The sequence below is a fragment of the Amborella trichopoda genome, chromosome 9 (genome assembly GCF_054954075.1).
Source record: "Amborella trichopoda isolate Santa Cruz 75 chromosome 9, AtrichopodaSantaCruz75HAP2 v2.0, whole genome shotgun sequence".
Lineage (NCBI taxonomy): Eukaryota > Viridiplantae > Streptophyta > Magnoliopsida > Amborellales > Amborellaceae > Amborella > Amborella trichopoda.
The window spans coordinates 57,530,190-57,674,368 of NC_142344.1; the positions used below are offsets into that span (position 1 = coordinate 57,530,190).

At 38.7% G+C, this 144,179-nt stretch overlaps 7 protein-coding genes across 72 annotated transcripts in view; 5 read left to right on the forward strand and 2 right to left on the reverse strand.

Moving 5' to 3' along the window:
- Positions 1-11,149, forward strand: part of LOC18447665 (alpha/beta-Hydrolases superfamily protein) — a 13,556-nt gene extending 2,407 nt beyond the window's left edge. For 3 of the 11 annotated variants that reach the window (XM_020675772.2, XM_020675771.2, XM_011630030.3), the window contains 6 exons: positions 2,939-3,037; positions 4,788-4,930; positions 7,495-7,603; positions 7,883-7,990; positions 9,929-10,069; positions 10,555-11,149. In XM_020675772.2, the coding sequence (XP_020531431.1) occupies positions 2,939-3,037; positions 4,788-4,930; positions 7,495-7,603; positions 7,883-7,990; positions 9,929-10,069; positions 10,555-11,004 (1,050 nt within the window). In that variant the 3' untranslated portion in view covers positions 11,005-11,149. Of the gene's footprint in view, positions 1-2,938; positions 3,038-4,765; positions 4,931-7,494; positions 7,604-7,882; positions 7,991-9,842; positions 10,070-10,448 lie in introns of all 11 variants that reach the window. The other 8 variants (XR_016040251.1, XR_016040253.1, XR_016040250.1 and 5 more) reach the window with 4 other exon arrangements.
- Positions 11,150-19,547: 8,398 nt separating this feature from the next.
- On the forward strand, positions 19,548-26,443 carry LOC18447664 (small ribosomal subunit protein uS15). The gene is made up of 5 exons (XM_006857761.3): positions 19,548-19,688; positions 19,825-19,897; positions 24,178-24,316; positions 24,435-24,621; positions 26,102-26,443. Exons 1-5 carry the CDS (start codon positions 19,666-19,668, stop codon positions 26,133-26,135), a joined length of 456 nt encoding a protein of 151 aa, XP_006857823.2. The 5' UTR covers positions 19,548-19,665; the 3' UTR covers positions 26,136-26,443.
- A 2,542-nt stretch (positions 26,444-28,985) lies between these two features.
- LOC18447673 (RNA 3'-terminal phosphate cyclase/enolpyruvate transferase, alpha/beta) lies at positions 28,986-37,640 on the forward strand. Its single transcript, XM_006857760.4, has 8 exons — positions 28,986-29,647; positions 30,553-30,797; positions 30,895-31,048; positions 36,062-36,276; positions 36,478-36,595; positions 36,739-36,949; positions 37,045-37,106; positions 37,213-37,640. The coding sequence occupies exons 1-8, from the start codon at positions 29,315-29,317 to the stop codon at positions 37,429-37,431; spliced, it is 1,557 nt and encodes a 518-aa protein (XP_006857822.1). The 5' UTR covers positions 28,986-29,314; the 3' UTR covers positions 37,432-37,640.
- Positions 37,641-45,087: 7,447 nt separating this feature from the next.
- On the reverse strand, positions 45,088-46,550 carry EXL3 (EXORDIUM like 3). The gene has a single exon (XM_006857759.4). The coding sequence runs from the start codon at positions 46,356-46,358 to the stop codon at positions 45,273-45,275; it is 1,086 nt and encodes a 361-aa protein (XP_006857821.2). The 5' UTR covers positions 46,359-46,550; the 3' UTR covers positions 45,088-45,272.
- A 10,487-nt stretch (positions 46,551-57,037) lies between these two features.
- On the forward strand, positions 57,038-83,649 carry RAD51C (RAS associated with diabetes protein 51C). Of its 7 annotated transcripts, none has more exons than XM_006857757.4 (9): positions 57,038-57,260; positions 59,410-59,499; positions 59,779-59,901; positions 60,180-60,213; positions 60,305-60,375; positions 60,667-60,890; positions 62,486-62,617; positions 81,965-82,031; positions 82,746-83,649. In XM_006857757.4, exons 1-9 carry the CDS (start codon positions 57,149-57,151, stop codon positions 82,919-82,921), a joined length of 1,029 nt encoding a protein of 342 aa, XP_006857819.1. In that variant the 5' UTR covers positions 57,038-57,148; the 3' UTR covers positions 82,922-83,649. The 7 variants fall into 7 exon arrangements, with proteins under 7 accessions (XP_006857819.1, XP_011628330.1, XP_011628331.1 ...); XM_011630028.3 differs by having other exon boundaries at positions 60,673-60,890; XM_020675655.2 differs by lacking the exon at positions 57,038-57,260 and adding an exon at positions 57,349-57,438.
- Positions 83,650-83,883: 234 nt separating this feature from the next.
- On the reverse strand, positions 83,884-116,863 carry GCP1 (glycoprotease 1). Of its 50 annotated transcripts, none has more exons than XR_016040268.1 (14): positions 116,485-116,863; positions 116,343-116,387; positions 108,592-108,666; positions 108,369-108,465; positions 107,810-107,900; positions 106,627-106,676; positions 89,892-90,092; positions 89,566-89,756; positions 89,281-89,366; positions 86,685-86,763; positions 86,486-86,569; positions 86,261-86,375; positions 85,050-85,138; positions 83,884-84,213 (listed from the first exon to the last, which is right to left on the reverse strand). XR_016040268.1 is itself a non-coding variant. In XM_088846089.1 (14 exons), exons 4-14 carry the CDS (start codon positions 108,625-108,627, stop codon positions 84,079-84,081), a joined length of 1,053 nt encoding a protein of 350 aa, XP_088702215.1. In that variant the 5' UTR covers positions 108,628-108,662; positions 111,208-111,303; positions 116,343-116,387; positions 116,485-116,863; the 3' UTR covers positions 83,884-84,078. The 50 variants fall into 50 exon arrangements, 30 of the variants coding, with proteins under 30 accessions (XP_088702215.1, XP_088702210.1, XP_088702211.1 ...); XR_016040270.1 differs by having other exon boundaries at positions 89,281-89,444; XR_016040269.1 differs by having other exon boundaries at positions 89,281-89,460.
- An 8,770-nt stretch (positions 116,864-125,633) lies between these two features.
- On the forward strand, positions 125,634-128,514 carry LOC18447660 (amine oxidase [copper-containing] gamma 1). Its single transcript, XM_006857754.4, has 5 exons — positions 125,634-126,998; positions 127,157-127,270; positions 127,427-127,888; positions 127,978-128,075; positions 128,153-128,514. Exons 1-5 carry the CDS (start codon positions 125,655-125,657, stop codon positions 128,373-128,375), a joined length of 2,241 nt encoding a protein of 746 aa, XP_006857816.2. The 5' UTR covers positions 125,634-125,654; the 3' UTR covers positions 128,376-128,514.
- Positions 128,515-144,179: the final 15,665 nt, after the last annotated feature.

A 144,179-nucleotide genomic window follows, 5' to 3' on the forward strand; every position in this document is an offset into this window, starting at 1 on the left:
ATCCACTCTGATCAGACATGCCTTGATTGGCTCACAAAGGGTCATGTTGCTTGCTTCTGTATGAATTTCCAGGGACTTTATCATTTTGATACCCACCTATCGCTAATCTCAACTATTTTAAATCCCTGGCAATGGCGAAGCACACAAACTACTAGATAGCCGATCCAACCATCAAGTCATGTTGAGGATCCCCCCTTCATTGATCAAAGACATCTCAAAATGGGAAGATTTGTATTTTTATGGATTTTCTAGTGTTTCAAATGCTGAAATCCTCATTGTCGTTATGTACCAATAGAGGATATCACTGATTGCCTCTTTGAAAGCGCCCTTGAAATTTCCAAGGCCTTACGTGGTCCTTTAGTTGGGTTTTGGGGCTTGGGATGACCAGAAGATGCTCCTTTCAAAACCCAGTTCAGGAGAGAATACATGACGTTACTTTGTCCTCCTTAATTATATTATATTAATCTTCATTGCGTTTCATTGTCCTCTTCACACTGTTTTCTTCTCAATTATTTGGGAGTCTAATGAGCTCGTAGACTCCCTAACATGGGAAGGAAACTCCCAAACATCTTTAATAATAACCATTTTTGAGGCCTAAGGTTCTTAGAAACTGGCTAAGTCTTACATATAGATTTGGTTTTGTACAGGAGAAATATACATGCACACATTTTTTAATCAATGAATACTGTTAACAGTAAAAAAAATGGAAAGAAAATCATCCACAAGGAAGTTTTACTTTCATTCACTTTACAAACAACATTTCGAACATATTGTTGTCTCATTTGATTATAAAAACTGAACGATGAAGATCTTGTTAATCTAGAAATCAATGAAATAGAGCGAGAACTGTTCCTTATTTGTCGAACCTATCATAACCTGCAAATCAATGAACTATAAAAACAAGTGCTCCTCATGTATTAAACCTGTGTTCCCCTTGTCTAAAGACAGTGAATCATAAGCCACACCTGGATGGAGCAACATCTTACATGCAAACGGATGGTTGAGAGGAAGCCCCCGTTACTGTAGAGGAGTGGATGTTTCCTTGTAATTTGCTTAAAGGGAATGACATGAATTTGACTCAATAAAAATCCTATCCTCAAGGTACCAAGTGACAATGATATCACAACCAATATTAAAAATTGTGGTCCTAAATTCACCTCAAACAAAGTCATGTAACTCATTTGCCACACATGATGAAATGACGAGAATATGAACTTGAGTTTGCATCTCTAAAAATGTTGTATATGCCTAATTGTGTAATTTTAGCTTGTTGCTGCTAGATGTACATAAGGTTTCCATAGAATGTCTTGGATATGTTGTTCATATCATGTACGAAGATTTTGAAGAAACAGTGAATATAAACAATTGTACAGTATTGACCATGTTAATGCAGCAATATCCTTTAAAGAGAAGTACAAGAATCGTTGTAGCTGCAGAGGCTAGTTGTGCATTACTAGACCGATAACTTCTTGTGGAAAGCATGTTATGTCTAACAACTGCTTTGATATTAAAAACCTGATATAGGAAAATTTGAGGGAACAGTTAAATCAACAAGAAGCAAAGCTAAACACAAGCATAATTCAAAGAAACATAGGGTTTTTTCTCCATACCCTAAGCTGGGGTTCTAAAAGCTTACGCTTTTTCTCTTTCAATTCCCAAAAATCATGTGGAATTGACCCCCTCAAGGCCCCACACACCTCTTATATATTATAATTTAGTGTTTCAAGTGCAAAAACTGTCCAAACAAATAACACATTGACCCATATATCCCAACTTAACTTAAAATTTGTAATGACAGTTTTACCCCTGTGAAGAATACATAAGAACAGTATTCGTGAATAGTATTTATGAAGTAAAAAAAAAACACTCCTAGAATCCCTAAAAAACTAAAAAAACCCTAGAAATAAGCTCTAAAACTAAAACTATAATATACATCCTTTAAAGTTGAATAAAAATAAAAAATAAGAATAATTTTGCCCTCCATAAAAAACACAGACACATTTGCTGTGAAAATTTCATTTCAGGACCAATATATGGGGCAGAGATTGATCATTGACTGAAACTACAGATTAAAAGATAGTTGTTATCAGTGTTCAAAGTTCAAACTTGGTGGCTGGCTTGGTCATGGGCAAAAATAGGTTAAGTCACTGAGTTGTAGAGTTAACTAGGAAAAACTCCACAAGTTTTGCAAATTTCATATGGGGAGTTCTATAAAGAATGGGTCTATAATGGGAATCAAACTTAGTTCGTCAAATGAAGGATACTACAGCGCTACCTCATTGGCAACACCATGAATCTGTTCATAGTAACATCAATAATTATGAATAACCTAGTAATACTCGTATACATCCAGGGTGTTATATTTATAAAACTTGCTACCTTGTCAGGTCGAGTGGACTTGAGCAAGTTTTTACAACTCAAAATGATTTTTTATTCATTGGTTGTTATAAATGCCCCTGATATCAATTTTTAGCATTTCCTGTTTCTTATCCCTGCTTTAGGGTGAGGATAGCTGGATTCATACATTGATGTTTTTATTCTTTTGGCTTGATGTACGAGTATAAGAAGAATTGAGGTAATGCTTGTATTTATGCGGTGGCATACAAGTCAAATTCCAAAAATATCCAAGAGCATTTTGCGAAAGCAGGCTTGTATTTATTGAGAATATATTTTTATGTTTTTATCATTCTTCTATCTCATTTTTGGGACAGACCCGACTTTCTCTTCTTGAGAACTATTTGATTGCGAGTTTATCACTTCTTATGCATATAGTGCTTATGATATTTAGAAGACCTTATAAAATAAGATACGAGGATATCAAACTGCATAGATCAATTGCCCTCAGCATATTTTTGTAATTTCATGATGTTGATTTTCTTTAGTTTTTTGGAATATAAGGTGTTTTATATTGTAACTAATTTTGCATATCTTTTATCAGGGTTATCGTGTAATTTCTGTGGATATACCTCGTGTATGGAATTACCAAGAATGGGTTCATTCATTTGAGAAGTTTCTGGATGCAATTGATATTCACCATGTAAGTAATTATTGGCTACCTTAACATCTTCTTTAATTGGGCTTCTTCTTCTTCTTCTTTACTTTTCCTTTTTTTGCAGATTTGAATGGTAGCTACTTTTTAACAGCAACATATTATAAATTTTATAATTATAACTAATTACTTATTCAGACAAGAATCGGGCAGTCAGCTATTTTGTGGATGGGCTTGCATAAGAATCTTGTCTTACATAGCTAGCCAGAGTTATTCTTCATTACATAAGCCATTGGAAGCCTTCTAGAACAATCTGACCCAAGAAAATCAAACTAATCCAAGAAAACCCCTGTCATTCAAATTCTTAACTCATCTTCCTACCCTCCCCAAGTGAATGACTGATGGGTTATATGATCATGTATTCTGAGGCTAATAATAGAGACTCATAAGATGGGGGTTGTTGAAATTTTACCGCCCAGTGTTTGATAGACTCAATTCCTTTGTTCTCCTTCCCATTCATTCCAATTGAAATATCATTCAGCCTATTTAACGGGGATCCGCACATCTCATCCTCAGTTCTTGGCCCATGTCGGCAAGCCAAGGGCACAACATGTGTGTCAGACACATTTAAACTTGGACATTTCTTCTTACTCTTTTTCCTTTGATGTCACTAAGATGGGTAGTTAACATCACTTAAATCACCCCCACCCCTCGCTTCCTAAATGAGATATAGATACGAGTGATTGAAAGGCCAGTATTGGGGTTGGCATTTTAGACACATGCATATGTTTCAGATGCTGTCAGATATCTATCTTCATAACTTTGACTTCATAAGCACAACATAACATATGTCTTTCTGGTTGTAGTTTCTTAATGCCTAAAAAACTGTGAGTTCTTAAAGTTGTATTCCCAGTATATATTTTAGGTGCTAACTTCTTTTCATACCGTAGTTTCAATAAATTGTGCATTCTACCTGTTTTTTTACAATGAATGTATATGAAAAACTCTTCCTTGGTCGACCCGTTGCCGATCATGCTAGTCTCAAGCCCGGGTAATGGAGGAGGGTTGTATTAGGTGGGCAGCTAACGTGAAACTTTCCTACAACTTTCCATGAATCTTGAATAGAATAGGGTTCATGTAACCAACTCCAAATAGTTAGGATAAGGCTCCAATAATGATGATTGTAGAATCGATCCTGAAAATGGATATTTGATGGGGTCGTACTATTATATGGTAATCATTCTAATTTTTAAGAAATGTGTTTGTTTGCATGACTGTTTATATCGGCAAGAACTTATATGCATGTGATGTTTGTTGGTTTTTTTTATTGAATTTATTTTTGGTTTAAGCGATTTTGTGCAAAGGGAGGAGTGCTCATTTCTCATAAATTAGGCCTCTTCTTTGGATATATAGATGTAAGGGGAAGAAGGGGATGTAAAGAATGTAAGGAGATGTCACATTATCATTCAATGAGGCTGTAAGGCTTGGGATTATGATGCAATGAGCTTTGTTGATATTTAGAGTTCTTGATGCAATTAGTCAATGGGCATTGGAGTTTTCACTCAGGCCTTGTCATTTAGATGCTCGCAAACTGATACAGACATGATATATATGCCATGTTGTTGTACATAGACAGATATACCAGGTGCACCATAATAAAAAATTGGTCTGTTTGAGATGAAGTTTGTTGAATTCAATAATAATAATTGTTAATGTTATGATTCAGTTCACACTGCCATGAACTCTCGTGATTCACACTAACAGAAATATGAGTAGGTTAATTGAACATTATCAACAGGTTCATCTCTATGGCACATCACTTGGAGGGTTCCTGGCACAACTCTTTGCTCAACATCGTCCTAGACGTGTTCGATCATTGGTGCTTTCAAACTCATTTCTAGAAACTCACCGTTTTGCAGCTGCTATGCCATGGTCATCCATGTAAGTTTTGATTAAAATGATTTTGTCTTTCTTCCTTTCAAAAATGTTTTGTTGCATATTATTAGTTATTAAATTTTTCTTTTCCTAGCAAATGTCTGGTGTTAATGATATGCAGCGGCAATGTTAAAACAAATCAAGTTCTTAAATTACTTGTTTGTAATCATTTATTTGTAGATTCCTTATCCGATATGTTTGTAATCTAGAAAGGGACCTATGAAATTTCTCCTTTTGTCATTTTTCTTAATGTCCTCTTTGTTGGGATTTGTGGTCTTTAAAGGCCTTGAGAGCATGCAAAACTAAAATCAAAGTGAATATGTACTCTAGTGGGAGTGTGGACTTTATGGGACCAATATGGCATTTTATGATTTGTTGGTTGACTCACCTGGGTTGAGCAGTCTAGACGTGGGATTGAGTCCCAAACCCTTATCCTTGGGCATATGCACAACCATTGAGGGCTAGATGGTATGGTCATCCCTCAATAACCATTTCATGGCATGCATACATTATAGTTGTATTATAGGTTGCAACCCAGGATTGCTTGTGTATTTGTGTTGCAGAGAGAGGCACTTGCACTATTGTGATACGTGCACTCATCCTTATAGATATTACTTGCTCTTCAGAGGAACCTATATAACCTACACACTAAATTCATGATCCTGCTATTTATTTGCTAGCTTTGATAGGCCAATCATGAACCCTTGCAATTGAATATCGCTCATGGGTCCTGTTGGGTTGGTTTGAGAAGATAGTCTGTAGGTCTCATATTTTTTAGCATAGGTGGAGTGCCTTGGAAGTCGCATTTTCATGACCACTAGTACCAATTCTCTTATAGAATTATTTATTTGTGATTTGGGAACTTATGATATACTAAGAAGATTTTTTCTTAATTTTATTTATGCCTTTTGGAATTTTTAATTCAATTAAAATTATTATAAGCAATTAAAAATTCATTTTATTTTATAAACATTGATTTGGGATATTGATGGAATTTATAAAATATTTTAGGGCATGTGGAATTAGTGGGACCCAAGTGGAGTGGCCTAAGGCTACGACCGCCACTTATGGACACCCGGTGTGACAGCCCACATGGGACCTAAGTCCCACACGGCTAGGCTCTCATTCTCTCTCCTAGTGTGTTAAGGAGTTGGTTGTGGGAGAGAGATTTGGAGAGATGGATTAGATTTTGTTAAAGATACCTTTATAACAATACAAAGATAAGGATTCATGAAGAATATAGACTTGTAACGAATAATTGTTTCTAGAAGATCTAGAGTCCTAATTCTACAGGAACTTGGATTTTATGGATAAAGACTAATCCTAATAGAGCTAGAAGAGAATATGGGTCAAGTATGTAAGGGATAATGGTTCTTGGATTCCTCCCTTCATCATGATGGCTAATCTAGGAATTGGATGGCACAGATTTAAACACTCTTCACCTCACAGATTACCTTGGACTCCTTGGTTAAAGCTGCATCCTTGGACTCCTTGGTTAAAGCTGCATCCTAGTTGAAGATGGCAACCTCGGACCCAAGGTGGCCGTATAGACACACACCCCCCCCCCCCCTCCCCGCCCCGCGGTCCATTTCCAGCACCTTTTTTTTTCTAGAACTCTCTCTCTCTTTCTCCACACGCCTACCTCTCTCTCAGTGTTTTATATCAGATAGATTTCCGAGTATTCCGCTCTCTCTCTCTTCCATTTCGGTTGGCATGCACCACCTAAGGCAGTCTAGAGAGGCAAGCACAACTCACTATTGTGAGGTGTGGTGCCACAATGTGGTGTACCCCAAGTTTAAAGGGTTGAAAAGAAGCCTTAATGTTTTCGGAGGGTTGAAAATAAACTCTGGATCTCATGTATATGCTCTCAGCCCGAGTTTGAGTTAGAGTTTGCCATGGCAGCTTCCCATCTTGTGAGAGGATTCAACAAGACCATCGGATCACTGTGCCAACGGTTAGATAATTGGGAGTGGGGTATACTAAGTTCTATAGAGGTAATCCTGTGTGCAGTTTGTAAGTTGCTTCCTAGTTCTTCATTCTTATTTTCTTGTTCATTGATTCATAAAGATATTGTAATATCATTCTTTGAATGAAGTTTATATTTTAAGGCAGTAAAATTGTGATCCTTGTTTAAAGTAGGGATTTATTTTCTGTTTTTGCATGGTAATTGGCACCTATAAGTGGAATTTGCCTATAAGTGGAATTTGCCTGTCTTAATAAAAGAAAAAGAAATTTTTTGAATTTATACACTGGGCAGTTCTACATAGCCAACGTTTCACTTTTGCTTGTTCACGTAGTTTGTAGCAGTAACATTCTCTTCAGTGACAAGTGTTCCTTGTGCATCACTTTCTTGTGGTATGGATTCTTATGATGCATGAGTGACTTTTGAGCCTGAATCCACACATTGTTGTTGGCAATCTTCTTTATCATGAAGTTGAATTAGTGAATAATACATGTTCACTGGTTCAGTTGTTCTTTGTCAGTTTGGATACTTAATTTTATTTTCCTTGTTCTATTGCCAATCTTGCTAAAGATATGCTAATCATTGTACTTTTTAACTTCTGTTGCAGTGTTAGTTGGACACCATCATTTTTGTTGAAGCGGTACATTTTAACAGGGATTCGTGATGGACCACATGAACCATTTATTGCGGATTCTGTAGATTTTGTAGTATGCCAGGTAATGTCATACTCTAACTCTAATATTTAACTGCCCTAGTTTCCACCTAAGGAAGCCATCATCGTCATCGTCAAAGCCTTTTTCCAACTAATTGGGGTGGTTGTAGTATAGTGATAAGTATTCCCGCCTATCACCTAGAGAAGTAAGATGTTATTTTATTTTGTCAAAGAATGCCTGCTTCTAATTATTTTACCACTTAGCGAGAACACTACCTTCTTTCTGTTTTTCGGAGAAGCTAGTTTAATCTCTATATTACTGATCATATTTAATTTAACACAGCTTGAGACACTGTCAAGAGAGGACCTGGCCTCAAGGTTGACTCTAAACTCTGGAGCGGCTTCAGTTGGGCGCCTGACTCTGTCAGATTCATTCATCACTATAATGGATGTATGTAACTGCAATCCGTTGCATTTTGTGATGGCTGTATGTACAATATACATATGTTTGTCTCCTCTTTCATGATCCATTGATTGTGTGGATAAAAAAATGATCTAGTAAATCATATCATCACCATCTTCTTATAATGTTGTCACATTCCCTTTTGTATTATTAGTTTCTAAACTCAAGAGGTGCGATGCTTGTGTTGCATATTTAGGATTCCGACTTTCCTTTAATTGCCGAAGGGAAGAGCCATATACAAAATAAACTATATGTATATATTAAATTATCTTAATTAAACTGCAAGGAACACATTATTTGAAATACTTCTGCAATGATATTTACCTTTTATGTTTATATGCTCCTGTCAGCGAGTTATGTTATTTGCAAAATTTTATATTGTGTAAATATGAAAAAAGATAACATAGATTCAGGATTCATAGAAAGTTTTGGAATAGTTTTACATTGGCTGCCTACCTAACATGACCCACACCGCCTTTACCTATGCTAGGGACAGGTTAAGGGGAAGTTTAAGGTCCTCACCCTTCTTAGCACAATGAAAAAATATAATGTTGTATTTTTTTTTTCTATAATAGACATGGATTAGTTTTAATGTTTTTTCTTGCCATTCTCTTCATTATTGTGTTGTGAGGCGTGCCGTTTATTTTTCCCCTCAATTGAAATCTGCATAAATTCACTGAGAAACGTGTATAAACTAGTCATCCTCCACTTTAAAGATTTTACACAGTATTAATGATTTTGGGTTAAAGATTTATGTAGTATTAGTGATTCTGGGTGTGGCACAGGGTGCCTGAGGTTTTGAAAATCCTAAAACCATTTCTTGTTGTATAGACTGATATTTGAAAGTCTTTTCTTCCGCGTTTCTTCTACTGTTCCTCAATCAACTATTGACCAAGAGAAAAAAAAATGTGAAAGGTGGGACTGGTCTCCTGATGTTGCAGCATGTATGGCTCATATGTGTGGGGCATTTTCCGTGCTGAAATCCTCTCCATCCCTTCAAAGATTATTTGGTTGCCTTTCAAACGTTGTCTTCTCCATATGCACACAATCTATTAGGTTTTAGTCAGATCCCACACCCTCAATTGCATAGTCCTGTTTCCTATGTTAGATTTTCAAGTTATATGGCCCAGTGAGTTGAGACTTGAGACTCATTCTCAGGTCGGGAATTGCAAGCATGTTGAGTCTATGAAAGAAACAAAGTAGGGTCCCTGACCTGGTGAGACTCGGATTAGTCTCAGGGTTTAGGAACCGGGCACCCTGCCTGAGAGACTCGGGTGAGTCTGAGCCACTCGGGTGAGTCTGAGCCTAACCATTGAGTATTTTAATCACTAGTATGGCCTATAAGAAAGGAATCTGAAACTCTACAATAAAATACGTAAAAAGTTGTGTAGGATGTTCCTTTTAGGTGGTTTTTGGGATACAGTCCTGATTAAGAAGGTCCTTGTCTTTTTAGTGCTGTTTAAACTGTCATCTATTGGATTGGGTTCTGATATGAAAATAATGGCACTCTCTACCAGTTTAACTTTCCTTGTTGTAACCAGATGTCCGACATGCTTTGATCCCATTGCAAAAGCCTGAAACATTTAGTTGGTAATGAGTTTGGCTTGTGAAAAAGCATAAAAAATTTCAACCGGTTATTGCTTTCTCTATTTGCCCTCTTTTATCCTGGTTATCAGTGCTCACACAGTTGCTAGTGCCATAGTTTCTCTTATACATGGACACCTCTTACTGTGTAGTATCTAAATTGGTTGCCTTCCATGAATCTGTTGTATATAACTTGAAATATTGAAAGAATTTGTGTTCCTTTCTCTCTAAAGATAGCCTTTTAATGTGGGTTCAGGTGATTGGGCGATGTGTTAAAAATAGGCTCAGTCAATATATTGTCTCCACTGATTTGCGTTTTAAGGCAGCAGCATTTACTTGCAGACAAATGATTACTGTGCTATTCCTCAAGAACTGAAGGATCAGGTGGGAGAACGGTATCCAGGTGCAAGGCGTGCAATCCTGAAGACAGGAGGCGATTTTCCATTTCTTTCACGCCCGGATGAGGTCAACCTACACCTTCAGGTATGTTAAAATAAGGGATTGTATACAATGAGACCATTTACCTTTGATACAACGTGGTCACAATTACTTACTATCATCCGATGTGAAATTTGATAGATTGGATGTGTCAGTTTGAAAAATTTTCTTTTGAAGTTTGAGCTTGGTTAATGGAACAATTGCAGCCACCCAATTTCACATCCACTGGTTAAGATTAATGTGACCACTTTGTACCAAAGATAAATGATCTCATTCTATACTTTCTCTTAAAACAATTGTAATAAATTTGACATTTCTCTATAAGCTTCAGTCTTTGTAAAACACGATAACACAAACCAATTTGTGTAACTAGTGCCGAAGGGTCATTTGAATGCATTGTTTAATCATCACTTCCAATTTTTAGGAAATTGTGTTAGAATAGTCTTGGACAGAGAAACAATTTGGATGACAATCTATGACAAGGTTTAGGAGAATTATTGTTGAAGTGGCTGACGAGTGGGAATGAACAGCTGCATATGAGACGGGTTGGAGTGGAAGGACAGCCTGACTTGGTTAAAGGCATGTCATCGGGTAGTTCCGGAAGTGCGCCACCCAAAGAGGATGACAACAACATGGGCGACAAAAAGAAAGATGATGATGTCAATGACCCTTCTGCAGGAAGTGGAGGCGGCTCTCAAAGTAGCGATGCTCCAAATCCTCCTCTTAGCCCTCCCGATTCGGACCCTGAAACTCATGACTTGGACGTACAACATGCCTCACCTGGTACCTGTAGCAGTACAACAGCATGCACTCCTTCCATCATGGCACAAGTAGCCGTCCCCGCTTGGCTGCTTCAAGTACATGTTGTGGGGGAGGAAAAGCAATTCATTATGGTTCACATTGCGGCAGTGCCTCTAGTCTCTTTCATCATCAATTTATATGTGAGGCTGCAGTTATACTTTACTTTGAGCCTTTGTTGACAGTGTAGAAATTGGATAGTTAAACGGTCTTGTAAAGTGAAATCCTTGGTTATCTTTTCTCCACCACCTCAACTCATAGCTTGGAATAGTTCTTTGATCTAAATGTTGATATATGTGCCGAGATTTCTTTCGTGGCTTGCATTAATTTTGAGTGGTAATTTTGTCTCTCTCTCTCTCTCTCGTTTTTTCTCTCTCTCTCGCTCTCTCTCTCTCTCTCTCTCTCTATATATATATATATATATATATATATATATATATATATATATATATATATATATATATATATATATATAGCATCTAAACAACGCCTATAGGCGAAATGCTAGAGTGATTTTGCCCATAGGCTAATTGCCATCCAAAAAAATCGGACAGCGTTTGTTTTTTTATCATCACGGACCTATTATGTCTATGACGGCACTTGTAGCGGTCAAACAATTCATGCAGAATCGCAAGGGACGGCGCTGTCCATGCAGGCTCCTTTCAATAAACTGTCACGGACATAACAAGTCCGTGACGAAGGCAAAACAGTATAGCAATTCGCCTATAGACGTTTTTTAGGTTTTTTCATATATATATATATATATATATATATATATATGAAAGATACTACAAAGGGCCTATAGGCAAAAATGAACAGTGATTTCGACTATCTTTATCACCATCCAAAATTCATCGTACAGTCATAGTTGTCCGCTAGCATTTCAATTTTTACTTTTTTTTACTAATCGGAGTGAGCTAAAATTTAGAATGTGTGTACATCTTTGTGAGACGCACTTAATAAAAATATAAAAAATCTAATTCGTAAAAAAATAAATTGACCAAAATACCTTTATAAATTTTTACGGGTATTTTGATCAATTTATATTTTACAAATTATTTTTTTCATATTTTTATTAGGTGCGTCTCTCTAAGATGTACACACGCTCCAATTTCAAGTAATTTAGATTTGCAGAAAAAAAAATGAAAAATGAAACACTACCGGACAACTGTGACCCTGCAATGAAGTTTGAATGGTGATGAGGGTAGAGGAAATCACTGTTCTCTCTCTCTCTATCTCTCTTTCTCTCTCTCTCTCTCTCTCTATATATATATATATATATATATATATATATATATATATATATAGCATCTAAACAACGCCTATAGGCGAAATGCTAGAGTGATTTTGCCCATAGGCTAATTGCCATCCAAAAAAATCGGACAGCGTTTGTTTTTTTATCATCACGGACCTATTATGTCTATGACGGCACTTGTAGCGGTCAAACAATTCATGCAGAATCGCAAGGGACGGCGCTGTCCATGCAGGCTCCTTTCAATAAACTGTTACGGACATAACAAGTCCGTGACGAAGGCAAAACAGTATAGCAATTCGCCTATAGACGTTTTTTAGGTTTTTTCATATATATATATATATATGAAAGATACTACAAAAGGCCTATAGGCAAAAATGAACAGTGATTTCGACTATCTTCATCACCATCCAAAATTCATCGCACAGTCATAGTTGTCCGATAGCATTTCAATTTTCATTTTTTTTCACTAATCGGAGTGAGCTAAAATTTAGAATGTGTGTACATCTTTGTGAAACGCACTTAATAAAAATATAAAAAATCTAATTCGTAAAAAAATAAATTGACCAAAATACCTTTATAAATTTTTACGAGTATTTTGATCAATTTATATTTTACAAATTATTTTTTTCATATTTTTATTAGGTGTGTCTCACTAAGATGTACACACGCTCCAATTTTCAAGTAATTTAAATTTGCAGAAAAAAAAATAAAAATTGAAACACTACCGGACAACTGTGACCCTGCAATGAAGTTTGAATGGTGATGAGGGTAGAGGAAATCACTGTTCATTTTTGCCTATAGACGTTGGGAAGAGTTATATATATATATATATATATATATATATATATATATATATATATGAGGTCAACCCACCACTAACTAAATGCTCAATGGATAATATTGAATCTAAGCTAATTCAATGGTCACAATTGCATTTTTTTTATTTATTTACATATTTAAATCACTTGAAATTTAAAGCTTTTACTCTTGAAAAATAAAATTAAAAATATAACAAAAATAATAATTCACAAAAATTTGGACCTGTCTTCTATGGCAAGGGCATCACCCATTCTCCCTTATCATTTGTTAGATCGGTTGAGGAAGTGGTCCCCTACTCATAGTGGACTGAAATATAAGAGGTCATGCCGTGACACCTATCACCTAATAGAGAAGTGTTTGAAAGCATTATAGCGAAAAAAAAAAAGAGAAAAAAGTAAAAACTTATCAGAAGAATCAAAGGCACTTGACAAGTTTACCTGCTTTAAATTTAAACTCAATGTTAGTAGGATTGTTATTTGCATTACATTTTAGGGAAAATATCTCCTTACTTTTTATTTTTTACTTTTATTTTTCATCAAACTCAAGATTTGAAAATGTTACTTGTAGCATAAAATCTTCATTTTTTCTATCTTGCAACCCCTTTACTCCTTTTATCATTAATTTTTGACCCACACAAATACTAAAATGACACCTATCTCTCAAGGCACTCTCTCTTAACACCTCATTTATCTCTTTTTAGTGTTTAAAGTTAACCATCTCTACATCTTCACTGTCTCCTCTCTCTCTTTAAAAATAAAATCACATACTCTAAAAAAAAATCCAAAACACCTCTCTCTCTAGAATCATTCTCTCTCTCTCTCTCAAACTTCCATTTCTCTCTTTGATACCCAAAGTGCAGGGACACTCTACATTGTATCTTTTTCATCTCTCTTAATAATAGATATAATCTGATTAGAGGCCATTTTGCTAAACAAGATTTAAATAAAAACTGTGCAAATGACCTACATCGTTGGAACAAACTATCGGCGGTACAATTTCTACCGTTGTATCATCTTTTTCTCTCAACTCTCCCTCTCTCTCTCTCTCTCTAGACATTTCTAAAGGAAAAATAATGTGATGTTTCTGAATGGTGCAATAAATTGCAAAGGCCTAGTGAAGGGTAATTGGGTTTCTGAATTTTATGTTTTCTCTCAAGTTCTCTTTGTTATTTCTAGAGAGAGAAAAAAGTTGGTGTAGAGCTGTTTTAGAGAGATTAAGGGAGAGGTTTTAGAGAAAAGGGTAAATGGTTGTTTGAATTTCTTGTTTTTTCAAGTTTCATGTGTTACTTTTTGAGGAACGAGAGAGGAGAGAGAATAGTTTTTGTTTAGTTGTTGCATTTTTTGTAATTGGATATGGTTTTACAGCATGCAAAAATGGCATCCGCTTCAATCCCCATCAACAACTCTGACAAAACCATCCATCCCAAAGAGAAGAAGAAGGTTCTCTCTTTCTCTCTCTATATCTCTCCTACCATAATCTTCTCTCCATCTTCAAACTTGGGCTATCTCTATCTCTTTTCACAAATCTTTGATGCATGGCGAAATCATTTTGGCGTCTCTTTGTTGTTTTGCACAGGTTCATCGGTCAGCAAAACTAAAGTAGTGCAAGCTCGATGTTTGTCGTGAACAATGGCTAACCCAAGGTTCACAATCTGTTCCAATTCTTTCACGAAATTAGGGATTTTCTCTCCCTATAAATTTTGTAACACGCATTTAAGAGATTCCCCAAATTCATGTTTCTTTTAAAAAAATTCATGAAATGCATGAATTCATGTTTCTTTTAAAATAATTCCATTGCTGCTTTGCAAAACATGACACTTTGTTATTTTTTTGTTTTTACAAGGAAGAACAATGTTTTTATGTTTTTACATGGAAGAACAATGTTCCCAATGAGAACATGGCACTTTATTTGACTGTCTTTCGTTTTTACAAGGAAGAACCATGTTCCCAATGGTAGTGGTAATGGACATTCATGTTCTAATGCCTAAGAGAAGATAAAGATTTGAATGAATTACCAGAGAGAGAAGAGAAAGTAAACAGAAAGAGGATTGGAAGACGGATAAAATTGAAGAACTTTAAAAAAAAATTAGCAGTTTTTGAATAAGGGGCACAAGCAAGAACCTAGGTTAGAGAAAAAGAGCACCGATTGATTCATGGAAGACCTGAATAGTAGAGGTTGCACATAGATCAAAACCTTACTAAGCTGCACAGAGTTTAGACAGAAAAACCCTAAAACTAGGATGGAATACAGATAGAGAGAACTTGAGGTTTGAGAGAGAATGGTAGAGGTTGCACATAGATCAAAACCTTATCAAGCTGCACAGATTTTAGACAAAAAAAAACCTAAAACTAGGATGGATTACAGAAAGAGAGAAATGGAGGTTTGAGAGAGATAGATGGTGATTATAGAGAGAGATGTACTTTGGGTTTTTTAGAGAGTGTGGTTTTATTTTCAGAGAGAGAGGAGACAGAGACGATATAGAGAGAGTTAACTTTGAGAACTAAAAAAAGAAATAGTGTAGACACACTAAACCATACTCAACCCCAAACTATAGTCCAGCCCTAAATATTTTGAGAATATACCTAAGATCCTATTTTAGAAAGCTAAACATCAAAGCTAAACATCCTTAGAAAGCTAAACATCCTTAGAAATCCTTAGAAAGCTAAACATCCTTATAAATCCCAAATCCTTATCTTAAGAAACTGAGACATCCATAATAGGTAGGTTCCTAGGACTATTTTTCAAACGGATTGTTTTACATCAAAATTGGCAAAAAAAAAAGAAGAGAGAGATCTCATATCCGAGAAAAATCTCTGTAAGGTGGTATGGGTGTCAAGGTTCCTTCTTTTTTCTTCTTCTTCTTTTTTATTTTTTATTTATTACTTCTTAATTTTATCATCATTTAGTTTTATTGTTTTGGTGGTTATTTTATTCTTGTTTTCTTTTATTTTAATTTCTCTTGGATTTCACACTTTGTAAGCCAACTCGATCGACTGCAAAGAATATGTTTTTAATGTTGATTTATTTATAGATATGAATTCGACGGAACCCACCTATCTTAACTCTTTAAATATTAGTTTTAGACACGATAAACGGATCGGACTTTGATTAGTCTTTCCAATTTCAAATTTGCATGTAAATACACATCTATATTAAACTTTGTGCAGTCTGCAACAAATATTATATAACAAAATTAAAGATTTATAGTTTTTAAACTTTTGCATTATATTACATCATGGGTCTTAATGGGTTCCCTTAAGATCAAACTGTATACTTGATCCATAAAAATAAATAAATAAGTAAATAACTATTTAGCAGTATATGACATATTTAGAATTTAAGCTCTACTTTTCAATGAGCAATTTAAAAGGAAAGAAATTGAAATTTAGGATTTTATTAGGATATTGTGGTGGGGGATCATATATCCAAGGGAACGTACTATCAATTTGCATAGTTTCTTAAATTATATCATTTCCTCGTAAAGTAGGCTGATTTTCTTTCTCTTTATTTTTACTTTAGCAGCTTTTTCTTGGACTTTTTATTTATTTATGTTTCAATTCATCCACCTCTTAAATATTATTTATTATATAATATACAAAGCGATCTCCATAATTTTTGTGTTAATCCCCTCGTTATTGCAATTAATAAAGCCAAAAGATTTCCTCCTGTGGGAGGATACTATCAATTTCCTCTCTCGAGGCGAAATATAGTGGATATTTTTTTTTCCAAATAAACTCTTTATATATTAGAAAAACTTATACCTCATTGACTAAATTTCATTTTTTTTAGAGACCGTGTAATTTTTGACAGACTAGCTCTAATGGGCCCTTTGGTACCTGGAAATATATTACCAATTAAATATATTACTGTTGTAATACATTACTAGCGTAATACATTTTCTGAAAATGAATTATTGTTATTTGGGTAGTATATGGGTACAACTTGAGAAATATATTGTTATTGTTTGGTTACTTTCAGAAGAAATATGGGAAATGAATTACAGTCATTTTGGCTTGAAGATATTGCATGAATTTTACCTATAGTAATGTGCTTTTTTGTATGGTTTTAATATTTTCCTTTTCAAGATAAAATATCAATTAAAATTAAAACTACCGAACACATCCTCAATTTATATCATGATATCAATAGTTACATTGAAAAAAATCTACCAAGACTGAGACATTTATTCATGTTATATGGCAAAACTAATCCACACAAATTTGATGTGGATATGACCTAAACTTTGTGAAGGGAAAAAATGAATGGCAACACCATCTTCCAAATCTCACGCCGAGGCCTGATAGGCACAAACACTAGATCATTCAAATCAAATAAATGCACTTGCCTATAAACTATCACTACATATGGCATAACTAGAATGTCAACCACAGTCAAAAGAAGTGAAGTTTTGAGCAATAGAAAGAAGAGGGTGTTATATTAATAATATTTTTATAACTTTTATTCATTTCTAATTATAAAAACAAAGCTATAAATTAATATTAATATTATTTTTAACTAAAAATTTAAAATAAAAATATTGTTCAATTGTGAAATGCTATTTTTATTATATGATTTTAAGAAATTGATCATAATACACATTATTTTTTAACTACTTAATATTTTGCCCTCTTTCTAATATGTTAATTCAAAATTATGTATTTCACGAGCATATTTTTATATTAAATTAAAGTACATTACTTAAAGGGCTGTATTGGCTTCATTTTATGACACATGTATGAGGTTTTGATTACAAGTGAAGCTAGAGACTAAAAAGTGATAAATATATATTAGCTATATATATTATATATGTATAAACTATAGAGAGAAAGGGGGGAAGAGTTTCATTTTGGAACACCTGTTCAAAGTTTTGTTTGGATGTGAAGAGATGAGGAAAAATATTTATATTATATGTATACATAAAGTGAGAGATAGGAAGCAATATCTATATTATATGTATACATAAAGTGAGAGATGGGAAGAAAGAAAGAGCTACACTTTCAGGAGAGAACAATAAAGAGGTTTGGGTGTCGGACATCAAAAACACTATTATGGAGCAAATGAATACTCTCTTGGGGCGTAGCCGGTAATACATTCCTTACCCTTTTGAGTGGAAAATATATATTTTTCTTTTGGCATAATAATAGGTAATATGTATCTTTTTCCCATTTCTTCGTTAATTACCTAAACGCTTGAAATGGAGGATTTTTCGAAAATCCATTTCCCCGTAATGGATTTTCAAGTACCTAAAAGTCCATAAGGAAATGTTGTTTTAATGTTGAAAAAACCTCTAATCGATCATCTCGACATCGAGATGTATGAATACGAAAAAAAAAAAAAAGATTTTGAGTCCCAAAAACAGTGCATCTTGCGATACATTATCTAAACCGTCAATTTTCAAGATTTTCATATGTTTATAGATCTACTTGATTTTAACCATTTTTGGGGTTTAAATTTTATAATTAGATATGAAAATAGATTTTGAGATAGTCCTAAGAATTTGTTTCACAAAATTACATGTTTTGATGAAATTTGGAAGTGCACCTTAATTGGATTGTTTAAGGTTGCAACCTTATAGAAACTATACCCAACACATTATAAAAATATTAAAAAATATTTCTCATGATAAAATATTACCAAAATACCACCAAAATTTTCAGGGCCATTTTGGTCATTTATTTTTACATAAAATATTTTTTTTTTATTTTTTCCAAGTTCGCCCTATGTTTTTATGGGACGTCCAAAATTTCATAAAATAATGTCGAGTAGAAAAAAATAAAAAATAAAAAGGTACGGTTTGTATGGAGCGTAGGCTCTAAACAATCAAATTAGAGCATACCTTCAAATAGTATCGAGAAATGTGGTTTCAATATTGAAAATATTTTTGATAACCTTAAAATATATTTTTCAGTTTTATTTATAAAGTTTAAAGCTTCAAAAACAGTGTAGATCGAGAGATCTATGAAAACTTGACAATATTTAAAATTGACTGTCCATAATGCATTACAAAATACACTATTTCTTAAACTTGAAATCCATTTTTTTCTCATGTTCATGTATCTTGATATCGAGATGAACAAATTGATGATATTTGGGCATCAAAATAACCTCTTCTAGTGAAATTTTTGATGTACGCTCTAATTTGATTTTTTAAAGTTTCGGCTCTATATAAAGTTTTTCTAAAATAAAACAGTAAGGTGACATTATGATATGAACAATCGTAGCCATTTGATTAAGATCAAACGGCTAAAAAGTAGGGTCGCATTAAACTCATATCTTGTTTGGATCCCATAAAAACATTTCCCTATCGGAGAAGCCCTGTATATTAAAAATACTTATACCTCAATGTTAAATATATACCATCTAATTTTTAAAGGACTAGATCTAAGTGTCCTATGACTTATAGATCTAAGTGTCATATGACTTACAGATTAATTTTTTTTTTATAAAAATAACTATCTAGTAACTATTTTGTGTTTTCCAAAATTTTATACTGAAAAAATTATCTTTAGTAGGTGGTTTGAGCGTGGGAGAAAATGAATAAAATGCTCGCGCATGAGCATAGTATATGCGCCAGTTAGTAAAAACAATTTTTATATCCGAACCTCTCGAACGTACTGGTCTAGCCCGAGCCTAACTCCAGGTTTATATATGGCAAATAAGCCGCAGCCGAGCGCAGCTGAGAGCGAGAGAGAGGGAGAGTAGATTTAGGGTTTATTTGGGTGAGCGTCCTGTGCTCTGAGACTAAGGTAGGGAAGATACTAGATTCATCATGGGGCGCATGCACAGCAGAGGGTATCTATTAACCTCTCTCTCCTCCCTCTCCATTTCTCTTTTATTTTTCCTTCTCTTAGCACTGTAAATGTTTCTGTTTGGCCTAATTTCATTCCCTTCTCTCCTAAAGAATCGTTTGAATTATTTGGTGAGACAGTAAGGGTATTTCTTCATCGGCGCTGCCGTACAAGAGGACCCCTCCCAGTTGGCTCAAGATCTCTTCTCCAGAGGTAAGCAGTCAGTCCATCTCTATCCTCCGCTACTCACTTCGTTGATTTTTTGGTGAATCGGTTCTCAGATTTCATCACTGACATATGCATCATTCTTTGCTGAAATATTATATTGTAGATGCTTCTCATATTTACTGATTTTGTGCTCTTACTAGTGCTTGTTTCACAACTATAGCCCACTCCATTGCATCCCTGTAAAACTCAGTGTTCTTCAATGAATATGTAGTTTACTATCGATTGTTATTAGGTCCATTGCTTTCCCAGTATTCATTTTATGTCATATCGTTGTTATCATGATTTTGTTATAAATTGTAACCCTAACTCGTGCAACAATTATATGATGGTCTTCTAGAAGGGGTCGTTTTCTTACTATGCATATAAAAAACTAAGGCCTTAAAGCTATGTTCCTTACAATGAGGGCCCTTTTGTGGGTAACAAATGGACTCGTGGATAGATGAAATCTTACGCATTTGATTGTAAGTGTTGATTTAGTGACTTCTTCTTCAGTGGTCTTAAGTTGATCTGGGCTATTGTTACGGATAAACTAATACTCCCTCTCAATTGTGCCCCCTCCAACGTGATTGTAGTTGTGTATTGTCTTTCTTAAGTACCCATTATCCTATCAGAGGCACAGCATGACCATCAATTCTCCTTCCATATCCTGTGCCATTTTCACTATGCTCTACTTCTCTACCTCGTGTTACCTTAGTTTCATGGGATTGGCTGATGTGGTTACTGTGTACTCTGGATACAGAGATGCAGAATTGTAGCAATGCTTGACGAGGTCTACACTAGTAACTTGAGTTTGGAGCTTGTTTGTATGTGTCCTGCTTAGGTTGCTTCTTATTTAGTAACTGTGTTATAGGATTAATATGAGTGTCTAAGAAATGGAGGTTGAGTTAAATGCCATGTTTCTACCTGCCGTTGTATCACGTTAATTAAATTATTAGATTAAAGAGCGATTGAGTACTCCTGTTTTTGATATGGAGAGACTGAGAGTTGAGAGTTCTTCTGGTTTGGATCTGGAAGAGTGTTTCCTGTTCTCATGTATGGAATCATGTTGGTTAAGAATTTGGAGACATGCTTTATATGAGGAGAAATGTTTCTTCTCTTCATTTTCTCTTGGATGGCATTCCCTATGTAATTGCCTCTGTAAGCTGCTTCAAAGATGGCACCTTTATGAACTTTTAGATCCTGCCGCTTCCCATTTTTTAGCAATTTTTATCCCTTTTGTGTGTCTAAACTTTCATAGTAAGAAGTATTTATTTATTTTGTTTGAGTGATTAAGGAATGAGAATATTCTTACCCAAAATGCCCCTACATGATGAATTGTTCATCTGATATAATGCCCATTAAATCTACGGATTACATATCAAGTTAATTCAGGCATGATGAGTTCCGGAACTTCATGGGGGGTTTTAGAGGACGCTCGAGTGGTTTCTAAGGGCATTCTTTATGCAAAGAATTAAATAAAGTTCACAAGAATTGATCAATTCTTATTATTTAATTTTATTTAAAAGCAAATGGGATTGGAGCACTCGGCTTGTTATTTTCCCAAAAGAATTTCTGTCTTTCTTGGGACTTTTTAACTGGATTTACTTTTTTACTTCACTAGATAAAGCAGTTGAAACTGAATAATTGGTAAATCTAGAAGAGATGTCACTCTGTAGAATCTGTTCTTCATGCCTCTGACGACTTGTGCACAAAATTGTCTGTGCACAAAGGACCAGTTGATTTGATATAAAAAAACACTGACTTACCTGTTTGTGAAGTATCACATGTCCTTTTCTATGAGGAAGTGGATTTTTTTTAATTAACATTGTTAATAGAGTACGCCTCCAAGGCGGCCCAGGGTCCTCACTGCTTTTTTTTTTTCTTTAACTTTTAATTTTTTATTTCCTTTCTTTGGGGTGGGGTGGGGTGGGGTGGGTGGGGGGGGGGGGGGGGGGAGGAGTTTTGTTAGGGCCTCAAGGTTGTGTTTTTCGTTGGGGGTTGGGTTGGATACCAAGCTTCCCAATTTAAACTTAATTATTTATACATAAATCCCAATTTTAGCGTGTTTTGTGTTCATTGTTTTGTTGTGCATGCATACATGGGTTTTGAACTTGAATTATTAGAACTTTAAAATATTGTAAAAGCCCAAATTTGAAAGTTGAACATTTGAACTTGAAAATACAATAACAATCATTCTGTCATACAACATTGTATGGATTTGACAGTTACATTGCCATTAATCTGTCACTTTATCTTGTAGCCAGTCCAACTCCATCGACATCATTACTACCACAACGTCACAAAAGTCAATAGACTTAAAAACAAGACAAGAAAACCAATCTTAATACCTCAAACTTCAAACAGAGTTTCATTGTCATCATCATCATCACCACCATAAGGTCCACCACCATCCCCATCATCGCTTGTAGTTGCATATGAATCTGATGATGCCAACCTATCATCATCAGTCTTCCCCCTCCTTGACATATCGCTCTTCTTCCTCTGTCTCCTTTGAGTTGGCCTCCTTGTCATTGTCCTCCTATTTAGAATCTTGATCACGAGTTGTTTGGGTTCCAAATTCCACAACATCAAATCCCAAGGTTCATAGGTGCACCAATCCATGATTCGATCAACATGGGATTAGCGTTTTTGATAATATGGAATCAAGATCGAATGCAAATGTTGAGAGTTTTAGATGTGTTACGCTGAAGGTTATATAGAATGATACAAAAAAGAAAACTATTTTATGATTTTACATAAGTTCATATTGCAATGGTTATAGCATGATTGCAATAATATTATACAATGCTTTATTTTTAATTTTATTTGAAACATTATATTCTTTATAATCTATTAATAATTAAAATAAAAACTGTACTTCTTTTATTCAATGAAGAAGGATGGGTGTCTAGTAAGTCAACTTCAATCCAGAATTCCCCTTTTTTAATGGAATATTTGACTCAAAATTCCTATTAATAGGGGAACCCAAAATGAATGTCTGATTTTTAAAGTTAGCCTCGTCTATTTGGGCTGACATACTCAGGGAGGACCTTGTTTCTAATACTAGGGGCCACTGGGGAACCTTGATTAAGGGCACTCAATACATTGATTCCAATATTAGGGGAAACCCTTGTTTAGGACAGTTGAGAGCCTTGAATACTAGGGGAATGTTGCGTCCTTGGCTAAGGGTGTTCAATACGTGAATTCCAATACTAAGGGATTCTTGTTCAAGGATGCTCTAGTTAGAACTGTGAGTCTTTTGCCATATTGAATCCGTTCCTTAATAATTTCTTACCTCGTCACAAATGGTTTGGAGTGCGATTCTCAACAGGTTGGAATTTTGATCCCCCAACAATTGGCGATCCCTTAGATATGCATTGTATGGAAGGTGCCTCCTATCATAGGTTTCTTCTAGCCTATCTCATTCCCTGATTTCGATTACCAAATTGCTCATACACATACTCCCACTTCCAACAGCGTGCCCTTGGTCTGCTTAAGGTGCTGTCTTTGTGCTGAGGCATATAACATTGATGGTACAATCAGTGACGCAAGGCTACCTCTGTGGCTAAATTGTTTTTTCTTGGCACTGAAATATTAGAGAAAAAGAATTTCACCACTTCTTGCCTGAGATTTGGAGCACTTCAGAGTTGTGTTTAGGGTATGAGGCTCCCTGAACTGGCCTTTATGACAATCTGACAAACAACCAAAGATGTATCATGTATCCAAGCAGTACTTGTTACTTTTAAGTTTGAATTGGAGATGGAGGGCTTCGTTTATCATTATTCTATGGTAAAGCAATGGTTTAAATGACAATGTTTCTTGTGACCATTGGAGAGCTTTTCAGAGTATATGTAGGTCTTGATGCCTGGTCTTTGGATATCCAAGACCATTTCAACAGAATGATGTTGGCACAATGACAAATTGTCGTGGTTATTGGCTTAGTTTTCATATCTCGATCTTTTTATATTGCCTGTGCACCAATAACTTTAATTGCTGGTTTCTGTCCCCAATTTGTGTTGTTACCACTTGCCTTAGTTGTATGTGCGATTTGTCTCCTGGTTTTCAACCATTCCTCAATTATGACATTCAACTATCTGTAGCAGATATTCTTAAAAAAAAAAAAAAAGGAGAAAATTTTGCTTTGGCTCTCAGAAATGAAAGTTGTGTAATCTTATATGTAATTTCCTCGCATTGTGTATGCTAGGAGTTTTGGTCGTTTACTATACTGGTTTCGTTAAGAAAAACTGGATACACTGCACAATTCCTAATAATAAATTTTTTGGCAGGTAGAAGAAAATATTTGCAAGTTTGCAAAGAAGGGTTTAACGCCTTCTCAAATAGGCGTTATTCTTCGTGATTCCCATGGAATTGCACAGGTTAAAAGTGTTACTGGAAATAAGATCTTACGGATTCTGAAGGCTCATGGTACGGGCTTTGCATGTTGCCCTCTGTATCATTTTACTTGGGTTATGGAATTACACTGTCCTTCGTATTTTTTATAAAGATTTTCCCGCGAAAATCTCAATCAGAATATGTTTATCAGGTCTTGCTCCGGAGATCCCAGAGGATTTGTACCATCTCATCAAGAAAGCGGTGGCCATCAGGAAACACCTTGAGAGAAACCGAAAAGATAAGGACTCCAAATTCAGGTTAATTTTGGTTGAGAGCAGGATTCATCGCTTGGCTCGATACTACAAGAGGACTAAGAAACTTCCACCTGTGTGGAAATAGTGAGTCATTTATATTATTTGTGTGGTCTTTCTGATTGAAGCATTTGCCTCCTGTTTTAGTATTTTCTTATGCAATTGCCTCTTGTTTTATTTTCTCTATGAATCATCTTTTCATGATATTCAAGAATTAGATTCACCACGTGATAGTTACAGTTACTTGTGGTATACTTTAAGCAACAGCACAAGTATGAACAGAAAGCAAATATATTTCCACAAACCCAAGAGGGACGATGGTGTACTTGTGGAATCTATTTTTGGATACTTGTGTCATCTGGGCTCTACCCTTTAATGGTGGAGTAGGAGCTTAGCAGCATGAGTGTGCATGAGCACTGCCTCTCCTTCATCACTTAGTTTTTGTTGGGTAGATAACATCCCTTAGTTGTATTAAGCATATAAACAGTGTTGCATTGACAGCAATACAATGTCGTATCTAGTATGTGTCTAAAGTATTTAGTACTTCGATGTAAAAAGCTGATACAACAAGAGATGTCCACATAACTATTTTGAATATGGATATGGTTTCTATGAGTCCCCAGACTCATATGTAGAAATGTTGCCCTCCTTAATAATCCATTTTTTAAATAAATTTTGACCGTAAGGAACATACAATCCTAACTTGGAGTGATGTTTTGAGTCTTTTAGGGTGTGTTTGATTTGTTGAGAGTGGAAATCCCAAATTCCACGAAATCAAGCTTCCATGTTTGTGAGGGGCCTTCACAAAAAGGCCCCACTTGTCGAAGACACGACATCCTGCGTCTTCCACTTTTTGTGGAAGAGGGTGCTGTAGCAGCCCCGTCTTCCTTTTTTTAAGCACGTTCTTAGAAACCTGTTTGCAGGTGTGCATGAAATGCTTGATACTAATCCATACCATATATATGTCAACCATGCCATGCCATGCCATGTTTTATATGTAAAAAAGGAGACATGCCATACGATTGTTGTCCTGAAGGTTTAACCTAAACCTTTTCCAACATGCCAATGCCTGTCCATTGGTATTGCTGGCAACTATTTTCCCAATCCCATTCCTATTTGGAAAACGAATTACATGAAATTCACAAAGCTTGTAGAGATGGACAGATTCTACATGGTAATTTAATTGAGAATAAGAACTGCCATGCTTGCACATGTTTTGTCTTACTGATCTGTTGAGTATGAGACCTTGATGTTGTATAACGTTGGATTAAGATCTTGTGGTGTATATATATCTTCTTTTTTTTTTGTATATAATGCTGGAGATATATGTCTTTGCAAGTTTGTCTGCTATTCTGCATGTACTTGCTGAGTTTCTCATGTATCTGTGTACATCATTTCTGTGGACCAAGTGGTGACCACTTGATCCATTTAAGGTTTTTCCATGACATAGTAGCTTTAAGAACTTGTTGATTCAGGAAGAGGAGCACTCTGCAATTATGTGATGCACCCTTAGTATTTCATACTTACTGTGATTATCAATTATAACACGTGTTCTACTGGTTTGCAGTGAATCAACGACTGCCAGCACCCTCGTGGCTTAGAGCAGTTTTGCTTGGAGTCATATAATTTTGGGAATCTTGGGTTTGCTGAGGTCTTGTGGGTATTACGCTTATGCAATCTTTGGAAAAAATCAGCTTGGTTACAGTGCAGTCCAATTTTAGTGTATTGGTTTAATACTTGTGTCCAGAGGATTCTTTGGATGATGTTCGGATCCTAAACTATGGGTTATTTAGGCCTTTTTTGAACTTAGCTGATCCTTGTTTGAGTGTTGAATCTAGAATGTACTGCTTTTATTGGTGGATTTAAATTTCACCCAAAGATTTTCCTTATCTAGATATAATTGCCTGCCTCTGCATCTTTTCTATGTGTTTTTATGAGTTCAAGGCATCAACAAAAAAAAAAAAAAGAGGAGAAAAACCTAAGCTCAAGCTTAGGAAACTGATTGATTCTCTGTTTTCGTTTTATTTAAGCAACTGTTTTGTATGAAATTTATATGCATATTGTAAGAAAATGTTTAATAATAGGAAGCCGTGGCTTCTAGTTACTGTATCACTTCTTGTGTTGTTTAAGTGGAAGTGCTATGCTATTTTAGAAGCTATGGTTTTCCATGGCGTCCAAAACAGTGTTGATCAGGAAGCTTATACTTCCATACTACCCAATGGAAGCTATAGCTTCTTAAGCGAGTAGAAGATCGAACAAGCCCACCAATCAACGCCCAGTAGTGATGGTTGTTTGGTCAACCCATTAAGGTGGCTGAGTGAATCCTTTCCGTCTCCTGATAATTCTCTCTAGTTTGCCTTTGTATTTTTACATCAAACTGTTGTGGATATTATTTACAGGTCATGGAACGCTACAATAAACGGTCCTGTGACGCATCTCTTTGGAGCATTTTTCCCTTTGTACTCATCTTGCTATAAGCACCCCTGGTTTTCTTAGATTTAATCACAACCATGAACATTTTCCTTACTTCATACCCTGGGGAGTTTTATTGGGTTTGTATTTTGGTTTTTAGGGGCCCAAATGGGGAATGTATACTATGTACAAGGTGGTCAAAATTAATCTTGACCATGTGAAATTAATCTTGACATTGACCAACCTCAAAGTTGAAAATAAATTTTTTTGGTTGCATTTATTTCAGAAAAGTAAGCACCCTGCCAATGGTTATGGTTGGGACGTTTTTTATCTAAATAAGATGCTCATCTGAATTTTGGAGTTTTGGAGTGTAGTTGTATATTTATAAATATAATTAAAGAAAAATAATTTAAAAATATTTTACATATGAAATTAGAAAATAATATGACAATTTGATTGGTTAAATCTGCTCATCGCATTTGCTGGAATATGAATTCCTTAGTGTAGGTTGAGACTCGAAATCCAAGAGTAGGCAGGCGTTTAAGGTTGGTTGACATGATCATTGAAATTCCAGACACCATTTCAGTGTTCGGTAAGAATTCGTCTCTTCATTTTGTTCATGATATGTTACCTTAATTTTAACAAGGAGAATAAAAGGGAGGAGAAAATAATGCATATATATGTTATTTTTAACATTAGTATAGAAATACCGTGAAGTTTCCATTACATGCATATCTATTTTTTTCCCTTCATAATAATTTTTTTGAAATGACAGAACTGCCTTTTTTGGTTTTCAAGTACCAAAATGTTCAATGTTTTCGGTTATTAAACTACTAAAAATCTAATTAATTCAGTTTTTCAAAATCCAATAATTTGAACTATTTGGTTATTGAAAAATCGAAGAGGGTAGATCCATCAATTTTTTTTAAAAATATTACATAGGAGAAATAATGGGTATACATGTAATGACATAAACTTCTCTGCATTTCTGTAATAATGTCAAAATGAACCGATATGTACGTTAGTTTTTTGAAAAAAAAAAAAAGAAAGCTTCGATTTAAGCATAAGTACAGCATGAGTGACATGTGGAGTTATGAGTTTTGTTCCTCTCCCTCCTAATAACGAAAAATTGTACGAGTTTGTTTTATGCTGATGATGGACCAAGAAGTGCGATACCATATCCCCGATGGACCAAGAAGTGCGATACCATATCCCCAACAAACGTTCGCCAGGTGATATTTATGAGACTTGCGAATTCAATTCAGACCTCCTCAGCAACTCCTGATTCTTCTTTATCTCTTATCCTCAAATTAAGTATAAAGTTTCCGGAAGGAAAAATGAGTAGTAGTTGGGGAGAGGCTTGCATGAACATAGGGTTGTTGATGTAGCTGAAAATTTACCCCCAACCGACAACCGGTTGCGTTCTTGATATAAACAAAACTGAGAAAAAAACCGTAAAAGAGTATAAATGTGGGGATTTGAGCGCTCTGCCATGCACCACAAGCATAAGAAAGAGAGGAAAGAAAGCTAGAAACGCTTTTTCTTTTTAATGCTTAAACTTCAATTTTTTTTATTCAACCAAAAAAATCACCCAACAACCGTACATCCCCTTTTTATTTCCTTACACCTTGAAGTTGTCTACAGAGAGAAAATATTGAAAAAATAAAAAATAAAAAAAAAAAATTTTGATGTAGAGATGAATTTTTTTTGTCTGTTTTTTATTCTTGTGGGGTAAGGCCGCGGACATTTTCATTTCTCTGTCTCAAACGCAGCTACATATCATTGAAAAGAAGGGATGGTGGGGCCATTTCAATGTCTTTCAAGGCAATTTTGAGGTCAAATGAGAAATAAGAAAAGGTTCTTACCAAGAACGAAGCCGCCATCCACCTAACTCTCACCCAGCGCATAGGGTTAGCCCTCGAGATGCATTTGGCCAGATGCAACGTAGCGCCAACTGACCCTGCCATAACCCTCAACAAATACAACCTAACTACCGCACGCACGCACGCACGCTCGCTTGCCACCAAACTCATGGAAAGGAAGTGCGCAGGGCAGGGGCGGGTGGGTAGGTATGGCGGGTCCCACACACAGTGAGGAAGGGAGGGGCGGGCGGCGCTCCAATTCTGACTCACACGCCCGCGCCCGCGCCCGCGCCCGCGCCCACGCCTACCTCAATCACTACTCTACTCTACTCTTTTTCTTCCATTATCGTTATGAAATAAGGAAGCAGTAGTAGTAAATTAGCTATAAATGATCAAAAGAGGAGTTGGTATCCCTGATCTCTCTCTCTCTTCTGCAATTTTAATTCCTCTCTCTCTCTCTCTCTCTCTCTCTCTCTCTCTCTCTCTCGCATCGCCCGCCTGGTAAGATGGCGGCTACATGTTTCCAGGCCACCGTTGCCAAGCCTTCTATTCTCTCCCACATTCAAAACAACAACAACAATGAATTTGTGGTCGTAGACCTTGCAGCAGCTCCCACCAGGAGGAAGATAACCTCATTGAGACTCAGTTCCCCATCATCTCCCTTAGGCGGCCTTAGTCGGAGGCAGGGGATTATTAGGGTTAGGGCTTCTGCTCTGGCATCTCCATCAAAGGAGGAAGAGTTGGTGTTGGAACCCATTAAGGAGATCAGCGGAACTGTCAACCTTCCTGGCTCCAAATCCCTCTCCAACCGTGTCCTCCTCCTCGCCGCTCTCTCCCAGGTATTATTTCCCCCTTTCTTCCTCCTCTTCATTTGTCATCACTCGAAACTCGAAACTAATCTAATCGCTTATGTTTCGTGCCCTTTCCTCCATTTCTCCCTCTTGAGATTGTGTTAACAGCTTAGAGAGAAAAATAAATAAAAGAAAAAAAAGAGTCAATCTTAGAGGACCTAATTTAAAGGAAACCACACACTGAAGAGATGCTTGGACCGACTCAATTTACCATATGCAACAAACCCTAAGCCAATCGCCAAATTCAACACTCATATGCTGCTGGATTCCCTTGAATTTAGATGGTTGTGTCACTAGGCCCTCTTACATCACTTTTATGACAGCAATCCAAATATAATATATCAGCTAAATACTCTGTGAAAGGATATTAAGTTTTCTTTCGCCATTATCACCGAATGGCCCTTTCCAATTTTCATATTTTCTCTATTGAACCTTTGCAGGAGCTTTCGCACAGTTGTTTTCTGCTCGTGACTCTCTGTTTTTTAGTATATGCTGTCCAAACTAGAACCTAATGTCTCTTAATGGCATTTTATCAGATTAGACTCCCTTGTATTCTTGTCTTTTACTATTAAACAGCTCATTCCATTTGCCTGTTCTACCCATCTTTGATGAGGCGTTCAGGTCATTATCTGCCGATTCATGCGAATTATTAAGTTGTAAGGGTCTCCATCCCATGCTTGATCATCTAATGGAGATTCACATTGTGATGACTGGATCGAGACTTCTTTCTTATCCCTTAACAAACCATGAGAGGCAATTGATAAGTTGTCTTTTCCTAATCCTGGATGCCCAAGTTTCATTTGTGAGCATACCACTTTCGTGTCCAACAAAGTTGTTATTTAGATGATACATCCTTCTTTGTTAAGATATTTCTCTCTATTATTTTCTTTCAGGGAACTACTGTAGTTGAGAACTTATTAAACAGCGAAGATGTCCATTACATGCTTGGAGCACTGCGCACCCTTGGTCTGAATGTGGAAGCGGACGCTGTGAATAAAAGAGCAATTGTTGAAGGCAGTGGGGGCCACTTTCCAGTTGGGAAGGATTCAACTGAGGAGGTCCAACTCTTCCTGGGAAATGCAGGAACAGCAATGCGTCCATTGACAGCTGCAGTCGTTGCTGCTGGAGGAAATGCGAGGTCCCTTCTATGCTCACATTTGTTGATAAAATTGTAGAAGTTACTGTCATATAAGAACATGATTTGAAACACTATTTTTTTTACTTATCTCCTTCAGATATGTGCTTGATGGAGTTCCAAGAATGAGAGAGAGACCTATTGGTGACTTAGTCAGTGGTTTGAAGCAGCTGGGTGCGGATATTGGTTGTGTGTTTAACACCGATTGTCCTCCTGTCTATGTTAATGGAAAGGGAGGTCTTCCTGGGGGAAAGGTGAGCTATTTTCATAGTTTCTCACTGTATAGTATGTTTAGAATATATATTAATTGGAAATTTCCAACCTTTTCTGCAAATAGCTAAGACTAGTAAGAAAGTTATATATATATAGGGAAATGCTGGCGTAGGCCTTCTAGTCTACAACTACATATAGGCCTAACGGCCCAGATTCAATCCGGGCCAATGTGACGGATACGACCTCATTTCGTATTTTAATTTTTTTTTCTGCAAATCCAAATCATGTGAAATCTTAGGTATATATATATATATATATATATATATATAGGGTAGTGATCTAATACAATGGTTGTATCATAGTATAATGCAACCACACTTCTAGAAAACCATGTTTGTGGTATTTGTATGATACAAAATTTTGCACACACACTCTCTTCATCTCAATATTCAGTCCCAAAAAAAAAAAAATCGATTTGAATCCTAGATATGGTCAAAATGAGTCCCCTCCAACAATGAATCTAGATCATTCATTTTGTGAATTTCAAGATCTTAGCCTTTACAAGCTCAAAATCATTTTTTTCGTTTTTTACATTGTTCATCTAATGATAATAAAATCAGCTAAAAAAATTGGACAAGAAAAAATCCTCCTAAGTCCTAGATCGAAGCTTCTTATCAAAATGGACGGTCTATGTTAATTGGGCTAAAAAAATACTTTTGAGGTTGTGTTTTCAATTTTTTTTTTTTTTGTTATTGTTCATTAGAATGAAAAGACTGTATATTCTAAAATTTGGATCACATAAATGACCCTAACATGGTTTTTGAAGATTGTTGCATTATATTACAATACAACTGGAATGATTTCATGCAACAGTTGTATAGTAATATAATGCAACCATACTTCTAGAAAACCATATTTAGTACATTTGTATGACCTCAAATTTTTCACACACACTCCGTTCATCCCAATAATCAATACCAAAAAAATAAAATTCAATTTGCACCTTAGATATAGTCAAAATGAGCGCCCTCCAACAATGAATTTCAACCATCTATTTGGTGAATTTCAACATATAGACCTTTACAAATTCAGAATCAATTTTTCACTTTTAGCATTGTTAATCTAATGGTACTAAAGCAATCTAAAAATTTTGGAAAGAAAAAAATCCTTCTGAGGCCTTGATCTAAGCATCTCATTAAAATGGACGGCTTATATTAGTTGCACTCAAAAAACATATTTTGCAATGTATTTTCAAATTTTTCTTTTTTGTGATTGTTCATTAGATTGAAAACAACGTATATTTAAAAATTGGGGTTAAACAAATAAGTTTAACATGACTTTTGAAGGTTATTGAATTATATTACTATACAACCGTTCCATGAAATCACTCCCTCTATATATATATATATATATATATATATATATATATGGAAAATGTTGAGATTAGCCCACTAGCTCATACAAACATATATGTTCATATCATCCCACTAGCTCATATGAACATATGTGTTCATATGAGCCCAACGGCTCATATTGAATTTGGACCGATCTGAAGGTCATGACCTCATTTCGTATATCATTTTAATTTTTTTTCTACGAATTGAAATAATTTAAAATCTTAGGCGTGTATTCTTCAAAAATAAGAGAATGTAATAAAAATATCAAAAAAAATAATTTGCAAAAAATAAAGTGACCAAAATACCCTTGAAACGTTTCGGAGGTATTTTGGTCAATTTATTTTTTTGCGAATTATTTTTAAAATATGTTTATTCGGCGCACCTTGATAAGAAAAATGGATGCCTAAAATTTCAAATTATTTGGATTGGTAGAAAAAAAATTAAAATTCAAACACGAAATGAGGTCGTGACTGTCAGATCGGCCCGGTTTCAATCTGGGCCGTTGCGTTCATATGTTCATATGAGCTAGTGGCCTAATCTCAGCATTTTTCTATATATATATATATATATATATATATATATATATATATATATGTGGGTGAAGGTTGGGGGTAAAGCTTGGCATGTGAAAACCTTTTCTGAATCATTTGAAGCGAAAATGTGAATAAGTAGTTCGTTGATTCTCTTAAAAAGTCAAAAGTAAGTTTGATTAAGTAAACCGCCATGCTGTAAAAGCTTGGTTATATTGGAATTATTATTGGTGCCCTGCTTCCTTAGCTCTTTGTTGGCCAAAGTTTCCATCATGATTTGATTGTAGTGGGGTTGTATTTTGGGTTTATGCATCATCTTTTTGGGAAGTTTCTAGAAATCTCCATTTCTGTGAATCTTTTCTTTGTTGGGTCACTAAATGTGAGGGCTTATTTCAGGAAGATCACTATATGTGAAGGATTATTTCAATTTATGTATATTGTGCAACAGGCAGGAGATTTTTTACCCTCAATTCATAACGATGAAACCAAGGTCAAGACCTAAAACAGATAATAAAAAATATTTGTTATTATCCTTCAAAGAAAATTGTTATGGTGACTTAAACAGATCGTCACTTCAAAAAAAACTTTTATTTGTTATGCGGGTGAGTGACTGCAATAGACTAAATTTAAAGGACCTCTCTTCATTTCAACCATTGTATAACATGTTTCCTCTTTTAGAGATGATGATGTTAAGAAAATCTCAAGGCTGTTTTTGTATCAGTGTCATTTCAGGGTACCTTAGGGCTATTTGTCCTCGTGTTCTAGACTGTCCTAGATTTGTTGGATCCTTGCTTTCTAATCACAGAGAAGTTATCAACTTGGTTCTATATGTGATGCTGTTGTTGAATTGCTTTTCCCTACAATAACAAAGCTACTCTGGTTTGTTTAACATTGTGGCGGACATTGCTCCCATTGGCACAACATTAGCAACCTATTAATGATCATAGATACAACATAAATTTTTTTGATAATGTTAACATTGTATTAATGGTAAAGAGAGTACAAAGAAACAAAAGCCCCAAGCGGGTACAAAAGTCACCGAGAAGGGTGGCACAACCGAAAAGAAAAGCCCAAACCGAAAGAAACGAAGAGAAGAGAAAAAAACCAAGCAAAAGAACTGAGAAGGGAACCCAAAAAATCGCAACAAACGGCACCCTCCCAAAGACATTGTTACTCCATCGTAGCTCCAAACCTAGCGAGTTTGTCAGTTGTGTGGTTGGCCTCCCTCCAAATATGTGTCCAAGAGATCTGTGTACGCCTGCAAAGAGTGTAAATTTGGTAAAAAATGTGCCACAGTCTCTGAGGTGGGTGGGCTAAGTTGGAAGCCCAAGACGGAAAAGGGACAAAAAGAGCGAGGCTAAAGTGGAATTTCCCACCCACAAGTCTGACCAGAAATGCACTCTGGATCCAATCCTAGGGTGAAATCTAATAAAAGATTTGGAAATAGGGAGAGAATGAAGTATAGAGCGCATGAAGCCAGAGACAGCCTGAGGTGTCCTATCCAAAATACACCACAGAGAGGAAGAGAGGCGGTATTTTGAGCAAAGGATTAGGTACCAGAGGCACCCTGGTTGGGTGGCAAGTCCCCACCACCATTTGCAAAGAAGGGCCAGATTTTGAAACGTAAGGCTGCAAATTCCCAGCCCACCTGCATATTTGGGGGAGCAGACGAATTGCGAGGAAAGGAGGTGGAATTTCTTTGAGGAACGGTCGCCCAACCATAGAAAGTTCTGCATAAGCTGCTCCAGACGAGTGCGCATCGAGGCAAGCAGGTGGAACAGAGACATTTGGAAAATGGGAACCCACGCGAGGACGGATTTGATATGGGTGAGTCTCCCTGCAGGGGAGAGAGACCTCCCTTTCCAAGATGCCAACTTCTTTTCGACCTTGTCAACAACATGGCTCCATTGAGATTTCTTAGGTTTGCCATAACAAAGATGTAGGTCGAGATAGTTCGCAGGTAAGGAGTCGATGCCACAACCCCAGCTATCAGCGACGGTTTGCAGAGCTGGAACCAAAATGCCTATCATTTTGGATTTCTCGAGGTTTACCTTGAACCCTGTGGCATAGTGAAAGCATTGGAAGAAGAGAAGGCGCATATCGACTTGGGATGGACTAGCCTTGCATAAAAGGAGGGTGTCATCGGCTTATTGTAGGTGTGTGATGGCTGGGCCCTGGGAACTGATGCGGAAGCCCGTAGCTAATCCAGCGTGGTAGAATCTGTCCGTAGCTTTGCTAAAGACATCAGCTACGATTGCAAAGAGGAAAGGGGACAGGGGGTCCCCTTGTTTGAGTCCTCTATGGGATTTGAAGAAGCCCTGGGGAGATCCATTAATGATGATAGAGAAGAAGGGGCTACAGATGCATCCCCGATACCATTTCCACCATCCTCTGTTGAAGCCCATCTTTCTTTTGGTTTCTTCTAATAGTGCCCAGTCAACGTGGTCGTAGGCATTTTTCTAGTCTAGTTTGATAATTAGGCCTGGAGATTTGGCAGCCATCTTGGAGTGTATGCATTCGTGTGCAACCAGAGCACCATCCAGGATCTGACGATCTTGGACAAAGGCGCTTTGATTGGGGGAGATGACTGAGCTGAGCACTGCTTTAAGTTAGATACAACATAACTTTAAAAGTTTAAAAAGGCTCATCTGCTGTTTGATAGATTTAACCATCTCCATAAGTAGTGCATTTGCTGGAATTTGCATTTTACTTGTATGAGACACACCTTACATGATGACCTTAAATTTGTTCTTAATGTGACATATGATAATGGTACTTAGAGAGGTGGTCTCACCCCATGGTTGTACCACCACATATGGGTATACAAGCTTATACAACATGTATTGCGTAGTAACAATACAAGCAAGTACAGACATAGGGATAGATGTCCTGCTTTGAGTTTGTTTTTCTTCATCAGTTTCAGCTTTAGAGACTTTGTCAGACTACTAACTCTCACGGGTAGTTCATTGAGGTTATGGCTAGAGTTGGACATGCTGTCAGATTGTTCTATTTGAGATGTGTGGATCCTTCAAATTGTTTTTGTTTATAAATAAGCTCCTTTTTGAAGTAACTATCCTCTTAAGCAGTGGTAGTATTACTCACTCATCACTATGTACCGTAATTGCAGGTGACACTCTCGGGATCTGTGAGTAGTCAGTACCTGACTGCTCTTCTCATGGCAGCTCCTTTGGCTCTTGGAGATGTGGAAATTGTGATGGCTGATAAACTCGTATCAGTCCCATATGTTGACATGACATTGAAATTGATGGAACGATTTGGAGTGACAGTGGAGCACAGTGGTAGCTGGGACCGCTTTTTAATCAGAGGCGGGCAATTGTACAAGTATGATATTATTATTATTATTGCTGTTGTTAATCTTTTTAACACATTTGAGCCAATGGTCATGGTACAATTCCAGCATTTCTTTCAAGCAAAAAAAACAAAAAACAAAAATTGGATAGCAACCTAGAAGTTTAGACTCGCTGAAACTGTTTGAGTGATTTCCGAACTTAATCACACTTATGGCATCAAATAATGGTCCAGGTCCCCAGGAAATGCTTATGTTGAAGGGGATGCCTCAAGTGCTAGCTATTTTCTAGCAGGTGCAGCAGTCACTGGTGGCACTGTCACTGTGGAAGGCTGTGGTACAAGCAGTTTACAGGTAGAGAGGGAATTTATACGAGTCCTTTTTAAGGTTATCAAATGTCTTTTATAGCCATGGAAATTCACTGTGGTTCTCTGAACTTTAATCTGGTTCGTGGGCATAATCATGTTTCCTTGTCTTTTTCCTTTCTTGTAATGCAGGGAGATGTGAGATTTGCAGAGGTTCTTGAGAAAATGGGGGCCAAGGTTAGCTGGACAGAAAATACAGTCACTGTCACAGGTCCACCAATGGATCCTTCCAAGAAGAAAAGATTGCGTGGGATTGATGTGAACATGAACAAGATGCCTGATGTTGCCATGACTCTGGCTGTTGTTGCTCTTTATGCTGATGGCCCAACTGCAATAAGAGATGGTAAGTTTTGGGGCTTTCATGTAAGATTGTTAAAGTTCAAAAATGGTCGTATCTAGAATTCAATCTGATGAGAATCTGCCGCTGCATTGTTGTAGTTGGAACGTGGAGAGTGAAGGAGACAGAGCGAATGATTGCCATTTGCACTGAACTGAGGAAGGTTCGGATTCTTGTTTTCTTTCATGTTATGGTGTGGACATGCCTCTTAATCCTTTGCAAAAAATGAATCTGAGTTATGGTTGGGATTTCTTTCCTCTTTGTTTCAGTTGGGAGCAACAGTAGAGGAAGGTTCAGATTACTGCATAATCACTCCCCCGGAGAGGCTGAACGTGACTGCGATAGACACATACGATGATCATAGGATGGCAATGGCATTTTCTCTGGCTGCCTGCGCAGATGTACCCGTAACCATTAGGGATCCTGGTTGCACTCGCAAAACCTTTCCTGATTACTTTGAAGTTTTGCAGAGGTTTGTAAAGCGTTAAATTTTTAACTGGGTGGATTTAATGGATCAAGCAGTTCATGTTGAGGTGGTGGTCTGTGTTAGGCTGATTCGCCCATATATTTTCTTTCCTATTTAATGTGTAAGACAACTCAATACCTCCTTGTGGAGAAGATATTCTGCATATACGGCCAGAATGGCTTGTTAGTGGATAAGTTTGGAATGGAGAAGTAATTAGTTTTCATTTCCTAATGGGAAAATTTCACAGTGAATCTGAGTGCACCATGACCTGTATCTCTTCTTACTAGGTGACTGTTTTCTCCTCCAACATATGTTAGCAAGTGAAACTTCTTACATATGCGGCTTGCAGGGTTAGCAGCTCATTTCTTAACGACTGAGACACCTGACTTGATCCGCCACTATCTACTTCACTTTGTCCGTACATGACTGGCTTTTAATAGATTCGCATTAGTTCACCACTTAGGCATGGTAGAATGGAAGGTGTTTGATTCCCAATGTCATTGGAATAACCAAATCCAATGGGTTTCATGGATTATTAGGTAATTTATTTGTCAAGCTATTCTAGTTTTTGTTTGGAAGGCCGATAGAAAAGTAGAGATAAAGGGTACCGCTGCATACAAGAAGTGTTGAAAGTACCGTTCTAATGGCCGAAGCGGAAGCAAAAATTAAAAATCCAAAAATCAAGTATCATACATTAGTGCGTATTGTCAAGTTTTAGTAAATGAATTTGGAAAGGAAGGATCAACTCGTGTAGGCAATTTTGATAACTATTAGAATTGCCGAAGTCGGTTCCACGTTGCAAATCCCAAGCGAGATAGACGCTCGCGAATACTCTCATAAATGTGATACAAGGAGCAAATCGAGTTGAACTTTCTTGCGCACAACTCTTTATAGGACCGAGTCTTTTTTCGGAACTCATCAATTGGGATAGTGCTTGTTCTCTCTCTCTCTCAAGAGGAGCTCTCGCATCCCTCGATGTGTATGTAGAAGCCTCCACCCCTCCATTTATAGTGAGAGAAATGCTCTCTTCATTCATGTGGGAGTAAACTCCCCATGAATGGGTACCATTAGAATTCATGGTGCATGCTATTCATGGATGTGTAACCCTCTCATAAAAAAGTGCAACCACTCCCCCATCTCCCTCTCATAAAGTAACATAAGTCGTGAAGTGAATGTGGTCCACATGGTATACCCTTCTACTAGGGACACGCCCACATGTCTACAATAAGGTTTAGGTTTTAGGTGCATCCAGTCCAACCCCGGAAACATGTTGGAGATGGATTTGGGATCCGAAATTTTGCTATAAGCATAAAATAAAAAGCATTAAGGAAGGTGTGTTTTGTACTTCTTTTATCGCTATTTTAGTTATTTGAAGATTTCCAAATTCATGGATATGAGGCAATAGTGGTTTACAATGATTTGGTGTATGTTTCTAGACATAAATCCTTTGAAAAGCTGGGGTGAGTCATGAGTGGGCCGACCCCTCAAATATTTATCCATACAAGTACTGGCGATTGTGTTGGGTTCGATGAAGTGTTATCGACATGGTTGTTTTGTTTCATCCACTTATATTTGAAAGTGATAACTTTTGGGTGTGTCATTAAAGGCTCTATGACTGGTTGTAAATGAGTTATATAGTAGAACATGAATTCAGTGGTATTAAACAAAAGATGTTTGTTGATACTGGATTGTGTTTAGCATGCTAGGTCAATCTGGTTGGAGAAAATCCATGTTACCTGGGCATAGAGAAATAAACCGATAAAGGTTATATAGGTCATATCTTGATGAGATGAGTATGCCCGAAAGAGTGAGTTGAGGGAGTGTGTGGTGGAGGCCTTTAGAGACAAGGCCTAAAGCCTCATCATTTGTATCATCACACGGCAAGCACATCGATAGCCGTTTTCAGGAAAGTGAAACACCTTTCATGGTGAAGCGTGTGCATGTGCGAGAGATACCCATATGCACCATCGAGCAATGGATTGCATCAGGTCAGGATGACCTTGATTTCGTCTCCAAGGAGAACCTAAAATCCATAGACTGCGACTACAACCCCTTGCCCATTGGCTAGACTTTAATGACCCAGTAATGAGCCCCTGCATGGATTGTGAGTCGTGGGCAAGGCTGGATCGGTGTGAGAAAGCATGTATGGTCCATAATCTGCAGTTGGAGGTGGAGTGCCCTAGTGCATATTTATTCTTAGATCATATGGATCATTTTCCGATCAAAGTATTTAATTTTATTTATTTTAATAATATATGATTTTTAAAAACGTTATTTAAAATTTTCTACATCTCTGAATATTCTATTTATCAATTTTGGATTTATAAAAATAGAGATATTGATTTAAATATTCAAATATGGTTTTATGAATTTTTAAAATAAAATATTATTTAAAAAATACATTGGAGGCCCAATAGGATTTGTGGATCCATTATTGCAAATTAGGTGGGGCCCATTATATGTAACAATGGGTGGCACGCCCCACCTAAGATACTTTCTATTTTACGTGATCAAGCCCTAAGGCTTGAGGAATAAGAAAGTGTTGTTTTAGGAAGGGTTCAATCCTTGACGAAATTTTGAATGAAATTTTGGAATATATGAAAAGCCTTATGCATAAAAAATTTAAAAAAATATTGTTATATATTAATTTTTTATTTAAATTAATTGATGGGAAAATAGCTTAGGAAGTGAGGGATAATGGTTCTAGCACCTGTCATAGAATGTTGATGACCCATCTAGATAATGGACAGCTCACATCTCTCACCCTTCAAGGCACGCAAGATCAACTGTGCATATTCAATCTCACATGAGTGACAAGCCAAAAAAACCCGAAAATTTGTTCAAGCGCTATAAAAAGGGATTGCACCCTACCCAAATCTATACACATTAACTTTCTATCTCTCTCTCTCTTGTCCAACTAGTGGGGCACGCCCCACTCAAGGCATTCTCTCATATTTTGGAAACCTCCTCTCTCTCGTGAATGCTCAAGGGAGAGACGCAACTCTCATAACCTCTTGACTTTTCTCTCCCATCTCTCAACTTTGGATTTATGGCTAAAGGTTTTAGGGTGTAGAAAAAGAGAAATCATCTATTTCAAACTAGGTTATCAAAGGGGTTCACCTAGGGTTTGAGTTTTGTGATCAAAGAGGTTCATGTTCCATTGGTGTGGCTTGTCCAAAACTTAGATTGAAGGTTGACTATTAAATCTTGTGCTATCGGAAGGTGGTAACTTGGTGTGAGGTGTAAGAAGTCCGGTTGAGATAATCTCCGGCACTTTCTTTTGTTTATTGTTTATTTATTTATTGTTTTCTTTATTCCCAAGCATAGGTTGTGTTTTTTTTGTTATTAAAATAAAATTTTTGATGGCTTAAAGTTCTTGAGATCCTAGATATGTTATTTTCTTTATTTTTGTTTGAAGTTATTTTATTGTAAAATGATCAATAGTAAGTGATATAAGCCATGAAGAAAAGAAAAAATAAATAGAAAATATATATATATATATATATATATATATATATATATATATATATATATATATATATATATATATATATATACACACTTCGGCTAGATTGCACGATTTCTTCTTTTCAATAATGGTCCCAACTCAATCTCCCATGCTTTGTTACAAATAAGACCATGAACCCCACAAAGTGCAGGTAAGTGTCAAGATATTCAAAGATTCTCCTACAGAAGAAAAAAATAAAAGAAAAAGAAAATGGTTCGCTAAGGTTGCAGCCCTATCAAAAGAAGTAAGGTCTCAACTCATAATACATCAAATATTACAATTCAAGCTATGGAAAATATTTTTATTGATCATCTCGGCTTGAACATATTAGTGGTGAAAAAAATTAGGATTTTAAGCTCTAAAATTGTGTTTATCATAACACTTATCTAGACAGAACATTCCACCGTAAAAACAAGTGTTCATATATTCACAAAATTTATATTATTTTTTTAGCTTCAAATTTTATTGTCAGCATTGGAAATTGATTTAGATCAAGAGATTTCCATTGCGGAAAATGCTTTCTAGATAAAGATTTGAGGTGAGGCTTTTTTTTGTTGTCATAAGCCTGGGCCTTATAGAAACTTCATCCAAAAAAAAAAAACAACATACATACACGGAGTGTTAATACCAAATAATACAATAGGCACATGTTTAGGTGAGAAGGTTATAGGTGCAGGTACGTGCCTACTATTTGCGATGGAATTTCTTGCGCCTAGATTCCATGGTTTTGGAAAATGAGTATTTGTTACCTCACATCATGACATGAATTTTCACGGGTAAGAAAAGACAACAGTGATACATCCTTTTCGCAAAAGTAAAAGCATGTTTCAAGCAGCATAAAGGAGAGATTGAAAGCTAGAGCCTTAGAAACACACACATTATAGAGCATGATGTTTGAGGAAAATCACTTATGATAAGTTCAAGAGGAAGCACCGCACAGTTTGGATTGAAGAGGCATATTCTAGCGGTCATCAGGATTGGGCCTGGGCCCATCCTGAAAGTACCTTGGTATTTGGTGAATTTGCCTCCATAGAATAGAATATATAGGAGTCAATAGTTTAATCCGTGAAGAGACTGTAGGTAATTGGCAGGCCCAACTAGCCCGGCTGATCTAGCAGAGCCAAATGAGACCCAAATAATTGTCTTACTATGTAAAGCCTGCTCCAGTACAAACTCCGGCCCTTTGCTAGCCTTATTCGACCTCCGAGTATGTTAAAATGGGGCCACACACACATTAATAAAAGGAAAATTGTTCCATGAGTCAGCGGGTGCAAGAGCCCAAGGACTCTTCATCAATGTCCATCTTTAAGATGGATGTTGTGTAAAACGCACAGGTCAAATCAAGTACGGATGGTGCCAAAAATATCTCTAAAAAAAATACCTTTTTTTCCATATTTATGATCAGCTTGGCTTAGATGATGAATTCTTAAAATTTTGGATAAAAAAACCCATCTTTAAGGTGAATTTTAGAGGGGGCCGCAGATGTACAGAGGAGTCGGCTGACTCATAGAAACCCATCCATAATAAAAAACTGGGGCCCGAGTGCAAGGTGATAAAAAATGCAAACCAAAATATGATGGTGGTGGGGCATCCTCACAAATCTCCTTTTTCGAATTCCAATGTTTTCTAGCCACACCTAAATGCTCCAAACTTTAAAGTGGCAAACTTGAGGTTTTGAACCCTTCACCTCAATCATGCAGTCTGGACCATTGGACTCCAAACACATGACTGTAAAACTCAAAATAGATATTTTTCATATATTTTCAAATGGCTGAGTAGAGGTTTGTAAGGGATCCTCCTCAAGTCTTCACCTCAAAAGGCCAACACAAAAAGGAAGAAAATTGAATGAGAATAATATACAAAAATCTTTTTTTTTTTTTTTTTGGCCTTTTTTGTTTTTCACCGATTACTTTTTGGTTGAAGGTGAATGGCAAGAATGTAAGACCGGGAGATGCCACTGCAAAGAAAGAGGAGGACCACCAAATCAAAATTGGATGGTTTGAGTGAAAGATGAAAAGATGGGAAGCATTATGTCTCTCCTCAACCATACAAGAAGTGCATCGGTCACATGGTACCAACTCTCAAGTCCAATTAATTGATTTTGGTGAGAATTCGCTGACTCACATCCCCCCTCATTTTTGGATCGAAGCTAATCTAGACCATGAGGATTGTGTAAAAGGAACAAAATAAATTACACCATCGATTTTGAATTTTGACCATGAGGATTGTGAAAAAGGGACAAAATAAATTACACCACCAACTAAGGTTTAGGTTTCCATTCTCACATAAGACATTAAAAAACCACTAATGATTTGAAAAACAGGTAAGAGCTCATCATCCCTATTGAACTACCCAAGAAAAAAAAAATTGGCTTACCAAACTTCTTCCTCGTAAGAATGCTAGGTTTTTGAGAAATTCTCACTCTTGGGGTACTCAAATAAATATTCGAAAAAATTTAACCAATAAAATGCAAGTCAAACTTTGAAGAAAAATGGGCTTTATTATTTTTGTGAATTTATAAATGTTATTTGACATGGGTGAAGTTTTTACACGCCATCAACCTAAAATAATCAAAGTACGCCGCATGTCAAAACTATGCCCAAAAATGCAGTTTTGGTGCCAAAAAGCCTTACGATGGCATGAAAATCTATTGTTGGTGCTAATTATGAAATTTAAAATTCAAAAAATAGGTTAAATCAATCATATCTATAAACAATTAAAAATTTAAAGAAATGGATGGTCCAAAAAATGTGTTATAAGATGCACTACTTTCAAAAATGTGTTATAAGATGCACTACTTTCATGACTTGAAACTTTTTTTTTCTCTTCATATCCAAACATCTAGATGTTGAGATGATCGTTTTGAGGTAGCATCATAATAACCTTTTCCAATGAGTTTTTGAGGTGCGCTTTATTTCAATAGTATAGAAACTTAAGGGGATATTTTCTCCTCAATAGTACAGAAACCTTTCGGATATTTTCTCAAAAATAGCATTCACAATTAAGGGGATGATTTTCAGTTCAATGAATGGGTTGTATACTATAAGACCATCTACTTTTGTTATGAGTAGGTCATAATTATTTTTAGCTATTGAATTTTAAATTTAATAAATTGAAGCATGTCACAATATTTGAAAAATTTTATTTTGGATTTTGTGTTCAACTAATAATATTTTTCCAACCACCAGATCTCATGTCCAACTGGTAAATAATAGTTATGACTTTCTTATATCAAAATAAAAAAAAATTGTTTCATGCAGGTTGGACAGCATTTCTACTAGATGTAGTCCAAGGTATAAAGCATCCATCTCATAGAGGGATGCAAATAATTAGTCCATCCAAAAACAATTGAAACTATAGGTATAGGTTCAAATGTTCTTTTCATAAAATCATTATTTTTATTCCTTAAAATTTATTTATTTTTTTATATTCATGATCCTCATGTTAAGGAATGCATGTCCCTATAAATTTGGTCGGAAAATCCATCTCAAAAATAGATTTTTAAAGGATGGACAGGACTCATTTCTACATGTATTCATACATAGAAACCGTGTCCTTAAGCATATAGCGATGTCATTTCTCAGAAAAAAGGCCATATTTTTGGGGATTGGTGTAGAGGACAAGAGCTTCAAATAATAATAATAACGAATACGATTACGGCTCGCATCGATGTTGAAAAACGAAAAAGAACGTAATTGATGAGTTGGCAAATGAATTGAAGCGCTCCAAAAAATTCAAACTTTGATTTCACATTTACAGTATGGTACGCTTCAGTTTATGTTACCGCTCCTGCTCCAAAGCTGACACGCTCACTGTCTCTATGAGAACAAATATCAAGAGCGACCGTATACTATACTTTTTGACATCATCAATTACCAGTTCACAGATACATGTCCTCTTTTTTTTTTCATGGATCATTTCAAACGTCTCAGCCCAAAAAATGGAGCTCTCAGTGGCTTCTTTTACATGGGATGGGTTAGAACTTAGAACTCTAAAAACAAAGCTCTTTTACTGCATGCAAACGAAGAAATATTGGAAGCAAAAAGAACATAAAAATTAAACAAGGAGATAGTGAGAGGTATGCATACGAAAAGCCCCTAAAAGATTATGGGGTGGAATGCTGTCGTATTTTAAGAGAGAGAGCAATAAATCCAGGGAACACGGAGCTTCTTTTTTTTTTTGTAATGTATATATTTTTTATTAATAAGACTGTGAAACCATCTGATCTTTACACTGCAAAAATCATCTCATATAATCAAAGGGAGGATCAAACAGAAGCGAGAGAGAGTTTTGGGATGAAGAAAGGAAGAAAAGGAAAACCAAGCAGTGAAGAGAGAGAGAAGTAATTAAGAAGACTATTTGTCAAGAGCGTTGGGGCCAAAACAGTAGTTGAGGACGGGGTTCCACACCCACTGCACAAGGAACCTCCTCCTCTCTCCGTTGAGGTTGTAGGTGGCTCCAGTCCGGTGGTCCAGCGAGAGCTGGCCCGTGTAGGAGCCACCTCCGCCGGTGCCGTAGATGCCCTCGCAGAGGTCGGCAATCTCGGTGGGGAAGCATGGGTCCTGCCCGGCGTACCACGCATTCACGAGGGGATTGGTGGAGAGCTCGGCCATCTCGTGGGCGATCACACTGATCATTCCATCGACGCCCACGTTCCCATTGGGAGGGACGAGGGGTTTGAGCCCGGGCATGTACACTGGCACCGCAAAGGGGTAGGCGCACACTCCTGGACACTGCTTCGCCGAGTTCCCGATCCAGGCGTAAGGGAGAGTGTAGCCGACCACCGAAGGGAAGGTGAAGTAGTGGAAGCCACACACCTGGCCACAAAAGTCCTGCATCCGGACATGTGGGGCGGTGAGTACAAGGTAGAGGCCATCGCGGGGCTCAATGGGGAGGGGCTTGGTCGAGGCAGTGATGGCGCCTTTAATGATGGACTGGACAGAGAGGCGGGTGAGGGAGGTGCCGCGGGAGCACCGCCTGTCGTTCTTCTCGTGACCGAGGACCACGGCCCGGCTGATGTTCGCCCCCGTCTGGTCCGTGTAGAGCCGCACCGTGCTCCACCACTCGGCCAAGGAGGGGGAGGGGACGTTAGAGGAGGAGAGGGAGCGGATAAATCCCCTGATGATCCTCTTCTCCGGCGCCTCCCACCGGCCATACCAGATGATGTGCACGGTGATGTTGGAGGTCATCACAGGACCCATGTGGTACCTCAGCTCCACCAAATCCGAAGACCCCTCATACTTTTTGGATCCCCCGAACTCTAAATCACCACCACCACCACCACCACCACCACCCTCACCCTTACCCTTACCCTTGCTGCTGCTGTTGTTGTGGAGTTGGGACGGCCATGGCCTCCAGGCGTCGACGACACCGCTACACACAAAAAATGAGAGGGAGAGCAGGAGGACCGCCACCGGACCACCTCCCAACAAGGAACCCATTTTCCGGCTTGTTTGTTGCGTAGAAGAAGGGGGAGGAGGAATTGGGTGTATTTGTAATGGTGGGAAAAGTTATTTTGCGAGAGAATAAAAAAAAAAGCGCCGCTACGCCGGGATGCGGAGCGGAGAGAGTGAGTGTGGTGTATTTTGATGATGAGGGAGCGGCATTGCCACTGCCATTGCCATTTGCCATTTGCCATTTGCCATTGCAATTGCCATTTATGAATTATTTCGAGTTAGGAAAAAGGTTGGGTATTGGAAGACAGATAGATTCTTAAAGTCTAGCTGTCAAACAGGGCCCAGGAGCAGGCGCCTCCATCATTATCCCCCCATGGTCCGGTCCCACTAACTCCACGTCAAAACCCTGCCCTGCTCTGCTCCCTACAAACACAGCCCACTAATGAAAAATGTGTTTGCTTTGCTCCCCGTGTGTGTTATGCACCAACCCCACCCAAAGGAGCAACTTAATTACACCTCTACGATGTTAAGTTTTTAACCGGTGTTTGAAAAATCAAACCGGTCTCCGAAACGAGCCAACGCCATGTATCGAGTACCGGCCTAAAATCCCCGTAAGTTTAAGTAAATAAAAAATACAAAAATAGTTAAAGCCCAATGAAGTTTAAAATTAGTGAAACATATTGATTTTAAAAAATCAATTTCTACCCACTGGTATTTTTAAACTTTTTAAAAAAGATAAAAAAAATGTAATAAAAGTATTAATGTCCGAAACAATTTTAAGTCTTTGTCAAAACGATGAAAACCATTCAAATATGCACTACAAACAAATCTTTTTTTTTTTTGAGATTTTATATAATTTTTTTTAAAAAATTTAAAATATCCAAAAATAATTTAAAATATTCAACCAGATCATTAAATCCAACAAAAATCAGAACCGCCCTGTTGGGTTTGATGATAGCTAAATCACCGTACCCATATTTCCATCTAAATATTATGGTATTATAAAAAATATAAAATTAACTTTCTTGGGAAGCAAGAGAGCAATATCTTTATAAGATAGCGAATAATGACATAATACCCATCATTTGAATGTCACCCTTTTGAGGATTATGGAAATAGAACACCAATATGGAGATGGTCTCCAAGTGAGAGACACATAGCCTCCGAGAGAGATGGACGGTATTCCTATAAGTTTAGGGTTGGTTAACTTTTACTTTTAGAGAGATAAAAATATTTATGTTTCTCTCGAGATTATCTTTTCGATAGCGGTATTGCAGTAGAAAATAGGATGTTGATCAACGATGCTGCTTGGTCGAGAGAGCAGGTTTAGAAAGAAAGATCGGTGATGGTCTTTTATCGATGTTAGGAGATAAATATTTTCTTGTAATCCAAAACTGTACTATTTATTGTGATAGTGAATTTCTAGTTACCGAAGCCGTGGATGTAGCCCTACAGGGTGAACGACATAACTCATGTGTTGTTGTGGTGTGCTTTATTTATCGCACTTGATTTATAGTTGTATTCATCTACTTCGCATTTAATCAATTGAGTACACGATATTGGGCGTGATCCCGATGGTTGGGATTATCGATTCCGCAAGCTAAGGGGTTATCAATACCCTTGCAATTGGTATCAGAGCACAAGTTGTGTACGGGGCTAAGGTTTATATTAAGAAAAAGATGAATGCAAAAGTTTTATGGATACATGGTTTTAGGTGGATAAATATGAAGGTAAAGTGTTTGTGAAAATTCAACAATGGCGGCAAGCGTGAATAAATCAATAAATATCCATAGATTGAGGTGGAAAAATATGAAAGCAAAATGTTTGTGAAAATTTCACAATGGTGGCAAGTATGAAGAAATCAATAAATCTATTCAATGAAGGTAGTCAAAGCAATTATGGTGATTTTGCTACCAAACGTGGAAATTGCTGGGTTTGGTGATAGCTAAATCACCATACCCATATTTTCTTTTAGTAGTATAGGAAATAGAAAATTGACTTTATTGGAAAACAATAATGTGATATCTTTATAAGAGAATGAAGAATGACATAATACACATCCTTTGATGATCACCCATTTGCAGGTTATGGGAATGGATTACCAATATGGAGATGGGTCCCCAAGAGAGAGACATGACCTCTGAGAGAGGGGTGGTATTCCTATGAGTTTTAGGTTTGTTAACTTTCACTTCTAAATAGAAAAAATCTCTATGTTTCTCAAGAGGTTATCCTTTCGATAGCAGTATTGAGGTGGGAAAAATGATGTTGATCGGTGGTGTATGGCCAATAACTAATCCCGCTCTAACCAATTCCAATTTGAACTGCCCAATTTTGCAAACACTAATTTCAACAACCTAATTGCGGGGGTGCGGATCAGCTTAAGATGGACGGTTATCACAAAGGTTCGAGCTCTTTGGATTGGTCCCACGCATAGACTAAGTAGTGTGTTAACTCTTAAAAGTTACAATAGGGCTCCAACTCCGTTTAAGGGTCCTATGTTAACTTGAGGACCCAAATCCATCTCTAACATGAATTTTGAAAGATACACATGTCAAATTTAGGTCAATAGTGAGCTCAAACTCTATCCAAAATTAAATATGTCGAAACAAGTGAACTCAAACTTTTAAATTTACTTTTCTAAAAAATTTGAAAATATTGAAAATAGTCCAAATAATATATTATAAATAGTACTATTTTTAGAATTTGAAGTAGTTTTTTTTTGTCTCATATCTACCTCTAGAGGTCAAGATGATCAATGTTTTTCATACAACTTTTTCCGGTGAACTTTTTACGCACATCTTACTACTATGTGAAGTGATCTTCTATCACCATGTCATTATAATACAATGCAAACACATATCTAGAAAGCTATATTTGTATGACTTTAAATTTTACATAAGTACTCTCTTCATCCCAACAATCAATTTCAATAAAAAAAATCAATTTGCACCCTAAAGACTATCAAAATGAGCCCCCTCTAGCCATGAATTTTGACCATTGATCTGATCTAATCTAAGCCATTATGAACTCAAAATCATTTTTTCCTTTTTATCATTATTCATCTAATAATAACAAAGTCATCTACAAAAATGAAAAAAACCTTCTAAGGCCTAGATCTAAGCATCTCAATAAACATATTACTTATAGGAAAAAGTTTATATAGAGTTGAAGGTGTAAATAATCAAATTAGAGCTCACCTAAAAAATTTCACTAGAAGAGGTTGTTTTGATTCTCAAATATCATCATATTGATCATCTCAACATCAAGATGCATGGACATGAGAAAAAAATGGATTTCAAGTTTTGGAAATAGTGCATCTTGCAACACATTTTTAGACTGTCAATTTTCAAGTTTTCATAGATCTGTTCAATCTACATTTTTTTTTAAGCTTTAATTGTTACAATTAACGATGAAAATTTATTTTAAGACCGTCACAAAGATTTGTAGCGGTGAAAATACATTTCTCGACACTATTTGAAGGTGCGATTGACTTTGATTATTTAGAGCCTCGGCTCTATACAAACTGCACCTATACTTATATTAAGTGGGTTAAAAAATATATTTTTCAATACAATTTTCGAATTTTGTTTTTGTTTTTGTTTTTTTGTTTTTATGATTGTTCGTGAAAATGAAAATAATGTAGCTTAAAAATTCAAGTAGCATAAATTTTTAATATTGTTTTATTATATTTACTATAAAACCCTTGCATGAAATCATTCCCCAACTTTCATACAGTATAAAGTAATGCTTATATATAAAATCTCTCTTTGGAAATATTAAATAATTTCGAAAAAAAAAAACCTAAAATGCATGAGATGCAAACAATTGCCATTTATCTTTTAGGCAAGCAAGACAGAGACAAGACTCGGCTCCACCCACTCCACTCCGCTCCTCTTCAAAGTCCACCTATTCCCGCCGCCCAATATATATGGATCATACATGCAAACAATAACAATTAATGATGAGGAGGCCCGCTCTAAGAGCCGTGAATGGTGGAGAGGTTGAAAGAGAGAGCTCCCAATCGGGTGTAAATGGGTCGGGTCTACGTTCCACATGACTCGAACCTTATTTGGATAAGTCTCAACCCCACAAGTAAAGAACCGAGCCTAGTTTGAAATCATCATTGTGGAAAAATATACAGTGAGAGTATTTATCTATGGTATAAGGTGATCACAACTAATCTTGACACCATTGGATATTTACATTTATTCCATTGAATAAGTTTAAAGTTTAAAAAAAAATAATTATCGAATTTCGTGACATACTTAAGTTATTAGACTTCATGTCGGATGTTTATAAGTAATTGTGACTTCTTTGTATCAAAGATAAATGGTCTCATTATATACAATCCCGTTTTGTTTTTTTTATGAAAGTTAAAATACAATCCCCTTTGTTATATATGGGATGTAACATACATAGGAAAAGTATATAACAAAAATATTTACTTTTGGTATAAAGTTGTCACAGTTAATTTGGACTATTAGATATGAAATTGGGTGGCTGCATTAATTATAGTGACCAAGTTCAAAGTTCAAATTTTGGTTTTTTTTCAAAGTCTCACATCAAAAAGTCATAAATAATAATAGCTTGAGCTGTATACGAGCTCTGATAAGGTTTAGGACAGGTGAAGCATAACACAACTTGACCCGCGCCTTGGCATGTGACTAATGGGGTTATGATCTAATCCTATTATCCTAGTGCTGAGGGAGAGAGAGAGGGGTGATGTGGTGCATCTCATTGCTATGCGTTGTCCCTCTGTTTGAACCCCGCGTCTTGCGCATATTGCGCCTCGGTCGGTGGCCCACGGTCGTCCTTTGCTTTAATTTATCGTTCGCACTTTGCACCGGAAAATCATGAGATTCAATGACCCCACCCACCCTTTCTTTCTCATTTGCAAATAAATCTCATCAAATCAAAGTCCTTATTGCTTGGTCGTCACTCCCAAATCCCAATAAGTCACGTCTGGTCTACTGAGATGTGATTACATATTTTATCTGCTTTAACACTTGCATCTCCTATATTTCCACTTTTCAACTTAAATACTCGTGTTATTATAACTCACTGGAGTTATCCTCGCTGTATTCCCCCTCCAATATTTTTATTTTTCCACATTTTCAGTTTTCCAAGAGGCTTTTTTTTAGATGGTCTCTTGGTCTTTTTTTTTTTTTTTTTTTTAAAAAAAAAAAAAACTCAATTCCAGTTGTAGACACCGAGTCTATAATCTATAATTTTCTGAATTTATAAATCTTAAGGCATAGATACGACCCGGAAGTTCATAAAATAAGCCTTACAATAGCCATCTAAACTCCCTATGGACTGTACTAGCCTAGTGTACTCAGTCCATAGCAAACCATAGTCATGCCTAGTTCATAATCCAGCCCAGAATAATTAAAAATGATCCCAAATCCCATAGGAAACCCAATCCCCAACTAATGAGAATTTTAGAGAATCAATTTTCTGAGCAATTTTAATCAAAAATAATAAGAAAATATCACCGTAATCAAAATCCCGAAAAATTCTACATCAATTAGAGTTGATTAGCAGACTGCATCGGAACTTGCGGTGCAATTCCTGAAATGTGCACCGCATACAACTATGAATCTCTTATTGGTCATAAACCATTTCCTTCTAATTTGTCATGTATATTTGCCTATATAAGGTCGGCTCTCTTAGGAAACCTTAGAACTATGAACTGACCTAAGCCCTAACTCAAATTCTTTAAGAACCCTACTTTAGCTCATCCATAGGAGCCATAAACCCTAGCTTTCCATGATATGTCTGCCCAATCTTTTAAAGAAGATCATTATTTAACTAAATCTATAATTCCTTGAACCCTAGATTTGTAGGAGCCTCTTCGTCCTAATTCATTAAAAACAAAGATAAATCGAGCATTTCTAGCATAATATAGGATTCAATCATTCAATAAAACTCTAATTAAGGCTCCTATTCCGGGTGCCGGCTGGGAGGCTGCAGCAGTTTGCAAGTCATTTATATTTGTATTTATTTCTAGTCTTATCACATTTTCATTAGGTTTCATTATTTTATTGCTTCTTATGTTTTATTTAGTTTTTTTTTTTGACTCTTTCGTATTTACAGCTGCCAATGCCGACAATTCAAAGATGATTTGTTCTCTTTAAGTAAGATCTTATCACTTTTGGGTTGGAATTTGACTTTGCCTCACTCAATTTTAATAACCAAGTATGTAGTGAGTGAGGTAAAGAGCGTTAGCGCTTGATGATTTGCAATGCTACGTCCTAAGATCAATTCCTACCAAAGCCTACTGCGACAAAGTGTGCGCAAATGCACTTGCCTTATTGCAAAACATTCTCAAGCTCAATTCCTACCAAGGCCCACCGCGACAAAGTGTGCCCAAATGCACTTGCCTTATAGCAACACATTCTCAAGCACTCAACCGCTATCTAGTATTTCATCAAGCAAAAGAGAGAACCGGAAAAGGACATAAGACCTCATTTCACTGACAATAATGCTTTCAGGAGCAATTGTGCTGGATAACTTCATGGTAAAAAAAAATATTTACTTTCAATATTATCAGAACTGAAAAAACAAACACTCAGAAATATAAATTGCAAGTGACTGGTAAAGCTGTGAGTTCAACTCAAGTTTGACTGTCTTAGAAATCATTCATGTTTTTCTATTTCTCATAGCTACTTGGAGGAGGCAACTTTTCGAAATGCATCAAAAGTGAAGCCTTACATGCGGTAGTCATATAATGGCTGTGATAAAATTCAACATTGAGGATATTTGGCAACACTGAACACTTTTGATATGAAGGGCTGCTGCATATATTGAGGAGCCACCGTATGGCCAGTATTCTAAGATTTCTTGAACCATGCTAAAACCAGTGGTCTAAAATTTGGGATCATACGTCTGTTTACCTGATCCAAGACGAGTGATTATCGATCCACGGATACTAAATAAATAAAAATAACAAAATGTTGAACAGCGAAATGGGCAATTCATGGACTCCTCAGAACCAGATTACCCCCTCATCAGTTATTGTTCGAGCTGGGCTATACTGATTTAGGTTCAAGCCAGACGATTTTTTAAACATTGGCCAAAACTGTTACCGTATGAAGCAATTGGTTCAATCACTTTGAGCCATCAAAGCCAAACACTTAGAAGTAAGGGTGACAATCGGAAGGGACGTTGGGCCCTGCCTGGCCCTAAAAAATTAGGGCTTGGGCAACAAAATGTGGCATGGCTGGGCCACCATGGCTAATGCCCATGTGGGGCCTCGACCAGGGTTGTTGCAAGGACGACCCTGTTTGGCCTCGCCCGGCCTTCCTTTTTCTTCAAGTTTTTCTTTTAGGGCATATTTGGTTCACTTGAAATTGTTTTTTAGAAAACATTTTCATATGAAAAAATTATCTCATGTGGTTAAGTTTAGGAATATTTTCACATCAATTAGTTGCCAATTGGTGTAAAAAGATGCTCTAAGACCAATTGGTATGAAAATATTCTCACATTTAATCACATGATAATTTTTTGCTAGAAAACAATTTCATAGGAACCAAACGAGCCATTAAATTTATCCAACCCAGCCAAGAGAGGGCAGAGACGGGCTCAGCCAGGGCATCCAAGGCCAACCCTATGGCAAATTGGGTCAGGCCCGACCCATTGCCTGCCTTAGTTAGAAACCAATTTGGATTGACCACTTATAGTACTGTTTTTTTGCACTTCACTTTTGTTTTTGGGTAATTCAATGGGGAAGACAGACCGTTACCCATTTTTTCAAGTACATTAGGAGTTAGTTTTTAGAAGGTGTTAGTGGAGTGGTGTTAGTATTGGGAATGGAAACCACAACGTGACTAGGATGTGGGGTGCTACCACCACAACCCCTTTCATTTAGGAGCTGTTTGGGAACCTGTAAATCTATTACATGAAAATAGATTACATGGAAATATGACATTTCCATTGTTTGGGTACACTTTATGGCAACGAAATGAGAAAAAAATGAAAAAAGATTATCCGAGATTTCCCAAAAAATCAAGAAATCTATTATGCCCCGATGAAAGGTGCAAAACCTATTAAGCATTTGACAAGTAATGGGGGGAAATCTATTACACAATGTTTTGGATCAAACACTACTTCAAAGTTTTGGGTTTTTTTATTGCAGTCCTATAGTGAGGGCCTTCCCTCCCTCCCCCCTACTAATAGTATTATCATATCTTGGGTTACCATTCTTGTTATTTGCTAATGTAGTTTTTATATTTATATTTATCCGTGAAAATTCTATCGGAGGAAATGTGAACTTCACTTTGTTTTTTGGGTGCAACCCAGTCAATAAGTGGGTAGAGGATAAGAGGTCATGTCGAATAGTAATTCGGGCGAGGGCCCGACCATCAAACCGCTCTCGTATAGATTACCGTTAGCACTGGCTTTGAGGGGAGAGGAAACCAAGAATCCGCTATAAGATTTAGAAAAGAGTTTTCCAATAAAAGAGGGATAGATTTAAAAAAGTGTTTGGAAATAGACAAAAATAAAATGCGAATAAGTAAATAAAGGTAACCTCAAGCCGGGCCCCTAGGCTTAGGACCTTGTTTAGAATCGTGCTTGGTACTTTGACTTTTTCGATCCTTTAGAGTCCGCCGGCTAGGAGTAATCGATACAGGGGGGTTAGGGCACGTTGATATAAATATTAGGATTGAAGGAAGTCAATATTAGGGCTCAGCCTTAGATTTTTTAGGATCCAAGAGCAAATTTCGAGTTCGGTTGAGTTTCAGTTAGGGTTCGAAGTCTCTGACAAGGTTTTCAAAGTCTCTTAAGAGCATCAAAATTGAAGTCTAGGGCTCCTATCTATAGACAAAAGACCCTTCAATGGTGTCACAAAGTTTCGATTCAATATGCGCCGTCGATTTGCAGCACCACTAGTGGCAACATCAAAGTTGGCGTTAGCAACGGCACGACTTTAGTGCCATCAATCATTTCGAAAGTCACACCAACAGTACTAACACTGTCGGTGAATCATTACGGCATGCATAACACGCTTCCTCTCATCAATGCAAATACTGTTCCACTGGACAACTTACGATTGGGCTCATTGATTGGCAACATCACCACCACTGAATGGCATTGCTGCCACCGACCCCACACTCATGTTCTTTAACGGGCATTGCTGCTAGCAACCCCACACTTCTGTTCTTTGACAGGGCTTGCTATTGCAGAGGCGGGTGTGGGCACTTCCAATGCAAGCCTTAAGTATTCCATTTCCAATAATGGTCTTTCCTATTAAATGGAAATACTCTTTCGCATGTGTAGGGAGCCGACTTTTGCTGGCACTGCTACCCATGACTCAGGCATTGACACCACCAATGCTAGGCCTATTCATTCATTTTCAATTATTTCTATTGCCTTATTTATTGGGGTGGGCACCGACGCCGGCGTAAGAGCCACTGATGCTACATTCACGTGAGGCTTTGACCCTTATTTTTTAGTGGCTCTTCAGGTGAGTGGTTCAGGTCAATAATTTCGATACACTATTGCCACCCTTTACACAGGCGTTAGCACCTCCAACACCAATGCAATTATGATGTTCCCTGCTGGATTTCAGGCCTTTCTTTCTGGTCAATGATTTGTTTATATTGTGAATGACGGTAGGCCTATGGCGTTGCTGATCCAAATGTGGGCGTTGGGGGTTCTAACGCTAAGGGGTAGCCCTTTTGTTGCAGCGTTGCTGATGTTGGCGGTTCTGATTCTGGGATCTTGGGCTTCATTGGCCCTAACGTGGGTGTTGGTGTATCTAACGCTTGAGCTCGTGCGGTGATTGTAGTTCGGACTCCATCGTTAGTGGTCTTGACACAAGGGACTAAAATATCATTTTTGCAAACAAATTTCCTTGGGCCATAACTTCCAAGCTGTGTATTGTTTCGAGCGATTCATGAGTTGCTGGAAAGTTTGTGACATATACTTCAATTTAAAATCATCTTTGGCCCCAAAAAACTAATTTATGTACAGCCTATGAGCCTTGGGCTTCAGGGTGTCAATTTTCAGGGTTTTGGGTGCCAGAATTGTGTACGAGTCAATTTTAGAGGTATTTGGTGATTCTAAGGCCTATGGTTATGGTATGGCTTCATGGTTCTTGTGGTTCATAGGTCTTCGACTTCCTGGAATTTCTTCAGTCAGAGATGGGTTGTCTACAATTTAGTATTGTTGTTATTGTTTCATAGAATACTACCAATAAATCCACCATATATTTTAAGAGATTGTCTACAAAGAGGTTATTTATCTTTTGTACAAGGAGGTCACAACTATTTCCACTCATTAGATGTCAAATTGGATGGTTTGGGGTGCGTTACGAAGTTGAAGATTTTTTTTTTAGAATTTTACGTCTAATAAATGACTATCTTACAATCACTTATTTTGAAATCTAGTAGACAAGAATGATTGTGATTTCTTTATACTAAACATAAATGGTATTTTTGTTGACAATCCCATAGTTTAATGTCGCGATAATATGAGATGCAATGTTGTTGTACTTTATAAACTTGGATAAAAACTTGTAAGTATTGCTGTAATGTTTCTAGGTTACGACATAAAATTATTGTTGAATGACTTTATTGTTTTTCACTGTCTCTAATGGTTTACGATATTTTATGACTCTACATTCCCCGACTTGCTAACAATTGTCATTAGTACAAAAGCATCCTAAGTAACCAAGTGGGCCTCAAGTCCTAGAAATTCCCACAAGAACGAGTTTGAAATTTGAATACGTAGGGATTGATTTGCCGCCGCCATTTGTTCACCCCAAACCCTAAAAAGCAAAATGACACGAAACGGAATGGTCTCTGACTTTGAGATGGAGCCATGAAAATAGAATGGAGATCTGGAGTCTTCCCTTTTCCCCCTCTCAGAGGGCCAAGCTCCTTTCAGCTGGCTACACTTATCTCCACTCTTTCTCTCATCTCTCCCCTTCCGCTCTCGCCGCAGGTAACTTACTGCTTTTCATCACTTCTCTCTCTCTCACTCTCTCTCTAGGGTTTATACTAAGAGCTTCATTTTCTACTCTTGAATACAGGAGAGAGTCATCGGGAAAAGCCTTCATAACTTTCTCTCCATTTTTACTCGGGTCTCCATATTTTTTTAGTGACTAAATCTCTCTCTCTCTGTATGTATATAAATATATTTGGATTCTTGAGACTAGCTATTATTTATCAATTCTTCAGCTTGATGTTTAGATTGAGGTGCCCTACCTTGAGTGAGATGACAACTTTAAAGATGTCGTATGTGTGGTGGATATATTTTGAGAATACTTTGCAGTGAAAAATACGCCATTATATATCACTTTTTGATTGTTGTCCCACTCTGTATCAAGTTCACTCAGTTTTGTACCTCTGGATTCTTGGATCTCCTTAGAAAAATTATGTTAATCTCATCCTTATTATGTCGAGGGTGCCTTATCACAATTTCTCTTTATAGAAGCATCTCAGGTTTGCTCCATAACCAATAAAATCTGATCAATTCATTGTGAGGTGCTTAATTTGAATTACATGTTAGTGTATTTGGCGATAAGGTTGGTCATACACGGCTTTTGTTCTTTGTGAGATGCTTGTTTGTATGAGGGAGAGCCTTGGTTTAGTGTTTAGAAACTCAGCCAAGGGACCTGGCTTTTGGCCAAGCGCAATGGACTAAGTGAACTCGACCTAATCCTGTACAACCCCAAAAAAAAGGCAAAAAAGTAAGTAAAAAAAAAAAAAGAAACGGTGAAAAATAAGAAAAACATGAAGAAGTAGTAGAAATCATAAGAAGTCCAGAAAGATGAAAAAACTGTATAAAAGATGGATTATTGAAGACTTTGATTTAGATATTGAATATTTATGTTTTTTTTAAAAAGGTAAAAAATATGACAATGCCCAAATCACCTTAAAAACTATCAAAATCATCCAAAAAACTATTTATAAGTAATATGGTGGTGTTTTCCAATTTGCTTTTTACTTTTTTCAATTTTTTTATATTTTTTCTTCCTTAATAAGGGTCGGGCAAGTTCCACAGCCTTGCCCATAGGCGAGTCCGAGTCGACTCAGGCAAGTCATAAAATGCTGGTTTAAACTGGTGGCCTTCTCCATGAAAGCTGGATGTGGTCAATTAGACTAAAGACGAAGATTTGGTGTAGGAACTATTTAGTGGTGAAATTCGTTGTAATCAAGCTTAATATGAATCTTTATATCCTTCAAATTCTTATCCCAAATGGATCATTGAAAAGATATTGATGGCGATATTTTGAAAGATTGTCCTGGTCTAGATTTTGGCATCCCTAATATTTCAAATTGTAAGCTTACTCTTGAGACCAATCTTGTAACGTCAAAGATGTTTTTAGTTAAACCTAAGGTTGAAAAAATCGGCCGCTGGCTGCCGCCTGTGCATAGCCTAGGCCGATGGGTCTAGGCAGGCATGTCCAAGGCGCCTTGCCCAGGCCCCCGCCTAGGTGGGCGCCTGCAGGTCTGGGCACCCGCTGTTTGCCAACCCCTTAAAAAAAAAAAAAATGAAAGCCATGTTAAAGAGAAAAGAAAAGGTAAGGCCTATATCTCTCTCTATGTCTATCTCTATATCTCTCTTTTTCTTTCATGGATCCATGTGCTCTCTCTACATATAAGAAGAAGAAGATGGCCTCCAAAAGTTAGATGCAAGGTCTCTCTCTCTATCTTTCACATACACACATACCTACACAAAGACAAATGGACTCATATGCGAGGTCCCTCTACAGAATCTCTCTCTCTCGACACATTGGAAGAATAAAAAAGAAGAACATACTCCAAGTGTTCAAGGCCTCTTACAAACACGGATCCATATGCTCTCTTTTACTCTAGATATAAGAAAAAGGAAGATGGTCCTTAAGTATTTCATGTGAGGCCTCACGCTCACACACACGTGCACTGACACATACACACACACACACTCTATATATGTACAGTGACACACGTGCACACACACACTATATTTACACACTGACACAAAACATATGCCGCCCCACTTCCCCCCTCTCCCACTCCCTACGGCTGCCCAGCTGCATAGGTGGTCAGGGCCCTGGCTGCCTCCGCCTTTTTGAACATTGGTTAAACCTTTCAATTTTGCTTGTCAGATTTAGATGTTTCTCCACAAGAGGCATCGGATGTTTTAAGGGTTGTAACACAGGCAGGAATGATGCGCAAGCCCGATTCTATTGTTGCTGGTGGGAAGTCTTTTTTTTTCTCCCTTCATTTTCATATATCCAGTATGACAACTTATTTTTGGATTTATCATAACTTTAGATACTGCAGAGCTGTAGCTTTATCATAGTTGATTTTTTACCTTATGGCATTTGGAAGTGTCCGAGATGCATCATCGATACTTTGGGATAACTATTTCCGATTTTCAAAGGAAATATCATGAATATAATTATTGAATATTTTGGTATTGGATGAGACCCTGATTTCCAACTACTTATCTCATTGATTTTCATCTTTCGCAGGTGCACAGACAGCATGGGACATTCTTTGCGAGGATCGGACAATGAATCATATTACAACATCTTGTGAAGATCTAGACGGCATCTTAGGTGGAGGCATTAGTTGCAAGGAGATCACTGAAGTCGGTTAGTGAAGCTACTCTTTGCAAGTTGTCTAAGACAACTTGACTCGTCGTGACAAACTAATTTTTCAGTATTTAGATTCAATATTTGTGGTGGCATACACTTTCCTGTTTTAACATGTTGTCTAGATCAAATCTTGTGACTGGCATGAAGAAACTTCTTCTATATTTAAAAGCTCGGACGAGATTCTGACCAAGGTCTAGTTTGAGTTTCTAAGTGCTGGTGAGAAAGTGAAGTATGTTTGTTGTCTAATGTGGTTTTGACTTAACTTATTTTTTCAGGTGGCGTCCCTGGCATTGGTAAAACACAACTAGGGTATGAAATTTACGTTGCTTAGTCAACATCAATCTTTTCTTAAATACAAGTCAGGTCTTGTGTTTGCTTCCATCTCATAAAATCTCTTCAGTATTCAATTGGCAGTCAATGTGCAAATCCCAGTTGAGTACGGTGGTCTTGGGGGAAAAGCAATTTATGTAGGTATGACCCTCTAAGAATGTAGTTTTTGCGACACTTTAGTCTTCATTTGCCAATGGCGTTAATCTTCCCCGCTTACTCTATTGGTGGGGACCTTTTCTTTTCTTTGGTAAAAAGTCAGTTGGGAGCAGCATTGTCAATACTTGCTCAGTTGTAAAATCCACTGGCAAACATAATGACATCACATTTTAAAGTATATTGTCTTTTTATTACATAATGACCTTTCCCAACCACAGCATGGAAGAACATTTGAAATCATGTTTGAGAATCGATCTGATATTTAAATCCTGACAGATACAGAGGGAAGCTTTATGGTGGAGCGTGCTTTTCAAATTGCTGAGTCCTGCATCCAGGACATAATGGATAAGGTTCTTCAAACTGACGATGTTGGTGTTTGCCAAGAAAATTTGCATGTAAATGCTATTCTTGCAAACATATTCTACTTCCGCATCTGCAGCTACACTGAGCAAATTGCTGTTGTAAATTACTTGGAGAAATTTATTTCAGCTCAGAAAGATGTAAGCAGAAGATAAAAATGCATTTCATGTATTGAATATTCTTTGCAAATTGCCATCTTGCTGGCTGATGAATATGCATATCCTGATTAATTCGGATTATATGTGTGAGGATGGAGCGCCATCTGTTTATTTATTTTTATCAGCTTTTTAGGAAATCTTCGTGTTTGGGTACTCTTCACTGAAAGTGTGCATTAAGTTACTGTGTAATGGTTAAGAAGTTGAATTGAAATAGGCTGTTATAGTTTTCATTATTTTGTAATTTGAAAGTGCCATAAAATACTTATATTGGCCTTCAAGATATCTCACTTGGGATTTTTAGGTTCCAGAATCTTTTAATACGGGGGTCTCTTGTGAAGAAGTTGACCTTTCCTTCGTTTTAAACCATAGGATTATTTAAACTCTGTCACCTCTTCATGGATGTCCTGCTTGGGTGGTGCTTGTCCTCACTTTGTGGGAATTCTTTGGTAGTTCATTGACGTTTGGTATTCAAGATTGCTGCCTTGTTGCTCCTATTCGTACTTTTACTCCTTTGGCTTCTTGGCTCTTTCATACTTTGATTTGACACGATGAACTCTGTCATGGCGAGGCAAATTCATTTTCTATTTGGTCACATCATTTTCTGTAGTTGGCATTTAAAGCAAGGTATACATCAAGGGATTTCTGTTTTACCTTTTCAAGGAACAAGTCCGATTTTTTCTTGCACAACCACCTCAGTGTTCTTTTCCATGTTAGTTTTGGTCAACTTACAACTGAAAATCGTTGCCTATATCTATGTATTGAACCCAAAACAGAAATTGACACCTTCATATGTATACATTCATTGAGTTATGCTCCCATAATGAACGCTCATAACCTCTTGAATATGGATATTACCGTGAAAGAGTTTTGCGTCCCGCAACTTTTATTTTATGGGGAATTTTTGCAAAACAATTGTCGGATATTAATATCTCTTCTTATATTCCCTGAAGGAACTTCTATTCTCTTAATGTTCATCGCATCAGAGAAGTTCTATCGCTGATCTCAAGTTGTCGTTCATTTATAGGGTTCCCTTATTGGATCTTTCAATTCTGGTGTATGAGCATGAGATTGTTCAAGCCACATCTCCTTCTTGCAATGGATTGAACTGTTTGAAAAACAAACCTAGTACTGAGGTATTAGGGCTTATAAATGCAATAGCCTTTGCCAAACCGTTTGAATACCTTAGTCATGTTTCAATACTAACTTGATGCCTTGATACATCAGCAACATCAGTTTTTATTTTATTTTACCTCTGTTTTCAATGTATTGATACAAATCTGCACATGGTTTCGAGCATCCATTTGAGCATCCAGTACATCTGTAACCGTGATCTGTGTGTGTAGTTGTGGGTACTTCTATGTAATGGTATGTGTCTTTATATACAATTACATAAATAAGTATGTCTACGGATAAATTGTGTGTGTGTTTGATGTGCATGGGTGTCAAATCAATTTGTGTTTATATATTGGTACGATTATTTTGGCACATAATTGAGCACTGATTTGTTTATGATTTGATTCTGTAATATCTGATTTTTGTTGAGGAGATTGTTTTAATTTATGTTGGTGTTATTACAGGTTAAAATTATTATTATAGATAGTGTCACTTTTCACTTCCGCCAGGATTTTGATGATTTGGCCCTTAGAACTCGAGTTCTTAGTGCATTAGCGCAGAAGATGATGAAACTTGCAAAGAAGTTTAACCTTGCGGTACGTGTTTGCATCTATTCATCATAAAAATGTATGTTTCTGATGTCCATCCTGATCGTTCTGTCATTATTGCTGTGCTTACTTCATTCCTATTTCATGTTTTAATGCCAGAATTTGTATTATATGCTGTAGCTTGGAAATTGTAAACTATATTTTGTAGTTAATGCCTGAATTATTAGTTATGTTCATAATAACTTAGTCTTATATTCGTACTCCATATTCCATGTTCATACATTGTTTTGTCAATAATGTTATTGCATGGAGGTTTGATATTTTTTAGGCAAATTTAGATCGATGATATTTCATTTTTAATCATGTTTGGAATCAATGATCAGATCATATTCTATTAATTTTTTCCTGGGAATGGATTTTGTTTAGATATTTACTTTGATTACCACTACGTTATGGATCATTGTCGCATGAAAAAATTTGCATGGAATGGGGAGCCCAAAGCACAATTTTGAAACATTGGGAGTGAAAGTAGTGGCTATGTTCGTTGATTTGTCAACTTGGGCATGGGAGGCTGAGATGGTCTGGAAGGGTAAGCGTCGCCATTTCAGGCCTGTGTTAACCTAGAATCACATTTACGATTTGTATCCTAATACGCACCTCCTTCTTTCCTCTCCCAGGTCACCCCCTCTTTGTGCACCTCCGGTGACCCCTCTCAGCAAGGCAGTAGCCGCCTAGCCTCTTTCACTCAAGTTGTTGCTGCTCCCAAACCAGCTGCCCCAGTCCCTTCTCTCTCCCCTGCCTTCCCCTCTCCCCTGCCTTCCCCTCTCCTTTCCCTACTTCCCTCTCTCCTTTTCTCCCTTTCAGTGTTCCCTCCTCCCTTGAGAACTCTGCGGCTCTTAAAGCCAAGCTTGCAGCATCCTTGGTGGGTAGCTTTAAACCTAGAAGGGATGACCTAACAGGTTTAAAGAAATGGGCCAAAGACCTCTGGCAAGAGCCTAACCTCATTTGCAGCCACCTCTCCGGTGGTGAGGTTTTGTTCTCTTTCCCTTCCTCCTCTGGGGCCCAGACTGCCTTATAAAAATCAGCCGCCCTTTCCTTCAAAGGGGCTTCTTGCTCTCTACGGCCATTGTCCCCGAAAATTGGATCCTTCAAGAAACAACGGATATGGCTCACCCTCTCCCATATCCCTTTCCATGTTTGGTCACTCGAAACCTTCAAGAGATTAGCGGCTGCCTGTGGGTCCCTCATCTCTATCCACTGGATCTCTATCGAGTCTCTTCCCCTGGGAGCCATTCGCTTGCTTTTGGAGATACTCGACCCCCAACGGATCCCCCAATCGGTGTGGCTTGAAGCTGATGGTTTGTTCTTCCCGGTCTCTACCTCTTGGTCACATGCCTCGGCCCCCTCCCCTAGGCTCTTGCGGTAGGATCGTTCTTTTTTGGGATTGGAAAGCCCATCGTCCTGGACGGTGGTAGCAAGAAGAAAGCGTAACAGTTGTAGGCCCCCAAGACATCCCCCTGACCCGGGCTTGGTTCTTTGGGACCAGCAAAGGTCCAAACGCTCTTCCAAAAGGTTAGATATGTCTCAGAACCCTGTCCCGACAGTCCAGATCCAGGAAGCTACACTCGGGCTAGATTTCGTAGACTTTCACTCTAGAACGCATCGACCCGTGAAAGAAGGGCTTGTGGAAACTACCCCACCCCCCCCCCCCTCCCCTTCTTCTCACTTCAAGGACAAGCCCGGCCCTTTAGTCATACCCCGCCCTTTTGACTTCCCAAACGGGGTCCTATCGGTAATCGACCCGCAAGCTTCGGCCCACATAACCTTTCAGCCTATCTCTCTCTCTACTCTGCCTCTCGCCTCTCTCTCTTCTCCACTGTTCACCACGTTGCCCACCTCTTCACCTACCCTTGCCCACCTGGCAGTCGATAAGACAGCCCCCACCTCCTCCTCCCTGTCGCAGCCGCCCTCTGCTGCACAGTCTTCCACTCTCTTTGCCTCGTCGCCCTCCATGTGGTCCACCTCTTCACCTACCCCTGACCACTTGGCGGCTGCTTAGGAAACCCCCTCCTCTTCTCTGACGCAGCCGCTCACTGCTGCCCAGCCGTCCTCTCCCGTACACCTTTCGCTACCCTCGCCGCCCTCCCCTTCGCAGCCCTTGTGCTTTGTGCTGGAGGACCCTTCACCCCCTGGACACGCGTCCATGGATCTGTCGGGCAGAGCCTCCCTTTTACTGTCTTCCTCCTCCTCCCATCTCCTCTCACTCTCTCCTCCTTCCTCCCTCCCTCTTGCTCAATCTCGTGGGGTCTTTAATATACAGAGCCTTCGCTCTCTTCGAGTGGACCGCTCCTCCCCTTCTTTCCCCCCCTAACCCCTCCTCCCCCTCACCTCTTCTTTTTCTTCTTTTGCCTTCTCTCTCCTGAAGATCTACTTTCCCTCGGCCTCAAGCCCGTCGACCCTTTTCTTCCCAAAGATCTGGTCCCTTTGGGTATTCCTGCAGCTCTCTCCATGGATCCTTCCCCCCCTTACCCAGCTTTCCTTTCGGATTTTCTCCCCCCCCACATCACTTTCGTCCCTCAATTGGTCCTTGGTCGTCGCCTTCAAACCCTTCAGGTTGTCTGGCCCCCGTCCTTTCCCTTCGCCGTGTCCACTTACTCCTCTTTCCAGTCTCACCTTTTTCTAGCCTACATCCCTCACGACTCTTACTCTATCCCCTCCCAGGTTTTGCTTCTACCCTCTATCCTCTCTCCTTCATCCTTACCTCTTGTCTCTACCCCTCGTTCCCCTCTCCCCCCTCCCCTTCCCCCTCCCCCTCTTGGCTGTCCCTATTCTTCCTAGCACTCCATCCAGCAGGAGCCATCTGTTCTTGCTACTTCGCACCCTCACCCTTCCAATCTCCCCTTGTCATTTCCCTCTCTGCCCTTTGACCTTTACCCATCTTATCCCCCATCTCCCTCTCCTGTTGTTGAATTCCCTGAACTCAGTGATCCCCCCTTGAATCTGGATAGTTACGAAGGGTCCTCGGAGAAGCCTTTGGATTCTCTTCCATCGAAGGCCTCATCTCAGTCTTCTGTCCTTTGCTTGGCCTCTGATTCCCTCACGACCTCAACCCCCTTGGCTTCAACCAGCTCCCTCAAGGATCTAGCCGTCTCTAGTACCTCCTCTTCCCAAAGAATCGCATGACGAAGAACCTTTGAAGGAAGGTAATGAGGACCCTCTTAGGGAGTCCAACGGTGATGTGTTCCATGTATAGACTTTTGGGCTTGAGTACGACGGTTCAGAAGGCCTTGCTTACAGGTTCTTGACAGCTGATGCCTCGAGTAGGATGCAGGTGAGAATCAGGGGTCAGAGGGAACTCTACAACCTCTTCACTTATGTTACCTTCGCTGGTAAACCGTTAGATCTCTCTTTAGCCTTGTCACCAGAGAACCGCCTGAGGAGGTCCCTTAGACTAGCCTCCTCCCAACCCCTTTCTCCTACCTCATGAAGTTCCTGATTTGGAATGTGAGAGGCTTAGGTCAAGCCTCTAGAAAGTTTGTAGTACGTGCTTACACCACCAAACATTCCCCCTCTATCCTAGCCCTTATTGAAACCAAACTTCTTGATCCTAACCTTCAACTTGTCCGTAGTGTGTGGGGAACAAGGCCGTGCCTATGGATTTCGCTGCCAGCTATAGGGGCATCAGGTGGGATTTGGGTGGTTTGGGACCCCTCTGACCTACCATTAACCACTACCACATTGGGATTTTCACGGTCACTCTCATTCTAACCACATTGGGATTTTCACGGTCACTACCACATTGGGATTTTCGGAATACCTTTAGTGGAAGTTCACAGCGGTCTACGGGCCGAATTCAAGTTCACTCAGGCCTAGCTTCTGAACTGAGTTGGATCACATCTCCTCTCTACCCCATCTTGTCTGGTGTTTGGGAGGTGACTTTAATGTCACCCGATGGTCCTTCGAGAGGAATACCTCCTCCTCGTTTACTCAGGAGATGAGGGATTTCTCCGACTTCATCAGCCGCAATGAATTGTTAGACATCCCTCTCTAGGGAAGTAAATTCACGTGGTCCAACCACTCCTCCAACCCAACCCTCTCCAAACTTGACGGGTTTCTTACTTCTGTGTATTGGGATGAGAAATTCTCGAAAACCACTTCACTGGCCCTACCTAAACCCGTGTCTGATAACTGCCCTATCCTCCTGGATACCAATGCAATCCCTAGAGGCCCCTGTCCCTTATGCTTTGAACTCCATTGGCTGCAAGATTCCAATCTATTTCCTCTGGTCCAATCCTAGTGGACTACCATCGCCTCTCAGGTGTCTGGTAGAGCAGGGTTTAAACTTCAGACCAAGCTTCAACTCCTAAAGTCGGGTTTGAAATCTTGGAGCAAATCCTTCCCTGCCAACTTTTCCCTCATCAAAGCCAGCCTTCTGGAAACTTTAAAAAACTTGGATGATGTCGAGGAAACCCGTCCCCCGGACCCTTCTGAGTAGTTACATAACAATACCTCCTACCTTACCCAACCTTGAGAAATCGAGCAGGACCTACTTTCTTTCTACCAATCCCTTTACTCTACCCCTCAAGGGGCAAGACCTAAAACCTCCCTAAACTTCTTAACCCTTCCTGCTGACCCAGCCTCGTGGTTAGAACTTCCTTTTTCTGAGGATGAAATAATTCAAGCCCTCAATGCCTTACCAAAAGACAAGGCTCCGGTTCTGACGGATTTCAGATTGCCCCCCTTAAGGACTTATGGGAGATCATTCATCCGGACTTCCTTCTCTTCTTCGAAGAGTTCTTATAAAGAGGAATCCTCCACAAATCCTTGAACGCCACGTTCTTGGCTTTTGTCCCTAAGCTGAGGAAATTAAAGATTATAGACCTATTAGCCTTCTCAATTCCTCCTACAAGCTCTTGGCAAAAACCTTAGCCTCTAGGCTCCAATCCGTCTAGCTCAGGGTTATCTCCGGCTCCCAAACATCTTTCGTAAGAGAGAAACAAATTCTGAATGGGCCATTAGTTGCCCACGAGTGCATCCATTCTAGACACCTCTCCAAGATACCTGGTCTCATCTTCAAGATCTACTGGGAGAAGGCCTATGATCACGTTGACTGGGAGATTCTAGACGAGGCCATGGCCAGAATGGGCTCCGGGGATCGATGGAGAAAGTTGATGAGAGGCTGCTACTCCCATCCACACTACTCTATCCTCATCAATGGTATACCCAAAGGCTTTTTCCCCTCCTCGAGGGGACTTCGTCAAGGGGACCCCCTTTCCCCTTTTGTCTTTGCAATCGCGGCTGAAGTCTTCAGTCGATCCATCTCCAAAATTTATCAGGCGGGTTGTTCGCTAGTTTCAAGACCAGTTGACATGGCCCAACTATTTCTCATCTGTAGTATGCGGATGACACCCTTGTTTTCTTGGATGCCTCTGTCAGAGAGGTTGACACTTTGAAATTGTTCTTTCATTGCTTTCAGAAGGCAATGGCGTTCAAAGTTAACATGCACAAATTCAGACTGTTGGGGGTTGGTTTGACCTCAACTCAAGTCCGTGCCTTAGTGCCTAGCTGAGAATGCCAGGTGGAGGACCTCCCTACCACCTACCTAGGTCTACCCCTAGGCCTAGGCAAGCCTAAGAAAAGACATTGCTCGACTATGATAGACAAGGTAGATAGACGTTTGGCAGGGTGGCAGGGACGTTTCCTCTCTTTGGCAGGTCGATCCACTTTGATTAAAGCCACTCTAGCGAACACACCAATCTATCTCATGTGTATCTTTCACATGCCTGCCTTTGTGGCCAATCGCCTCAACCAACTCATGAGCAATTTCCTTTGGTCAGGTCAAGGGGAAAGAAGAAATACAACCTAGTATCTTGGGACTTGGTCTGTCGTCCCAAATTGCAGGGTGGTCTTGGCATCAAGAACTTCCGTTTGCACAATGTGGCTCTTCTAGGGAAATGTTGATGACGTCTCGCCAACCATCCGAGAGTCCTTTGGGCTTGGGTCCTCAAGCACAAACGTGGGCATTCCAGGGAGTTTCTTCCTCCCCCAATGGCTCAACCTCCTCCACCTTCGATCGCATTCAGTCACAAGGCCCAATAACTGGCAGCCTTCTCCTCATGGAACTATCAAGTTGAATTTCGATGGGTGTTCCTTAGGCAATCTGGGCCCAGCGGGGTTAGGAGGTATCTATTGAGACCATGCAAGTTCTGCCCTACTTGTATGTTCAGAATACATAGGTACCAAGGATTCCACTCAAGCCGAAAGTCTGGCCTTGTTAATAGCACTGAAATTTTTTAATCCGTCATGGGGTTCTCACTCATTGTCGAAGGGGATTCCTCTAACGTGATGTCCTAGGTTAGAGGTTCAACACCCCCCACCTTGGCACCTTATTCATATCTTTGACGAGATACAGTTCATTTGCAGCGATATGGACGTCTTTTGGATGCATACTTGGAGGACGTCCAATGCGTACGTAGATCGACTAGCGAAAGAAGGAGCTAGAAGACAGGGGCCCCTTTTTTATGCAGGACTGGGGGCAGCCTGATAGTTAGCCTAGCCAATTGCACAGGAGCTTATTTTTTGAAAGCTTATTGTCTATTATTGTAACAAGGCGGCTCTATAAGCCCTTGTTTTTTGGCTTTACTTGAATTCACAGCTTTGAGAAGCTACAATATATTGTTGTATTGTCTTTGTTCATATCTGACCTCTCCTTTTTTACCGAGTCCCCACCTGTGGGTGACTGCGGAACTGTACTTTTGTAATTTCCTTCTCCTTTAATGCAAATTAACCATCTCTCAAAAAAAGAAAGTAATGGCTATGTGGAATTCAAGGCAATTAAAGAAAAAAATGTCTCTTTTTCTTTAAAAAGGGGTGTGGTTTGCATAAGGTTGTAACCTTAAGCAATCTAATTAAGGCACGCCTCTAAAATTTATCATAAATATAATTTTGATATAAAAACTTCTTAGGATGGCTTGAAAACCTATTTTTATCTCTAATTATAAAATTTTAAACTCTAAAAATGGTTCAAATCAAGTAGATCTGTAAATACATGAAATCCTTAAAATGGACGATTCAGATAATGTGTTGCAAGATACACTATTTTGCAGACTCGAAATCTTTTTTCTTCTTATATTCATACATCTCGATGTCGTGATGATCAATTAGAGGGTTTCCCAACATCCAAGCGACCTTCGATGATGGATTTGTGAGGTGCATCTTTAATTCTACATTTTATGGTTGCAACCTTATATAAACTTTTTCCTAGAAAGAATTGCATGCACTGGGGAGCTCAAAGCACAATTTTGTAAGATTGGGAATAAATGTTGTGGCTATGGGGAATTGAAGTTAATAAAATAAAATATTTTCTCTTAGTTATTTATTAATCAATCTGAATTCCAATTACAAATGGCATAATGCCTTGCTGTAAATAAGAAAAGAAATCCTAAATACAACCTAGGACCTTTGTTTTTATTGCCAAATCAAATAAACACAATTCAAGAATGAAAAACAGGCTTCTACTAACAATTTAAGTACACGTAATGTTCCTGGAAATTCAGAATAAATGAGCAAATATGACTGAAAAATAAAACAAACAGCTTGGAAGACCTACTCAAATTTGCCTAAGGTCAACCCTATAGGACTTAGTACACCCACACCCGATTTCTTGATCTATAGTGCACTCTTATCCTATTGGATGTGGAATTTTTTAAGCTGGGAAGCTTCCTTAGGCACTACTTCACAAATTAGGGTTTTAGAGAGCATAAACACAATTAGGGTTTCTAGACCCTTGTAAAAACTATAGGGCATGCGACTATGTGGCACCTCTCCTTAAAACTTGTTAAGATTGAGTAGAGAAACGAGAGTAATTTCAAGCGCAAGATGAAGAAAATATAGATGGCTTTTTCACTTTATACAAATTGTGGGGCAATGTGCCCCATATATGTTATGCATGACTATTAAATGGTTGTTACGACCCATTATGCAAGATTGATACATGGCTGTTACAGCCCATTATGCAAGATTGTTACATAGTTGTTATAACCTATAATGCAAGACTGTTACATGGCTATTACAACACATTATGCAAGACGTTTACATGGCTGCTACAACACACTACACAAGACTTGCATGATTGGTTTTTTTGAGAACTCAATTGCAAATTGTTTTCTAAAATTCATAGAATCATTTGTAACATTGAAAATAAAATATCGAGAAGTAGAGTGGTACCAATGGCTCAATAGTGATTGTCAAGGCATTACACCACCCGACCTGGTAACCGTGATTCTCAACCACCTTCTCAAACCGACCTAAGAGACCCATTACTCACAATATTATACAGGGGATCATGATTGACTAGTCAAAGTTGATCAATAAATAGTGGAGCCACAATCTTAAAATGTGAATTACAGTTCCCCCACCCTTAAGTGCAAGTCATATGGACATATCACTATATTTCAAAGGGAGCGCTCTCTATGCATTTCTACACATCCCATTTTAGGGTTGCTTCCCTGTAATATGGCTGTCAGATGTATGTATCGTGCAGAAGTTTGTTGAGGATTTAACCATCGCTCTCACAAGCCTACATCAAACCTCTCCAGGTATACAACTATCCCTAGGCATTTCTCCGACTTCAATAAGGGATGATCATCTGTAAACCCTTTTCAGTAGTGTCATATGCTTAGAGATAAGGGTCATAAACTACCTAAATTTAGGTCAGTCAACCAACACACATACTCTCGCTGAAACATATAATCCATTATAAATGATATTTGCATGCTGTCACGGCCTTTAACAGTCATAAACCCACCCCAACAATGAGTTGACTGGGACCTGCTCAAGTTGACTAGCTTAGGTTCATAAACGGCCCAAAGGAAAACATTATAAAAAGGTGTGAATTGGGCAAGTCTTGTTGGTATCCTCCAGAATTTGTTAAGTCTTACTATTCTTAGTATTGTAACCTTTTTTCTTTCCCCTCATTCTCTCTCTCCCCCACTTAGGCCCCCTTCGTCCCCACTTCTCTTTTATGGTGGATGGGAAAGTTGGAGGCTTGGAGCATTTGATGAAGGGTGTATTATGGGAGATAATGGTGGAAATCTAGTCGGGGCCAAAAGAAGTTTATTAGAGGGACGGTTAGAAGTGGGAAAACTTAGGGCACGTTTGGTTCGTGTGAAAAATTCCCTCATGTAGTTAGGTGTGGAAATATTTTCACACCAATTAGGTCCTAATTGGTGTGAGAAGATGCATTGGGACCCATTGGTGTGGAAATATTCCCTTACCTAACCTCATGGGGAATTCTTTCACATTAAAATATTCCCGAGAAATATTTTCACTCGAAAGAGATATGCGCTTATATCATGTTTTAAAGTAAATAGTTTCTGTAGTTTCCATGATTTTCGGTAACCAAAAATTCCATTTCTTTTTTTGTTTTTTGTGACACGAAGGTCACTAATCCCAAAGAAAATCACGATATCTTGGCAAATATAAACATGGTGATGAGGTATCATCATCATCATGGCCTTTTCCCAATTAATTGGGGTTGACTACACGAATTCTGGTTCGTCATTTTGCTTTATTAAATGCCATACCCTCAGTGAGGCCATAAATCCCCATATCTTTCCGAACTACTTTCAACCACGTCCTTTTGGATCTACCCCTTGCCCTTTTAAGTCCTTCGATTTGAACTAATTTGCACCTCCTAATTGGTGCTGTATTTGGTCAACGCCATACATTGCCAGTCCACCTAAGTGTACTCTATCTCATCTTATCGCCTATTGGTACCACACTTAAATTCTCTCGGATGGATTCATTTTGAATTCTATCCCATCTTGTCTTGCTACTCATCCATCTCAACATCTTCATCTTTGCTACACTCATTCTATGGGTAATTGTTTTTTGTCCGCCCAACATTCACCCCCATTGAGTAAAGCTGGTATCATAGCTGTCCTATTGAACTTCCTATACAACTTGCCCTTCAACTTCATTGGTATGCGGCGATCACATAAAATTCCAGATGTACATTTCCACTTTGCCCACCTAGCTCTAATTCTGTGTACGACATCTTCCTCAATCTCTCTGTGGTGATGAGGTATCATGTAATACATATATTTCCCTTTTATTTCTCATTTGTTTTATTTTTATTCTTTCCTTTGCCTTTCTTCTTCTTGAATGAACCAAAGTTGGGTTTAAGGTTTACCAGATTTATGGAGTCATTCAAGGCTGAAGTATCGTGAGAGAATTTCCTTTCTTCTTTGGCTTTAAGTTTGGTGATCCCGTGGAGTAGCTGAAATGAAGTTTTCCATGAGCTCGACATAGAATTCAGCAACTGGCAAGTTGGCATGTTTTCATCTGGCTTAACTTGTGTAGCCTCGAGTTCACGAAATGAAGCTCTAAATTGCTGTATATGCTTGTGTTAACTTGCCTCCTTCCTTCATCTTGAAATCTGAATATTGCTTCATAGCCATTGTCTTCCTAGTGAGACAAGGTGTGGCAGAATCGCTCTCAAGTTGTTCATAAATCTTCTTTGTAGTCTTCATATGCTCGTACTCAAGACCATGGGTGTTATCCATGACCATAAGCACATGCTTTGCTAGAGTGTTTTTGCGCTCTTATTGAGCATAGGCTTCTTTTACGGTGTCCCTTTTTTAAGCATTTCCTTTTGGAACAGGTGGGGGGTCATCAACAAGCATTTGGCTAAGTCCTCCTTCAAAGAGGACATGCCTTGTTTTTCTCTTCCAACTAGCATAGTTCTTCCCATCAATTCTTTCAGACTAGATAAATTCAGCTAAAAAACCTTTTGATACCATGTTTTCTTGACTCAAATGAAAGGTGTGGCTATGTGGAACTCACAGTGTGATATACAAAAATTTTATTTTATTTTTATTCCAAATACCTGAATTCTACTTTACATGAGCCACTATATGTTGTTGTAAATTAAAATAATACTTTACATATAACCTAGGATTTTTATTTTTGCTGTCAAGAGTAATTGAAACTATCCAGGAACTTTAAACTAACTTCTACCTTAATTTTTAGCACAATAAGTTTATGAAAATTCTCATAAAATAGGAAATAATACTGAAAAGTAATTAAAACTACTGGGAAAACTTACTAGAAGATGCCTAGAGTTACCCTATCAGGGGTTGGTACTCACATCGGATTCCTTGACCGATGGTGCATTTTTACTCCTATAGGTATTGCTGGAAATTCTGAGATAGGGAAACTTTGTAGGCAACATTTCTTTTTCTAGGGTTTTAGAAAGCTTAAAAATCATTTAGGGTTTATAGAAACGCTATGGGAACAAATTTGAGCTGAATCTGTGATGTGATCTCTCTTTAGGATGGTCTTCTTTATTCTTTCTTCAAAATACAACAGGCCTTAGCTCTTGGGTTTACATAATACCACCTCTCTTTTATTTAATGGAAGCTACTCAACTAAAACAAGGGAGAGAAGGAGAGAGTAGCGGGTTTTACATAGTACCACCTCTCTTTTATTAATGGAAGCTACTCAACTAAATCAAGGGAGAGAAGGAGAGAGTAGCGTAACCCTCTCTAAGGCAAAATGAGGGGGTCATGTGGTTTCAAATTTTAAGAAAGAGAGAAATATGGCAGTGAGAGTGAGAGAGAGAGAGAGAGAGAGAGAGAGAGAGAGGGAGAGAGACTTGTTATGGGAGAGAAAAAGATCTTGTAATGAGAAGAGGGGTTTGAAATAGGTTTAAACAGTAACAAGATCTATCTCCTATTTTGAATAGGATTCAGATGTATGCCTTATCCAATTTCCAACTTGATCTTTTAGATAATTAGGAAATATGTGGGGTGAGAGATTTAATCAGAGTCATCCATCCCACAAATCAATCATCATGATTTTAGGTGGAAAGGTAGGAGAAACTTTATCTCGATAGATCTTGACCCAAGTCCAACTACTTTCTGAATTCTAATTAAAAAAACAAAAGATTTCCTATCTTTAACTAAAACAAAATTTGAATCAAATGTTTAAAATATGGGGTGTGCCCCCTTCTCCTTAAAAAGGTAGCATTACAACTTTTTAGCGTAAAAGGTGGTGTGACCACTTCTTGTCTAAAATTTTGGGTGTGGCTCTTGGGGGGCACATGGTCCCCACTCTTAAAAAGACATACATGTGGGGCTGAATCTTTGGTCCCGCATGTGTTATTTTAAGTTATGAAATTGTCATAAATACCCTTTTGATGAAAATTATAATAGAATTACTATTATAAAATTCTGAAAAATATTAAAAAATTATAGAAACATTTGTAATACCAAAATAAGATATATTTGAATTAGACTGATACCAATTGGTAAATAGGGGCACTCCACTTGCCTCAGAAATCATGATCCACTACTGTTTTCATATCCAGCCCAACAAAGACTTATGATTCACAGCCTCATTTCAGAGGCTCATGATTGATTTGTTAAAGCTGGACAATAAACAGTGGGACCATAATCCTGGAATGTGGATTTTAGTTCCCCCTTTAAGAGCACGGCTAGTATTTGCCACCACAGTGTGAAAAGGGCTTTTTCTATGCACATGTACACGTGTCCCATCTATAAGGCTGCTTCTTAGTAATGTGGCTCTAATGTGTACATACTGTTCGAAAGTTTGTTGAGGCTTTGGCCCTTGTTCTCATAGGCCTACAATTGTACACATGAGACCACACAGTTCTCCTGGCCTACAAACCTGATCGCTGGGCATCTCTTCGACCTCAACAAGGGATGACCCACTGGAAACCTTTTCGGTAGTGCCACATGCTCAGAGGTATAGATTTTGGACATGATCATGACCATAAACCACCCAACTCTTGGTCACTCAACACACATACTCCTGCTGAAGTGAATATTCTAGTATAAATATCTTTTTAACAAGCTTTCTAGGCCTTTAAAGGCCACAAAAAACCTAGGGTTGGCTATGGACCTAGACTCGACCTGGGACAAGCTTTCAATACGGCTCCGGGTATGGGTCCAAACCTTGGACCTGCGGGTAGGGTACTAGTGGACCTGCCCCATACCCGACCTGGGACCCAAAGTTTCCCATCCCTTCACTCTACCGACCCTTTATTTTATAGCAAACTCCCTTACATTACCTCTCTAATCTTTTCGATGTGGGACTCAAACATTTTCCCATAGCAACAACAATTCTCTCTCTCTCTCTCTCTCTCTCTCACCCCTTCGGTCAAAACCCCTTCCTCTCTCCTCTCTAGCTTATTCAAAGAATCAGAAAATAGCAACTGCAGACTAGAAAGAGAAAGGAATGCAGCTTGAGGAAGAAACTCTTCTCTATGCAGCCGTTTCCCCTTATTATATTAACAAAACAAATATAAAATAAAGAAATAAATATCCAGCCCATATTTAAGGGAACCGTGGGGGTAGGGTGGCGTTCTTGCTTTGGAACCTCGATCCTACGGTTCCTCCTAGGGATCTCGTAGGGACCTCGGTTTTAAAATTTTGGGATCTCGTTCCCAAAATTTCGGGACCTCGCTCCCAAATAAAGGGGATCATGTTCCAACCATTTGCGGATTCCAGTATTATTTTGAAATAGATTCTTGGTACCATTAACCATGGTCCAAGGTTTTGGTACATTATAATCTTGGGTTGGTTCCATAAATGTGGAATCTACTTTCAAAAACATATGAATCTAGTTCCAAAATATTCTTACACCTCTCTCTCTCTCAATTCCTATACCTCTCTCTCTCTCTTCCCTTTTTATATAAGTAGCAAGTTTTGTAACAGAGCAATAAATTCAATATTCATGCAAATGGCAAGTTATGTAACACAGCAACAAATTTGGTATTCGTGCTCTAATCAAATACCAGATTATCCAATTAAATGTCAAATCAAGACAAAGTAATCAACACAACATTCATATTCTGATCCTAAATCCAGATTTATCACATAAATCTTAGAAATTCAATGCATCGAAACCCATGCAACATTCGTGTTTCAATCCAAATACTTGATTATAGTATAAATCACAAAATATATACGAAAATCAACAAAAAATGCATTTATCTCGTAACTCTCTTTCCCTCGCTCTCACTCTCACTCTCACTCCTCCCTATGCACACCTCTCTCTCTACTGTACCCAACTTTCTCTCTCTTTACTGTGCACAGACACAACTCTCTAGTGCACGCACACAACTCTCTCTAGTGCACACACACAACTCTCTCTACTGTGCACACACACGCACACCTCTCTCTCCCTCTCGCTACTGCACACACACTCAACTCTCTCTCTCTCTCTTTGTCTTATTGACGCACAAGAGTCACAAAAATAAACAGGGAAAGAGCACATGCGCGTGGAGTGTTGGGAGGAGCGACTAGATTTACCAGAATGATTAGCACAAGCTAATGGAGGAGTTGTGTGGGCTGGTTTTGGGTCCAAGGACTAATATAGAGGGAGGGGGGAATTGGGCGGGGAAGAGGGAAGGTTGGGGGGGGGGGGCGTGTTGGTGTTCTAAGTATGTAATTGAATAAAATAATTGAAAAAATCCAATTTGTGTACTTGTAGATTAGTTTTTGGATTTATGTGTAAGGAATATCTTGGTGGTCCGAGGGACTATGTTATTAAACTTATAGCTCTAATGGGATTTGGAGTATATATAAAAATGGAGTACATAAGTAAACTATGGACTCTCTAATAGAGTGATCTATACTTTTAGCATTTATCTAGTATATAGGCACCTAATGTATGAAATTTTAGTAATTTGTATTTAATTAAATAGGTCATGTCGTACACTTTAGATTTTGGACTAAGGACCACAAACTAAGTAGCTAATAATCCATACATTTTAGATTTATCAAGCATATGGGCATGTGTTGCATAAGAATATGGTTTGATGCACTTATTTAAACATAGGATGTCATACATATTACATTTTGGACTATGGACAACATACCATATAGTAATGTGCCTAAAAGTATTGAATATTTCATCAAGTAGCGTGTATTCCTAGAAGTAGGGCACTATGGATTTATTTAATTAGAGGTTGTCATACGCTCATATGTACATATTGGATTTTGAAGTATGGACTATGGACATATATAGTAAAGTGTTCAGTAGTATTTCACATTTATCAAGTAGCATGTAAGCATGTGATGTATAGAAATGGGGCACTATAGATTTATTTAACTTGAGGATAGCATACATATTGGACTTGTTTCCTTAACCAGTGATTTTTGCGGATCTTAAGGCCAAGCAATTGAGGACCTTGATTCCTATACTTGAAGAATCTGGATATTAGAACAAGAGGAACCCCGTTTATGACAAATGGAAACCTCGATCCCTTAACCAAGGGAACCCGTACTTGTTCTACTGGACAACCTCGTTTAATGTGTAGTGGAGCTTAGATTCTTTCCAGTCAAAACTTCGAACCCATCGAGATGGGATCTTCCTCCCATAAACGTAAGGATCTCGTTCCCTCTCTTGTTCATTGCACAGACGCCAATCCCAAACCCAGGAAACTTCCGCAATAGTTTGGTTCGGCGATTTTCGAACCGATCCTGCTCCTGTAGCCAACAACCATGATCCAGCCCACACATAGAGAGAGAATGGAACACAGCTCAAGGAAGGAACCCTTCTCTATGCAACCTTTTTCATATTAACAAACCAAATAAAAAATAAAAGAATTGAGTTTCCAGCTCACACATAGAGAGAGAAAGGAACACACGTCGAGGAATGAACTCCTCTGACCTCTATGCAGCCTTTACCCCTTATTATATTAACAAACCAAATAAAAAATAAAAGAATGAATATCGAGCCTTCTATTTCCTCTCCGTTCAGCCTTGTTTACCAGGAGGTCCAAAACAAAAAGAGGAGAAGAGGAGAGGTAAATAGAGACGAGAGGTGCAGATGCATTATGGGCCTAATAGAAAGAGGAGAGGGAAACAAAGACTTGAGGTGCAGATATATTAGAGGTTTGCAGAGATACACCTTTTGGCCATGGGTTTCTCTTAACCCTAGAGAGAGAGAGCGGAGGAGAGAGACAAAGCGAAAGAAATGGCAGTAAGCTTTGCCGTTGAAGCCATTAGACTCTCCTTTTTCGACACAGTAACTCTCAAACTTTTGGCACGCACCTCCCTTCATTCAAGCCACAAGTGTCTCGTCTCCGACCAAAACTCACCAGACAAGGGTCGGGTCTGGGTCTGAACCAACATTTCGGGTATGGGTACAGGTTACTCTGCACACGTCGGGTCCGGATCCAGCAGGACCTGACCCATACGCGACCTGTTGCCACCCCTAAGAAAACCCCAACAAGAGCGTGGCGTGGAGAGAATAGGAGAGAGTTTGGCGTGATACTATAATCGAAGAGCGAGTGGCATGAAAAAGTGCGCATCTTATTGTGTAGAGAGAGGGGGTTCAAATTTAAGTATGCTTTATTCAATTTTCAGTTAGACCTTTAAGATAATTACAAAATCTGTAGGGTCAGATGGATTTAATCAGACTCATCCATCCTACAAATCAGCCATCATGATTTTGGGTGGAAAGATAGAAATCTTATCCTCTTATATTTTGATCCATATCCAACTCCCATTTATATTTAAAATATAACAAATCTTATCATTATTTAGATCTCCCATAATTTATAAGAAATCAAGGATAATTTATATTTTAAAACTTCTACTAGAATAGGAAATCAAAATCTTATTTAAAATTAAATTTTTTTCTATCTTATCTTTAACTAATTTAAAATCAAATTAGAAGCAAGAAAATGTGGGCATGCCCCCTTTCACCTAAAAACAAGGTGTGCCCCCTTTGTGCTAAAAAGGTAGCGTGCCCCGCTTTTTGCTAAAAAGGTGGTAGGCAACTTTATGCTAAAAAAGTGGTGTGGCCCCTTGGGGGGGCACAAGGTCCCACACATAAAAACGTTATACACATGTGGGGTTGGAAACTCGGCCCCACATGTGTTGTTTCAAGTTCTGAAATTTTCATAAATATCCTTTTAATGAAAATTACAGAAGAAATAATATTTTAAAATCTTGAAAAAATATTTTAAAAAAATTTAATACCAAAATAAAATATACTAAGAGTGGACTTGTTACTAATGGGTCAAAATTAGCAATAATAATGACACTTAACCTCCCTAGAAACCATGATCCTTTACTGTTTTCTTATCCAACACAACAACCCATGACTGACAGTTTCGAAGCAGAGGCTCATGATTGGCTTGTCAAAGTTGGATAATAAACAAAGGAATTATAATCCTGAAATGTGGATTTCAGCTCTCCCTTTAAGAGCAAATCTAACATTTGTCACCACAGTGCAAATGGGGCTCTCTCTATGCACATGTACACATGTCCCTCTATACGGCTGCTTCTCAGAAATGTGGCTGTCATGTGTACGTGTTGTACGGAAGTTTGTTGAGGCTTTAACCTTTGCTCTCATAGGCCTACAACCACAGACAGGTGCCACATAGTTCTTCTGGCCTACAAACATCATCCCTGGGCATCTCTCCGACCTCAATAAGGAGTGACCCATTGCAAACCCTTCTCGGTTGTGCTACATGCCCAAGGGTAAGAGTTTTGGACATGGCCAAAGCTAAAAACTGCCCAAGCCTTGGTTAGTCAACAATTAACACACACTCCCATTGAAGTGTATATTTTATTATAAATATCATATTTACAAGATCTCTAGGCCTTTAAGGGCTACAAAGCCCAACATATATTTGGTGAGGGTACCCCATTCTTGGGCTGGCACTTGGACACCTAAGTGGCCAGGTCCACAAAACGCTTAGGCGTGCGCATGTGCTTCTTGAACATTGAGGACAATAACGATTTCTCCTATGAGTCCTTGAAGGATCTGTTAAATTTTAGTGTAAATTGTGTTTCTAAACAACTATGGATCAAAGCTTCCTTTCTGGTCGGACGTTTTGGGAAAAGAAATGTACCAATGCTTAGGGCTTTGAATACGACAGTTAGTCTCCCCAATTTTCCCTTTTAAAAGGCAAACCCTGGTGTTGTTCGACTCTTTCATGTTAGAAACCTTTTGTTTTTAGGTTCTCTACTTTGTTCTGATCTTATGTCTTAAACCTTTTCCATGGCACGGTTTGGTGTTGATAACTAGGGGAATGTGGTGGCCCCTTGGGTATTCCTGAATCGGACACTGGCAATGCCCCATGCTCTCACTAGCTTGGTTTTGTCCTTCTATAGGCGAAGTTTTAGGAGGTTCGATCGTGATCGAGCCACAAGATTTTGATGTGGTCTCAGTCCTGCATCGAGAAAAGTGGCTTCAAGAATCCTTAAAACACAATGGGAAAAGTATTCTGTAATTAAGGGCTAGCGTACAAGGAAGGCAAAAAGGTTGTGATCACAAAGTGGAGTTGTGGAAGGAGAAATGCCATGCTTCCATTCGTGAGATCAAACTTCTGGTCAAATGTGTTAAGCTCTGCAATGGTTGTCCTGTTCCATTTAAGAGGCACGGCCCGTTGTTGCCTACCTCGAAGACATTTGTGTCTCTCTCTCTTTTCTAATTTCTCTTCATGTTTTTTCTATCATATTCTGTTTGTGTTGAAAGATTTATATTTTCCTTGCACATTTATTTTCTTAAGATTGAACGGAATCATATTTCCATTTTTGAGTGGTTATGGCCATGTTTAGGATAGTCTTCTTCCATCTTTGTGGCCACGTGTATTGTGCTTAATTTTATTTAAATAGGGTTGTGCTCTCTGTTGATGGACTTCACGCCCTATCCCTGATTCGATTGAAATTGACCTTGTGGCGGATATGGTCACTTGCCAAATTGAAGAGGTTGAATGTGGCTTACTAGTATGCTTTGGCTGACAATCATCTGGGAGTCAGGATGCCAAATCTATTTTCTAGGCATGGGATTGGCATGATCGGCTTGGGCCTGGCCATGGCAGTGTTTGTTCAAGAAGAAGTTAATGACCATAAGCCCATAAGAGTTCATAACCCCAAACAACAAATAAGGGTGATCAGCTCCCCACCCGTGACAAATTTCAGAATTCCAAGATGGATATTTCACTTAAAGGTCAAAGCTAAGTTTGATCCACCATCCATTATGGCCATGCATACACTGATGGAAAATGATAGGTCAATGAGAGAGAATCCCAATGAGTTAGAGTTCAATTATTACTTGATGATAAATGCAACTGATGAGATTATGTAAAAGAAATACATTGCAAGGGGTCAGTTGCATACATCATCATCATTCTGAATGGATTACTTCGTTAGCATGTTGTAGTCTCAAGAAATTTTCAATGAAACAGACGTGCATAGTAATACTGGGTTTGCTTCTTATCAATATTTGTTTCACATAAAAAGGAAATTTCGATTTGTGATTATGCTCTTCAGGAAAATCAATTTACACTAGGTATATTTGTTCAGTGTAGGGTCTTATGCTCACCGAACATCTCTTGCTGCATTTTGGCAGGTTGTACTGTTGAACCAAGTAACTACAAAGTGTACCGATGGTTCGTTCCAATTGACTCTTGCATTGGGTAATCTTCCTCATCAAGTTTTGTTATTCGAACTCTTTTTACTGCTTCATGACGGGTTATATCTAGTTGTGGTGATATGGCTGCTATGTTGTTATAAGTTGTCATTGCAGGCATATCCCTGATCACCTTGCATGTATATATTTGTTTATTCTTGGATTTAATTACCTACATACTTGGTAGTTATGGCAACATTATAGAGGTTTTGGTTGATACAAACAAGCATTCTACTCAGCATGTGTTAAAGCACCTATTCCTGAGAATACAGAGATGTGGTGTTCCAATCTTGAGAAATCTAACATACCTACTCCTTTTCAGTCGGACCAAAAAATGGACAACTCCAAAGAATAATGATAAATGTAATTGCTATTTGACGTGTCAATTTCCCAATGTGGTCTGTTGTGGTTTTAGTTGTTTCCGGTGAAAATACTTGGCATTGCTCTATTAAATGAATAGGGTCTATATTTTGTGTAAAGATTTCACATGCTTCTTATTACATATGTCCCTTCTCTTTTCCTCTTTTTGAAGATACAGGTGTGCATGCATGTGCCCATGTTTACCTTCACATACATACAACCATGTATCAGAGCTTGTTCCTGTTTCACTTGTGAATGGTTGTTCTAATGTTATTTGATGAATTTGTTTTCTGGAATCGATTTCACGATTTCATAATTGGTCACCAATCTCAGTGGACATTAATGCTTTAGCTTGAAGCAGGTGAAAGTTGGTCTCATGCCTGCACAAACCGCATTATTTTATATTGGAAAGGCAATGAAAGGTGTGCATACCTAGATAAATCACCCTCTCTGCCATTGTCTGCGGCTCCATTCTCTGTAACAACAAAGGGGATCAGGAGTGTCGCATCCAGCTGTAAAAGGATGAGGACGACATAAGAGGTATGGGGATGCAGTTTGTGTGGATTTTCAATCGGGTGCATATCCTTTCCTGTTGAAGTGCTGCCAAGGGTGGTCTGCTTGTCCTTTATCAGCATTGATGCTGGGAAGCTGTATACAACTTAAAGTGGCCTCCTTTTGTTATGCGGTATTTTTTGGCGTTTGGATTTCTTACATGTTGTTAGGCTTGACAAGATCTTGTGTCCATAAATATGTGTTGTTTGCCTTCTTGGAGCCCCTAGATGAGTTCGTGAATGCCTAATTTGCACATGGTTGTCGAGCCAAAACCGACTGGCAGTCTGCTGAGATATTTGCGTTCCATAATACATTAAGATAGCCTGAGCCATCAGTATTTCATGAGATCCACTAAACAGTGTATACTTTTGAAAGATCTACCAAACAAATGAATATGCATTTGCATTATGTGCATCAGGGATGCATTTTGTTTCTCATCTACCAGTGACCAGCATTGAGTTATATGCACGTTCTCTACTTCAATCATTGTTTCTCAGCTACCAGCATTGAGTTATGTGCACCTTCTTTGCTTTAAATCATCACTTGTATCGGTTAGGGCTATAATGAAAAGAGCCTCTTTAATAGATGTTTTGTGGTATCTTTGAAACTATTGTTGTAGATGCCACTGCTTCGTGCTATGGTTCTTGAGATGGGACTCTGAATGAGATTAATGTAAACAACCTGAGAGCAATATACAATTTCCCCTTCAGAAATTAGCAATCTATAGAAACTTTCAGTTGTCTTTCATATTGTGGATCACCCTTCATTGTTCATGGAGTCAATGATGCATGTCCATCTCTCTCTCTCTCTCACGCATCGTATGTCGTGAATTGATATGCATTAGCCAAATTAAAAAAAAAAGACGCTCCAGACTTTATAATCGAAGGAGATAAAAACCAATCGGATATTGGTTTCTGTATTTGTTTCTAGAAGACTTGCGAGATGCATTTTATGTCAAAAGGTCTTTATCTTCATTCTTAAATGCATAATCACCAAAACAAAGTCAAATCACCAGCCGGTGCCTGCTTTCAATACTCTTCACCTGTTAGATACATGTTTGATTTGAAACTGCATAATACCAAATCTTCTCTTCTATTCAACTGCAACCGCTCTCTTCCCATGAAGAACACAAGCAAATGGGCCTATCTATGTAGTTTCACGGAAGCTTGAATGATGGATGTCAGTGATGGATGCACGCGGGCCCTTTTAAGAGAACGAGCTTTGCTTCTCCCTTCAGCATATTCCTCACCCAGAGGCCACCTTGGGCGCAGATCAAACTGCTTAAAATTCACAAAAAATTCTGTTATGCCAAGTTAAAAACAACATTTGTTATGAAGACAAGAAATTGACAAAGTTCCTCTTATGCTAAGTGTAACTGGAAACCAATACCAAAAGGGGGAGGACCTTAAACTGGTCAAACGAGTGCTATCTAGAAGCTAAACCAAAAAGGGTAAGTGCAATAGCACATGTAGCACCATTGATGTGCAGTGCAGAAATAATTTATTTTTCCAAAAGTGCCACAAACACTTGTTCTTTGGTGAGAGAAAAGAAAAACATTAATTTGCTTCTTCGTTGGCTCTTTGAACGGCAATGTTTTTCATTAAAAAAATGTTAAAAATCATGGCAAATCCAAATTGAGACTAACAAGTAACAAGTGAAGTTTGAAAGAATGAAGTTGTTTCGTCTTCTACTTTTGTTCTTGATAGAAAGAAAATTCACTTATTTTCCATAAGTCAGCCATTTCTCCCAAACTACTTGATAAATTTACTAAACTACCACAATAAGCTTTTTATTAAAAAAAAGTTATCACAATAAGCTGCCAATGCAAACAAAAACTTACAGGTAAGCTCTTAGATATTGTTGTATGAGTTATTAGAACGTGAAACCGATGGTTAATGTTCCTGACTTATTTTTTCAAGGGTACCATGTTTCCTTAAATAGATCTGCTTCTGATTGCGATGTTCAATTATGATTCACACACTAAAATGTTTTCATTATTGTCACTAGAAGCTTCAAATCAGACTGAACGCATACACAATATTGGGGGTGAAGGAGAATAAAATATATAAATTACAAGTAGAAAGCAAGGCAGAAAACAAAAGCCAAGACAAACCACAGTATCCTCTTGTTCATCCTCAGGTGGTGGTGGGTCAAATCTCCCCAAACGGAAATGCTCGATCCCAGTCCAAGCAACCATTACACCTTGCACAAAAAATGTTGACATTGATGTCATTGTTTCACAACAAAGCAATGAACTGATAATATCTCAAAGAAGACATGTTTGTAAGTTTGTTCGTGGAGGAGCCTGGGAATTCTCCAAGCTTTAGATGTACTAGGCAGACTCGATCTAGGTGGGGAATCCATTTCAGAACTCGATCCATGTGCAAAGTGCATAGAAATATTGGTGGAAGAGGTTGTTCACAGGTGATATATATTTAGGGTTCGTGACCTTGCCTCAAAAGAATGTAATCATATCACAAAACAAGAAGCGTTTTGGAGACTTTGAGTAAGGTATTGTTCTCCTATGTCTCAATTGAGTTGAGGTGGGAATGTTCCAGGCTCATTGCAGCATGAGAGTCTCCCCCCTATACAAGATGGTGCACTTTTGATTGTGCAAGAGAAAACTCCGCTAAGTATGATTGATTGTTTTCACATATGGGTTTCCAATTGGATTCTTTTTCCCCCTTGTTGCAACACTAAATATGGTTGGACTCTATCCATTTTGCTTCTTTGTGGTGTCCTTATGATCATCCACCTTTATCCGATAGGAATAGGACTTTACTCTCTTTCCCTTGCCAAATATGTAAAACATGACCCGAAGGATGCTTTGGAGAATTGAGGCAAAGATGAAGCGACCTTGAATGGAAGTCAGTCCATGGAGATGGGCTAGCTTCTTCTACATACATTTCAAAGTGTATTGCGCGGAAGAGCTGGCGAGAGGCTACGCTCCTAAATATCAATTCTGTAGCATGAAAGTACCTTGTACTGCAGACAGTGAAGCAAAACTTTGCCAACATTCCTGAGTTATCATAAAATGGCTAACCCTTCAGGCAGATTATCATGGAGGCTGTCTAGTGACTTTGCAGAGGTTTTTGGACCTTATGCAGTACTCAGGTAACAGAACTATGTCATGTGCCATAGGCAAGTGACTGGGACAGCAACCGCCCTAGCCAAGGTTTGGTGGAGGCAATGTGAGTGTCATTGAATGATGCAACAAGGTGCTTATTATCTTCTAAACAGCGACACACTAATAAAATAATAAACATAGCAATTGAAAAGATCCTGCTAAGATGCCACAAATCAATATGTGGGCAAATCACATACCATTGTCAGTGCAAAGTCTTGGAGGAGGGCAAACCAGTTGTAGGTCATTCCTCTCAACAACATCATCAAGACGCAACCTAACATACTGGTTTGATGCAACACCTCCAGAAATTACCTACAGAGGAAAATGCCATATACACTGGAAAGTCAATGGCTGTAAAAGAAGATTACAGCTTTAGCAAACAAGAAAGGTAACAATAAGCATTAAATTGTAATACTCATCACCAAAGATGTTATGGAGGGTTCGATGCCTAGAGCCCATTCTATAGCACGTTCACACCTTTCCTCCAAATGTAGAACTGCTACTCGCTGCAAAGCAAAACACAAAGGGTAGGTGAAATTATGGCGAGAATCGATATCTATTAGCGTCAATTCAACACTAGACCTCACAGAAGTCAAGAAGAGAATAATCAGTAGCTTATACCTGGAAAGAGGCAGCTATATCTGCACGAGCTTTTCGGTCTTCACAATCTATGGAGGAGATGACATTTTTTTCTGTATTTCTAAGTCAAACATATCAAAATCCAAAAGAAAACATTTATTACTCAGTATGCCCATAACATTGATGTAAAAGACATGTCAAAGCATGGGGCGATGATCTATTACATGAATTTAAGAAGGGATTGTCCACAAAGAGACCATTTACCTTTTGTACATGGAGGTCACAAGATTTCACAATCATTCTTGTCCCTTAAATTTCAAAATGGTGGTTGTAAGAGTACCATTGAATAGGCACAAAGTTCAAAAAAAAATAATTCTCGAACTTCGTAACTCACCCCAAGCCATCTAATTTGCCATCTAATGAGTGGGAATATTGTGACCTCCATGTACAAAAGATAAATGGTCTCTTTGTAGACAATCCCATTTAAGAAATTGGAGAACAAAAGAAACTAGCTAACAAACCACTAACATGAAAATCCGAAAGCCAGTTACTAACTTTTCTAATATATTATATGCATGCAATACAGTTTTGTTGTTTGTCAGACACTAATATATTATCAGAAATAAATGCAGCAATAATCTGCATGTAATATAGCATCAAAACAAGCTAGGTATTGAATGCGAGAAGCATAGCAAAGCAAAAAAATAAAATATATGCCCCATGTCCAATGCAGTACAAGGCAAGATATGAACATAAGACTACCAAAATATAATTGAGATGTTTGGAGAGACATGAGCTCTCTGAGTGTATGACAGAATTCAAGCCAACCACATTTCTACCAAGAGTTACATTATTTGAATCAGATGAACAGGAATACAAGTTGCCTATCCTTTTTAGGCTTTTAGTACTATTTTTTACTCTTTAAAGGCAAGAATAAGATGCCCAATATCCAACACCAGTTCTAAACATTTTTCCTTTTTCTTTGTTATTTAGGGTTTATTGGTACACAAGACTGGCACAGGGCCTGGGTCTAGTTCAAACTAGCACTTGCTGGTCCAATCTGGTTTTCATGAGACTTCTATCAAGAATAAATGAAGACTCCTAGGGGGAGATTTAATGGACAAAGCAGTGTTGTCGGTTCGCTTCGGGCGAAACACCCGAAGTCTTCGGGCGAACGACCCGAAGTCTTTGGGTTTCCTTGGCTACCGAAGAGAAGAGAATAACCATGTCTTTTGGCACAATATTTCGCCATTCAAAATGAAATTATGGGCGTCCTTAACTTTTTGAGTATAGAGTAATATGAGGCGCGTATTACATTGCCCACGTGGCTGTACCCTTCTTCAATTACTCATCCTCTGCCCACATGCCTGTGTACCCCTCTTCAATTACTCATTCTCTTCCACAATTACAACCTTTCCTTTTATTAAAACAAAACAAGACCATTGCCCTATCTTTTTTGTCTTTGTAAAATTCCACCATTATCCCGTGCTTTTATTAAAATAAAACAAGTTGGTTATCAAGCCATCTCTTCATCACGTGAAAGGATGGTTATGTCCTCACACAATAATATAAATTGAATGTCTTTTTTTGTATTTTTTGATATTTTGATATTGTGATATTTTTATTATTTTAATATATTATATGTAAATGTATATATTTTTTATATTAAATTAAAAAAAAAGTCTGAAGTCTTCCCTGAATTGGCCGAAGTACCAAATTGCTTCATTTTTCTGACCAACTGAAGAATACTCCGAAGCGAATCTAACAACATAGGGACAAAGTAACTATCCAATCCACATAGGATCCGAGATACAATTCATACAACCAACAGCCTGAATACAGGCCCCATCGGAGTTGATTCTTGGGAAATTAGGATCCTGACTTGGTCAACATTACTTTGGAAGTAGAATTAATGGATGATAAAAGACAGTCCTCGAACGACACAAAGAATATAATACTCAAAGATTAACGACGTGTAGCTAGACAAATCACAAATCTCCAAAATAAGACTTGGAAATCTGCAGAGGCAAACCCTGCAACCAGGAATGTCACTAATGGTGATGTTTGTGAGTGCGATCACATAACACTACTATTGCTCTCCCTTTTTCGTTTGTAGTATTTTTTTTTATTTCTAGTGAATTTAACAATGTGAGTTCAAGGTTAGAAAAGCAATTTAAGTAATAACACTACTAGCTACGACATAGCAAGTACCATGGTAAATTCTAGGAAGTCCATTGGCATTGTAGATGATGCATTTCACATATGTTTTTCGTATTTGATCTAAACAACATGACTTGTTCAGCTACATACAAAAAGATCTTATAGCATTTACTAAACTAGTTGCTGGTTAACAAAATGGGCCACCTTGCAAGAAGAATGAACCCTCAAGCCGGTATATTGATAGTCAAGGCATCTGGATATCAAATTTGAACACAAATAAACCTAACACTGATAAGAAAAGGGTAAATAAGGAGACAAATGTTCTAGAACTAGATTGATTGATGACAAAAGGAATCCGAATGAGAAAATAACTTGCAAGCAAGCAGGACTCACTTTCAAAAGTGACATTTCATTCAAATGAATTGCTACTCTAAGAAAAGATAACTACAAGAACTTGTATGAAAGCTCATCCACTCACATGTTTCTAGATTCAATTGCCATCCTCACTTGAGTTTTCAAACCCGCATATGAGAAATTGCAATCCTTGTGTTGCTTCATGGGAACCTATGAGGTACATACAACTTTAATAGTTCCACCATTCCAAAAGAGAAGTATCAACTAACGGCTGGGTGGCGACTGCAACTTTTTTATATTTATACTGTCAGGGAGTTCATTTACCAAATTATAAATCTGTCACTTCAATAGAGAGAAAAAATAGGGATCCTTTTCTGCCAATCCCCTATAGTCCTTGAGAAGCACTTACAGAGAATTTAATTGAATGTGGGTCGCCTTCCCGAGCAAGCTCTTCTAAAGCTGGCCCACCACCCCTTCTCATGTCAAGGCCAAGCCATCTTGCTGTCTTGTCAAAAGCCTCACCTATCGCATCATCTATTGTTGTCCCAAGTTGAACATAGTCACCAAGATCACGTGCTAGAATAAGGAGATTATGTCCTCCTGTAAGAAACAAAATTTTGTAGGATTTTCATTCTCATTGCCAATGAATGGTAGAATCTTACACACAGAGAACCTGAGTTTCCTAAGTTATCTTAACAATTATAATAATGGAATAACTTAAAGAGGAAAGTATACATAACCCAAGGTAGGGACGACTTATAAAGGACAAGCCCCAACTGGCAAACTTTGCACTAGATCTTCACAACCAGAAGGTCTAGAAAGTATCAAGTAAGAGCTGAAGAGGAGTTGACCATTTTTAGGAATCAATGAGGTTCCAAAAGTGGGAGTGGCACCTCCAACAAGATGGTCTAACAATTTTCAATAGATAGCAAGATCCTGTAACAAAATATAAAGGTAACTGTAAACAGAGATCCATATCCCCTCCCTAGTTATACATATCCATTCTTTGATAATTTGCCTCTCAATTATGGGACGCAAATGAAAAACTCAAAATGCAGTGATGTTCCATCTCAAGAACCTTGAGCAGATGCCAAGGAACAATACAAAAAGCCTGGTCTATCTAACAAATTATGTCGAGGAAATCTCCCCTGTGGACCAAAGGGGAGGCAATAAGCATAACAGAAACCAACTAGAACCGCAATAACTGGATGAGTAATTGGGGTATCCTTTGCTCCTAGAGAAAAAGAGATTATCTCCTAGTATCCTATGGAATTGCCAGGGCCATGCATGATTGGACACTTTTGATCAAAGCATAAACCTGGTGGCTCTGTAAAAGTAAGCCAACTATGGACGGTGAATATGTATGCCCTTAATGATTTACCTAGGCTTTGGAAAGGACTTATAAATCCTCTGAGAACATGGAAAAGTGCCTACAGCCAAAGTATAGTCTCAGACCTTAATAATAAAGTGCAGCCTAGGAGAGACCTTGATTGAACACAAAATACATGGAAAGATCCACAAAAGCCACATATTTTTCCCTGAGTGAACGGATCTAAAAGACGAGCCACATTTCTCTTGGTTGAAGACATGGGAAGACACATGTCTCTGGATTAATACATGGGGGGATACATGAATCGTTTTTGAGACACAGAGGACACGTCTCTTGATTGAGACATGGTAGACATACTGGTCTCTTGTTTAGGACATGGGAGGACACAGGCCTCTTGGTTGAGACATGGAATAACATGTCTACTGGTTGAGACATGGGAGGACACATGTGTCCTAGTTGAGAAATGGGAGAACACATGCCTAGAGTCTAGGCACATGTCTCTTCAATGCGACATAGGAGGACACAAGTTTCTTGGATGAGATGCTAATTGCTTTTGGACTCAAATCAAGGAGGGTTGTATATTGGGGGCTGCTCCTAAAAATCTCAGGTGATCATACTTGGTTATCATTGGGCAAAGAGGCAGTATTGGAATTAAGCTTATGGATACCATCATATACTAATAAGCTTGAGGTACTTATGTTTTAGTTGAAGAAGTTATGGGTCTCACTTGAGGGTATTGATACTTGAAGGGGGCCAACATGCTCAAGAGGTTCTAGATTCCAAAGTAAGAGATGAGATGCTGGTATATTTAAATTTTTTGAAAGGTCCTTAGAGTGGATTATACACTTTAGTTGGAGTGTACACTTTTATTGACTGATCCGTGTTTAGGCAGTCTATGGCTTGGTCATATGTCCCACTTGTCCTTTTTTTGAGAATTGTTAACTTTGTATATATGGTAAAATATTTACAATATGTTTTTTTTTTTTTTTGATAAAAGTTGACTATAATTGTATATGGTAAAATGTACAAAAGAATGAGGCCCTCTGAAAGAGCACCGTGTACAGTCCTGAAGGGTTCAAAAAATGAAACATCGGGGAAAGTCTACTCCAAGGAGATAGTTGGGGGTCCGCAAAAATCTACAGCCCCACCGGGGTGTTAGAATAGGCTCCCTCAGAAAGACGGTCGGCCTTGGAGTTGGCTTCCCGAAAAACGTGGCACCATGAGATTGATATATACCTCTGGATGAGTGGGATATCTCGTCGAAGATGTCATCCAAGTGCCATGCGCAAAGGGAGAGGCCGGATGCCTACGAGCTGACAGACTTGGAATCCCCTTACACCTCCACTATGGGGCCCCAAGAGCTGTCAAATATTTGGAGGCCTTTCAATAGGGCTTGGGCTTCAGCTAAGGTTGAATCTGCTATACCGATTGGGCAGGAAAAGCTTAGCAAGGTCTGGGCCTCATTGGAGTGAAAAAGGCCGCCTATTCCGGATGGGCCAGGGTTGCCAAGGGAGCAGCCATCGAAGTTTAGTGTAATAGAGCCCAGCTCAGGTGGTCTCCAAAGAGATGACCGCAAGATACTGGACTTGCCCATAAGAAGTAAGTTCTTCCAATTTCTAAGAAAATCAGTAGGGGGAAGTTGTTGAATAACTTATGATTGGAGGCCAAGAATGCCACCAAGTTCCTTACTTTGCTGGCCAAGGCCACAACCTAGGATCTCCCTCCTCTGAAAATTCTGTGGTTCCTTTCTATCCACAACACCCACATGGTGGCAGCCACCGAGGTTTTCCAAAGTTCTGTACCTGCCTTGGGCCAGGGAGAATATAGGTAAACTTGGAACAGGTGAGGGATGGAGCTTGGAGTGAGCCAAAACCATTGGAAAAGGCCCAAAAGATAGGACCAAAGTGCTCTTGCAAACTCATAGTCGAGGAAAAGATGGGCATTGGTTTCTTCTGCCTCCAGGTAAATTGCACATCTATTGGGGCATTACATCTTCTTTGAAGAAGGTCTACTGTCAGCACTCGCTCATGGAGCGCTATCGATCAGAACACCTGGATTCTTGGAGCCCAAAAGGGGTTCCAGGCTTTAGACAGCAAGGAAGGGTTGGTTAGGGTCAGCAGCAATGGGATCACAAGAGAGGGTGGGTGTAAAAGAAAGAGGACACCAAAATAATTCCGGAGGGGGCTGGCTCCCATATAATCTTGTTTTCACCACAGATAGGAAGGAAGACTTGGTGAAGGATTTCTGCCACAGCCCCAAGATTGTCGAGTTCAAAATCGTTCAAGTCCCCTGAAATTTGGCAACCAAGATCGAATGGAGCTTGTGATCCCAAAGTTTTCTGCCACAGTTGAGTTTCCTTCGCACACTATGCGGAAGAGGCTAGGGAATTGATCCTGCAGAGGTCTAAATCCAACCCAAATGTCTTTCCAGAACGTGACCCTGTTTCCCTCTCTTGGGCGAAACCTTATGTGACGAGAGAAGTGTTCACGGTACCTAAGGACAGATTTCCAGAAGCCAGAAATTAGGCCATTATTCATGCACACAGGTGTTCATAGGTCAAGAGCCATGGCAGTACTTGTGTTTGATGACGTCTCTCCATAGGTGGCTTGATTGGGTCGCATACCTCACCACCACTTTCCCAAGAGAGCATCATTGTGGACTCTCAGATTGTGAATACCCAAACCTCCCTGAGACTTTGGGAGGCACAATTTGGGCCAAGCGATGAGATGGAACTTGTTCCCATGTTCACCCGACCAGAAAAAATCCCTCATCATTCTCTCCAATCTAGCAGCTACCTAGGCCGGGATGCGGAATAAAGACATCTGAAATACGGGTGTATTGGCTAGAGTGGCTTTGATGAGCGTGAGCCTTCCCCCCTTGGATAGAAACCTTCCTTTCCATCCCGAGAATCTCTGCTCAAATTCATCAATAATGTGGCTCCACTGAGATAGTCGGGGTATCCCAAGACAAAGGGGGAGACCTAGGTAAGAAGAGGGTAAATTCTCCACAGAACAACCCCAACTACAAGCAAAGAAGTGGACTAGTGAAGGGTCAATGCCAACCCCTATCATCTTAGACTTGCTACGATTTTCCTTAAACCCGGTGGCCATCTTGAAACATTTACGAAATAGCAGAAGCATCAACTTGTTGCACCGAATTGTCACAGAAGACAAGGGTATTGTCTGCATATTGAAGGTGGAAGATGCGGGGTACATTGTTACGGGAATGAAATCCACATAGGAGACCTACTTGATGTAGCTGTGAAATTAAGGTGCTGAAAACCTCAGCCACAATAGCAAACAAGAACGGCGAGAGAAGGCCCCCCTGGCCAAGACCTCTAGAAGTTGAGAAGAGGCCTCTAGGGGTACCATTGAGAAGAATTGAGAAAACTAGACTAGAGAGGCATCCTCTGATCCAACCCCTCCACTTGGGTTTAAAAGCCGTCCTCATCAAGAATTGCCCAGTTGACATGATCATAGGTCTTCTCCCAGTCTAGATTTATGACTAGTCCTGGGAATTTCAAGATAGACATAGTGTGAATGCATTCATGGGAAATTAAAGCCCCGTCTATAATTTGTCGACCCTTGATTGGGTGGGGGAGATGACTGAGTCTAAAACAGCCCTTAGTCTGAAAGCAAGAACCTTGGAAGGCAGCTTGTATGAACTATTGACCAAGCTAATTGGTTTGAAATCTTTCAATTTTTTGGCTCCTTCAATCTTTGGAATAAGGGCGAGGAAAGTTGCATTCATACCTTTGTTTATGACCCCTCTGGAATGGAATTCTGAAAAGAACTCCAAAATGTCAGGGTGAATGACATCCCAAAAAGTTTCGAATAAGGTAACCGGTACCCGCTTGGACCAGGAGCTCGGTCAGGGCTTAGGTCGTTGAGTGCCAAGAGTATTCTAAGCTCCAAGAACGGGCGTTCTAGCCACGCAACTTTTGCGGAAGGGAGAGATAGGAAAGAGCTGTCGTGCATTATGGGTCTCGGGCTTAGGTATGCAGAGAAGATTGGTGAGGAAGTATACATCAGTCTGTTCCATAAGGTGAGGTTGATCAAAGATCACATCGTCGACCTTGAGATGAGTGATCGAATTTTCTCGCCTCCTACAATTCGCTATCTTGTGAAAGAAGCCCGTTATTCAAATCTCCCAACTTAACATTTGACCTTGGCTCTCTAGGCCCATTATACCTCCTCCTTGCGTAAGTTAGCTTGGTAGTCAAGCTTAGTTTTTGCACGCTGCTCACTCTCAAATGGCAGTAAGGGTCTAGATTCCTCCACATTGCCCCACGATTGGATATCTATGAGTAAAGACTCCTTCACAGACTTAAAGTTCCCTGGATGTTGGGCCTTCCAAGTTTTCAAGGTTAACTTCAGCATCTGCAATTTTCTTTGGACTCAAAACCCCGCCCAACCATGAACCTGAAAGGAGTTCCATGATACAACCACCAAATGTTTAAAATTGGGCTCATTGATCCACCACGATTCAAACCTAAAGGGCTTTGGGCTGCGAAGGATGGCTTAGGTGTTAAGCAATATAGGACGGTGGTCAGAGGTTGAATTGGGTAAGACAGTAGAATGGGTGCCTGGGAATGATTGGTCGCAATCAAGAGAGATAATGAAACGGTCGAGCTTTGAGAGGGAGGGGTTTAGGAAGTGGTACGACCAAGTGTACTGGGCTCCTTCAAGAGTTATGTCAATAAGGTGGTTGAGAGAGATGAAATCGGAAAATTCAATCATACCCGGGAAAATGGAGTGATTGGAGTTTCTATCATGGGACCAGCGGGTGACATTGAAGTCCCTGCCCAAGCACCAGGAGTTTGGAGGCCTGGTTGAGATGGTTTGTAATTCGGCCCAACTAAAGGGTCGAAGGCTGTCGGCATTGGGGCCATAGACCGTTGTGCACTTCCAAAGAAACTGATCAGAGATCCTAGAGAGAGTAACATCACTAACCAACAAGTAGGGTTCCATACTTTCAAAGAACTAAAGGAGGGGAGGGTGATTGGAGTTTCTATCATGGGACCAGCGGGTGACATTGTGAAGTCCTTGCCCCAAGCACCAGCAGTTTGGAGGCATGGTTGAGATGGTTTGTAATTCGGCCCCAAAAAAAGGGCGAAGGCTGTCGGCATTAAGGCCATAGACCACTGTGCACTTCCAAAGAAACTGATCAGAGATCCTAGCGAGATTCACGTCACTAACCAACAAGTAGGGTTCCGTAATTTCAAAGAACTAAAGGAGGGGAAAACCAAGATCTACATGGGAGTAAACCAGGAAGAACCGGTTCTAGGAATCAGTGACTATGCTCTGAAATTGCAAAACAGAGGAACCCTGGTCCTAAAGGACACTCTCTTTGTGCCTGTACTGTGCAAAAGTCTGAGTAACTATTGGGCAAGAAAGACCCAAAAAATCCTATACATGATTTATGTTCCCAAAGGAATACTTGAAGTGCCCAAAAAATCACGAAGATAAGGACCTATCACTTTTCTTTTTTTTGTTCCCTCTTTTTTTTTTTCTCTTTTCCTTCTTTTTTTTTTTCTCTTTCTTTTATTTTTTTCCCCCTTTTTCGTTTCCTCCTTTCTTCGTTATCGATGACCATTACTCCCCTTGGAATTTTTTTTTTTTTTTTTTTTTTGCGGGGGGGGTGGGAAGGAAAAAGGAAAAAGAAAGACGATCTTGGTGGGGGAGAGAAGAAAAAGAATCAGAGATTTGGGGATGCAGTTGCACCACCTGAGGCTCCTTCCTTTGCATGACGATCGGCCTCTACATTTGCCTCTCTAAGAATGGGCTTGAAAGAGACATGTGGAAGTGAACTGCACAAAATGAAAATATGCTCAAAAGTTGGAATGAGCCTCCAAGGAGGTTGCTTATGTTTGGTAGCCCAAAGGACAATGTTTGTTGAGTCAGACTCGACAATAAGCCCTTGATATGCTGTCCCCAACTGGCCCACCTTTTTGAGACCCATCTATGTTCAACTTAAGGCAAAACCTTGGGGAGGGGGGAGCTAGTTAGGTCTGGGTCTATGTGTCTAGGTTGAAAGGTACAACAGGCTGTCCCAATTGTTCAAAAAATGGGAAATTGGCAGGTTGGAAAAAGTGGGGATTACTTTGGCCCATAAGGAAATGAGGGAAGTGATAGAATCAAAGATAGAGAGGATGCTTTTCTGGAAGCCTCTAAAGGTCCTAGAATTTCTTTCAAGCCATAGAGACCAAAGCAAAGCTGGTATTGCTAATTTCAAAAGCTTTTTTCCAATCTTGGAAAACGTGGGGAAAGAAAGATTCAAAGAGACTAGTCAGGGTTTGCGGGGTGAACGTTACTTTTGTGCACGATGCCGCCGAGCATAACACCGCCGTGAGCGTTGCTGGCGAGCACAACACCGCCGTGAGCGTCACTGCCGTGCGCGATGCTGCCGAGCACGACACCGCCATGAGTGTCACTGTCGTGTGTGATGCCACCGAGCACGACACCGTTGTGAGCGTTACTGCTGTGCACGATGCCGTCGAGCACGACACCGTCGTGAGCGTTGCTGTCCAGAGTGAATGCATAGGGCAGTCCAGGGAACTTCTATGCTTGCTCTTTCATGAGTTCCATGTGGCACATGTATGCCACTTGTGTGCCCCTTGCATGCCACCTATCTGCTGCCTACCCCTCTTTGCTTATAAGTATCCCCTTCACACCCCTCTCAAGAGTTTTGCCCTCTCTCACCCACGACCTCCCTTTCAAACACTTAGAACCTCAAGCTTGAAACCATTATTGGAAGCTTGGCCTGTGTGGGCGGAAACTTGGAGTCTTGTGGTGCATGTAAGTGGATTTAGCTTCCATGCTTTGTTGATACATGTTTTCTTAGTTCATCCAAGTATGAAGTTAAGTATGATTATAGATGTGATTTTGGAAATGAGAATGGGTGTTCAAAGTATGAAGTTTAAGCATAATTCTGAGTATGAATTTAAATATGAGTATGAATGTTCAAATCATGAAGTTTAAGCATGATTATAGATGCAATTTTCAATATGAATGTGGCTGCATGCTATTGAATTCTTGCTAGAATGTGCCTATTTTTCCAGAACTGTGATCCGCAATTGTATGATTGTTTGAGTATTGAAACACTTATGTTGATTATGAAACTTGGTGGGAAAGTACCTCTTTGAATCTATTTTAAGATGGAAAAAACCTCTTGGCAATACCTCTTTTGATTTGAAAGTTATCAGCCATCTTGTAAAGCATGCCAGAATTGTGCCATAAATTTCCAGGAACTTTACACACTTTTGTGCATGACTGTTTACTGACCAAAATGTCTCAGAATGAGGCTAAACCACTTCTAAATGAAAGACGAATAAGTCTATTTTCAAAAGGGTTTTGGAATTATGACAAAATTCCCTGTGGATTGGAAGTTATGCCCATTTTTCTCTGAGACTATCACACTGGAATTTCTGCTGTTTTCCAGAACTATTTTGTGTTTTTATATGAAACTGTTTACTGACTAAAATGTCTCGGAATGAGACCAAACCACTTCTAAATGAAAGATGAATGAGTCTATTTTCAAAATGGTTTTGGAACCATGACAAAATTCCCTGTGGATTGGAAGTTATGCCCATTGTTCCATGAGACTATCACACTGGAGTTTCTGCTCTGCTACGAAATAGTGAATATGCATGGTTGTAATAAGACCTGCCTATGAAATATTGAATATGCATGATTGTAATAAGATATGCCTATGAAATATTGAATATGCATGGTTGTAATAAGACATGCCACAGATATAATATAAAGCACTATGCAATAGATTATCCATTGGCAGTGTGATATGGTATGATAAGAATGTGATATGAGGCACTACGCAACGGGTCATCCGTTGGTAGTGTAATGTGATATGATAAGAAAGTTGTGCCTACAATTGAGATCTTTCTCTGACTCCCGATGATAGGAAGGGAGTTAGGGTATGAGTCATATGGGTGGGTCGCACCCCCCCAATATATGTATAGGTGGCACTACGCAATGGGTCATCCATTGGTGGTGTAACACCCTCCAGCTAGAGAGCAAATGAGAGTCGTGTCTTGCAAGGCCACCGCCTATCAAAAGCCCCAAAGTGCGCTGGGGATTGTGTGTGTGAAGAGATTACAAAATGGGTCATCTATTTGTCATTGTCTTCCTTCCTGAGTAATGGTAGAAGTCCTAAGCAATGGGATTGACTTGGCCTGATTGATAGGGCTTCTACTTCGGGAATATGTGATATTAGGATTGCCTGCAGCTATTATATGTTTGCCTGAATTATTGATCTATTATTTCGATGGAAAGATTTGATAAACTGTTAGCTCATGTGATATCTAATATATTTGATTTGTGCTTGCTCCACCATGGGAGAAATTACTCATGATACATTGCTAATAAAAAGAATTGTGATACATGACTCCATGTTGTAAAAATTGCATGAATCCTGGGGATGGTTATGAATAACGCTGTATAGGCAGGAATGCATGGTGCTTTGATCTACTTACTGGGCTTCATAGCTCATTCCTTTGACTTTCTTCAATGTAGAGTGATAACTCGCAAATTGAGGACGAACGGTTGGGTGATCGCGGCTGACGGTTCGAGTTCCGAACTTGACAAGGAAGCTTCTTTTTTATTGTAGTTTTTAGATGGTAGTTTGGCCATATAGTTGTTTTGGTTTGGTGTCATGTAATTGTTGATGGGTCTTTAGTGCCTTGGACATATTTGTAATAAGTTTGGAGCTCTAGTATATATTTTTGGTTTTAGTTTGCCCAGCTTTTGATGGTTGTGTTTGGAGTTTTGTTTTTTTTCGTGGTTTGCTTTGATTCCTTCTTTTCAAAAGCTTTGAGCGCACCCTTTGGTCGTGGTCCCACACCCTGTTGCCCTCCGGCAAGTACGGCAAGGGGGCAAGAGGAGGGGTTGTGACACTAGGAAAGTGGCATTGATTGTTTTATGGATAATTCCCTTGTGGAAGAACTCCTTAAAGAAATCCATAAACTCAAGACATAAAGTATTCCAAAATTTTTTGAAAGGTGCAATCGGAAAGCCATCTGGTCCAAGAGCTTTGTCTTTGACTAGGGCATTAACTGCTTGTAAAATTTCTTCTTCAGTGAAGGGTTGCTCTAGCCCAATTGTCCGGTCAACAGGGAGAGCCCGGAAATCAAGATCAGCCATTCTTGGTCGCAGGCCAGCAAGAGCAGTGCATAGAGTCTGAAAAAACTCTATAATGGCCTGCTCGATTTCTTCTGATTGGGCTAAGTAACTATTGTTAAGTTTGAGCATCGCAATAGTATTGCCCCTTCTTTGACAGTTAGCTATTCGATGGAAAAGGCTTGTGTTTTGGTCACCCGCTTTCAACCATTTGATCCTTGATCTTTGAAACCAATAAATCTCTTCTTTTTTTAGAGTGGAAAGGTATTCTATTTTTGATCGAGTTCTGAGAGTTAATTATGAGGTGTCCAGAGACCTGGATTCTTCAAGACGGTCTAATCCTTGGATGGTATCTAAAACGGTGGATTTGATTTGGAAGTAGTTACCAGGTATAGATTTACTCCAGGTTTTGAGAGGCTTTGAGAAGCTGGATTTTTGTTTGAAGTCTATAGCCTGCTCTGCCCTTGATAAAATCATGATAAACAATGAAAAAAATCATTTGTGTCTGAAGTCCATAGACTTCATGATTTTTGTCTGAAGTCTAATCATGATGAACAATGAAAAATGATTTATCATGATTTTAAACAATTTTTTAAAATTTTATTTCATGGGTAAAATAATTTGACAAAATTGTTGGCTGAAACTTCCATTTAAGGACAGCCACACGTGGTGTGTGTGGCACACAAATGGCCAATATATACCACATGTGTAACCAATGGGGTGCCACATCATAGCCCAATTAGCATGCCATGAAGTCCCTAGCCATAGGCATGGATGCCCTTGTTTGAATAGCTCACATAAACATGTTTATGCTTTTGGCACGTGTAAATTCACATATGTGGTGACATGTGTGAACTCACATGTGTGACTGTAGAGATTCTTTTTTTAATTAAATCATTAATTCTTTGTTTTTTTGATTAAGTTAACTATTTCATTGAATAAAGAAATAAGTAAATACAAGTGTTGGGTTTAGCATCCCTTACAAAAATTGGGATCTACCAGAACCCTAACGGGCAAGGTAATCCCTTTACTAAAAAGTCAAAAAAGAGTCCAACACTGTGACAACAATGAGTTGGCTCAGCAAAAACGGTGAGAAGGTTTATATAACACCCTATTTACAACATGCACGTGAGTAGTGAACAAAAAGGAGAGAAAGGCTCATTAGCTAGCTTAGAGGGAGTCCAAGACTGTTTGTGAGGTTGGCTCCGTCATTTGTCATAAGATCAGCGAGCGCGTTGGACGTTCTGAATGTATGCCTCTATGAGACGTTGATACCCTTGCAAATGAATTCAATCTCATCAAATATCGAACTATATACCAGGGTGGTATAGACTTTCCGAATGCCCAAGATATAATGTTGTATGCGTCCCCTTCAACTATCAAGTGCGATCCCTAAGAGGGGTTAAAAAGCTTGAGCCCTATCGGCAATGCCATTGCTTCAACATGTTGTGAATTAGTATAGCCAAGGGATTCAGCATACGCGAGCAGAACATTCCTTTCATGATCTCGGAATACTCCCCCAGCCAGCTGGCCCTGGGTTGCCCCTTGAGCAACTATCGAAATTGAGTTTGATAGTTCCTCTTGGGGGTGGTTGCCAGTTGTTGGGTTTTTGGGATTTCCTTGGTTGATGAAAAAGGATGTTACCCATGGGCTTAGAAAAAAGTTTGTGGGTGTACCCGCAAAGACTTTGTAGTTGGTTGCCCAAAAAGTTACCAAAGTCTTAACCTTGTAAAGGAGTGGAGCCAGCTGTTGATAACGTCCCTGGAATATCCTATTACTCCTTTCTATCCAAATAACCCATACAAGCGCGGCAATGGCAGCCTTCCATAAGATTTTTCCAGCTTTAGGCCAGGGCTTGGCGAAATCTGTGGATAAAAGGGAAGATACCGTGGGTGGAGTAACCCATTCTAGGCCAAAGGGTAGTAAAAGTCCACTCCAAATGTATCTCGCATGTTCACAGTGAATGAACAGATGCGCATTTGATTCCTCCTCTTTTTGACACATAATACATCTGTTTGGAGTATGTATTCCCCTCTTTTGTAGTTGGTCCACAGTTAATGCTCTTTGTGATCCTGCTATCCATTTTAATTCATTTTATTACCTAAAAGGAATTAAATCGTTGATTCATTTTATTACCTAATTTGTTGGATTGGATATCAATTTAAAATTTCATATGGTGAGCTCCCATTGGTGGGAAGGTGTTAAGGGGACAAACTATGACATGTCCCCACCCTTGATAGTGACATCTCATTAGGCTTGAGTGTGGGATGAACTTCACATTAATGAACCACATGGGGGGCACGCCCCACCCATTTGAGGCCTAATGGTGAAGCAACCTCATCAAAGGTGAAGATTTAATGTTAAAGGAATCAATGGTTGCGATGAAATAATTTTTTAATATAAAAGATAAAGGGCACATGTTAAATTATTAAAAGTGAATGAAGGTGATATGTGGGTATGATGATAAGGGTGTATGCACTAATCATCATCCATGTGATAGCCATCAATAATGATTAATTATGTTAGATCTTTAACCTCTTTCAACCCTTGGATCATTCTATGAGTGGATGAAATCAAATCAAGTGTTTACTTCTCACATGAATTGTCTATAAAAGGGGGCCTTCTCTCATTCATTTTGTACTTAATGCTTAATGAAGTAACACACCAACCCCACTTTCCCATAGGCCTCACACCCCACCTAATTCTCTCTCTCTCTCTCTCTCTCTCTCTCTCTCTCTCTCTCTCTTTACTTTGTTGGATAGAAATCCCTCTCCCTTGATGCACCACTTCCATTGTAATGGAAGTGAGTCCATCATAAGCTCCCACACCACTATCATTAAATGATGACTTCCATTTCCAGATCCTCATGCTGCTGGAAAATAGTTAGATCAGTGAGGTATTTGCTCTCTCTCATAAGCTCCCACACCACTATCATTAAATGATGACTTCCATTTCCAGATCCTCATGCTGCTGGAAAATAGTTAGATCAGTGAGGTGTTTGCTCTCTCTCTCAAGTTGTTTGGTTAGAAGTTCCAATTACTATCTCAATTTTGTACACTAAATTAGTGGCCTTTTTGACACTTAATGCTAACTGTAATGTTACTGGAAAATCATTTATATCATGCATAACAGTGGGCATTAGGTTCATCTAATGAACCTAGTTCATTCCTTTTGAGCCCATGGTGGCATAGAACTTTGAGAATCTTGGTTTGACTTTCCTATCCACTGATAGGTTATCTTGAGTCCTTTTTAATAATTTCTCTCAGTATGACAATATGAAATGATCTTACTGATATGTTTCTGATAATCTTGATTATGAGACTTTCTCCCAGAATTCTTTGACAACATATTCTGTCTCTCAAATCGGTCCAAGCGGGTTATTGGCAATATTGTCAAGATACAGTCTTAAGAGTATTATATCATCCCCACTGACTTTAACATTCATATAGTAATCATCCTTTAAAAATTCTCATTGGTCAGTGTATCATGAAATCACATAAATCACCTTCTTGATGCTTGTTTCAAGTCATAGAGAGATTTGAACAACATCTATACCAAATTTTCCTTTCTTTCAACTTAAAATCCATCAGGCTTATCTTGGGTAAGAAGAACTCTTCTTTCAACCCACTGTGATCCGATCGTCTTGCGATTCGGAGAAAGACAAAGCATCTCCACACTTTGCTCTCATTGATTGACTTTGTTTCCTCTTTCATGGCTGCCATTACATGTATTTAGGACATCTTATGGCTTTCTAAAAGGTTCATCATTTTCCATGTTACTAACTTTCTCACAGACTGCACTTAAGCAGGTAAGGAAAAACAGGGGGGTCATCTCACTCTGGGTTTTGAGTTTCAAGTTGGGTAGAGGGTCCCTGGCCCTTAACCTCAAGTAAAATAGGATACTCATGGGTGTCACTCTTTCTTCCAGGAATTCATTTTAAGAATATGTGTATCTAGACTCTTAATGACCGTCCCATTGGACAAGTCAGAGAATCTTTAGCACTTAACAGGGTTTTGGGTAATGAAATCAGATTTTGGAGTTCAACATGGTATTGTTTGAGATGGGATTTGGACATAAGGATAAACAACCTAAAACTTTGAGATGACATAAAGATGGAGGTTTTGAGGTGGCAAACATTCTCTTATATCAAGTTTATATGAGTGGACTATCTTCTAAATCTAAATAACTCTATGGACCTTATCTATGAGAGGTCTTAGTCATTTTCCATCAAAACATTTTTCTCACGAGACTTGGAAATCATTGTCAATACATTATGAAGTCTCTCCCGCATTTCATTGCCTACATGGCCTAATAATTTTGTGCCTCTCATCTGGGGAATTGACATCTATTAGGAACAGACCATTTTCCAGATAGCTCATAAAAAGTATCAAGACCAATGAGGTCCTTGCCATAGACACAACCAAGAACCTCACATGAACAAAAACGAGCAACTAAGGCATAAAGCTAAAAGAAAAGATGAGATGCGTGACGCACCCAGGTGCATATTAAGTATCCCTAATGTAATCTCAATTCCTAGTTCTGGTTCATCCTAATTTCATATATGCAAATCTTATTTTCTTCCCAATCTAAGTTAAGATATATATTTCTTGATTGGTGACGTGCACGGTTGCCTCATAGTCCATACAACATGTAGTCGTCCCCTAACTCACTTATCATAGGTTAAAAAATCCTTCTTTTATTTTGAACCTTTTTCAGATAGTGGAGGAACTTGGCAGGGTACTTATAGAGATTCTCATTGTGCAAACTTCTTTTGCTCTTAAAATACAGGGTAATAAAACAATTCGTTTCACCGGGACAAGGAGCATTCAATTTAATTCTCATTACATCATCTCTCAGGTGGGAAGACGGAGACCTATCATATGGCTTTTTACCCTTGCAGTAGCTACCTTAAGACATATACCATTTCTCTTCAAACTCAATGTGTGTGCCACTACGGCATAACTAGCCCCAATGGGGTCACCTACATTCCCGGCGCCCATGGCATGCACATACACATAAACAAGAGAAGGTTTAGAGTATACCATATGGATCATCGACTAGGTCCATCCACCTATGAGATGCTTCTCTCCTCTGTGGTTTCCCGAAAATCCACGATCTCACCAATCACCAACAGAGTATCACGAGCCACTAACACGTCCCATGCACCCGATAGCATGAAGAGAAACTAGGTGGTCAGGATCGGAGCACCAAACCACTTTCCAATACATTTACAATATGTTTAATCTATGGACGGCATCCACAAGCCGGGAGCTCAGACTACAACAAAAGTAGAAGTATATAGAGAGCCAAGGGATGGGGAAAGTAAGTATACTAAGTATAAAATCTTTTACAAAGTGGGCTAAAAAACCAAAAAACATGACATAAAACCAAAAGAGATTACCACTAAGAATGACCATAATGCATGAAGGATTTTTGGGGGAGGGAAGGGCTTTTGTTGGTCGACTTGCTGGATGCAAAGTGCCTCTAATCAACGAGCTGAGGGGTTGATGGTGGATAAGGTGAACAGAAGATCCAAATATGGTTGAGGGGATGCTTCTGGGCATCCAATATGGATGTTTCGATTCTGTAAGCTATAAGATTGACATGTGGTGTCGCCTGGTCTGGAAGGGCAACATTCCTATGCAGCGACAGTTCATCACAGCAAGTATACTCACTGTGTGAGAAAGGACGGCAAAATAGGCCGCTTAGTTTTGAGGGGCAGCAATCGTCAGCAGCAGCAGTTTGACACATCAAAAGAGGTGAAATAGAGACTAGAGAGAGACAGATGAGTGAGGAGGATGAGAGTAAAAGAAAGAGAGAGTTCGCACGAACTAGTGAAGAAGGGACAAGAGGAGTGAGAGTAAAGGTTCAGAAGCTGTCAAAAGCAGAGGAAGGGGGGAGAGTGAGGGGAGGAGGAGAGTAAGAGGAAAAAGAGGATTGGAATGGGGTGAGGGTTGGGCTCAAAAGCTGTCGACAGCAGAGGAAGGGGCGGAGAGGGGGGAGGAGGAGAGTAAGTGGAAAAAGAGGATTGGATTGAGGCACGGGTTGGGCTCAGAAGCTGTCGACAGCAGAGGAAGGGGCGGAGAGGGGGGCGGAGAAGAGTAAGAGGATTGGAATAGGGCGAGGGTTGGATAGAAGAGAAGAAAGGTACGTCCAAAACACTTATCCCCCGCATAGGACACTACCGAAGAGGGTTTTCATAAGGTCATCCTTTGTTAGGTCGGAGAGATGTCTAGGGATGGTTTGTAGGCCAAGAGAGTTTTGTGGTCTCTTGCATATAAATATAGACCTGTAAGAGCAAGGGTTAAATCATCAACAAACTTTCACATGGCATATACACATGATAACTGCATTACTAGGAAGCTACCCTGAAAAGATATACATGTACATGAACATAGAGAGAACCCCTTTGCACTATAGTGGTATGTGTGTGTGACTTGCTCTTAAGAAGAGGAACTTGTAATCCACATTTTGGGACTGTAGTTCTACTATTTATTGACCAACTTTGGCTTATCGCCTTCCTCTCGCTACTCATGAGGACCTTTTTCTTTTTTTTTTTGACAAGGTTACGTAAGAATGGAACTTGGGACGTTGGGATATAAAAACCTAGCCTCTATTGTCTTGACCCAAGCACGTTTCCTTACTCATTACTACTTAGTAATTTACTGTCACAAAGTTCAAAAAGAAGATTTTTCGAAAACAAACCTCCAATATTGTAGTCAACACCACACATGCTTAACCAACTCATCTCTTCTAGATGAGTGATATAAAATATATATTATTTGTTATACTAGTTATTTCTTAGTTCTCACCAATCCGTGTTTTAAAAACCTGGTTGAGGCCACAGCTAAGGTCACTCAGACTCTTGAAATAGAAACTAAACCATGTGTTTTGCATGTCCTGATTCAAGGATGATCTGTAAGAGAAAGGAATAAAAAAGAAAGAGGGGGAAAAAAAACACCAGTTCACTTAAATCATTCACTAACATATGATTTGGATGCTTTACCTGAAATCAGAAGGGCCAAGAATGGAAATTCCAGCTCTTTATGAACTAGCCTACAAAAAAAAAGGGGGAACCAAAATAAGCCACCACAACATGTGATGTAATGCAAGTTCTTTTCATTCACTAGAAAATTGATATTGTGATCCAATGATGTGAAATTATATAAACGTAATATAATATTAGTAGAAATAAAGGCCAAATCCTGAACAGTGCAGCAAGTTCCAATATCCTTGACAAGTGCGGTCACTAGGAACTGGTTTGGTTTGCATTACATGTAAATTTGGGGGTTTTCGAGTTCCATCAAAGCACCAAGGCTACTTCAGTCAGCCAATTACCCAAAATTTCTTCATTTTGGGCCTCATATCCCAGAGCAAGTTTCATTTATTTGTATTAGTCGATCAGGCTTCGGGAGGTACCTTCTGTCATAAACTCATAAGTTGCTAAGGGTTAGTTCAAGGTTTTGTGACTAAGGATTTCTGATCCTTTCTTACAAATTGTTGTAAGGATCTTTGACTTAATGAAATGAAGTCGAATTTGATTTAGGTCTCTCTTTGAGAGCTTTTGGCCTGCGATACCTCATGATTTTCAAGAAATTATAGGCCCAAAATTCAAGGGGAAGATGAACTGCCTGCATCTTGCCTGCTAATTGTCCAAACAGAACAAAACAAAGTAACCTTACATGACCTTCTAGAACAAAAATTGTCAGGTCTCCCATTTATGGGAAGCCATTTTTTGTAAAGAGCTCCTGGTGCGTGGGAAGCCTATTTTTTGACACATTGTACACTCTTTTACTTTATAGAATAGAATTATTAACGGCTTCAAAAACAATGTCAGGTCTGAGAAAGATGGCTTTCTTCCTTGGATGGTGCCAACTTGCTCAACAATGTGCTTCCATCTGCTTCAATTATATAAACTTCTATACTGAATATTAAGAGTCATTTCTTCAAAAAGGTCAAAAAAATCTGCTTCAAGTATATATGTATTGCGTGCTACACTCTTTTTTTTTTCAAAAGAGAATCTGTAATATGTACTAAGTTATTTGGAAATGCAGAAATCAGAATGATAAAAAGAAAATTGTGCTGCCAAGTTTCTGACCAGTTCTTAAAATCCTCGGTCAGACACAAGCATGAATAGTTTGCACACAACAATAGGTAATGGAAATTGGAAATAGAAGCTAGCAAACGACCTAGCAACAAGAGCATGAGCTTCCATGTGATGTACTCCGATTATAGGTAACCTGAACTTGCCAGCAAATCTTCTAGCCTTCTGTACACCAACTACAAAGCCAAATTCATAAACAGATGGCATTAAGGTTACGCTTAAAAGTTGGTCTGACATCATGATCCACAAGCATTGGTTTATCAATTGAAGAAAGAAATTCCATTATTGGTAAACATAAGGCCATGCAAATCCATGCAAGGCCCAATATTTGTCATATTTGCAGATGTACAATGTACATGATACTAGGATGCAATAAAAACAAAGTTATTAGGATATCCTTGGCGCTATTAACAAGCACAAGTTACAAAACTATAAGAACTATGGTGTTAAGCATGCTTAGGCAAGACCAATGAAAAATTGATGTCTGGCTGGGAGTGTCATGCCACAGCTCAGGCATTCCACTCGAAAAGAACTTTGGCACAACACTGAATATTGTCATATAGCATACTTCATTGTTGCACTTATAGAAAGAGTGAAACTAATTGTGAGTATGAGAGAGAGACAGAGAGTACAATGAGGATTACCACGCAAGCAAAGGCTTAAACCGGGGCCAATAGTAACAGCAACTGCTGAGAGATCGGTCTCTTTCAGATTTGCATTCTCAAGTGCCTGCTGAACAACCTGGAAGGAACGAGAACGTAATCATGTACGAGTATATGGAGAAGGCTGGAAAATCGACAAACTTTTTGTTCATGGGACTGCTCAGTTAACAATCAAATCTGATCAATTACTTGTAATTGTGCTTACCTGATCAATTACTTGTAAATGTGCTTCTTCTGCCATTTTAGGAGCAACTCCACCATATCGTGAAAGCAAATCTGTCTTGATGACATGAAAATAGCAAATTGAGTGAAACATTGTTACTTCACTGATGGATCTTAAATCATGCAATCAAAATTCCGAAGACAAAATAACTCAATATCAATGTGTATAAAACTGAGAGAACCACTTCAAGCATAGTTGGCAAATGCACTTCTGTGGATGAAATCCTGTTAGATTGAATTATAACCTAATTTTCTTTTGCAGATAGATACATTATGTCCCTAAATTTCAAATAAGCTGAGTGTCTTCAATCTGGTTGTTGCCGTGTGCATTACACAAAACTTAAACAAATATGAACAGGAAATGAGGCAGGAAAACACTGAAGAAATGATAAAACTAATCAAATAGATTGCAAAAGCAAATTAAAATATGATGTAATAATCGTAAAATAAGTCAATGGCCAAGGGGAAAACATCAATTCACAGTTCTAGAAGTAGAACTGATGTATTCTCAGGCAATAGGATTGAGAAATAGGGCACAATAAAATGAAACTCACTCTTTTATTCCAACACAAAACAAGATACAACTGTTTTTTTCATAAGGAGGAAAGGAACAAGAGGGAATCACTCAACCTCACGTGGGAATCACTCACCACTTGGAGAGGAATCACTCACTCTCAACAAAAGCTCAAAGGCAACTATCAATTCTTGGTTGTTGGAAATGGACCCCTTTGGCAGGTATTTATAGGCTAAGGAAGATGTTTCTAGAGATTTATCAAGAACTTCATAGAGAAGGTTCCTAGATACTTTCTTAAACACTAGTTTATTGCTAGATATCTCTAGAGAAGTTTCTAGGAAACTTCCTAGGATAATGACTTAAATTGGTTCTAGGTTTTTGTGGAACCTTCAAGAACCCTTCTAGATTTAGGGATGCATCAGTCACCCCCCTTCAAAAGAACTCGTCCTCGAGTTATTAACCACGGACCTCCATATTTCCAAATTAGTCTCTTTTAATTGCTCCTCTGTTAGCCAAGCATCTTCAAATTCAGGTTTGTCTTTCCACCGCAGTAGGTATTGAGTGAGTTGTCCTTGACTGGTCATTATATTTCAGGTATCAATGATGTCAAGAATGCACTCATTCACTTGCACAGGTAAATTGTCTCGGACCTCGTCCCAATCGATAGTATCAGCTTCTCCATGATATTTGAACAAATAAGAAATGTTGAAAACTGGGCTAATCCCTTTTAGGTAACTCGAGGCGATAGGCATTTGTCCCAATGCGCTTCGGGATTTGACATGGTCCTATCTTCCAGTGTTTGAGTTTGTGATATTTTCCCACTGGGTACCTTTCACGACGGAGGTACACCATAACCAAATCTCCTTCATTAAACTCCTTTGCACGACTTTTGTCAGCAGCAGCCTTACATTGCTCATATGCCTTGGTTAACTTTCGATGAACATTGTCATGGACTTCTTTCAAATGATCAGTCATATCAGTAGCATTTGCACTAAAACGTCCAGGGTTTGATATAGGTGTCACATCCAAAATGTGCAATGGCATTCGCCCATACACAATTTCAAATGGTGTTTTGCCAGTTGAACGATTCTTTGAACTGTTATAGGCGAACTTAGCTCGTGCAAGCATATAATCCCATGACCCTGGCCGATCTCCTGCCAGGCTTCGAAGGAGATTTCCTAGAGTTCTATTGACGACCTCTGTCTACCCATCAGTTTGTGGGCGATAGGCGCTACTGAATTGTAATTGAGTGCCCATGAGTCGCCATAATGTTCTCCAAAAGTGGGTAATAAACCTTGTGTCCTGATCTGAAGTTATAGTTTTGGGCACCCCATGAAGCTTCACAACCTCTCGAAAGAATAGAATGGAAATCCGAGTAGCCTCTGTCGTAGTTTTGCAGGTTATGAAATGGGGCCATTTCTGAAAATCAATCAACAACAACTAATATTAAATCCAGCCCTTGCCTTGTTCTCAAAAGTCCCACACAAAGTCTAGGCCATCCAACCAAGGTTTTGTAGAGGTTGGTAGTGGGGTGTATAAACCAGTATTTTTTGTGCATCCCTTTGCATGCTGACAAATCCCACATCTTTCAACAAATCTTCCAACATCCCTTTTTAATTTAGGCCAAAAACCATTCTTCTACAAGAGCTTGGGTCTTGTTTTGACCAAAATGTCCCCTTAGGCCACCTCCGTGTAGCTCATAAATGAGTTTAAGTTTAAGGGAACACTCAAGTATACAAATTCGATTTCCTTTGAATAAAAAACCTTCATGGAGGATGAAATCCAAATAAGCCCCTTGAATCCAACTACCTCATATGTGAGAGTTTGAAGAAGATAGGCCCTTCGACTAAGTGCATCAGCGACCTCGTTCATAGCTTCCGACTTATGGCAGATAATGAAGGTAAACTCTTGAAGATAAGATGTCAATTTTGCAGGTCGAGAATTCAAGTTCTTTTGTGAATTTAAATAATGTAAGGATTTGTAATCCAAGTATAAGATAAATTCCTTTTGAATAAGATAATGCCCCCAATAACGAAGTGCTTGAACAATTGCATAAAATTCAATATCATAAGATGAGTATCGTACCTTGGCTGTGTTGAGTTTTTCACTGAAGAAGGATACAGGTCACCTTTCTTGGTTGAGGACTGTGGCGATGCCATTGTGTGAAGTGTCGCATTCCACCTCGAAAACCTTCGAAAAGTCAGATAGAGCTAGTACTAGGGCTTTAGTTATTTTCTGTTTTAAGAGTTTAAAACTTTCTTCAACAGCTTGAGTCCAACGAAACTAAAATTCTCGATGAACAGGAGATAGAAGGTGGTGCAATAATAGACCTAAATTCCTAATGAAGTGGCGATAGAAGGTGGCTAGCCCGTGGAAACTTCAAACTTCTGATAGAGATTTTGGCGTGGGCCACTCCACAATGGCTTTAACTTTATCTGGATCTACATGAATCCCGTCAACAGATACTATGTAGCCTAAGAAGACTATACGATCTGCCATAAAAGAGCACTTTTTCAAATTGACATATAATTTTGCTCCTCGTAAGGCTTGAAAGATCTTTCTTTTATTTTTTTCGATAAAAGTTAACTGTATTACTATAAAGGGAGATTTACAAAGGTGTTTAAACCGAGAGTCCCTCTCCAGTGAGACTCTCCAAAATTGGTTAGATGGACTGCCCTAGGTGAAACAAGATATACAATGAGTATACAAAAAATAGGCTTATAGTATTGCCCCTTTACACAGAGTCTATGTGATGCAAGTCAAAAAATAGCTGGCCGAGGACTGCTACTCCCTGGTCCCTCCATGGTTCGGGTCGAAGATGGCATGTGACCCAGCAAATACTTGAGTGTGGGCCCTAGCCCCGTCCTTTGCTAGAAGATCAGCTAAGCCGTTTGACGTCCTCAGGGTATGCGTCCAAGAGACGTCCATATCCCTGCAAATATCAGTGATCTCATCGAAAAGATACCATGGGGGAGAGGATCTCCCTGATGCCCATGAAATGATATTACTAGCATCCCCTTCCACAGTAAGGTTTTGCCCCCAAGACAAATCGAAGCTTTTCAAGCCCAATAGAAGGGCCTTAGCCTCAGCATACTGAGAATCTTGAATGCCAAGGTATTTGGAATACGTAAACAAAGTTGCCCGATGATGGTCTCTAAACACTCCTCCCGCTACGGCATGACCTGGGTTTCCCAATGAGCACCTGTCAAAGTTGAGCTTAATGATGCCTAGAGGGGGAGGTTGCCAGTTCTAAGATCTTTGAGCCTTGCGAGGACGCTTTCAGTTGTAGAGGAAAGATTTAACAGGGAACCCTGAGAAGATACGGTGATTGGAAGCCCAGAAAGTTACTAAGGACGTAACTTTGTGGAACAAGATTGTGCCTTCGGTAGCTTTTCCTTGGAAAATCCTAGAATTTCTCTCATTCCATAGTGTCCAAATGATTGTTGCCACAACAACCATCCATAGTGTTCTACCAGCCAACGCCCAGTGTGAAACAGGGTAGAAAGATAGCAAATCCTTGACTGTCGCAGGCATAACCCATTGAACTCCACAAAGCTGCAACAATTGACCCCAGATGCCATGGGTCATGTTGCAGTGAAGGAAGAGATGGGGGTTCGATTCTTCGTCGTACAGACACAAGGCACATCTGTTGAGAATGGGAATCCCTCTTTTTTGGAGCTGATCCGCGGTAAGGGCCCTCTGCGATCCTGCTATCTAGTTAAAGCACTGCATTTTGGGGGGTGCGATTGTAGACCACTCCTTTGATAACACCAAAGTGGGGTTTGAGAGGGAAAGTGGGTGGTTGTATCAGTCTTGTGTAAAAAGATGCAACCATGAAAGTACCGGAGGGAGTGAGAGACCAAATCAGCTGATCCCGCCCACGTGTTGCTAAGTAGGAGTTATGAAGGGATGCGGACAGAGAAACAAAGTGTGAGGTTTCCTCATCTGATAGATTCCTTTTGAAAGATGGGTTCCACACCCTTCGGTTTCCCACCACTGCCATTGTTTCTGCGACTGTAGCTTCTTTGTTCAGGGCTATGGAGTAGAGGGAAGGGTACATGTCCAGAAAAGGAGTGTGACAAAGCCAAGTATCCGACCAGAAGAGTACTATTGTACCCTCCTTTGAGTGGAAACGAATGAAATTCTTGAAGAAAGAAAGGGAAGAAGTGAAAGATCTCCATGCTCCTGAGGCCTTGTTGAGATTTCTCAAATCTAGCACCCAAGTACCTTCGACCATCTTATATTTATGGCTTGAAAAACCTTTCTTGCTATAGATCAAGATGTCATCAAAATATACAACCACATTTTCTCATAAAGGGGCGCATGACCTATACCATTAGCCTCATAAATGTGTTGGGAGCATTTGACAGCCCGAATGGCATTACCAACCACTCATAGAGTCCATCTTTTGTTTTGAAGGTCGCCTTCCATTCATCTCCTGGGCGGAGTCGAATTTGATGATATCCGCTTCATAGATCTATTTTTGAGAAAACTTTTGAACCGGCTAGATCATCAAGCCATGAAATTGGAAACCGATACTTGATGGTGATTTTGTTGATGGCTCGACTGTCTATACGCATTCTCCAAGACCCATCTTTCTTTGGTGTAAGCAGGGCAGGAACAACTACAGGGCTTATACTTTCTTGGATAAATCCCTTATCAACCTGCTTCTAGAGCTCTTGATGCTCAGCAGGACTTATTCGGTAGTCGGGTAAGTTAGGGAGGCTTGCACCTAGCACTAAGTCAATCTGATGTTGGATATCCCTCATTGGAGGTAGGCCCTTTGGTAACTCATCAGGGGTCACATCAGCAAATTCATCAAGCATGTCTTTTAACACCTTCAAGTACATTGTACTCCTCTCCTCATTGTTCTTTGGCTATTAACACATAAATTAAATCTTCCTTTTTTGCTATCATAAAAGCTTTAAAAGATAACAAGTTGAAATTTTTGTCTTTGAGGACTTGAAGGGTAGGAGAATCTCGTTAAGGGCCAAAGACGAACCTTGACTCCTTCTTTAACGAATGAGTAAGTGTTTCTCGGCCATCATGTACTACACCACGGTCATATTGCCATGGCCTTCCTAGAATGAGGTGGCATGCGTCCATAGAAAGAACATCGCACCAGATTTCATCCTGGTACTGCTTCCTTATGCTAAATTTAACCAAGCACCTTTGTCAACTGGAACTTCACCGCCCACTTTAAACCACCCAATTTTATAAGGATGTGGGTGCTTTTCGGTCTTAAGTTTTAATTTTTCTATCATCTCAGTAGAGACTATGTTTTCACAAGACCCAAAGTCAATGATTAGGGTACATACCTTGCCATAGGCAGTGCATTTGGTTCGGAAGATGTTTGTTCTTAACTAGTCTTAAGTAGGCTCGCTCTTAGGGGCTGTCAAGACACGCCTAAATACCAAGCTTTCTCCTTCATCAGCATGGAGCTCACTCCAAGGGGAAGAATCGTCATCCTGATCGCTATCAAATTTTGGTTCATCAACTTCTTCTTCTACTTCCATAGGGTCTAGAAGATGTAGTTTCTTCTTTGGACATTCAAAAGCTCTATGGCCCATTTCTCCACACCTAAAACAGGTGTTTGAAGGATTTCTAGTAGTAGCCATTGAGGTATTTGCATTATCCTTGTTCGGTACTTGACGGTATTGGAGGCTAGTGTTTCGTGGAGTACCTATGACAACTTTACCTTTTGAAGCCTTTGACGGGTTCCCTTGCTCTAATCGAAAAGAAAACCTCTTCAACTTTTGTTCAGCCTTTAAGGCCGTTTGGTAGGCTTCATTCATATCCCATAGGTGTACTAATGCAAGCTCATCTTGTAGCATAGGTTTTAACGCACGAACATATCTAGCTACTAATTGTTTTTCACTTGCCGGAACCTGAGCTCGGCTTAAAAGTTGGTAGAATTCTTCAGTGTAATCTTGCACACTTTGGTCTACCTTTTGCTTTAGATGATGAAACCTTTTATACACAGATTGATTGTGATCAAAAGGAAGAAAACGAGAAGTTAGTTTCTCCTTCATTTTTTACCATGTTTGTATTTTTTCTTTTCCAAGCCAAACTAGGTCATTTTGTAAGTTTACCACCAAATTAGAGAATGACCCTGAAGTTTAGTGGCAACAAACTTTACCTTTTTAGGTTTTGGTAGATCCCGCCATTCAAAGAAAGTTTCAATACTTGTCATCCAATCAACAAAATAGTCGAGGTCAAGTTTACCAGGGAAATCTTCAATATCAACTCGAATGTTTCTATAGCCTCCTTCCATAGCTTTGGCCAACCTCTCTAGGACTGATTCTTGCTGTCCGTCAACAGTTTGCACAAATGGGTAACACTATAATTTTTTTCATGGCTACTAGAAGTGTTGGAACTCCTCCCACTTCTTCGTACTTCATGAACTAAGTCCTCAACTAATGCTTTTAGCTCAGCAAACTTAGCCATGGTAGGGGTATTGGTAGCCGCTTGACCACGTCTTGCTCAACCAGCCATAGGGTCGTTAGCTCTGATACCAAATGATGTATTCTAAGACAATAGGATTGAGAAATAGGGCACAATAAAATGAAACTCATTCTTTTTTTCCAATACAAAACAAGATACAACTGTTTTTTTTATAAGAAGGAAGGAACCAGAGGGAATCACTCAACCTCACGTGGGAATCACTCATCACTTGGAGAGGAATTACTCACTCTCAACGAAAGCTCAAAGGCAACTCTCAATTCTTTGTTGTTGAAAATGGACCACTTTGGGGGTATTTATAGGCTAAGGAAGATGTTTCTATAAATTTATCAAGAAATTTATATAGAAGGTTCCTCGATACCTCCTTAAACAATAGTTTATTGCTAGATATTTCTTCAGAAGTTTTCTAGTATAGTAACTTAATTTGGTTCTAGATTTTTGGGGAACCTTCAAGAACCCTTCTAGATTTAGGAATGCGTCAAGAACTGAGGGCAATAGCAAAGAGAAGGTAATAATCCTAGATGGAAGCAAAGAGATTTTATACACATGCATATGCATATGCATATGAAGGGTTTAAACTGGAAGGGCCTGCCCCTAGAGAAGCAGAGTGGTACACTCCTAGATGTTTAAATTCCTACAACATTAGAAAGAAAATCAAGCCAGCCATGTACCGTCTGATGAAAAGATAAGAGAATCGAAGCGAGGGACACAACGAGAGGACGGTAAGAAAGTGGCTAGGAGAAACGGGGATCATTTACCTGTGAAGACACAACCTCGCTAAGAATCCTTCCATCGCTACAAACCTGATCAATTGGAAATTAAAAAAAAACATGTATATGAAAACATGGGGAGAAGAATAAAAAGGGGAAGAAAAATGGAAAAGGAGAGATGTATTATTACAATGGCAGCAGCGGTGTCATCACAGCTGGTTTCTATGCCCAGGACAGTGCTCATCAACACGGCCTCCTCTTCTCCCCCGCTGCCACCATTGTCATACCTAATTCTTACAGCGACCGAATGAGAGAGGCGTTGTTTAAGAAGAGAGTGGGAGGCAAAGGATGAGTAGTGGTGGCGGTGGTCCCATTTCGTCACAGCAGCAGCATGTTTCCTCCTCCAGCTCCCGTTTCTTAGACATAATAATAACCAGGACGAAGCCGAAGCAGAAGCAGAAGCAGAAGCAGATGCAGTGATTGGAATTGGGATGAAGCGAAGGTGAGAGAGGAGGGACACAGAGGCGAGGGGGAAGGACACACCCATCATTTCCTGACCTCCTCACCCTACTTGCAGCGCCCGACTATCTATTGCGTACGATTAGAAGGTATACCATATCTATTGCGGTTATATGATCCTCCTACATGAAACGATACTATATCTATTGCGAGTATATGTGAGAGTAAAAATTATGCTGGTACCACTTTATTTTATAATTAGCTGGATTAAGTGGGTTGAATGTAAAAATGAAATAAACAAATGTAGAAATGAAATAAACAATTATGTAAATAATAATGTGAATATGCGATAGAAAATATATGAAAATATAATAAAATCTGTAACATCATAACAATAAAACAACATCATTGTTGTCATCATCTGTGATGGAAATGTAGGCATCGTTTCTAAAGATCTTTTTAAAAATTTATTTCAAGAAAAATAAAAAATTTATTATAAACTATTTACGTGCTTTTAAATTTTTTATAGAAAACAACACCAAGTATTTCTATAATTTTTTAAAAGTGAACGAGACATTCTTTTTAAAATGCATTTAAATTTTAGTTTTTAAAAATATATAATATTTTTAAATCATTTCTTTTAATAGTAAAGACAACATAATTTATTATGTATTTCAAAATATTAAATTCAAAGTGTGGAAATGTAGTTGTTTGCATGTTGCAACTAAATAATGGAATCACAAAATTATGGCATACATGGATGAAATGCATGAAAAAATCAGTATTTAATCATTTTTTATAAATCTTAGATTAATAGAAAACTAATCGTAAGACGTTCCTGTGATTATCTCATAAATATGAGAGCAATGAGATGTGTATATGCATTAAGTTATGACAAAGAGTAAATATTTGAACAATTATCTTTTGGGCAGGGTCATCCATAATAAATATTAATCAACTTTAAAATGGACCTATGATATTCTCAGTCATGTCAAAATCTAAATATGTTGGAATGATTGGACCAACGATCAAAGTGGAAGCAAATAAACAACTAAGAACCAAGTATCATACATGAGTGCTTGCAAAATGATTTCAATGAATGAATTTGGAGATGGACGATAAACTTGTGTAGGCAAGTTCAACAACTACTAAAACTACTGAAATCGATCCCACGCCATAAAACCCGAGCGAAGTGGAAGCTCACGAATACTCTCACAAATGCGATTTGAGGAGCAGTCCAAGTTTGACTCTCTTATGCACAACTCTATCTCTTAGGGCTGGGTCTCTCCTAAGAACACAAATGGAAGAGGGATTGTACTCTCTCTCACACCCACTTGTGTGTGTTTTGTTGTGTGTAGAGAGCTCCACCCTCCCCCTTTTTATAGTGAAAAAAGGGCCCCATCATTCATGTGGGAGTAACCTTCTCATGAATGAGAACCCTAATGGTGCATGGTGCATACCATTCATGAGAGGAAAACCCCCTCATGAAGTCACGTAAGTCACTTCATGAAAGGAGTGTGATCCACTTAGTTGTGCCTCACACTAAGGACGCACCCTCATGTCTCAATTTCCCACCCGTTGCTTATGCGGGCGGGGTTACATGATCAAGTAAGAGTTGTCGTTCATTATTGCATTGTGAGTATTCTTTCATATAAAGGAAAAATGCGGTGTGCGACCTACTGGAGCAAACATTTTATTAGAGATAATCATACCAAGTTTCCAACCAACTGACATGAAACGCCTCATCTCTCAAATACCTACAGAACAAAAACCGATCCATCTGTCTTAGATCCGATTTGACCACACTAGGTTAAGTTCTCAACTAATCCCTCATGAGCCCAGCTCAGAAGATTACTTAGCCCATTCCTACACAATTACTTTCAATGTACGCGCAATATGTATTGTTTTCTTGTGGTACCAAAACAAAATGTGATATAAAATGGTATTTTTTTACGACTTACATTATTCTATTCTGACTCGGTCATTGTCCCAACAATGTCCCAGATTGAGTCTCATACCCGACCCTATGGAGTACATGCCAATGTGAATGATCAGAGCAGAGTTTCCTAATCCAATCTAAGGGATATAAAGGCATTATGGGTTACCTACTTATTAGCCTCGCATAGTGGCACAAATGAACATGGATCATATTTTTCCACACGAGTAGGTTGGTCACTAATATAACACATGTGGCAATCACATATCATGGTGGATCACATCAAATATGCGTAGGAATCCATATCATGCAGGTTATAGTCTTTTTCGCAGCTATGTAACCGGTCACCACCTAGCGCCTCACAGTCACATCCATACGTCAACGCGGACATCTTTAATGTTCAACCCTGGCTACTTATAGGCTACATGATCTTAAGATGTCAATATGAATAGATCATGTCAATTCCCTTATGGAATCTTATCTCGAACCCTTGGTCGAGGCAATAAATACTATGAGTATATCTCATCCTCCAATATCCCGAATATTGAGTGTAGCTCATGTGAATAGTGAGTTTTAACTTGTCAACGAACTAAATGATAATTTTAAAGTGAACAAACCATCCATCATAATATAAAATAACATACATATTCCATTATAATAAGATACCAAGATCCTACAGTGTGATGTAAACTCATAGGGTCTTGAGGCCCCATAGTTTTTACATAAATATGATGCGTGGCCCTTACAATTACCTTAGTTAAGATATCCATAACCATTTTAGTTGTAGGAATATGAGTTAACACCACCTGTCCATGTGTAACAATGTTTCGAATATAGTGATATCTAATATCAATGTGCTTTGGAGCTTTTGCAAAAGCAAGTGGCGATGTATTATCACAAAATACAGTGGCAGGCTCATTAGCAGTTGTGACAATACCCAAGTTCGTTAAGAATCTCATCAACCATATGCCTTATTGTGCTGATACACTACAAGTAATGTACTCAGACTCCTTAATGGAGAGAGCAACTGTAAGGACCAGAACTTTCCAGCGTGTGGAAGCACCGGCAAGTCGCCAGCACAAGTGAGCCAATGTGCGCGGCAGAGAGCGAGAGAGAGAGAGAGAGAGAGAGAGAGAGAGAGAGAGAGAGAGAGAGAGAGAAAGAGCCCCCGTGCCAATAGGAGAGAGAAAGTCGTCTTGCGGTCAAGCGTCATTGCCGCGCGCGACACCTCTAAGCGCATCACTACCGCAAGCGACACCGCCCAGCGCATCACTGTTGTGCACGACCATTCGGGGGGAAATTCTCTCTAGTGATCGTTGCATGCCCATTGAATTGCCACTTGACACTTGCATGCCCTCTATTTACCACTTGTAGCCCTTTGCTTGCCACCTGCTTGCTGCCTTCCCCTTCTCTGCTTATAATAAACCCCGTTCACAAACCTCCAAAAGCTTTAGCCCTCTCTCTCCCACGTCCTCCCTTCTCAAACACTTAGAACCTCCAAGCTTGAGCCACCCTTGGAAGCTTGACCTGTGTGGGGAAATTGGGGTTCTCTTGAGTGCTGTAAGTGGATATAGATTTCATGATTCTCATGTTTTGATTGATGCATGCTCGATTTGTTTATCAAATTGTGAAATTTAAGTGTGATTATGAAAGTGATGGTGGAAATGGGTGTAGAAATTGTTGCTGAAATTTTGCTAAGTGCTTTGCAAAGCATGGACTCTGTTTTTCTAAAATTATGACCCTTTTTTAAGCAATTGTTTAAGCATTGAGAATACTTCTTTTAACCATGAAATTTTGTGGGGAAATACCCCTTTGAGTCCATTTTCAGAGGGAAAATACCTCATATCAGTATTTCTTGTGATTGAAAAGTTATGAGACTTTTGCTAGAACATGCCAACTCTATGATATGAAATTCCAATAACTTTACATGTTTTTGCATAAGACTGTTCACTAATCAAATGGTATCCAAATGAGCTCAAATCATTTTTAAATGAAATATGAGTGAGTTACTTTAAAAATAGTTTTGAAACCATGCCGAAATTCCCTATGGTTGGGAAATTATGCTTATTTTTCTATGAAGGTGTTGTTGTTATGATTGTAGGGAATTTCCAGAGACTCTACATATATTGTAATGAATTGTTTACTAACCAAATCATGTCCAAATAAGCTCAAACCTCTTTCAAATGAAAGATTATGAGTCTATTTCAAAAATAGTTTGGAATTATACTGAAATTCTATGTGGTTTGTAATGTATGCCCCTTTTTTAATAAATAGGTCACTGTTGTGAATGCAAGGGTTTTCCCGAACTATTACTTGTTTTGAGTTGGACTGTTTACTAATCAAATCATGTCCAAATGAGTCCAAACCACTTTTAAATGACATATGTGTGAGTCTATTTCGAAAATGATTTTGGGACCATATCGAAACTCCCTATAGATCGGAAGTTAAGTTTATTTGTGTGAAACTATCACCCTTGAATTCCTGCTCTGTTAAGAAAAAATGAATGTTCATGATTAAAGTAAGACATGCTTATGAACTAGTGAATGCTTATGATAGTGTGAATGGGTATGATTGTAATTAGTCATGCCACAATAGAGAAAATGGAGGAAACGACAGAGCTTTAGGATAGAAATAGAAGAGTCAAGGAGGGAGCGAGAGTGATAGTCTTTTTTGAAAAACAGGTTCATACAAAGCTTAAGAGAGAGAAAGAAGTTGAGAGAGAAGAGAGAGAGTCTATCATGAAGTACATGTGTGGTAGCATATGGGATAGGAATATGAGTGGTAAAGAATAGTGTTTTCGTGGAGAATAGAAGAAGAGCGATAAAAATCTTAGTGAAGGAGAGAGAGACAGAGAGAGAGTTTCGTGAGGGGAAGCAATGAGAGAGAGGTATACATATGAATGCTTTTTTGTTAGTTGAAGTAGTGGGGGGCACCAAGGGAATCAGGAAGGTAGAGGGAGAGGGTTGAGATGGAATAAGTAAACACTCTTTTAGTCCAACATTGGGCGCGGGCTCCAAGTGCGAAGGGGTCAGGACTTATAAAAGAGAGATAAAGGGAAACTTTACACTTCATCCACATAGTGTCGAGTACGGGTCAAGGTCCCGGGTCCAACATTACCTGTCGGGGTACAAGTATGGGTATGCTTAAATTAGACCTGTCGAGCATGTGTATGGGTCCATATAAACTATTTTGGGTGCGGATACTGATCTAGCTGGACTCGACCCATATCCGACCCTTTGCCACCCCTACTTTCTACCAGTTCATAACTCATAACAAGTCTTGAGAATATTTTGATGACACTCTGTTTAGGACATATATTGTAGTAAGGAGTGCAACTCCCCAAATTGATATTGGGAGGTTGATATTGGGAGGTTGATGTGAACCATCATAGATTTCACCATGACCAATATAGTACGATTCATTCTTTTTGGAACACTATTTTGTTTACGGTTTCCTTTATTCTCACAAAGCTTTTTAAATTGATCAGATAAGCATTATCGCCCTTAATCAGTGCAAAGAACCATAATTCTTCTGTCCTACTGATTTTCAACCTCTAGCATAAAACGGCGAAAGCAATATATTGCTTGCAATTTACGCGAGATTAAATATACATACCTGTAGTGAGAAATAATCATCGATAAATGTAATAAAATAACGAGAACGGTTACGCGTCATCTCACTAAATGTACCACAAATGTCAGAATGTATCATATCTAGAAGACCAATTACTCTCTTTGCTTTTGGAAAGGGCTTTGGAGTTGATTTTCCATCTATGCATGGTTAACAGATAAGTATGTCTATTTTAGATAAAGGCAACGATCATTCTTTGGCTAATCAGATCATCCTATCTTTTTCTATATGGGCAAGCCTAGTATGCCACATCATGGAGTTGTGTATAATAAAAGAGGTGGAAAAAGATGAATATGTCATATATGTAGAAGGAAGTGAAACGTTAGTGTCATCATTATCCAAAACAAACAAGTCATCTATACTCAAGCTATAATAATGAAAACCATCCTTAAATGCGCTCTATTTTTTATAGGTGCGCCCCAATGAGAAGATTACACGTATCAAATTTCATATTTAGAAAATTTATATTAAAAAAAACTAAAAATAAAATACTTCGAGACGTCAGATCTAAGATCAAACGGTGAGTGGCTCTCTTGATAAAAAATAAACAGCGGATGGTAGGGGGAAGATAGAACTTCTATGTTGTAAGGGAAACATAAAAAGCTTTCCTTTTGTTGATATAATAAACATCTCTCTCTTGATTTTGTTGTAAATTAATTTTATTGATATCTCTCCCTAAAGTTTAAATGGAAAGCACGAAAGATGCACACTCTATATATCTCTCTCTCCCCTTAAAAGTGAGAATTGATATGGTAAGCATCTTTTTTAATTTATTCCTCTCTCTATTTAAGATATGAAAATACAAAATATGATATGTTTAGATGAGGATCAATTTTAAATTACTTAAATATGGTACATAACTCTCTTTCTCTCTCTATATATAGTTAAAATATACATAACTCTCTCTCTATATATAGTTAAAATATTGAAATGCAAACTATGGTATGTTTAGATAATGATTGATTTTGTTGTAAATTAATTTTGTTGATATGCTAGGCATCTCCCTCTCTCCTTTTCTTCTAAATGAAAAACACAGTCCATAAAAAATTGGTGACATGCTACGCATCTATCTGTCCTATCTCTAAATGGAAAACACAAAAAATGCTTACTCTCTTTCCTCTTTTAAGATCTGTACCAGTGTTTAAAAAATTGGAAAACAATAAAAAATATCATTGAACCAATTATTAACTTCATGAGACCCATTTGTCTAAACTTTTTTGTTTGAGGCTTTTATATAGGTAGAATGTTTTCTCATTCTTCGATGTGGGACATTTCGTCCCATTCACCTTACACGAGATCAATTGGACCATTAGAACATATTATCTCTCTCTCTATTGTTAATTCGACCATTGGAGCATGTTAGCAATCTCTCTCTTTTGAACATTTGCCATGCGTGTACCCAAAGTTTACCGAAGGAAATTTGATGGCACACCTTACTGATGGCTAGTTCTCTCTCTTATAAATCAATGCGCTTGTTAGACTTTTCTCTCTCTCATAAATCAATGCTCTTGTTAGACTTTTTTTTGACCTAGGGATAAATGGTCTACCTATATCATGTTCTTCTATATTATTATACTATACTAGTATAATCTTATAGTATAGTACTATTATACTATAATAGTACTATTATACTAGTATAATAGTACTGCAATATAATAGTATACTATAATATTATAATAGTATTATAATAATAGTTTACTAATATAGTAGTATTATAATAATATTAGTACTACTACTATAATAGTAGTAGTAGTATTAGTACTACTACTATAGTAATACTATAATACTATTATAATGCTATAATAATAATAGTAGTAATTATAATAGTATTATAATACTAATAGTAGTAGTACTATAATAGTAGTATAATATTATACTACTATAATAATAGTACTATAATACTATAGCAGTAGTATTATAGGACTATACTACTAGTACTATTATAGTACTATAATAGTAGTATTATAGTACTATAATACTACTACTATTATAGTACTATAATAGTAGTATTATAGTATTATAATGGTAGTAGTAGTAGTAGTTATAATAGTATTATAATACTAATAGTAGTAGTAGTAGTTATACTAATTGTAATAATAGTATAATAATATTATAGTATTATACTACTAATAATAGTATTATAGTATTATACTATTAATACTATAATATTACTATAATAGTATTAGTAGTAATAATAGTAGTAGCAATAATACGACTACTTGTAGTAGTAGTAGTACTACTACTACTATAATAGTAATACTACTACTGGTAGTAGTAATAGTAGTACTACTATTGCGACTACTACTATTATTATTAATTATTATCTTATTATTACTATTATTCTTAATACTATTATTCTTAATACTGTTATTATTATTGTTATTATTATTATTATTATTATTATTATTATTATTATCATTATTAGTACTATAATAGTAATACTACTACTATAATAGTAATATTATTACTACTACTATTATTATTATTATATTATTATTATTATTGTTATTATTATTATTATATTCAATTAGAGAGATATAAAGAGTGAGTGAGCTCAAACCACTTATTACTATTACTACTACTATTACCATTACTACTATTACTACTACTATTATATAACATATTTCATTATATAACCAAAATAAACTCTTTTCAATGTAATATCTAGCCCTTATTCATACGTAAGTTTACCAGGGAACCAACATTTTCCTAGCCTCCTTTTCCACCCATATGTTATTAAAATATGGGTGTGTAGGTGGGGCATGAGGGACTCTCACCCCCATCCCCATAAAAAAATCTCGTGTCAATTTTGAGTAGGCCCTTCTTTTTAGCCGGCCATCAGGATGACGCCATGAAACGCTCTCCCAAGAGATATATAATAACAACAGGGAGAATCTTGTGTGGGTAAGAGCGACGAAAGATTCCGACACCCACTCACTCACTCTCTCTTGAAGAGAGGAAGGCAAAGTCGGTATTCAGGATGGATACGATGAATATGCCCACAAACATCGTCATCTGTCTATCCCAAGTCAAAGACAGTACAAAAACTCCTAATTTTGTTTTGCACTCGTAGATTCCACTCCTGCATAAAAACAAAAGAAAAAGGTCGCCACCAGGAGGTAATCTCATTCAAGCCCCTGGCACTCACTAAAGCAAAGCTTTTCCCTCCTCTCTCACCGTCACTCCCTAAATGGGAACTATAGCCTCATCATCCCTTTTTCAATGAGATGGAGAAGTCACCCACCATGCCAATGTTTCAACTTTGCCCATCCCTGGTTATCTTATTGAATAAATAACCTCCACACCCCTCTCTCGGTTCTGTTGGTTGCTACCTAATGATGGAAGGCCGCCTGCTACTCCGGCTGTCGTTCCTCCTCCTCCTGGTAGGAGGGGCCATGGCACTCTTGCTTCTTCTCATGCACTCTGGGACCCAAGAGGACCAACTCCTTGCTGCTGCTTCTTCTGTTATTGGAAACCACACTCTCAGAAAACAACAGAAGAAGAGTGTTCTCAGGGAGCCCCGGAGGGGTAGGGACATGTTCTTTGAGCAAGTCGACCACCAGAAGGAGGTTCCCCATCATCCCCTCGATCCCCTCACTATCCAAGAATTCAGTAAGGTAAAAAGAATACTATCCAACTACAACCCTGATACCTCCTCATCCATCCACTCCTTGGTCCTTGAGGAACCCGAAAAAGGGGAGGTGTTGGCATGGAACAAAGGGAAGAACCCCCTTCCCACCCGCAAAGCCTCTGTGGTGACCCTGGTGGGTGGGAGGTCTCACCAGCTCTCCATAGACCTGAGCTCGGGCCACGTGGTCCAGGACAAGGTAAGCACCACCTCTGGTTATCCCCCCATGACCATCGAGGACATGACTGCTGCCACTGCCATCCCTCTGGCAGATGCTGAGTTCAACAGGACCATCAGAAGTCGGGGGGTGGAGCTGGCAGACCTTGCCTGCTTGCCACTCACCGGCGGATGGTACGGGGGGCCGGAGGAGGATGGTAGAAGGTTGGTCAAGGTGCAGTGCTACTCAATGGAGGGCACCGCCAATTTCTACATGAGACCCATAGAGGGCCTTACGGTGTTGGTTGATTTGGACACCAAGAAGGTGGTGAAGATATCTGATGTGGGGAGAGGCATTCCAGTGCCCAAGGCAGGAGGTACCGACTATCGATATGAATCACAGAAGAAAAATCAACACCACAAGGCTGGGGGGCAACGCCTTTTAAACCCCATCTCCATGGAGCAGCACAAAGGCCCGAGTTTCAAGGTGGTGGAGGGGCACCAGGTCAGGTGGGGGAGCTGGGACTTCCACCTCAAGGCTGATCCACGTGCAGGTGTGATCATATCCCAGGCTTCCTTCCGCGACCCGGTATCAGGGGAGCCACGGAGTGTGCTGTACAAAGGGTCTGTGTCTGAGCTGTTCGTTCCCTACATGGATCCCTCCGATGCTTGGTATTTCAAGACGTATATGGATGCTGGAGAATACGGATTCGGCCTGCTGGCCATGCCTCTGGACCCTCTCAATGACTGCCCTCGCAACTCCTATTACATGGATGGTGTCTTCGCCAGCTCCGATGGGACCCCCTATGTGCGTGCCAACATGATATGCATATTTGAAAGCTATGGGGGCGACATAGCATGGAGACACACCGAGTGTCCCATTACTGGTATGCAGGTAAAAGTGATGTTGCTGCTCGTGCTTGCTCATGTCTGTTTTTCTTCACTTCTTTCTAGTGCCCCAGCAACGCATAGTATAGCAATCAATATGAACTTGCTCCTCTTTGTTTCCTGTTGCATTGACAAACTTGGGCACAATGAAACAACAACAAACAGATCCGAGAGGTGAGGCCAAAGGTGACCCTGGTGGTGCGTATGGCTGCCTCAGTTGCAAACTATGATTATATCGTGGACTGGGAGTTTCAGACTGATGGGCTCATCCGTGGAAAGGTAGGTGGTATTGTACCATGGCCCTAGAGGCCATTCTCCATGGTAATCTCAACTTTCACCTTAAGGCATATCCACCTATAGCTTTACTTGGTGCCTATCCTTTCCTTATCTTACGCATCCATCTCAACACTTAAATTTCCAATAAACAATGCGCAGGTAGGACTGAGCGGGATTTTGATGATTAAAGGTAGCTCTCACGAGAGCGTCCCCATGAGCCGAGGAGGAGGAAATGAAGAAGAGGACTTGCACGGGACTCTGTTATCTGAGAATGTAATTGGTGTGATCCATGACCATTTCATCACCTTCTACCTTGACATGGACGTGGATGGCTCCAACAACTCATTTGTGAAGGTGGAGCTCGTGAAGCAGGCGACAGAAGCCGGAGAGTCCCCTCGCAAGAGCTACCTCAAGGCTCGCAGGAGTGTTGCTAAAACAGAAAAGGATGCCCAAATCAAGCTCGGCCTTTATCAACCATCCGAGTTCCACCTCGTCAATCCCACCAAGAAGACCAGGGTTGGAAATCCCGTTGGCTATAAAGTGGTGCCTGCTGCTACAGCAGCCAGCCTGCTGGACCATGAGGATCCTCCGCAGATGAGAGGTTCATTCACGAACAACCAAGTGAGTCCTCTCCCTTTTACGGTCTCCATTGGTTTTGTTTCTCATGCTCCCATTTTTTTAACATTTTCATCCTTGCCTTGGGCTATCAGATATGGGTTACTCCATACAACAAGAGCGAGGAATGGGCTGGTGGCCTGCTTGTCTATCAAAGCCATGGGGATGATACCCTGGCGGTCTGGTCAGAAAGGTACCAAGCAAACCCACGACACTTAGTTTATTGTCCAAAAGTGAGTCCTGAATTAACAAATTAATGGTCTTTGACAGGAACAGGGAGATCGAGAACAGGGACATTGTTCTATGGTATACGCTGGGTTTCCACCACATACCATGCCAAGAGGATTTCCCCATCATGCCTACTGTCAGTGCAAGTTTTGATCTGAAGCCCGTCAACTTTTTCGAAGCCAATCCTATCCTTGGGATGCCCCCCAACTTTGAGATGGACCTTCCTGTTTGTGCTGCAGCTTCTTCCTCTGCTTATGGAAGTTGAAGACAGTCCCGCTTGTGTTGTGCCTTTTCTCCTTTGCATAAAATAAAGGGTGCATGTAGATGCATGGGTGCTCCCATATGTGAAGCAGCTGTATATATAGATGATGATGGTAAAATATGTCCCTGAAAAATTTGACCCACTCCCACCTTTGTCATTAATTAGTAGCAAATATAGCTAATAAGTTTTTTTAGTGACTTGGGGATAAGGCATAATCCAATGAAGTGTTCCCTCCCAATGGCTTTTATTAAAAGATCCTAATGATTGGATGGAGGGATGGGGCAATATTGTTGAGTGCCAATTGGTACATAATAGAAAATCGGCTGCCAAAACCTAATGCTATTGAATCATGACTTAAAGATTTAGAAACAAAAAAGGGGTTTATAAACTGCGTTGGTGCAAGGAAAACAAGATCCAGTGTGATTCTAAAATCATTCAGTTTTTCTTTGCACCTGATAGTGCGTTAATACCTTTTACACTAGATCAATGTTCAAAAAACCCCAGGCAGGCGCGCCCAGGCGTTTTGGAGCGTGACCACCACCCAGATTTATGGATACATGACATTACAATCATACAACAGATTTATGGATACAAAGAGTCAAAAAAATTACTAGATAACAATCACACTAATTCATCACATTTTCAAATTGAGTCGTTCTGAGTGTCATTTGTTATACTCAAAGTTTTCAAGATAAATTTCTCCATCATTGTGATACCCCAAGCCATCCAATCTGAAATTTAATAGCTCACAACAATTATAACCTCCTTTAAAGGTGAATGGTATGATAGCATCAATGGACGAAAATTCGGCTTGCCGCCTAGGCGTCATTTTTTGAAAAACGCCTAGTCATAAACTAGGCAGCCTATCCTATTCGGCTTTTGCTAGGCGCCTGCCTAGACAGTGTAAAAGGCAGACGCCGCCTTGACATGTACTTTTTTATGCCACTTGTCGAATTATTAATTTATTGGTAATAAAAAATAGTATTAATTCATAATTGTTATCATATAGTAAAATAGGTGGAGGTGTGGGGATCCAACTAACAAGATAATACAAACTGCCTTTGGGTTTGGATGCCCGCCTAGGTGGCCGCTTTAACGCCTAGGCGGCCCAGACACATATAGCATAAGCATCATGATACCATCATTCACATAGTAGGTATCCATTCAAATATAGCATAAGCATCATGATACCATCATTCACACAGTAGTTATCCATTCACATATAGCATAAGCATTATGATACCATCATTCACACAGTAGGTATCCATTCATATATAGCATAAGCATCATGATACCATCATTCACAAAGTAGGTATCCATTCACATATAGCATAAGCATCATGATACCATCATTCACACAGTAGGTATCTATTCACATATAGCATAAGCATTATGATACCATCATTCACACAGTAGGTATCTATTCACATATAGCATAAGCTCGTGCAATTCATATCGCAACAGGGCATGCATCATATTCATATCGCAACAGGGCATTCATCATATTCATATCGCAACAGGGCATTCATCATAATCATGCTTCCATGTCACAGCAAAGCATAACTTCATTATCATGCATGCGTACGTGCGCTTGCAATTGGGGTTTTAACTTTTGGACCGTTTAGAGTTTGAAGATGGTTCCAAAATCAATTTCGTACCAAATACACCTATCCCTCACTTGGGAGTGGTATAAAGACAACAGGATTCCGTTTGACCTCTTAAAGGTTCAAGGAAATGAGGGTTAACTAACTGCCCCCTGCTGTGTACAGTGGACAGCAATGTACCCTGCTTCAAATCATTATGACATTCAAACCGTAAGGCAACTTATGACGGTTACAAAATAAAATTTTAAGCCAAAACGTATATCTTTCTAACAAACCAATTTGAAAGCATTTAGATTCCATTTGGTGGTTCAAAAATTCGTGGCAAACAAGGTGATAGTTCTGATTTTCATCAATACTGCCCACGGGGCATATCTTCATAAAGCAAGGTATAACTTTCAATCTAGGAAGCTTTTCAAAAATAGTTTCCACATGCAAATTTTAGCCCATTCAAAGATCTTTCAAATGACTGTGGTTTGGTCAAAAATGAACTTCGTTTGGCTAGCTAAAATCAGTGACCACAGTGGTATAAATGAAAAATCCAAAAAAACAGTCAATAATGATGTACCTTCCCATTTTGAAATATAACTTCACTTTCGTAAAGAATTTCCACAATGGGTAAAAACAAACATTTTACTAGACTCATATATCTTTCCAAAGGCAGTAGTTTCGTGTCATTTGGACTTCGATAAGTCAAGTAAAGTCTCAGTACAACAGAAATAACATTTCTGGAAATTGTAACAGTATGCTAACAGTGACATGCATGCACATTTTACATCATATCAGTCAATCTATCAAGAATCTCGTCTAGACATAAACATCAAAATGAAACTAGACTCAGAGATCTTTCCAATGGTAGTGATTTGAGGCGATACTGAGATTATTTGATCGATCAACCAAGTGTTACAAAATTATGAACAGTCCCTAGATTTTCACAGTCCAGCCATGGCATGCATCAAGGATCATTCAGTAACTTATAAATTATTCAAGATAACAACATGAGACTAAAACCAGTCTTAATTAGACTCACAAGAGCAACAACCCACAAATTTTCAGACTCAACTGATATCACAGCAGTGCATAGCATGATACACGAAGAAGGACTAAATTCCTGGAAAACCAGAGCGCAACAACACACATACGACTCTATTCCTCTAACACAATTCCTATGCAATCTCATGCCAAAAATCATACTTGAAATCATGCTTCAATTCATTCACCATTTAACTTTATTCATGTTTTAATTCATGCCTCATACAACTTGGTGCAAGGGGGTAGAGATCCACTTACTTCACAAGAACTCCAAGTTTACCCTCCACCAAGCCCCTCCTCAAGGTCAAGCTTCCAAAGCTTGAAGCTCTAAGTGTTCTAGAGAGGGAGAGAGAGAAAAACATGGGAGAGAGAGAGGGCCAAAGCTCTTGAGATGGATGGGAAAGGTTCTATTTACAAAAAGAGGAAAGGGCAGCATGGGACAAGTGGCATTCTTGCAAAACTAAAGGACAACATGAAGAGAGAGAGAGCAAACATGGGGGACAACATTATTATGGGCTCAGCAAATCATTGCCACTTGGCATACAACTTTTCTCTGCCTCCTTGTGCACAACTGCCTCACGCACTCTGCCTTGTGCACTCCACCTCGCGCACTCTGCCTCGCGCACTTCGCCTCGCGCACTCTGCCTCGCGCACTTCGCCTCGCGCACTCCGCCTCGCGCACTTCGCCTCGCCGAGAATAATCTGGGTTGTCATGTCATCCCCCCCTCAAAAAGGGATTGTGTACTCAAAATAGTCAATCGAATAAATAGGGGAAGTTCTCCCAGATTTCATCATCTCGTTCCCACATTGATTCTTCCTTTGAATGATATTGCCACAAAACTCGGACTAGGGGAATCTCTTTGTTGCGTAAAACTTGTGCCATTCTATCCAGAATCTCAATTGGCTGCTTTATAAATGTTAAATCCTGCCTGATCGAGATCGGCTCATACTTTAGGACGTGGGATGGATGGGGCTGATACTTTCTCAATAATGACACATGAAACACATTATGAACATTAGCCAACTCCAGAAGTAGGGCCAATCGATATGCCATGACTCCAATCCTTTCTAAAATCTCAAAGGGTCCAATAAACCGTGGACTCAGTTTCCCCTTCTTGCCAAATCTCATTAAGCCCTTAGTTGGTGATACTTTCAGAAAAAGCCCGATCACCCACTACAAATTCCAGTTCCCTTCTCCGATTGTCGGCATAACTCTTCTACCAACTTTGAGCTATTCTAAGTCTTTCCCGAATCAAAGTGATCTTTTCTGAGGTCATTTGAATAATCTCTGGTCCCAACATTCTTCTCTCACTGACCTCATCCCAACATATGGCGATCTACACTTCCTCCCATACAATGCCTCAAAAGGTGCCATCTGGATACTGGCCTGGAAACTGTTATTATAAGCAAACTCTATCAGGGGCAAGTGATCACCTCAGTTTCCCTTGAAATCTGAAACACAAGCCCTCAACATATCTTCCAGGGTCTGTATGGTCCTTTCAGATTGTCCATCAGTCTGGGGATGAAAAGCTGTACTGAAAGTAAGTTTGGTCCCCATAGCCGACTACAGGAGTTTAGTCCCCATAGCTGACTGCAGGCTGTTCCAAAGCCTTGAAGTAAATCTGGAGTCTCTGTCGGACACAATACTAACAGGCACCCCGTGTAGTCTTACAATCTCCTTGATGTATAATTGGGTCAACTTATCCATGGTATAAGTAGTACGGACCGGCAAAAAATGAGTAGCTTTAGTGAGCCGGTCTACAATGACCCAAATACTATCGTGCCCCGAACTTGATCTCGGCAGGCCGTACATGAAGTCCATAGTTAGGTGCTCCCATTTCCAATTTGGCACAGGTAAGAGTTGTAATTGTCCCACAGGTTTCTGATGTTCAACCTTCACTTGCTGATAGGTTAAGCACTTGGAAACAAATTGTGCTACTTCTCTCTTCATGTTATTCCACCAAAAGACTCTTTTTAGATCCTGATACATTTTCATGCTCCCTGGATGCACTGAATAATGGGTGTGCTGTGCCTCTTCTAAAATAGCCCTTTTTACAGGAACGTAAACCCGTCCCTTGAATCTGAACATTTCATCGCTGCCCAAGACAAAGTCCTCCTTACCATCCAACATTATTTCCTCGAAAACTTTCATGAACTGAGGATCCTCCTTTCGCGCTACCCGGATCAGCTACCCGGTTTGGTTAGCTGAAATCAGTGGCCACGATGGTATTAATGAAAAATCCAGGAAAACAGTCAATAATGATATACCTTCCCATTTTGAAATATGACTTCACTTTTGTAAAGAATTTCAGCAATGGGTAAAATCAAATATTTTACTAGACTCGTATATCTTTCCAAAGGCAGTAGTTTCGTGTCATTTGGACTTCAATAAGTCAAGCAAAGTCTCAGTACAACAACAGTAACATTTCTGGAAATTGTAACAGTATGCTAACAGTGACATGCATGCACATTTCACATCATATCCTCCAATCTATCCAGAATCTCGTCTAGATATAATATCAAAATAAAACTAGACTAAGAGATCTTTCCAATGGTGGTGATTTGAGGCGATTCTGAGATCATTTGATTGGTCAACCAGATGTTACAAAAATATGAACAGTCCCTGGATTTTCACAGTCCAGCCATGGCATGCATCAAGGATCATTCTGCAACTTATAAATTATGCAAGACAACAACATGAGACCAAAACCAGTCTACATTAGACTCACAAGAGCAACAACCCACAAATTTTCAGACTCAACTGATATCACAGCAGTGCATTGCATGATACACAAAGGACTAAATTCCTGGAAAAAAAGAGCACAACAACACACATACGACTCTATTCCTCTAACACAATTCCTATGCAATCTCATGCCAAAAATCATGCTTGAAATCATGCTTCAATTTATTCACCATTTAACTTTATTCATGCTTTAATTCATGCCTCATACAACTTGGTGCAAGGGGGTAGAGATCCACTTATTTCACAACAACTCCAAGTTTACCCTGCACCAAGCTCCTCCTCAAGGTCAAGCTCCCAAAGCTTGAAGCTCTAAGTATTCTTTTTGAGGGAGAGAGAGCAAAACGTGGGAGGGAGAGAGGGCCAAAGCTCTTGAGATGGAAGGGAAGGGTTCTATTTAAAAAAAGACGAAAGGGCAGTATGGAACAAGTGGCATTCATGCAAAACTAAGGACATGCATGATGAGAGAGAGAAGGGAAAGCATGGGGAACAACATTATGAGAGAGAGAGAGAGAGAGAGAGAGAGAGAGAGAGAGAGAGGTTGGCAACTGATTGAATACCAGCCTCCAAGTTCCACCTGCAATCAAAGGAAAATGCATAATGAGACAACAATGATAGCGGTATCATTAAGAAAACTTAGAAAACCATAGTAACATGGAAAGTCATTTTCCAACAAAGGAAGATTTAATTGCCCGCGCATGAAGTTTATTATAATAAAACAAATGATTTGTTCTATTAATTCAATAAACCAAGTGAAATGGAGAGGGAAAGCTTTCTATGTGACCCAAACAGCATAGAAGTTATACGTGACCCCACTTCTTAGCTGTTTGATTCAAAATTGATGGCTACGATTGTTCATGCCACAATGTCATGCCAAACGCTATTTTAGTTTTCATTTTTTATACAAAATATTTTTGGATGAAATTTTGAGCGTCTCATCATAAACTAGGGCGAATCTGATGGCTGAGATCAGGGGTCACATATATTATATATGTGGGTGGGGTTACATAGAAAGCTTTCCCAAATGCATATCTCCATACCTCATAATTAGGTTGTTCTTGTTGTTGGACACCAAAAACGCCACCATGACAGTGGGCGTCCGAACTACATAATAAAAATTTCATAGAAGTGGTCACAAAAGAATAAACAATCTCACAGAAGAAGAATCCATACAAAATATTATAAACACTATGACAACTTGAATGCAAGAATCCTAGGAAGCATACTTCATCAACAGGAGGCTTGCCCCAACCTCTAGGATGATAACCAAAGCTAGTACCAGGTGTAATAGGAGCATTCGGGCCAGGAAATCCAACTGAAAAACTATATCACGCATTTCAGCTACATTGCCCAAGCAATCCATTTCACATGTCTACACATTACAACATGAGATCAGATTTTTTAGGACATGAATGTCCATTAATGAAGAGAAAATAGAAAAGTTTAGATACCATATACAGATTACATTTTTTTTGCAAGTTAGCAAATGTGTATTTCACAATATAAAAGGCTTTCAAAATGAGTACCATAGCAGATGGCCAAATGCCCAGAGGCCTAAACCATGAGAGAGAGAGAGGGAAAGAGAGAGTCTTAACAATGACATCCATAATTATTTTTAACAAAAATAAAATAAAAAATAAAAGAATATGCAGTTCTCCTAATTTAACCATGCTTAATAACATAAAATATCACACCTACAATTACAAGGCAAAAAAAAAAGAGAAGAAATAAACCATACGAAAAGCAAGTGCGGAGTAAGTGATTTTGTTTATCCTTCCTATTTTGGCGGGATGCTTTCACTGGACCAGTGCATGTAGTACTCTCCAATTAGTACATCTCTAAACAATTCTTCATTCATTTATCCTTTTGCCTTTTCTCTCCCCTGAAAATAGCCAAGAAAGGGTACTAAATAGGACGCTGCAGATACACCATAAAAGGACTTTGATTAAGGTTGCAAAAAAGAAAGAGGCAAAATATGAACATGACATGTTTCTAGCACACAATGCTCATGAAGAATATCATTTTCTGATAGAGATAATTTGAAAGATAAGAAAACAACACAAATGTTGTGGTATATCAAAATGTAGCGAACGAAAATACTCTTCATAAGGAGGTATATGAAGTTGGACAGCTAACAAAGTAGCTACAAGAGTCTTGATAGTATAGATACCATCAACAGAATTAAGGATAACTTGAGTGTCAAATATATCAAGGAAAAGCTGTTTAGAGAAAAAAAAAAAAAAAAACAGCATCTTGGAAATTACTGGCCATATAGATAATCACTGCATAGATTCTTGCCTCCATCCACCGATAAAGAAAATACACAAACTAATTATTTTAATGCTTGTCTACTAGAAATGAGGGCCTCAAAATATTCAAAGAGTTCTAGCCATTTTGCTCACAGATAAAATGCATCTTTTTACTTCCAAACTATGTTAGAGGGCTTTGCTTTGCTTTTTTTTTTTCCCGTGATTATTCCCAGAAGTAAAATCAATATTTCTTTACAAAACCTAAGATATACTTTCAGAAATTAATACTATTTCAAAATCCATTCCCATTTTCATGAACAATAGGCAATTGATAAAGTCAACTGTAGATATTATGCAAGTTCCACAAGGAAAGCAAAGACTTCTTTTTTCCTTTATTTACTCTTTTGGATTACTTAAAACAAGTATAAAACCAGAACTCTTATACAGTTAATTAATAAAGAACAGAGACAGAATTGTACAAAAAAGAAACTAAAAGGGACCGCACTAGACCAAGGTTACAAGATTTGTTTGGGAAGCCCCCTCTTTGGTGAGGCTATCCCCAATAGCATTGGCTTCATGCCATGCGTGTTGGGAAGACACCTCAAGAGATTTAGTGGGCTCAAACATATTCAAACACTAGTTTAGTCTCCAGGCGAAAATAGAAATCCCACTAGCCCAATTGATTCCTAGTTTTGTTTTATACATGATACATTTGTATAGGTCAGTGAAGTGTATTCCCCCACGCTGGATGTTGGGAAGACACTCAGGGGACCTTGCAGGGGCCTTGAGTTCCATACATAATCACTATTAAACTAATGAAGGCTATTTTCAATGGGAGCTCACTTAACATGATAAGCAGACAATATTTAGCATTATATGTATACATGTATTTATTGAATACTGTCAGTTTACAACCCCCTTGCCATCTAATGTCTAACTTAACTATTGCAGTTGATGATTTGGACTTGAATAATGTGTAGACTTTTAGGGGGTGTTTCTTACCTGGCAATTGGGAAACATTTATGTGGTCTTGCCACAGGTTGCCAAATTCAGTTTGTCACCCAATAATTAACTAGGGAATGCATGTGAAGATAACTTTGTCAGCATTACTGGCTTCGGTAATTCACTGCATTCTTTATTTCATATTTAAATTGTGCTTGAAGACTTTACCATAAGGTGCTGCCACTCAACAACATGAGAGGCGTTTCCTTTGTAACATGCTGTCATCATCTTTGCCAATGGAAATCTTACATGAGTATTCCCTTATTCTTTAGTATACAAATACCTTTAATCCTTTACAATCTGGTTCTTGTATCTGTTGTATATATCCTATGAAAGATACACACATAGAGAATTAGCAATCTATGAAATCATAGGATCATTGCTCACACAAGCACATGCATGGACATGTAATATGGAAATATCTGAATGTTCATTTAGAGCACTATCAAATTATACATAATTTATTGTGCACAGTTCACAGTTAATGTGAAATATGCATAGTTCATAGTTCATGTGAAATGATCCAGAATTTTAAGTTCCCTGTAGGAATGAATTGCTTCATTTCATGGCTGGTTTTTCCTTCTTTTTTTTTATATTTTTTTAATAGATTCATTTATTTCTTGAATTATTTTGTGAAGATAGTTCATTTAGGAACCCTGTTCTTATGGGCAATTGGCTGGAATATATAAGAAAAAGGATATGTGTTTTGGGAGTCAATATTCGTCCAGCCGCTAGCTGTACCCATTTGCTTTCAGAGAAAATTAGTGACGATCAAATAAGAATCATGACCAGTTTTTGGAAGAAGCTTCTTCAAAGTGTAACTTTCTTCATTGTTCTGATATAGATGTAGGATTTCTATACAATATGGGGATATCCAAAGAAGGTTTCCCTGCAATTACATGGGTCACTAGCTAGGCAGTAGATGCAGTCCACCAATTTGATTTCTCAGAAGCAATTGATCAGAGCTTACTTGTAAAAACATGGTAATTTATTACTCTTTCTTCGTGAAAATGAGTTTAAATTTCCAATTTGCTGCTTTATATTATTGAAAAACTCTTGGGTGCCACTTGTAGTATTAGAAAATGACTAGGTGCCCTGCTTTCTTAGGATGGGTTTGAAACAGCTAAATATCCTGTGAGAGCATAGTTCCTGATTTGAAAACTAGTTGTTGCATGGTTTTTGAAATACATCAATCATAATTTCCTGTTAGAGTAGGATACCTAATACTAACACTACTACACCTAGATTTTCTCTTTTATTTTGCATAATTCAAATAATGGCACTTGACTAACATGTTAACTGTGGATTCTGAAGAACATCACTACAAGAGTGTTGCTTCTCTCTGTTTCATGAAGCGGCTATAGTTCTTATTTTAAGCAATGAGATCTTCACAAAACCATTTGTAAGATGCCCAATATAGGTCTATGCTTTCTTCCAAACAAATTACTTTCCCTCAACAAATATTTCTGTTTCTTGAAAAATATCAAGGTGTTCTTCCATTTGTTTTAAGAAATAAGAAAGCTCCATCACCTATGTTACAAGGATATGGGTACGAGTGTCAGTGCCATACACCAATATACAAGTCGGAAACGCATCTTAGCCCCTTCTAGATACAACACATTCATATATATATTAGAGGGGTGGGGAGGTGGGATTTTAAGCGATTAAAGTATCTTAGTTTCTATAGTGTTAGACATGTGTGTCACATTCTTAGTGTCTACACGAGCCCAGAACCTTGGATGCTCATCCAAGTCTCGTAGCCCATCATTTATTTAGAATGTTGGTGTTTACATTATTCTTGATAATGATTTATATAGCTTTTCTCTTGTTCTTTGTTTGTTTTGGCAGTAATGATGGCGGACAGCAAGGAGTTGAAAGACTGTGACAAATATGAAACCTGTAGAGAGAGAGCAATGTTAGGGTTCATGTGTAAAGATATCATGGATATTGGGAGGCTTATGTGGACTATAATATGCCCCTTATAACATATTGCTTGAGAATCACTTACTTGTGGCAAAGCCTACTAAACAGTCTATACATTCGGACCTTCCTTAAATGTTTATTTAACTTCAGTTGCGTTTATAGTTAGTTAACATTAAATTTTCATTTGGATGATGAAAGTGCAAAATATATCCATGGAAGGTATTTTTTATTCAAATTATATCCACCTTTTAGCTTCCCATGCAAGGGTGTCCTCTCTCTCTCTCTCTCTCACACACACACACACAGATTTGGCTTAGCAAAGTGGTTAGTTATTTCTGGGTAGCAATGTGATATCCTAGTCCTAGTTTCATTTATCTTTTATCTTATATAATGAAGATGGCCACTGCTGCACTGCACATGGTTAAAACTGTTCTACATGAGCTTGTTAAGCTTTGGGGAACTGCAATAAAGGGTCACCTCTCCATGGTTCCTATAGACTTGGAACCTCAGCCAATTATACTGGCACACATCGACCTTAATCTCCAGGTAAAGATTTTGTATCTATTAATAAACTTTATTGGCGCCACCATCCATATCTTGCCTCTTAGGCTATAACATTATGATGTGAATTCAGGATCTTTAAGCCGATTTTCTTTTCTTTCTACAGACTCTTGCGGCTGCTAGAATGCTGACACCATCAGGGCCTATTGGCCAAACACAGTGGGGTGACTCTATTTAAAATGGGCCATCACCTGCTAAACATTCGGCAGATGCACAATTGAAGGTGCCATCTCAACTTTGGAACTTATACTGGAAATAAAAGTCATTTGTCTCCGACCTTCCTTACCCAGCATCTTTTTGTTCTTTACATGAGTACAGCAAGAGCTTGCTGCGGTTTTCAAGAAAATCAGTGAGAAGCAGACATGCACCATTGGCTTGTATGAGCTTTACGGGATCACACAGTTGTACCCGTACTTGCATCATGGCCTTAGTGACTGATTCACAAGGAACAAAAAGAAGAATAAATGTATTTCTCCAATGAGGGCTTTTGTCTTCTGAAATGGAACTTTGTTTTTTCTCTATGCATGCGGGAGTGGGGGAAGGGGGCTTAAGGGTAGTTTAAATTGCACATGACAAACCTTAAGATTTGATACCTCCTTGCTCTCTGTCGTGCAAACAAGGTGTTGCTCCACTAGAACTGAGGTTTGGGGACAATTTCAGTGTGCAGGGAGGCAGGGATATTATTGAGTATTGACATTTAACATTGGGTCTTTCAGGTTGATATATTTTTGCAGCTACAGAATGTGAGTGAGGCATTCCGGACATATATAAGAAATGGATTAGCACAGGTTGGTTGGTACCCATCTAAATAATTTGTTTTTGTGTAATGCCTATTATAACAAACAAAGTGTTGGCTTATGAACTACTTGTATAGTTATGATTGCCATGGAATGCAATGCAGATGGGGAGAAATACAGCAGCTGGAAGGACACCTTCGAGCATGCGAATGTCCACTCCTCTTCCTGTTGCCATAAATCTCTCCTCACCAAAGCTTGCACCTATGTCCCCTGTCCATTTGAAGCAGCAGCACAATGTGATGAAGCCTCATGAACTCACAAACAACTCTTTGGTTGTTGAAGTTGATGATGCTGCCACCATGTCCAGTCGTGATGTCTCATAAAAAAGGCTGATGAACGCATTCTCTGAATTGAGGAAGCAGCTTCCCATTCCCAAAGTGGACCATGATGAGAAATATGCATTTGCAGGTAAAGGGATCATGAAACGATCCCTCCCATTCGGGAGATTGAGAACTATTTAATTTGTTGTGCTTTTAGATTGGGCTTCCCTCTTACTTTTGAATTGGTGGACATGCTATGTGATGGATCAGTGATGAGGTTTTGGCCCTCGTCTCTAAGGATCATCTCACACAAGGGTCACAGTCCATTGGCTCACTCTCCAACCTCATCAACAGATATCCCATAAACCCTCATCGATTTTGTTCCATGCCTAGGTAATAGGGTTTTCTAACTCGACTAGCCTAGCACGTCAAGCCAAGTCTGAGTATCGGCAAATAACATTTTCTTATCGTGGTCTAGCATGACCATATTATCTTGGTCCTTCATGACCATACTCCCACTAGAGTTCTTTGTTTCATTATATCAGATATCAATTATATGCACTTAGAAGGCCTTTAATGGCCACAAAAATCCAATAGAGAGAAACAAAGGGCTTTAGAGAGATTGATTGCTTGAGTGCCAAGAAAAGAGTTCAAAATTTGGACTTATTTGAAAGAAAATTTATTTTTTATGATATCTAAGGGGACCGCATTTCTACATTTGCTATCCCCGAGGTATAAAGCATCTATGGTGGGGGTGGGGGTGGTAATGTGGAAGTTATGATGATGCCAACAAATGTTCTTCCTGTGGATGAGAAAGCATTGTCGGGCCTCCAGGCTTGCATGTACAATTATACCAATCGAAAGATCTATTCAATTTGTTGATAAATTTCCTGATATTATTTTAGACAAAATCGAATTACAAAGATTTTTAAGATGTTTAAATTATATAGTAGACTTTTATGAAAATTTGGCTATAGATGCTAAACCATTATACGAACAGCTTAAAAAGAATCCTCCGAAATGGACAGAGGAACATACTCAAGCTATAAAGAAAATAAAAATTAAAGCTAAAGAATTACCTTGTTTAAATCTAGCTAATCCTAATGCTTTCAAAATAATAGAATGTGATGCTTCTGAATTAGGATTAGGAGGTATTTTAAAACAATGAATAAAACAACGCATAAACTCTGATGAACAACTAGTCCGCTATACTTCGAAAGCTTGGAATTCTACTCAACAAAATTATTCTACCGTGAAAAAAGAAATACTTTCCATAGTTCATTGTGTTACTAAATTTCAAAGTGATATACTTAATACACATTTTCTTATTAGAACAAATTGCAAAGCCGCCACTGATATTCTTACTAAGGATGTGCAAAACCTTGTCTCTAAGCAAATCTTTGCTCGATGGCAGGCAATATTATCATCCTTTGATTTTTCTATCGAACACTTAAAAGGTACTACTAACCATCTTCCTGATTTTCTTACTCGTGAATTTTTGCAAGGAGGGCAACACTGATCATTTTGATCCACCAGCTTTATCTTTTCCACTAACTTTGTTTTATGCAAATATGAATAAAAATAATAATACTTCTACTCCTAAGCAAAGGGGAAAAGCCCCTATGGAAACCTCACTGGATATCATTCCAGTAAATATTACCCAGTCACCAATAAGAATAGAACCTGCTTTATCACCCAATAATAGTCCTATTTCCTATTCCCCAAATATCAATTATCCAACTTATTCAAGCCAACCTTCAGCTTCTCCTCCAACTCCAGTTTTCCAAACCTCTACACCAAAGAAACCAACTTTATCCAGCAAAACTCCATATCTTGAAACCTATTTTGTTGCTGATGCAATCATAGAATCCAGACATGTGAATGACAACCCAAATAGTGTTACTAAGTATTACTTATGCAATAATCTTTGTCCATCTGTAGGTACTAAAACAAGAGAATGGTACGAAATGATTCTGCTAGAAACAGAGTCGATTTCCTTGGTACATTAGAATCAAAAGAATTCAAAAATAGTAGCATATTCAAAATTACAAATAAGGAAAGTATTATCTTTTGAAGATTGGGGATCAGACCCTCCCAAAGCCAAGAGAATATATTCCTCAGATTTCCCAAATAAATACTACAGACATGCTGATTACATAGATGCTTGCCATAAGATACTGACACTTCAAAACCCATATAATTCTCACACTTGGTTCTTACAGTTTAAAATGCCTATAAACACTCCATTTCCAAATTGGTTTCGTAACTGGTTTGCAACATGGGGATCTTTAACCCAAATACTTCCTGAACCTCTGCAACTCTCTCAAAACCGTTTTATTGACTTCAATGGGAGTGATCCCAATATAAATTACCACTTATATTTTATTACTATGTATCAAGTACCATGGATCGTTAAATGGAATTTTGTGATATCCCCAAATAATACAAATAATTTTGAATATATGCCATGTTTAGGCAAACAAATTGCCATAAAATGGTGAGACGTCTTTGTCCATCATAATATTGAACCAGACAATATACAGCTCAAAAGAATCCCATTAGCATATGGCTCTCATTCATACTCCAACCCAAATAGTCTAGCAGAATATATTACCATAATGAAAAAGCAAAATCCCAGAGCCACCAAAGAAGAACTAGAAAAACAACTACTGAAAATATTTGAAGAAGAGGCCGAAACTGCAAGCACACCAAGTACTCCCGAAATAGAAATACCACTTGATACACCAGACCCATTAGGACATGGAATGTCCCAAAAACATACCTTGTATTAACTTAATATGGATACCATAATATTTATGATATGACATAAAGCAAAGATATGACCCAAACCAAAGCTGATGTGACCTAAAGCAAAGCCGATGTGACCCAAAGCAAAGCTGATGTGACCCAAAGCAAAGCTGATGTGACCTAAAGCAAAGTTGATGTGACCCAAAGCAAAGCTGATGTGACCTAAAGCAAAGCTGATGTGACCTAAAGCAAAAGCAAAATATATGTGACCCAGATATGACCCAAATAAAGATGCTCGAGCCACCGACAAAGCCACCTGTCATCAGAAAAAATTCCACCTGTCTCCACAATTACTCAAAAAATGCTCCAACCATCTCATCAACCGGTCTTTTACAACTAAAACAAGATTCCCGAAGATAAGGATGAATGATCCTCTACAACCAGGACCAACCACGTGGCACCCACCTACATCTCTTACTTCTCTATAAATAGGGGAGGAAGAGAAACATTCGGAACAACCTCTCCTCTCAGAGAACAGCCTCGCTTCTCATCTCTTCCCATTTTTCTTCTCTTTTAAACCATCTATGTATGACTGTAACTTCAAAGCCTTACCAGATTATTACACAGACGAGTGGAAACTATTATGCAGTTACTGTATCTGTACTTTGTAAGTTTTGTTTTATGAGTCTGTAAGTTTTGTTTTATGAGCCTGTAAGTTTTGTTTTATGAGTCGCTTTGATTTTTATAGCTGATAAGTTTAAGTTTGTAACAGTTTGTTATTTTCAAGTTTGCTTAGTTAAGTTTGAGTCTGTAACAAGTTTGCTTTCAGTTTGCTTCAAGTTTGTAACAGTTTACAGTTGTTATGATAATACGTGTCGTATGTAGCATAAA

Coding starts and splice junctions, on each gene's coding strand:
- RAD51C (XM_006857757.4), top strand. CDS start 57,149: ATGGAGATCTGGAGTCTTCCCTTTTCCCCCTCTCAGAGGGCCAAGCTC. Junction 60,214..60,304: donor ATTGGTAAAACACAACTAGG/GTATGAAATTTA, acceptor AAATCTCTTCAG/TATTCAATTGGCAGTCAATG. Junction 62,618..81,964: donor CAAAGAAGTTTAACCTTGCG/GTACGTGTTTGC, acceptor GCATTTTGGCAG/GTTGTACTGTTGAACCAAGT.
- EXL3 (XM_006857759.4), bottom strand. CDS start 46,358: ATGGGTTCCTTGTTGGGAGGTGGTCCGGTGGCGGTCCTCCTGCTCTCC.
- LOC18447673 (XM_006857760.4), top strand. CDS start 29,315: ATGGCGGCTACATGTTTCCAGGCCACCGTTGCCAAGCCTTCTATTCTC. Junction 29,648..30,552: donor TCCTCGCCGCTCTCTCCCAG/GTATTATTTCCC, acceptor ATTTTCTTTCAG/GGAACTACTGTAGTTGAGAA. Junction 36,596..36,738: donor GTGGTACAAGCAGTTTACAG/GTAGAGAGGGAA, acceptor CTTGTAATGCAG/GGAGATGTGAGATTTGCAGA.
- LOC18447664 (XM_006857761.3), top strand. CDS start 19,666: ATGGGGCGCATGCACAGCAGAGG. Junction 19,689..19,824: donor GGGCGCATGCACAGCAGAGG/GTATCTATTAAC, acceptor TTGGTGAGACAG/TAAGGGTATTTCTTCATCGG. Junction 24,317..24,434: donor ACGGATTCTGAAGGCTCATG/GTACGGGCTTTG, acceptor TATGTTTATCAG/GTCTTGCTCCGGAGATCCCA.
- GCP1 (XM_011630025.3), bottom strand. CDS start 116,844: ATGATGGGTGTGTCCTTCCCCCTCGCCTCTGTGTCCCTCCTCTCTCAC. Junction 86,764..89,280: donor GCAATTGAATCTAGAAACAT/GTGAGTGGATGA, acceptor TGTTTGACTTAG/AAATACAGAAAAAAATGTCA. Junction 86,376..86,485: donor AACCCTCCATAACATCTTTG/GTGATGAGTATT, acceptor TTTCCTCTGTAG/GTAATTTCTGGAGGTGTTGC.
- LOC18447660 (XM_006857754.4), top strand. CDS start 125,655: ATGATGGAAGGCCGCCTGCTACTCCGGCTGTCGTTCCTCCTCCTCCTG. Junction 127,271..127,426: donor ATGGGCTCATCCGTGGAAAG/GTAGGTGGTATT, acceptor AACAATGCGCAG/GTAGGACTGAGCGGGATTTT. Junction 128,076..128,152: donor CTGGCGGTCTGGTCAGAAAG/GTACCAAGCAAA, acceptor GGTCTTTGACAG/GAACAGGGAGATCGAGAACA.